This window comes from Lutra lutra, chromosome 4, assembly GCF_902655055.1.
Source record: "Lutra lutra chromosome 4, mLutLut1.2, whole genome shotgun sequence".
Lineage (NCBI taxonomy): Eukaryota > Metazoa > Chordata > Mammalia > Carnivora > Mustelidae > Lutra > Lutra lutra.
This window is the reverse complement of record NC_062281.1, coordinates 194,497,614-194,641,792: the sequence shown is the minus strand read 5'-3', so window position 1 is coordinate 194,641,792 and position 144,179 is coordinate 194,497,614. Positions and strand designations below refer to the sequence as shown.

General features: G+C 49.9%; 1 pseudogene; it reads right to left on the bottom strand.

Annotated features, from left to right (window-relative positions):
• Positions 1-85,399: 85,399 nt before the first annotated feature.
• Positions 85,400-86,796, bottom strand: LOC125099143 (syncytin-1-like; annotated as a pseudogene).
• Positions 86,797-144,179: the final 57,383 nt, after the last annotated feature.

Below are 144,179 nucleotides of genomic sequence, written 5' to 3'. Positions count from 1 at the left end.
CTGCCGTGCTCTGCAAACAGCACAGGGTCCAGTAGGAAACAGTGAGTCAGAGCAGGCTGCACTCACCTCTATCTGACACCCAAGGTCACAGGATACGTGACTCTGGGCTTGGGCAGTCCCCACTTCAGCATGACTTTCCTCACCTGCAAGACTGGAGCAAAGCTGTCCCATGTGCAGTGGGATTGGCCAATAGCGTTTAATGCAAGGGGCCCAGCACCACTTACTGGGTGCAGGGATAGCAGTGATTACTTCTGCCATCAGAGAGTTGAAGGCGTCCATCTTCTTGACTCTTCTCCTCCTTGATGGGCATCAGTTCCAAGGGCATCTGCCACCGGGCGTGATTTCCAACCGTCAGGCAAGACCTCCGCCTCCTGCCCCCGGTGTCTCCAGGAGAAGCCAGGCCACCGCGGCGGCTCATCTGAGCTTCTGCCTTGTGTGTTCCACGGCAGGTCCCGGCCGCCGCGTGTTCTCCGCTGTGTGTGTTTAGTGGAATTTGTGTTCGTTAGATCTGTTGTCATCACCTGCCGCTTGGAGCTGACTCAGCCAGTAGCAGCTTCTCTCCATTTCTATAAACACTTAAACCACTGGTACTTGGTGATCACCTTGGTATAAAATTAGGAGGAATAAGAGGACATTATCTCACCACGGTCATCGAAAAGCCAGCGGCATCTTTAGTGCTGTAGTGCTTCTTGTCTCCAGAGCATGAGTTGTGGGTAAGCACTTCGGAATGTCCACAGGAGTTTTCTCTTCTGGTTTGTCTCACACCAAATAAATCACTGGGACTCTTGAGGCTCTGGCGCAGGCCATTCCGTATCTTTGTTGCCCTGGAGCATCTGGCCAAACCCGGGATCACATCCGTGTGTGTCCATGTGGCCACTCGGGCTTCCTCATGTCAGCCCTGCTGACCACAACTTTACAGGCTGGATTTGCTCAGTGAACAACCCGGCAGATGGCAGCCTTCTTAGACGTGGCTGCAGCCACTGGCCAGGTGGTCAGAGTCTGTTTCTGGTTAAGTAGAAATACAGAATTTTTTTTTTTTTCTTTACAAAAGTCCGGCCCAGACCCCTGGGTGGGGTGTGGCAAAACACCCTCTTCTGGGCTAGCATCTCCCCAAGTCAGACGTCACTGAATGATCCCAGCGCTGTTTCCCACCGATCAAGGATTGGGCCCCACGGTCTTCCCCAACTCCGCAACACGGGAGTCACCGCCAGGTAACGGGATTCATAATGAAATCTGCTTGTGGTCCTAGACCTTAACTATGTTTCTTTAATTGAATCACCTCTCATTTTCCTATAAAGGAGAACTCCTTCTATACCTAGTTGGAGGGTCCTTGTAACTTTGCCATCTATATTTTCATTAACTCACCACAAGCTTTGCTGCCGTTTGAAATCTCCCTAGTGAGTCTGGCTGGCATTGGGACCAGCATCTGGCCAATGCCAAGGCCTGCTTGCCCACGACGGAGCTTCCAGGTAAAGGGGTCACTTGCTCAAGGTCACAGACATTCACAGAAGAGCTTCTTTATCTGTATCTGCTGCTTTTCCAAACACGGGCTTTTCACAGTCACCAAACACACACACCGTTTCTCATTGGTCTGAGGGGACTCCATCCAGTTTACAGAAGACACCCAGTAGGAGGTGTTTCCGAATGTCTGGGGGTTACCTGCCCTTTATATCTCCTTGAACCCTTGCACCCACCGCAGGACCTTGAACCTGGCAGGCTCGCCCCGAGTCATGAGTGTTTATGGTCTCCTGCCCCTGTTGGAAGAGTTCGTCTTTCATTGTCGTTGCCCAAAACCAGGATTCACACAAATGGTGTCGGTCCTTCTTTTCTCAAGCACAAACCATGGGTTTGGTGCTCTCCTCCTGTCCCGTCAGCTTCCACTCTCCAGCGGTGGCAGGGGCAGGGGCCTCGTGGGGCACCGTCAGAGATGCTGTCTGTGGTTGGCAGCTGGGCCCTGGACACCCTGCTGGGCTGTGAAGGGACCAGTCATGAGGCTGCAGTCAGTCCACAGGGGAGCATGTTCTGGTGCCACTGGACGTCCCAAGGCAGACCCCACCCGCCCGCCTTCAGAGGATGCTGAGTGAACCGCTAGTGGTCCCATGACCTTCCTCCTGTGCTTGTCTTAGTCGGCATGGGCTGCCATGACGAAGTACCCCAGATTGGGCGGGTCAAACAGCAGACATTGATTTCTCAGAGTCCTGGAGGCTGGAAGCCCCCGATCCACGGGCCGGCGTTCCCGTCTGGTGAGAAAGCGCTTCTCCCTGGCTTCTGCATGGTCCCCGTCTCCCTGGGTCCTGACATGGTGGACACCACAAGTTTTGGTGTCTCTTCCTAGTCTCCCAAGGGCACTAGTCCCATCATAGGGCCCCACCCTCATGACCTCCTTGAACACCAACCACCTCTAAAGGTCCTGCTTCCAAACACTATTATGTGGAAAGTTCAGGCCTCCATGTAGGAACCGCGGAGGACACAAGCATTCAGTCCGTCACAGGCCTCCATCAACACCCTCCAGACGCTGCAGGCTTCATGGAACAAAGGCCAAGGACAGTCCGTTCACTAAACCCGTCCTTCAATCTGGGCAGCACGTGGGTGCAGTGGGAGCACAGCCCAACTGGGAGCTTTAAAATCACTGCAGGTGCTTCTAGTGCAGAAAGGTTGCTACCCGGTGGGATAGCTGCCCTGTTCATGCACCCGCATTCATGACCCCGAGTCCTCCCAGGGGTCGGTGTCTGTCTGGCCGTGGGAGAATCATGATGCTGGCTGACGGCTTTGAGCACTCCTCGACGCCAGATGCCAGGCAAAGCATTTTCACACGTTATCAGTGTTAATGCTCGCAGTAGCTCTTGGACGGAGAGATCAATGCTTCTCCCTTTTCAAGATGAGGTGAGAAGCCCCGGGGCAGAGGGCTTGCCAGTGGTCCACACCACGGCTCCCTTCGCTGTGAGCTGGTCTCTGGCCATTTGTCTTTTCCCAGAGCTGCTCGGGACAAATGCAGAAGCTCCAGAGGAGGAGGAAGGGCTCCACTGAGGACATGGGGAGTTTGGGAAGCTGGGAGGTGACTGGTAAGCTTCTGGTCACTTTCTACCGGCTTCGAAAGGGGAGGCTTAGGGGGTGTGCTGAGTGACCCACATGGTCACCGAGCCCTCTACTGGCTTCCCCTCGCTTGGCCTGCACTGGGAGTGGAGGCGAGGGACCCGTTCTGCATCCCTCGGCCCAGGGGCTTGGAAGGCACAGCTCTGAGAGCCGGTAGATCTGCCAACTCGGGCAGTAGCTGCTGGCACCTGCCGGGCTGAGCACCGCTTGCTCCGTGAGGCAAAGCCACTTGGCCCAGGCGGCTGCGCCCTGCAGGACAATGCCGGCCCCTCTCTGGGAAGCAGAGTGCTTGTTCCTGTGAACCAATGGCCAAGCTGGTACGCGGGGAGTTTCCACTCCATTTCCCTGCATTATCCCCGCTCTGTGGATAAACAAAAAAGCAATAATAGCTCTTGTGGTGTTTTAATTGGCATTGGCTGTGTTTTAATTAGCAAAAGAAATAGCAGGAGGAAGGTCAGAGGGAGCTCTTCCCTTACTGCCACCTTCTCCCAGAACGCGGGCCTCCCGGGGACAGGGCGGCAGCTCTCCCCGAACCACCCCCCACCCCCACCCCCGTTCAGATAATTCATTCACAATCAGTGTCTCCTCTGGAAGCTGAGTCAGGGCCCGGGTTAACGTCTTGAGTTTAGGAAAATCGTGTGTGTTAGTTAAATGCACGCAGAGGTTGTGCTGCTAGCACCATCCAAGAGTCCTGGGAAGGGTGATTCTCAGCTTTAAAAGCAAGTGTGTCTTAGAGGGAGAGGCAGGCAGAGGGCGTGGAAGGACATTGTGGCTCCCACCAAACCCTGCCTCAGGGGTTGAGATGGAGGACAAACCGCCCCCTGGATGCAGATCTCCCAACCTGAGGCCCTCAGGATAGAGTCACAGAGGCAGGGAGGGGAGTGGACCCATCATCAGAATCTGGGTGGTGATTGGGAAGATCTTTGTCCTTTGAAAAAGCTAACTTGTGGGCGCCTGGGTGGCTCAGTCAGTTAAGCCTCTGCCTTCAGCTCGGGTCATGATCCCAGGGTCCTGGGATCAAGCCCCATGTCAGTGGGGAGCCTGCTTCTCCCTGCCCCTCTGCCGCTCCTGCTGCTTGTGCGCTCATGCTGTCTCTCTCTGTCAAAAAAATAAATGAAATCTTAAAAAAAAAAAAAAAAAGCAGAAACGGTGGAAGTTTTCCAACAGAAGGAAACTTCTGGGAAGGAAAAGGGAATCCAACACTTCCACAGATGTACTTTATGCCCGTTTGAAAATATTCTCGAATGGCGTCCAAAGAGGCCATGACGCACTTGTGAGAAGCCACCAGCCGTGAGGTTAAGGAAACAGAAAAGCCTGGGAATCTCCCTCCTTCCATGCCTGGCTTTATTCCTGAGAAGACTGACCGTTGAGATAGAAACCAGATGGGGGTATAAACTACAATAACACTCGGAGTGTTTGCGACACCTTCTAGTGACCTCCACGCGTCCCTGCGTTCTTAGAGCACCCACGCGGGGGAAGTCGGTGCCCAGCGCTGCCGTCCACAGCCGGGCAGGACGTTGACTGAGCGGACCTGCCTCTAGCTGTGTCCTCCGTCCAAACGGTGCCTGAGACCCCACATCTGAGACGCCGTCCCTCCGGTCTGGTATGAGGGCTGAGCCCCGCCAGCTCTGCCCTCACCTCGCCCCCTCCCTGTCAGCTTCCACGCTGCTAAAGTGTTGTTTTATTTCTATTTTTCCAAACATGAACTGACCCACCCCACTCCCTGCTTAGAACCCTATCCTGGCCTCGCGCTGCCCCGAGAACCACCCCAGCCTCCTCACCTTGGCCTCCTGGGTGTCCCTGCCCCTGCCCACTGCTCAGGACCCCAGTTCCACTGGCTTGGAGCTGGACTCCAACCATTCTTTCCAGAGATTCGAGTCCAAAGTGCAAGGTGGGCTACGGTTCCTCGGCGGGGAGGGGTGGAGGGAAGGACATCCACTGAGCTGGGGATGACTGGAGTGGATGGTTGCCCAGACCGGGGATGTCCGCCTGGGTTTAGAGATGGGCAGAGTGTCTAAAAGCAGAACCAGGAAGGGCGTTTCGGATGGATCAGCAGGAGCAACGCCCAGAGGCCAGATGGAGGTCCTGAGTTGGGGGGGGGGGAATGTGGGGTCCCATCCCCCCAGGAGTAAAGGACAAATGTCAAGAGAGCAGCTCAGCTAGGGGACCGAGGAGCTTGCACTGTGCACCCCACCTGCACGGAGGCCCCCAATGCTGCAGCTGACCCGACAGACACGGAGGAGAGATGTGGAGGGGAGTCAAGCTTCTGTCACACATGCCCCCTCTCCCATCACTGTATCTAAAGGAGCCTTCCTTCGCCTCCCGAACTCACCCCACTGTGGCTTGCGCTGGGTGTGAGCGTGAGAGGGACAGGGGAGGGGAGGGGAGGAGGGAGGGATGACACTTGAGAGACGGTGGGGGCACATTCCAGGCTGGGGGGACTTGTGACCCATGAACTTATCCAGGGCTGCTGTTTTTGCTGCTGGGGACTTGCCTCCCAACCTCACCCCATCTTCTCCCCAAGATATCCTATTTCCAAAGCTATCTAATTTGTTTTTTGACAATGCTTTCGCTTTCCAATGTTCCTTAAGACGTGGCTCCTGGTATGGGGCCTCTCCTGAGCTGGGCGTCAGCGGCAAACTTTCCTGCTTCATTTGGAAGACTGCACACCTCTACCTTGAAAACGGTGAACCCCGTCTTCCAGACGCCACCACGTGCGTTAACATCTCAATCCCGAGACAGGATTTTACTGACCGCCATCAAATATTCCATATTTTTCTATCAATTATGTTTAGCAAAGATTCCCTCCTTCCCTCCTCCTTTCCCCCTCCCCTCTCCCCTTCCTTCCCCTCTCCCTTCCCTCCCTTCCCCTCTCCCCTCCCAAGTTCCCCAGACATCAGGCTGCCAGGCTTTCTTCCAAGAGCTAATGGTGGATCAGGGACACGTGTGGGAACCCCCTGCGTGTGGGGCGCACGATCCAGCAGGAGCATCTGAGGTCTCGACTCTGTCACTGAGTCCACCCACCTGCCCCCCTTTCCCGCCATAGCTCCCGTCATCTGGCAATGAGCTCGCCAAAGAGCTCCAAAGTCATGCATAAAAGGTTGTGTAGGGCGGGACCTGAACACTAACAATCCTCAAGCCAGGCCGGAGAACTGTCCTGCGGGTTGAGAGCTCCCTGCGGTCCACACCTGGGCTCTCTTCCAGGATCACCTGCTCTCCAACCGTCTGACGCGCTCTGCTTCGGTTTAGAGTGTCCTCGGCGTTCATCTCATCCTCTGCCTTCCCCGCACCAGATGGGAAGGCTGCCCACCCTGCCCCCCGCCGTCTGTGCGACCAGGGACCGGCCGGTCGGCTTCTCCTCTCCTCACTGCACTCCTCTAGAACCTAAGAAAATGCATCCTTTGTTCGGGGTGTGGTAAAGGGACCGAAAGGCCTCTGAATGAGCTGTTTGCTGGGAGGTCCTCCTCCTGGCTAACTTCCCATCGTCCTCAGCTCATCCAACCTCCCCTTACAGCCTATCCCCCACCTGGCATCAGATAGGTAGGTGTGTGCATTTTCCTCCTACCTGTCTCTCTCCTTCTAGACCATCGGTCCTAGGAACGCAAGGCCCACATTTGTGTCCCAATCACCCAATCTTTTGGCACTTGCTGTAGGCAGAATAGTGCTGTTGAGGAGAGGGGGAATGCATGACTGAATTACGGATCTGATGCACTTCTGTAGGGTTTGTGCTTTCATTTCTGTAAAATGTTAGAAAGTAAGGTTCGGAGTCAGTAATGCAAGACAAAACTCAGAGCTGCTTCTGCACGCGGCAGCTTTGCCGACCTCATAACCCACCAGCAGCGTAAAAGCTAAGTGCGTCAGATTGGGTAAGTCGGCCAACAAATGCAAACCAGGATCAACCGTGGAAAGTCAGCAGAGAAGTAACAGAGTCCTTTCCGTGCCGCCTTAGGGCTGAATGCATACGAAAGGCCCATCTTGCCAAAACACCTGCAACCAAACTTTGCAAACAGTCCAGAAAGCAGGAACTTTTCTGACTCCGGGAGCGTCCAGAAATCCAGGAGCGAGCCCATCCAGAGGATTTCAAAACACCAAGCAGAAATGGGACTCTTAGATGCCTTCTGTACGCAAGGGGAGTTCCAAGATATCGCTTGCTGTCCTCCAACTGCCTTTCTGGTGAGTAACAAAATGTTTGATTTTCTTCTAATACATTTGTCATTTTACTTCAAGTGTCCAGTACTATTGACCCATGGAACCTCAATTTCAAAGCCATTAAAATCTAATTTTCCACACTGTGCCCCCAAGAGATTGACTAACTTTCAAAGAATAATTCATTTTCTTTAAGAACAAAATGCATATCTCTCTATATATTTTATTTTTATTCTTTAAAATAAGTCGAGGGACGTTGCTGTCAGCTCCTCTGCTATTGCCCTCTCGCTGTCTTTCTTGCAACAGAACATAAGTGCTCCTCTGACAAAGCAAGGCTTCGTCACCATGGAGGGAAGGCTGCATTTATGTGGAGAAGTGCCGCTTACTGATAGATCATAAAGGACCCGCTGTCATATTCCACCACCGGGAAAGCAGGGCAGAAGGCTCAAGGTTATTTGTTGTTGTTGTTTAATTTCATTTATTTATTTATTTATTTATGAGAGAGAGAGAGAGAGCACAAACAGGGGAGAGGAGCAGAGAGAGGGAGAAGCAGACTCCCCACTGGGCAGGGAGCTCAATGTGGGACTTGATCCCAGGACCCCGGGATCGTGACCTGAGCCAAGGGTAGATGCTTACCTGACTGAGCCGCCCAGGTGCCCCTCAAGGTTATTTGTTTTGGAAAATATCAGATGTGTCCAAACTGAGCCGAAAAAGTCTTCCAAAGGAAAATTATCTTCCTCAAAATTCCAGGGAGTCCAAGAATCTAAAGTTTAATCTTTCTCAACTGTTAAACTGAGCCTCTCCCTTTAAAACTCTGGGATCGGGACTCCAAATGAGAAGTCACGCAAGCAGGTGCCCGCAGACTCGTGTGCAGAAATCTCAGATCAATGGATGGTAATCCAGGGTGACTTATGGGGGAACCACTAAACTTACTCCTTCACGACCAAATGCAACAGGGGGTCCTGGAAACAAAAAAGGACATGAGTGGACAAATTGGGCAAATCAAGCAAGGTTTGGGGTGGAGCTCCTAGTATTGTATCACTGATAACTTCCTGGTTGGGGTAAGGGTAGCAGGTTACATAAGACATTAGCGTGCAGGACAATGGGGTGGAGGGTGTCAGTCAAGGCTCTGTACTACTTTTGCAACTTTTCTGTAAGTCAAAAGTTATTTCATAGCAAACATTTACAAGGAGTGTGTGCTCTCTGTATTCAGAAAGGTTGGAAAGCCAGAGAACAAACCACCCTCATAATCATATGGGTTTTGAGAGCCAGTGAGAGCCTCCTTCTAAAAGTCCTTTGGTGGGGTGTCTTCAAGCCCATGAGAGGAATGTTGGGGTTGTACCTCCAAAGCACTGTCCCCTGAGAGCCATGGTTTTTACCTAACCAGACTCCCACGTCCACCCTGATCCTTGGGAAGTGTCTGCACCGCCCGTGAGCAGGTGCAGTGGGTCACACCAGAGTTCCGTGTCACTGATCACAAGGTGACAGGCTCAGAGTCAATGCCCAAGAAGTTCTCATGAGGTTGAGTCCCACAGGACTAACACACCAGCTGAACACACCGGCCATGGGATTTCCAGAAGCGTGTTTCACAAGGACAGACCTCCAACCTAAGGAGGGTGCTTGGGTTGGTCCCGAAACACTGATGTCGTAAAGAAGGGTCGTTTTGCGTGACCGTGAAGACGATCTGAGTGTAGACGGCACATTCAGAATCTATGTCTGGGGGTCTAGAGGGGAGGTGACATTAGCAGCAAACATTTCACAAAAACCCTGGCACGCCCAGGCGGTTTGGAAACGGGGCAGTCTAGTCCGGGGGTCACAAGTAGCCCTGGGATGACCACCAACTTCCCCCATCCCCCAAGGGGTAAGGTTTTCTCTTGCTCCTTCATTCTATGTAAAACCAAACAAGCCTAAGTGTTGTCTGAGCTCTGCAAGCTGGGAGCACTTCCCGCAGCCCCACCGGCTCAGGAGGGGACCCAGTGAGGGGCTCCAGCACTGGCGCGGGGGCTCTGCCTTGCCCTAGCTGTGCAGTGGGCAGGTGACCCCCCACTCTGTGAGTCCCCTCCTGTCCGGCTTGAGTCGGAGCGACTCTGCTCTACTTGATCATGTCAGGGTTGGACGCAGGGATGCTCCGAGACCCGCCCCCCCACCGGAACACGGGGCCAAGGAGGAGAGCTCTCTCCTATTTGTGACCCCCGTACAACCAGCAGGGTCTTGCTGCCCAGCCGGCTCTGGGGCAGAGATTGGAATAAGAGGAAAACCAAGCTGAGACTACCCTGTGACCTCCCGCTTCTACACCTAGGGAGATGGGCGGCGGGGACTCTGCAGGGGAAAGGCACTGAGAGAAACCAAAGTGGCAGGACTGGGGAACGGAAAACCCTGCGGGAACAGACGGAAAGAGTTTCGATCCGTAAGCCGGAGAGGCAGGTGCAGCTGGGCTCAGAAGGAAGCCTCCCCAGCCCCGCAGCTCCCTCCGCCACGCTTCTGTCCGCCGCCCACACACGCAGCCCTCTGTGCGCTCGCAGCGTTTACCCTGCAAACATGGAGGGCGGCGGCATCGTCTGAGAGTCCGAACCCTCCCTCTCACGCTGACTTCAGGAGTCTTGAACGAATAAGACCTAAGAATAAAACAACTTGGAACCAAGATGTGGAAAAGTACTTTGAAATTGCTTATGGATGCTTCTGGAAGGTGATTTCAGCAAATACGAAACGCCCGTGTTCTGCAAGCCGGGTCTTTGTCTCAGGCCTGGGAGCGTGCTCCTTCGAATCCTGGCGGGCGGTAGCTCAGTGTTGGCTGTCCGTCTGGCACGGGGTGGGGTGTCTTCCGCAAGTCACTCGGTGAACCCCCACAGAGTTGCCAGGGACAGGTTTGACCGTCATTCTCATGGCACAGATGCGAACACAGAGGTTTAGTGGGATGGAAGCAGCTTGCTCAAGGTCACGCACCTCAAGCCTGAGGGTTTGGCGCCATCCGGGGAGTCAAGGCAACAGGGGACCTGCTCCTCCACGAGGTGACGCCTGTGGCATCTGTCTTGCTGCACCCAGAGGACACTCGGGAAACTCAGTGAATGCTCTTGGACATGGAGTGCATGGCTGGACTCCGAGCTGGAGGGCTCTCATGGTCACAGTGCCGCGACCAGCGTCCCGGTGAGCTGTGCTTTGATTGGGTCTCATGTGGGGACTCGGGAGGGATGGGAAAGCGAGTCCCGGGTCTCCGCTTCCTCTAGCTGCGCGTTAGAAATGTGCATCACGCCGAGTCTGCAGGCTCACGTCTCTGACAAAGTTGAAAATTTAAATTCTCATTAGGCAGAAGAGTCTGTTCCACACTTATTTCATCTGGGTAAGAAGGGCTAGAGGGAGCGCAATCAGCCGGAATTGGCTTAAGTGTCTTCGGAGCCGCACGCTGGGGGGAGCAGCTGCAGCCGGGACGGTCTTCTGCCTCCAGTTCCCTTGCTCAAGGCCATCTGTTTTCCCACAAAGACATGTGTCGCTACATCATTCTATATATACCTCCTCTCTGTCGCTCTCTCTCTCTCTCTCTCTCTCTCACACACACACACACACACACACACACACACACACACACACACACACAGTCTTCTCCCCAAGCAAACTTTGTGCATGGAATCAACATTCCCATATGGCCAAGTTCATCTGAACGTAAGCTGATCTAAGAACTTAAGTTCAGTCCGAAGGAACCCTGAGGTCCTGGGTCGGGTGAGTGTGCAGGCAGCGCACACACACACGCACACACACACGTGCACACGCGTGCGCACACACATGCACACACGCATACGTGAACACACACGCGCGCACACACAGAAACACACACCCATCACTGCCACGTCCCTAGCTCTTCCCCTGACACGCAGATGTCATTCTGAGCGTCGGGTAAGGAAGAGGATGTACCTGCTCTCATTTATCTGCTGGACACGGGTTTCGGAAGAGAGAAGAGGAGGAGCAGCTCTGTCCCTTTCAGCTTGAGGCAAAACTTCAAGGACACAGAGGCATCCACTCAAGGGCAAAATGGCTTACTCAAGCCCAGCTCGCCAGACAGCACACTGGCCATCCTTCATGTCGGCCAGGCCAGCCCCCACACGCCCGCGGAATGCCTGGCGCCCTCTGGGGTCTCTGCCCCCAGCCCCCTCCACCCACCCCCCAGCTGAACCTCAAGCCTCAAGGTTCCTGGTTCACATCCCCGCATGCTCTCTGCTGTCTGTGTTCCCACCCTCAGCCGGGCGTTCAAGCTCTCGCAGACAAGGACCGTCCTCTGCAGTGCCACTCTGTACCCTACATCCAGCTAGACCAGGTAAATCCGTTTCCTGTGAACACCACTGTGAAACCACGCCTTGCTCAGAACGTTTAATAATCCGCCATTACCTGCTGGACAAAATCATCCAGTCCAGGACCCGTAGCAGGACCCCCTTCTTTGACCTTCCCAGAGGCAAGGCAGCCAGCTCCCGCCTTACACAAGGCAGAATCCCCTCAGCCCTGGAGCTCTGGACACGGTGCTCGTGTGTGAGGCTCCCTCGGCTGACTCCCTGACCCCGGGTACCATGGGAGTCTCTGGCCCGCAGCCCGCCCACGTGAATGTTGCTTCAGAGCGGATGGTGGTAGGGACACTCTTCCTGCTCAGTGTGAGAGCACAGGCAGCAGCGAAGGACACCCACGCCCCAGGAGAGCAGAGGACACGGAAGCAGTGGCCGTCTCACCGGTGCCCCTCTCTGCGATCGAACTCCTCACGAGGACTGTGCTTTGCCTCCAGCTGACTCATGCCCAGGCCCGCTTTGAAAATTGGCGAAGGACGCGAGCTCGTTCACCTCCATCTCTGGAGGCTGAGCACCACTGCAAAGGCCGGGAGAGGTCCGAGGGGTTGCCCCGTAGGGGGCTGGGGCATGGCCAGGGAGAGGCACCAAGCGCCTGCACTCGGGAGCCAGACTCTTCCCGCAGCTTGGACCCGGGGCGCAGACGTGAGCGGCCACAGGGTCCCGGACACGGCGCTCGAGACGCACAGGGACACCTGTGAGAGGAGGTGTGGTCAGGCCCCAGGAGAGCGAGGGGGGCCGGCCCCGGGTCTGCGTCCTCCTCAGGCTAGTGGCCCTCGTAAGGACAGATCTGCCTGCTTTCCTCGAGAAGTGGTGATTCGTATTCCAGCAAAATTACACGGGAACTCTAAGTGGGTGAAGACGCTGCTTAATATTTTTGGTAATGATAACACTTTTCAGGACAAGTGCTTTTTAAGAGTCCGACATGGGGGAATCTGGAGTGGCATTTTAAATGGGGCTGTTGGACAAGATTCGCTGCGGCCCTGCTAAATGTCACGCCTCTCACCAGCTGGGCGAAGAGGCTTCTTAGACATGTTTCTCCCAAACCTGATTAAAATGGAAAAGTGCCTTTTGAATATTTGGTTCTGTTTTCTGTTATGTCAGACATCTGGGAGAGAAACAAAGAAAATGGGTGGGAGAAGGAGGGAGAGGGGACCCCGGGGGGCTGGAGGCTTCCATTTCGGGGCACACACAGAGGGAGGGAGAAACGGCCCAGGCGGCCCCAGGGGACAGCAGCGCTTTAAGCAGAATGGATGTGGAAGGCAGGAGCCGGAGAAACCCTTGGGGCTTACGAAGCAGAGTGCGTGGCTGAGGCTGGCTGGCTGGCCGCCCTCCCCAGGTAGTTAGGGCCCTCGCGGAGAACCGTGTTGATGTTAGAAGGCAAGTTCACTGGGCATACAGAACGCGCGTGGTGTCAGATGGGATCCGACTGGCTGCCGTTCCGGTCCAGCAGCTGGATTCCCATGACGAGCTGTACCCCGGCCAGCCCAGTAACAAATTAGGACAGCGTCCATCCGAACCCGCAGGCGGGGCTGAGGATGACGAGGGGTGGCTGAGGTATGGGGCCACTGGGCCACAGAGATGGCTCAGATAATGGGCCAGGAGCATCTCCGCTGGTGGACAAACCAGACATCAGTTCTACAGCATCAGGCACATTTGTCGCCTCCTTCCGCACACAGAATTGTGTGGCCAGAATTCAGTGGGACTCCAGGATGGCGAGTCATGGAAGCCCGTGAAAGCTAGAGAGCTGGAGCCAGACACACGGGGTGGGGGCGGGGGGGGAGCAGAGGCAGAGGTTTCTTGGGAGACGCAAGGACGTCTCCTGGAAGCCAGGAGTGCGCATGTGTGAGGCTTCGGGAGGGGGTCTGGGGACCGGGATGCGGCGTCCCCACAGCTCCCATGCCCTCCAGGCACATCCGCGGCTCCCCTCCTCTCTGGAGATGTCTGGCTCCCTCGGCTCAGGACCAGTCTCACTCTGAAACACAAGGTTTCCAGGACTGACTTTAAGCTGCCGGGGGTGGGGCAGGGAGTCCCTTCGTGGCCCCATCAGGTGTGGGCTGTGGGCTCACCACAGGGCCGGCGGTACCTGGGAGACGTCCCGTGTTCACTGTGGATAAACCTCACAGGAGGCAGGGGGGCAGCTGATGGCCCCTGGGGACCTCGAGAGGGCAGAGGAAGGCCTGAAGCTCACTGTAGGGTCAGGCAACACTGAGAGAGCGAGAGAGCTCTTGTGGATGCCCCATGGGGTCAGAGCCCCTCAGCCCCTTCTGCTCCCCATAAATCCCTCCCCACGTGTCTGTTCTGGCCAAGCCCATTCTCCAGCATGGCTGTGCCTTTTGCAAATCCACACCCACCCCCAGAACCACTGTGGGCATCTGTGCAGGCCACAAAGTCACGAGGTCACTTCACTCCCCTCCCCCATTGCTCGACCTGGCCCCTCTGGGATTCATGCTGCTGGGAGACGGGAGGACTGTCTTGTCCACCCCTAGGCATTTCTGTCAGTGTGCGTGGGCTCCCGTCACAAAGCCTCCCAGAGCCGGCCGTGCAAACAGTAGACAGCGCTCTCTCCCCTTCCTGCAGGCTGGGAGTCTGAGATCCAGGTGAGGGCAGGGCTGGTTCCTCCGGAGGCCTCTCTCCTCGGTGTGCAGACATCGCCCTCTCCCTCTGTCCCTACATGGTCGTCCCTCTGCATGTCTGCGTCCTAATGGCCTCTTCTTCCAAAGACAAGCAGATTGGATCAGGACCCGCCCTAGTGGCCCCCGTAACTTAATCACCTCTTCAAAGGACCTGCCTCTAAACACAGTCACATTAGGAGGTCCCGGGGGGTTAGACCTTCAACAGGGGAATGTCAGGGGGTGCAAGTGCCCCACGACAGTGATGTACGGAGAGCAGAGGGGCTGAGGGGCTCTGACCCCACAGAGGGTCCAGAAGAGCCCTCTCTTGCTGCTGTCCCATAAAGAGTGACAACGAAATGAGGGCTCAGTCTAAGCGCCACCAGGCACCAAGATGGGAGGCCTTGCGCAGGAGTTCCAATCCCGCCCCTTTCCCCGGATGCAGCTCTGTACCCGCCGTCCAAATGTGAGCTTCTCTCTGACACTTCCCCGATGTCCCGATCTCACATCACAGCCTGACACCCGGGGGAAGTGATTCTTGTACGGTGAGACGTAGGTCCGGCCACGCTTCCCAAGAATCTGTCCACTCTTCCAGTCAAGGCTCCCCAGGTAAGCTGTGAACCACCTGTCCCCTCCCCCACGTCAGATTCCAAACCCTCACGGCGTGTGCATGTCACAAACATACTCTCGAGCATCTTTGCTGACGGCACGATACTCTTCCAGCAGCGCAGATGATGGCCGCCTGGGCGCACAGGGTAGGTGCCCCGATAAAATGTCTTTCCTGCTGGAACCGCGTTCACACGACAGAAGGCTCGCTGTCCCCGGATGGGCTCCTGTCCAGAACCACGCTGCCGCTCTCCCGCAGTGCCCTGTGCCCCGGGACGCAGCGCTGTGCTGAGATCGTCCTGGGTCCTGCACATGGGCTCAAGCCATTCGGAAACACTCCACGTCAGGAAAACAGCAGTTGTCAATAATAATTCTCCTAACTGCCAGCACAGAGGGAGAGAGAAGCGAGGTGCCAGACAGGATGATGGAGAGTGTCCTGCACTTGGAAGCTGTTTGCGACGCACCCATCATTTTAATGCACTTTCTGAACTTCCTCTGGAGGAACCGTTTTTATGCGCTGTGATTTTTGATGTGGAAGTCGCCCACGGCCCTTACGTCACACGAAGTGATCAAAGTATTTGCAAGCTCCCAATCGGACATACTCTGGGGGGTGGAAACACGTGGGGAAGGACGCAAGAATTCCTTTTGCATTTGCGAACACGGTGCTGAGCTTACAGCATTACCCAGTACGCGTTAAATGGGCTTTTGAACTTGACTTAAAAATGAGTCCACTCGCGCGGAGTCGGAATGCACATTAGGAGGATTTAACACGAAGCTGCCAACATCGTATCATTTTCTCCTGCTCCTCCGACTCTGAGTCCCTCTGGCAAAGTCGCCGGCTGGGTGGCTTTCCTCCCGCTTGGCACCGATCGGCCTCTGCATTGCTGCCTTCTCTTCTTGGGGTGACTCGATTTTATTTTTTTTGAGGCAATCACTGTTTAAAGAGCTACCAAAATAGGACTCGACTTTTCTTTGGTGGACGTGTTTTACCTATAAATGTTTTCTTCCTCTACTGACCCCAGTGGAAACACCACAGATGGAGTGACAAGTGCATATGCTTCTAGAAGTTCCTTCTCCAGGTTTGTGTATCTGTTCCCGTAATGGGTTGTTGGCCATCTAGGACCCCATCTGCTTCGTTCACTCACAGAGAAATAATCTCAGATATTAGAAGACAAAGCTGGTATTTAAAGAATGCACAGCCGCAGAGCCCACCGCCCACAGAAGGAGGGGTTCTGCCCCCAAGGCACCTGCTGGAGCACCTGTGGCCCGTTACCTGCTGGGCACCCGAGCTGCCACAGGCCCAGAGGGGGATGGATCACCCCTTGTAGGGGTGAGGGGAGCTGAGCTCCAGACCTGCAGCACCCAAAGGTAGAAAATGAGCCCCTGAAAGGGGCTTGACAAGGCACCTGATGTTCAGAAAAGGTGTCTGGAACTTTGACCCTTTCCCCAAAGTAAAGGGGACAGGGGGAAAAGCTACATTTTAAAATTTTCCATAATTCCTGAAACAAAATGTCTTTGAGGAAGCACATTCTCTCGTGCCTTCCCACAGGTGGCCACACCCACAGAGCCCCCGCACGCCACACCTGTCCTGGGGTGCTCCCACCTGGGGAGCAGGGTCCGGGCCACCTGGGATGGTGACTGTTTGGGTGAGAAGGGGGCCACTCTCAGACAGCAGAGTTCTCTGTTGGTGCCCTCTGCAGCTTGGGCAGAAATTGGGACGGGATTCTTGGGGGAAACAGAAAATATAGAATGTAGATTTATTTTGGAAACCGGTGACAGATGTCCGTATCAGTTTCTAATGAGAACCAGATGGCACACTCAAAATGGGTATTGGAGGAAAATTTAGGGAAGAAACCATTCACAAAGGTGTGAGCAGTGTGCAGGGAAATAGCAGGGTCCTGCGCTAGTAACAGCTGGTCTCCAGGCCTCAGAGACGGGCACCAAGCAGCTTCTGGAACCAGAGACATGGGGGTTGTGGGGGGAGAAGTGTCTCCTGAGAGCTGATGTCTCCGGCTGAGGGTCCCGCCCTACAGGGACCCCAAGACAGAGCCAGTGGGATAGACCCCAACCCTTTCCTGCCCTGTCTCCTGTAAGCACAGCCAACTGGCCAATCCCACGGGACAGTCAAGGGCATGGGGTCCATAAACAGAGATCAGCCTCCCTGGCACAGAGCCAGGTGTAGCAGGGGGAGGAATGTGCCACGGGGGGTCAGTGGTGGCCAGCACACTGGCTGAATGTGATTAGCAGTCTTCCCTCCTACTCAGGGGTCGTTTCTTCCCCATTTCCTCCATGGGCTTGCTTCTCTCCCTCCTGGAGAGCTGTGGTTCTTGGCTTGTCGGCCTCAGCCCTATTACCACTCCGCATGTTCTCTGTGTGTCCTGGGGTTTCAGTCACCAGCTGTCTGCAAAGTCAGTACCCCCACGTCGACCACTGTCTTGAGTCAACCAGACTTCTAATTACCAACCAGATCATGCCACCTCAGCATCCCCAGGCCACCACTTAACACCGTGGAGTGTCCAAAACTCTCCCCCTACAACCCTCTGCCAAGTGAGATGCTCAAACTCACCCAGTCCCTTACTTTCCCCATAACCCACACCTAAACAGTCATCCTTTCCCTTCATTTGCTTTCCCTTCAAGTGCCCACTCAGGGGACTTCTCCCCTCCTCCTCTGCTTCCCCTGCCTCAGCGAGGTTTCTGTCCTCCTGAGCTAAGCCCCTAACTCATGGGTCTGCTCAAGCTCTCATCGAGCACAACCCCATCCCTAGTCATAACCCCGGGGTCATACTTCCGCCGAACCGTGAACAGTATTATGAGTTTGATGCCTCTAGAGAAAGTGACCTGTCATGAATGGAAATTAAAGAATAAAATTCTTTGAACAATTCCCTTTGCAAAGTCTGATGAGCATGAGGGAACGTTGGGGGTGACGGATGTGTCGTACAGCTGGATAGCGGCCGCCTGGGTAAACACACCTGCCAGCGTCACCCAGCTGTGCCCTCATGATGCTCGCACCTCGATGCCTGCAAACTATAATGCGGGTTCTTTAAAAAGTTAATGAGGACAGTTTCAAGATTGGCTGGATTCTGAGGTTGTGCTCACTCCTTTGCAATCTTACACCCTTGGATTGGTTAAAAGGATCCGTGCTGGCTACCATGACCAAGAGGCCCCCATCTCAATAGGCTGGTAACACCATAGACAGTTGTCTTTGGCTCACATCCTGCTGGGGCTCCAAGACAGTCTTCTAAATGATGAGTCAGGGAGCTGGTCTCCTCTCTTTGCTTCCTGAGACTCTGCTCTCTGGGAACACTTCCCAAGACCATCCACATCCCGCAAGCAATTGACGAGAGCACAGAGACTAACTCAGACATTCAAGAACTTGGGGCTGGACGTCTCTGGCATCCCTTCCACCCATGCTCCAGTAGCCAGAGTGAGTCAAATGGCCCTGCCTAGATGTCTGGGGCTGTAGGCTTCTGCATGTCAGGAGGAGAGCATGTCCCTTTGTCCCTACTGCAGCTGCCTGGACATGGAACATGGCAGGTGGAGTTGGAAGCATATCCTCTGTACCCAGGAGCTACACAGAAGCCACAGCCTACTTCACCTCAAACACTCCTGCCCAAGTCATACACACCTCTAAATTGTATGGAGTCTGTGACTCACTGGGGTAGTGATTCCCTCATAACACTCTGGAGGGTGTGTGCAAACCCACTTATGTTCAGAGGCACGTATCAGACATGCAAAGACCATCCACCACGTGCCACAGGGATGGGCTGAGAGCTTCCAGCTGTAGCTTCAAACATGCCCCAGGCCCAGCTCTGATGGAGAGGGACTTAAGCAATCTGGCTGCCATGTAATTGGGTTGGAAGAGTAAAGGGCAGAAGCAGGGACATCAGCTGGGGATGCCAGGGCTGCTGAGCATTCCCAGAGTCCAAGCTAAATCTGTAGCAGCAGCCAGGAGCAAATGCACCAGCACCTCAAGAATAAATGCCGGGTCCTGGACATCTGGGATCCTTGTCTCCCGTGGGATCCAACCATCCACCACAAGTCAAAGCTCCAAACCACACCTAGAGAGTTACCCCTCTGAGAGCACCACGAAGGGATGAGGAGTCTTGAGAAGGAGAATGATGCCTACTTCCTCCTTCTTTGTCTGAATTTTGTCAATAGAGAGCTATATAATCATGTTTTTACTTTCTGTATCTCATGTTGCTTTGACATCTTAAAAATATGCTGGTTGTGTCCACAACAGCCAAACTATGGAAAGAGCCCAGATGCCCATCGGCAGATGAATGGATAAAAAAGATGTGATGTATATATACAATGGAATACCATGCAGCCTTCAAAAAAATGAAATCTTGCCATTTGCAAAGATGTGGAGGGAACTAGAGGGTGTTAGGTTAAGCAAGATAAGTCAATCAGAGAAAGACCATTACCATACGATCTCACTGATACGAGGAATTTGAAAACAAGGCAGAGGATCATAAGGGAAGGGAGGGAAAAAGTGTACAAAAAGAAACCAGAGAGGGAGACAAACCATAAGAGGCTCTTAATCTCAGGAAACAAACTGAGGGTTGCTGGGGGGAGGGGATGGGTGGGATGGGGTGGCTGGGGGATAGACACTGGGGAGGTATGTGCTATGGTGAGTGCTATGAATTGTGTAGACTGATGAGTGACAGACCTGTACCCCTGAAACAAATAATACATTATATGTTAAACAAAGTCTTAAAAAAAAATCTTGCTGGCTGGGGACTGAATGCCCCTTCCACAGTGCGACAGCTCATAGAGATAGCGAGTGCTTTGAAGAGGGCATGCTTTTCACACCCAAACCAACCCAGGTTTGGTTGAGTCCCTACCCCCAGTCCCTTCATCTGCCTCTGGTGCGACAAGCCAACACTTCCCCCACCTTAAATCATCCCAGGTTCAGGCACCAGGCAACTAGCAATGGCCCAGAATTATTCAAGCAGGCCGGTCCTAAATCTTTATTCTGCCCTGCCCTGCTTGCCCATGGAAACTCCCATGAAGGCTGTCCTAGGCCCTCCTGCCTCCATGCCCTGACCAGAACCCAGTGCACCCACATGGTCTTATGTGGGGCGCGTCTTCTCTTAGGAAACATAAGCAGTAAATCTTTCAAGGGCATGAGCCTCTCCACGTCGTCACTAGGTCACCTCCATGAATTAAAATACTGCGGGTACGACTTGAACAGGGTTCAGTTAATGTTTTCTGCAGTCCTGTTTCTGCAGTGCTTGAGCACTAACTCTGCCCACCTTCCAGAGGTTAACTCAGCACCAGGTCCCACCTGGGAGGCCATCCCACACACACTCTACTTACTGTCACCTGAAACCCAGTTGGGCGGCACTGACGGCCACCCACCCATTCTCGCACACGGTGCTGGGGCTGCAGACGCGGCGGTCTTCTCTGGGTCTCACATCCGTGAGCCTTGAACAAGAGCCGGGCTTGTATTATTAATGAGTATGCTGATTCCACCGCACATCTGCGGAGCTCTGGGTCCCGTTCAGAGTAGTTTTGCAGCCTCCCATGCTGTCCTAAGAACCCCTGTGGGTAGGCTAGAGCAGCCACAGCTATTTCCATCTGACTTATGAGGAAACAGGGACCAGAGGGTGAGCTGGCTTGCCCAAGGACACACAGCTGGTCACCAGTCATGCCAGGAGCCGGATCTGCAGCTCCCTCTGTGGCAAGATGCTGCTTCCCTTTATCCTGAACGTCCTGTTTGTTTTATCCATATTTAAGTACATGCATCCATGAAGGAAGAGTGATAAGGACAGCCGAAAACCACACGCAGACCCTGGAAGTCTGGCTGGGAGAAGCCACAGCCTGGTCTCCACCAGGGTGGAGGGACCGTCATAGGGACCATCCCCACTTGCTCAGTGCCAGGCATGGTGCTGACATCAGGGTTGGAAATGCATAGAGAACAGGCAGGGACCAGGCCTCACAGACCTCACAGCTTCATGGGGAAGATGGGCTAAAACACAGAGTGACCCACATACACCCTCAGAGCTGGGAGGAGTGCTGGGCTGAATGGGACAGGGTGCTGGGTGGGCCTCCAGCAACAGGGGCCCCCGTGTCGAGGGAGACACTCCTGGAGAACTGATGTGTCCACAGAGGCCAGAGGATGGCGAGTGAGTAGCAAGGCAGGGGGGAGCTGAGAGCAGTAGGCAGAAGGAAGGAAGGCTCCAAACAGGGAGGACAGGTGTGGTAAAGCCCCATGGCAAGAAGGAGCACGGGGCTATGGAAGCCCAGAAGGAGAGCCGGAAGGATGGTGAGAGAGGAGAAGGGAGCAAGGGAGGAGCCTAGGGCTGGAGGGGCAGGGGCAGGCTTCGGAGGGCAAGTCCGGGAATCTGATCTTGGTTCCAAGAGTCCTGAACTGTCTGGGAAGATGTCAGGCAAATGGGACAACCTGATCACTTGTCTGTTCTGTGGGAACGGATGGAGGAGGATGGAAATAGACACTAGAGAGAAGGCAGAGGCTAGTGTCCAGGACAGAGATGACTCTAGACAATCCAGAAACCTTGAGAAGACAGTCCGGGGCCCTGACGTTGAGGTCATGTCTTCCAGGAGCCCCAGGGATCCGCTCCAAGCCCACGGCAGGCACCCACACGACTTACGTCCAGGGGCTCCATCCCTCCAGCTGCACTGGCACATCTTGCGGGTCTGGGACCTCCAACGGCTCAGCCCCTCAGCAGATGACAGATAGCTCTGGAAGGAAACCCATGTTCCAGATGGAGATGGCCAGTTTAATTTGCAGCTTCTTAATATGTACAGATACAGTGTTCTGTCATTAAAGATTCATTTAGACGTATCTTAATAGGAAACAATATAACTCAACCAGACCCATAAATGACAAATTGCCCTCCCTCAAGAGAAGTCTTAAGGCAAAAGACGTGACTTTCCATCATTTGGTCCGGTAGTTAATTTCCACGTAGCTGACAGCTCTCTGCTCCGTTCAGAATGATGACTGTTCTCATGCTGTCCTGTCCAATAGACTACAACCAACAATGTGGAGTTTCGGCTTCTCAAGGAGGTGGACCGTTGCCACCATCTTGAAGGAACTGGTCACGGTAGATGGGGGAGCAGAAGGCAAGCTGAGGGCAAAGCACAGGCAGATACCGAGGCACTCCCCCTCCCCCCACTCCCAGGTGGGACAGGTGGGACACGCCTCCCGCACTCCTGGCTGCCCTAAAACTAAGGGAAGGGAAAACAAATATTTAACTTATAGAGGTCACAGCCCTGCAGGACAGGAGCATCCCCTAGTTTACAGTGATCTACAAGAAAAAATGCGTTCTTATCAATAACCTAACTCCAAAAGGAAACCTCCAACTGTCTTAATCTTAATGCCTTGCTAGAGGGAAAAACCACCCTAACTTGACAATGGCAAGACCTCCAATATCCTGTGAGTCTTCTTTAACATAGGAAAACACTTTTGAAACCTCCCTTTTCGTAGCCTCCTCCAACTCCCATGTGTACCATCAGGCACCCCTCATAAAATCACCTTTCTGCACCAAAGACGTCTCAAGAAATCTTTCTTGGCCTTCCACTCTGGACCTTACCTACATTCAAAACCTACATCAGTTGAACCAGCGGAGGGAGTGAATGGCTTACATGCGGTGGTTCCATACCACCCCTTGGTTTTAGGAATAGAGAAAACAAAAAAGTGGGAGGAGAAAATGAGCTCCCCAAGTTGCATCGCTACAAATATGCCCAAGAGGGAATTCCGGCAGGCTATGGGGGACAAAGGGCTTTGAGAGCCTCGGGCATCAGGGTCACTGCTTTCTTTGTATCTCCTGTGAGGGAGGGCAGCATGAGGTAGGGCAACAGAAATGGAATGAGGCGTGGCAGACCTTCCCAGAGAGGTAATACAAGGAGATGGTCAAGGAATGGCTCCCTGGGGGCCCACCAGTGTTTGAGTATCAACGCCAATGCTCTCAGGCAAAGGGCTGAACTTCTAAGCCCATTCCAATGTCTGTCAAAAAGGAAAGGAAGGAACTCATGATCCCATTTCAAATGCTTCTTGTTAACGTTTAAATGAAATAATGCAAGTCAAATATCCCGCACAGTGACCAGCATCTAAAACTAAGAGCAGCACGGATAAGCACTCACTGTTCCTAGCTGTGTGACAGCACATACACCCCCACAGTGCATTCCTTAGTCTATCTCAGGTTAAATTAAATGAAAATGTGCACAAAACACCTCGTTCAGCACCTGGCACGCTGTAGTCCTGCAACATTTCATTCCTCCCTCTGTATTTCAAAACTGGCTGCATCTCTGCCTAGTCCTAGTCCTATGATCACAGAAGCCACGAGTGAGAGAGTTTCCTAACCACATAGCAAGAGAATGTGCTTTATGCTTCAACTAAATATGTCCCAGTACTCTGGCACTCAGACCCTGGAGTATCATGAATGCTTCATCTGTGATGATAGCATGGGGTTCAGGATTTGTCAGCTAGAGATCCCCCAGCAGGCTAAAGGAAGTAGGTGTCATGTTTGTAGCCTTCTCTGGTTGCCAACCCTGCTGTGGGCACTGGAGATCCCTGAACAGAGAACTTAACTGAAGAACCCATCCTGAACTCAAACCACCTTGGGCCACAGGCATGTGGGTGGAAGACAGTGGAGGCATCCCCTCAAACCATCCTGGAATGCCAGGGTCAAGGAGTTAGGTCAATGGGCATAGATAGCAGTGGCTGGCAAGTGTCAACAGAAGCCTGTACGTCGAAGCACTTGGCAGGGGACACATGGTGGGGGGTGGGGGAAGACAGATCCATTATCTCTTTCTGCACGACAATATTGCCACAAACTCAGTACTCAAGCAACACCCATTTATCATCTTGCAGTTTCTCGGGGTCCGGGATCCCAGCATGGCATAGTCAGTTTCCATGAAAGGTGCAAGCCAGCGGTCTGTGGGTCAGTCCTGAGTGCTCATCTGCAACCCGACTGGGGAAGGAAGGGCCTGCCTCCAAACACTTGTGGTTGTTGGCAGAATTCCGTTCGTGGCAGGCTGCCTGGCTGAGGACCTTGGTTTCTGGCTGATTGAAGGCTGGGGGCTAGTCACCTGGCAAGACAGACACAACTGTGCTGGTCACCTGGTACACCCTGCTGTGACTGCTGCATCCTGGTGCTTAAAGCACATCTCAGATTCCACCCACACTCAGAAGAGAATGAAGGGGTGTGAACAACGTGGGGACCACATTCAATCCCGCCCAACACAACTGGCATTGCTTGAGTGAAATACCATTTTACCTGCAAGCAATTCTCTTGACTGGGTTGGGAGCCTATGGGAGCTTCCCAAATGTCTCCATCCCATCTGGGAGGAGAGACCGAGAATTAAAATGAGGTTACAGGTGAGGGATAAATCAGGGTCTCTGAAAAAAGAAATAACATTTTGTGTTTTAAAGAGGGGTATATTGTTTCTGAAAATGGACTGTCCAACCCCATGCCATGAAAAACGCCCCTGAGGTTTATCTGATGGGGAGGGCCAGCAGGGTCTATCTCCACCCCATTAGGTTGACTTGACCTCAATTCTGGCCATTAACTGCAGGACCCTCAGCTAATCCGTTTCTCTCAGAGTTGGTCCTCTCTGGAATGCTGTGACCCTCTGGCACAGAGGGATACCTGTCCATCTGCCCTCCACCTAGGTCATGGTGGCCTCATGCAGAAAGGATGAGAAGCCTGGGGGTAGTTACCAGAGAGCATCTCACACAAAACCCAGAGAAAGGTGAGATAGAAGCTACCAAACTCTAGGTATTGAAAATCTTTTTTAAATGGGAGATTGGCACAGATCTCAGCAAGGGGTCCAGGGTCTGCCCATGAAGAGGACATCTGGGGAGAAGCTGTGCCTGGCTTGACCTTCACCCGTCTTGACCTTCATCTTGCATGAACATGTGCCTCACCAGGCATCCTCAGCCTTTTCCCCTGGAGTTCCAGTAAGCTCTGGGATCTCCACTGGGGTCTGATTTGCAACCCTGTGAAGAACACCAGCCTCCACCAGGCCAAGTCCGGGAACACTTAGGAAGATGCCCCTGGGGCTCTAAAATGTGGCTGGAACAGCAGCCCCATTCTCCACAGCAGCATTTATCCTTCTCCATAGGGAGAGGTTGCCAGGAAAGATTCCAGCATCACCTCATGTGCCCCAAAATGTGTTCCTTAGAGCATTAGTCCCACAAGAGGCTCGTGTGCTGGTGCATTTGGGAGCACTGCACACACGGGCTTCTGGGTGGCACCCAGCGGAGGCTCAAAGGAATCCTAAGAGATCAGAATGTGGATCCACTCACAATTTCTCCACACACTTGTACCTGGGGCTTTTGTTACTGATTAGTGACAAACATTAATATCTCACAGAGTTACTGTGATACAGAACACGTGGGAAACATGGATGCATGCATTCACTCACAGGTCTTCACTGTGTTCCAGCTCTGTGCCAGGCACAGGTGCGAGGGTGTGGTCCTAAAAAGAACAGGTGACCATCCTGCCCTCCAGACCTTCTATTCCAGACCAAGGAACAATGACAAGACAAATAAGTAAGACAGAAGGACGCCAGAGGTCAGTCCTAGGAAAGTCAAATAAAGCAAAGGAGGAGACAGGCAGATGGGAGCTGTTGAAATTTTAAATGGAGTAGCTGGGAGGACCTCACAAACAAGGATATATCTGTTGATACTTGAAGGAAGCGAACAGGTGGGCATCTTAAGAAAAAGCATCACAGGCAGAAGGAACAGCGAGTGCAAAGGTCCTGAAGTACGAGCAGCCCGAGGCCAGAGTAGTCTGCAAAGAGGTCAGTGCAGTTGAGCAGAGGACTTGAGATGAGAAGAGGAATAGATGAAGTCAGAGAAGGGACAGGAACGAAATCCTGTGGGGTCTGATAGGTAATGGAGGTTTGTAGGTAAGGGGGGTCAAGTCTGGAAGGATTTCATAGTTAAGGAGCTACAATCCTCTAAGGTCTGAAAGACAGAGAAGACCAGATCTTTTAGGGCCTAAGAGGTAAGAAAGGAGGCAAATCCCATAAGGCCTGATAGTGAAGGGGAGTGGAGCAAATCCTCTAGAGCTGGATAGGCAATGGGGGTCTATTGTGAGGGGTCTAATGATTGATGTTAAGGACTTCGGCTCTGGCGTACGATAGAGAACCACTAATGGATTCTGAGCAGAGAAGCCATCTGGCCGTGATCGCATGCAGGGTCCCTGTGGGTACAGGACTGCGAGCTGGACTGGGAGAGTGGTCAGGGTGGTCAGGGTGGAAGCCAGCAAACCAGTTTCACAGGCCACTGCTATAATCCGTGAGAGCGGATGGGGACTCGGTGGGGAGATAAGAACCCCATCACGGCTGTTTTTACCGAAAAGAATCATTCCCTTTTTTCTCCTTCAAGCTCTGTCCCAGCGTTTTCCTCTCCATAAACCACAGTCTTTAAATGTAATGCTCTGCACGAATCCTGGGCAATCCACTATTAGACATTGTTATGTTTTTTCCACCTAATTGAGCGAGTGGTTAAGAATTTAAGACATTTTATGGCACTTATTAATCTATTGTCAGTGTTTAATTTTATAGACAGGAACCAGTTAAAAGGCAAGCTGTAAAAGTTCACTATGGCTCCCTGGCCCTTCACGTAGATCACCAGATTCACAGTGGGGGAGGAAGGGGAGTTAAGGAAGGCAAATCTGGCTCCCTGATGGTGGGAGCTGGGAGGCTGTACGCAGGCATCCCTACCAAGACCTCCTTGCACAGCTGAACCCATTGCGTTGCTTGCAGATGTGTTTGCACATCTTTATGATGGAGTCAGACCTCACATGCCATGAGTATTGCACGACACACCGGAGTCCTACACAGATTCACGATGAAGGCAGATGCTGGGTAACTCCCACTCTTCCAAGCTGTCTCATCCACCTGAGCCAAGGTTGCCCCTTGGGGAAGGTCTGGAACATCCCGCACTCCTGCCGGAAGTGAGCTAGCCACTTATCACAAAAAACACCATGTCGGGATCTAATCCCAAACACAAACTGTTTCCTTCACGTCCCCTAACATGCCAAGCAGGTTCTTCCATCCCACAGATGTTTACTCATTACTTCCTTGGTACCAGGAGTTCAGAGATGAGCTCTCCACTGTCAAGGAGACAATGGATTCATGGGAAACTAGAGCCCGTGATACGGGTGGTACAGATAAGTTCCGGGAACATGCGCTATGGGACACAGGCACGCAGTGGGTTCTACTTGGCAAGGGCAGAAGCAGAACTGGGACCAGGTAGGGTTCCCCTAAGGAAGGGACCTTGTGGGTAGATCCGTAAGACTGAGCAATAAACCTAGGGTAGAACGAGTAACCACACGTCATTTCGCAGACTCAGCAGAGACCTCATTCTGAAGATGCGTCCTGCCCACTCCCATCCAAGCCCCCTGTGGGCATAATTGAGAATGAAGGGGTCATTCTGGCTGTTAATTTAGAGCTCCCCTCCCTACGATCACAGCCTCATGGGGAGCTACTTACTTCTGCTTCAGCTCCCGATTATCCAAAATAAATGACAAGTTCTAATTTCTCTTTGACACGACTCGAGGTCAGTATAAGAAGCAACCGTACATATGGTATGGGAGATATGGGTCACTGTGGTGTCATCTATGATGACCCACATGACAAATCCCTCTTAGGAACAGCGCTGAGCTTTGCCTGAACTGCTAAAGCCGCCCGCCTCTTCTCATACCCTTTTTCTTGTCTGCCGGGAAATTCGGAGCAAAGCTTCATGCTCCCCTGTCAAATCTCATTCTCTCTTAAGAATTTGTTCAGATACAATTAACTTTCTTCCTTCTTTTCCCCTGCCCCCAATCATTCACAAAGATTTCATCACTTAGTTACTGTCCTTTTGGTCTTAATTCACCTCTAATCTTTGCTAGAAGCAAGTGGGGATTTAGGGAATTAATTCAACTGTTCCTTATCTATGAACTCATGGTGACCACTGCCCCATGGTGGAAAATCACTCTCGGTGCAGACACAGTTCAATTGAGACATGATGACTCACGAGAGGGGAGTCTATCAAGCAGCCCTGGGAATGGTGGCCTTTGCAGAATATTAACAGCATGGGGAAAAGCTTGGGACATGAATTCCCTTCCGAAGGAAAGATGTCAACCTCCATGAGTGCGCTGCGAGCCTCATTCCGTAGGAGTAAACACGGAGCATGGATACACATACCAGCATGTGCAGACGTGAGTGCACATGCACTCACAGGCAGTGCAGTTGTGTCTGGGGTATAGGATCAGGAGTGATTTCAAGTCCTTCTTCAGTTTGCTCCTTGTTTTTCTTCCCGATGAGCACAACCTCCTGCTCCTTCCACTTGCCCCTTCACGGAATGTTGCTTCCAGGTTTACCTGTATCTCGACTGTTCCTGGAACACCGCAGCAGAGCATCCTCTGTGTGAGCACATCATGGTTCTTTATCCGTTTCCGTATGGGTGGACATCGAGATGGTTTCCGATACCCTCATTACCACAACTTTGCCATAACTTTGTAGCCAACAGGTCCAAGCGTTTCCTTAGAGTAGATCCCGAGAAGTGGGTCATCATGGTTCATGGGATTTGCCTTTCACAGAGTGATTAGCAAACACATCTCCAAAATGTGTGATTCTTTTCAGCACTTGGAATAACAAAACTGCGTTTTTGCTTTGTTTTTTTTTTCTGTTTTGTGTTGTTTTGGGCCAATACCATTACTGCAGAATGGCACCTCAGTACTGCTTGAATACATAATTCCCGGATTACAACCGAGGTTAAGTGTCTTTTCACTCTTTTCGGCTGTTGAGGTCTGCTCTGACGCATTGTCTGCTACCTTCTTCGTCTGTTTGCCGGTGGGGTGATTTGCACTGTTCTTATGATTTCTAGGTCTATCAGAAATGATGATTTATTCACAGGACATTAATCCACCCTCTCTAGTCACCCTCTCTAGTTTCCTGACACTAAGTTGTACCGTGAGGGCTTAAGCAGGGCACGTGAGTTCACAGCCAGACCCTGTCCACACCAACCTGAATCGAGCTAACATGAGATTGAGCTGGGTTCTGACCCTAGTACCAACCCCGCCCCCACCTGCCACACACACACACACACACACACACACACACACACACACACACACACACAGGGGGCATCAGGAGAAAAGGACTTTCAGAGCCTCCCATTTGGTACCCAAGTCACAAAGACGAAAATTCCCTGGAGGAAGCACGGACCCGGAGCTTGAGTGTGGCCGGGGGAACCAGACAGATGTTCACCACAAGGCCTTGCATTTCCTGTCTCTCTCAGGAAACTCTGATTTGAATCAAATGACTGCAGCCCTTTCCATTGTTGCGGTGGAGGAAACACACTCCTTTCATAAACAGCTTTGTCTCTTGACCATTTCAAGACAAAACCCGCCAAGCTGCTCCTTCATCCACGTCTTCGGGGAACACATTCACAGAAGGCCAGACCCACTTATGAATATTTCATCGTCTAGTTTGTGAAATGGCTAGCCTCCAGGACGACTGGAAGACCAGCGTCTCAACACAACTCCCAAGTCTGCAAGTCTTGTGCGAGAAGCAGTTTCACCCTATCCGGAGACAGGATCCCAGGCAGAACTGGGGCTTTATTTACTATCCTCCGCACTCCCGCTACCCGGTAAGCTGTCAGTTTGACAGCGGTGGCGGGGCCGAAACGGCCCGTCTTGGAGCATGTTGGTGAGTCCAGCATGCTGCACTCCGGGGAAGTCCGTGCACGGACAGGCTTTCAGTATCGTGCACCTGTCTAATTTGGTCAACATTATTAACTGAGGGCACTCTCCGTACAGGACACTGTGTGAGGCACTGGAAGCTGAGCTGTCTTTGTGAAGTTGGGCAGTCCTGAACATATCTGATTCTTGAGATAGGACAGCAAAGATGCAAAGACTATCCTGAATGCCCCCAGGAGCCAATCATGAGAGGACCAGGAGGCAGGGCTTGCCAGGGAAGGGACAGGGGGTGGAGTGCCTGCTGGGCTTTAGAATAAGGAAGAAGGCTAGTGTCATGGAGACAGGGAAGGATGGGGAAGACAATGGTTGGACACGGACAGGGAAGAGTGCCTGCGGTGCCACGGAAAGGCGTTGGGGTTTTATTCAAAGCGCAGTGAGATCGGCAGGGAATGGTAATGCCACCACGCATCTGTGTGCAAAATGTATGGGTGGGTTGGGATGGACAAAGGAGCACAGGGGAGATTCTGATGGGTATAGGCCACATCCTGAACCCAAGAGGGTGTCTCTGACCAGCAGGTACAACTGGGGGTGGGGAGCCCTATGAGAGGAGCAGGCGAGATGCAGACGCTGTACCAGCTGCAGGCACTCCTCTCGTTTGGAAGATAAGTAAGAAATTATAAAGACCATTTTCCCAAAGAATCACTAGCTTCCGTTTTAATGAAGGCTGAAGTCTGAATGATGTTATTCTAGCTGGGGACTTTGTTTCTGTCGGTGGTTTTTAACTAATTACCATAAGTACTGTCCATTTAGAATTTCACGGCAATTCCAATCCCTATTAGTGTGTAAGCAATGCCTTATCTTTGCCGCAAGCTACTGTTTATTCATAGAATGAAACAGTACATCACAGACATTGTCATATCAAATAGATGTTTTTTGTATTACATTGTGCGCAATATGAATGAGCCAGAAGTGATTTGCTAAATAGGAAGAGTGCATTTAAAAAGAATTTTGAATTTTAAAAGAAAGCCACTTACTGTTTGCTTGGGTGGGGAGTGCCTCGGGTTCCAACTTCCCTTTTATCTTGGAGTTTTTGCCTTGAGGAAGGATGAGCTGGCTGGTGGGTGGGACCTTTGCAGAGGCCCGTGTTTACAATGTCCCCAGGCCACCAGAGGGTGATGCTGTCCACTCTCTGTGCCTGAGGGCGGGTGTCTTTCCGTCTGCACACTACCTCCATTTCTCTACCGTTTGTCAACAAAGATGTCAGCTATCTGGCATATCATTTGGAGCCATAAGGAAATCAAGCTGGCACATTTTGCAAAGCTTAAATGCTTGGTTGCCATTAGGATTCGGAACAGTACTTTCAGGAGCCACCAAATGGAACCGCACATCTGCAGGGACCCGGGAAAGATCACCTCTCTCCATCTAGGAGAGACACATATGGAAGCAGACAGATGTTTCTGATGGAGATGGCCAGCCTAATTTGCACTTTCTAAATCTGCAGAGACACCATGTTCCATCATTAAACATTCATTTAGGACCATCTTAATCGCAGACAGTATAACAGAGGAATGTACCTGGGTGACAAATGGTGCTTTCTGTCCATGAAATACTAAAGTGACAGCCGCTAACTTCTCTCCATCTGACCCTTGTAGTAAGCACTTGTTCAAGCCAAAACTTCTGTTTCCTCAAAGCTCACCAAGGCACACGTCTTCCAGGGGCTCCCTGGAGTTGAACAAAAAGGGAGCAGACTATGTGCGAGATGCAGTGTGCCCACCGGAGAAGCTCCCTGGAAGGTATTTGGGGCATTTAAGAATAAATGGAATAGAGTCGGGGTCTGTCTCAGTAAATTATCACGCTTCTGCGTTGGATTCACTTTAAAATGAGTTACATTTTTAAACTTCTCAAGTGTATTTGACATTTCTCTGGATGTTATCATGCCATTTTGAAAGCTTTCTATGTGCACTACACTTCATAAAGCTTCTTTCTTATTCAAAGACATATTTAATTAAAACCCAGTTTTATGGTGCATGCACTAATTATTACTCTTGGCTTGAAGGCTTCCACCGAACCTACTTTTAATTCTGAAACTCAAATCCTCTGCAATTATTTTGGAAGGCTGGATGTTTTCACACTAATTTGATGGTTTGTATATAAGTGGCTCGTTGATATTTTTTTTTTACGTAAAAATAAAAATAAATAGAATATCCAGGAACTGGTTGTAATACGGCCATATCCAGAGAGCTGGCTTGAAATGCCATATGTTCGGAGCAGACACGGAGTTCCAACAACAGGAATTTATATTTCTTATCTGGCCAAGTCTTACCCCTTTCATCATCTGGAATGCCCGTCTCCCCACAGGTTTTCCCCACCTGCCTTTGGGTGTGCTCAAGTCTTCATGCACTTGAATGAGGTTGATTTTTTGACAAAGAACTTATTTGCCTCTTTGTTGGGAAAAAGATATAGATACAGCATAATTGTGGCCAGAGAGAGAAGCAGGAATCGTGGGGCCGTTGGTAAAGTCTTGACGTTGTGGTCAGAACGAGCATTAAAAAGCTCACACACCACACTGGTCTCCGTGTCCAGCTCACTCTGCAGCTGGAGGGGAGATGGCCTGGCCTAACGCCTTGGGTCACGGTTCTGGCTGCTCATGGGAATCTCCTGGGGAGCCTTACAAAAACACCGCTACAGAGAATCCCCCGATGGGTGTGCTCCAGCAGCTGGCACAGATACCACCCAGAGGGGGGCTCAAACAACGGAAATTTATTCTCTCACAGTTCTGGAGGCTGAGAGTCCGAGATCAAGGCACCCGCTGGGTGGGATTCTCCCGAGATCTCTCTCCTAGGTGACGGACGGCCACCTTCTCGCTGTGTCCTCACACAGCCTTTTCTGTGCACATGGGTTTCTGCTGCCTCTTCCTCTTGTGAAGACGCGAATCAGATGGAATCGGGAACCCATCCTGATGGCTGCATTTAACGTCATTACCTCATTAGAGGCCCGTCTCCAGGTACAGTCACCCCGGGGGTTAAAGCCTCAGCTTACGAGTTTGGGAGAAGCACAGTTCCGTCCATAACACCCCCAGCCTTGGACAAATTAAGTCAGAGTCTGCGCAAGTGGGGACTCATTCATGGTTTAACGACTTCCATTTTTTAATTGAGGTACAGCTGACATACAAGAAACGTGACATACTTAAAGCGTATAGTGTGACACACGCATGTGCCCATGAAACTATGACCTCCGTCAAGACCGTGAGCACGTCGTTCACCTCCGAGAAAGTTTCATGAGGCCACTCCCCACCCCGTCACCCCTCCCCTGCATGCCCCCTCCTCCGGCAACCACAGATGGGCCGTTTCTCCGTTGCGTTTTGAGTTTTATATAATTGGGACGTTACAGTAATACATTTTTCTGCTCTGGCTTCTCCCACCCAGCGTTATTACTTTGAGCTCGGCCTATGGATTACATATCCTCAGTTCCTTCTTCTCTATCTCTGAGCAGAACTGCATCGTGCAGAAGCTACGCCGGGAGCGTTAGCATGCTGTACCCGTTTCTTTCCTTCTGCTTTTAGCCTCTGTATCTTTTCTCTTCATCTCTTTGTTGCCGGTTTTGAACAACGTTGATTGTACCAAGGCTCAGTTTAATTCCTTTAGGTAACGTGCTTCTTGTGTTTCACGTTTCTTTGAATTTGGGGACTTTGGGGATTTATCGGTTTAGAATTTTCATCGAATTTGGACAATTTTGGCCATTGGTTTCCTCAATTTTTATTTATTTGTTTTTAATTTTTTTTTTTATTTTTTTTTTTTTACTGGCCATCCCTCTCTCTCTCCTCTTCCTCAGTTCCTCAGGGATCTTAGGTGTGCATATACTCAGGCCAGTTGAAGTTGCCGTACAGCTCCCTGAGGCTCTTCCCTTAATTATTTTTTTTTCTGCATGTGTTTCATTTTAGATAGTTTTTGTGACTGTCTCCACATTCACTAATTTTTTTTTCTTTTGCAATGTCTAGTTGGCGATTTATCCCACCCAACGAATTTTGCATCTCAGACATTGTTCTTTCATTCTCTGAAAATTTGATTTCAGTCCCTTTTTTTATACCTCTATGTCTTTACTTAGCTTTGGGAACATAGAATGGAGTTCTAATCATTGTTTGAATTTTCTTGTCTGCTAAGTCTGTAATCTGTATCAGTTCTGGGCCAATTTCCATTCTTTTTCCCCCCTTCCTCATGTGTCATACTTTTCTGCCTTTTTCCTGACTGGTAATTTATGATTGGATTTTAGACATTGTAAATTTTACCCTCTTGGATGAAGGATACGTACACAGAAATGGCTTGATCCTTCTTAGTCTTGCTTGTCAGATTTGTTAGGTTAGATCAGAACAAAATTTAGACTAATTATCTACCACTACTGCAGAAAGACCCTTCGGAGTGGTTTACCCATTACCTTCTGAATTATGAGGTTTTCTAGTCTTGCGGATGGTGGGAGCACACTATTCCTGGACCAGTGTGAGTGCTGGACACTCTTTTCTTTCTTTAAAATTTCCCAGTGTGTTTCTCAAGCGCAGCCAGAGTGATCTGATAAAAAATGAGATTTTCCATTGTGTGTTCAGTTCTGATGCAAAGGGAGGTTGCCTTTCGTGAGGGTTCTCAGCCTCCACACCGTGAACTACAACCTCTTGTAGCTTGACTGGTCTCTGTTAGGTCTCGTTTTAAGTTGGAGCCACCATTTGACTCAAACGCAAGCAAAGAGGCAGACTGTCCATTGTGTGAAATGACTGTTTCTCCCCTTGTCCCAATTGCATGATACAGAAAACAAGCTCTCTGAATAAAATGGACATTCTTAGGGAATAGCATGCTTATGATACCCACCCTGGAGAAAACCAGGACTTCTCTGTGTCCCTATAGGGCAGGAGCCTGAGAGTTCCATAGAGAAATCCATCCCCAGTATGCAAAGCAGAGTTGATACCAGACTTAGAGGGGCCATGAAATATAATAGCCAATTACATGGCATCGGAGCAATGCTTCAGGACACCTGATCATCCCCCTCCCCGGACCCTTTATGGAGTCAGAAACACCTTTATATTAACAAAACCTTTAACTACATACTGTCCTGTTCTTTTAAGATTCTTGAGATAATTTCATTTGGTAAATAGAAATATAGAGGACCTTGTCATTCGAGCGACAGAACGTTTACTTCTTGGAGCCTTATTGGAGGGACAGTTGGCTGGTCACCTTCCTAGAGGATATCTTCATTGCTTTCTTCATTCAGCAAAAATTTATCAAGCACCCTTAATGTTGGTAATAACTTTCTGGGCCAGGGCTAAAATAAAAACATGGTGTTTGCTTTCCAAATAATCCCTTCTGTCTCCAAGGGACATCCTTATATTAGGAAGGACTTAAGGAAAACCTTGGATGCAGGCTGAAGGGATGTATAGGGTCATTTATTAATTCCACAAATGCCCACTGAACATGTGTTTCATGGCAAATGCTGGTCTCTACCCATATAGGTGGCTTCCAGTCATTCCGTGACTCTCATTCCCATGATTCCAGGGTATTCTGTTCCTCCCAAAAGTTGGCAATCCTTCTTAGTTCTTGGGTTTGCTATCCTCACAATGCACCTGATAGAGCTAATATGACAAGGATTTCTTACTGAAATGGGTGCGTGGACACAGCACTGACAGCTAGCCCCACATGAAGACAGCAGCCACAAAATGAAAATGGCAGAACTGAGTCCTATTCAGTTTTGTGTGAAATATTCCAATTTACCCCATTTACAGTCTCTCACAGAAGAGGCTGGACCAGAATATTAAATAACTATCGACATTGGAATCGTTGCTCCTAATCAAGTCAGGTAATGAATGAAGAGAATTGAAAATATTAGAATAGTTGGCTGTTTGTCACAAACGGTGAATTACCAAGCAAAAATGGGAACCATGCACTAACCACTGATTGTGAATGTGGCCTGACTGTTCTTACTTCAGGACACTGTGATGGCTAATTCAACAGATGGATTTTTACTGACTTAACGGACCTCAGGGTTCCCTCTGCCTAATTTTTAACAATGAATCAATTGCCTACCATATTCATGGGGAAGTAGGAGTAATATCATGCCTTAAGCCTACAAGTTTACAACCAAGTGAGAAGGGCTAACAAACTAAAACCACACTCTGCAAGTATTCATTCACTCATAAAATATTTGTTAAATATTTTAAGCATTCTGCAGAGTGCTATGGGAATTCTGCAGTCTGTCTGAGCACTGCCCGCCATGTGGAAGGAGCACAATAAATACTTGCTGAGTGAATGAATGACTGAATACGCCTGGCATCAGAAGAGACTTCCATTGAGAGAAGGCATTTGCTATGAGAGGAGGTGTTTTTAAGAGGAAAGGCATGGAGCTGGAATAGCAAAGATTGGCTCTAAGGAAAAGGAAGATGGGCCGTTTACTGGAGCCTGGGTATGTGGAGGAAGAGGTGGAAATAAGTCCAAATTGAAAGGCAGAGACATCTCATAGTACTCCATGGTGTCCTTAAGCAAAGAAAAACCATCACAGCTTGATGAATGTGACCCAGCCAAGGTGATTCAGCCATGAGTGTTTGCTCTTCTTGAACATGCTTATCGATACCAGAGCAATTAGAGCAATTAGTCCATGTATTAGTCAAGGTCCCCCAGAGAAACAGAGCCAATAGGATATATCTGTAGGAGGTGATTTATTATAAGGAACTAGCCCTTGCACTTGTGCAGGCTGAGAAGTCCCAGGATCTGCCATCTCCAAGCAGGAGACTCAGGAACACTGGTGGTGTGTCTTCAGCCCAAATCAAAAGGGCTGAGAACCACCAGTGTCAAGGGCAGGAGAAGATCGATGTCCCAGCTCAAGCAATCAGGCAGGAAAAGACAAATCCTTTTTTCCTCTGAGTTTTTGTTCTGTTCCTGCTCTCCACAGGTTTGGTAACAGCCACCAGCACCGGGGAGGGCAGGCTGCTCTATTGTGTCCACTGATTCAAATGCTAATTTCATCTGGAAACATCCTCACAGACACAACCAGAATGATGTTCAGCCACATATCTAGCCACCCTGTGATCCACTCAAGTTGGCACATAAAATTAGCCATCACAGTCCATTTAGAGAAATCAACTAATTTTACAAAGCAGATTTTTCTCTCTGGAATTAAAGGTTAAGAACAGACTTTGACGTTCCAACAAATGGAGCCAACACAGCACAACTATGATCTCACCTAATGCTCATTAGATGAAAGCCACTATTGGGAATTTGGCTTAAATAGCTGTAAATCCTATGGGAGAAGACATGTCCCTAACACATCTACTTTCTCTTTAATTCAGAAGGAAACTGTTGGAGCTTATTCAGCCAAAATCCAATTCTACAAATTCCTCTCTGACTACACAGTATGGCCACAGTGCCAACTGTCCACCACTGGCAAGGAAAACACTTCAACCAAAATAACCTGGTCTAGACCATTCTGATATGGGATAAAGATAAACAGCCAACAGATTGACTTGGCAAAGAAGTGGCCAGCAACACTTTCAGGAATCTAGTTATGAGAGCATTTATGGGACCTCCTGTTCCCATGGTGATGTCAATTTTATCTTTCTCCAGCGACTTTTACCGTTCTCTCTCCGGTTGCCTATTGCCTCCATAGATCATGTTTTTACTATTATAGATTGGTCTTTACAAGGCTACTCCAGTGTGGCTAAGAATACCATATTTTCTGGAATTTTCTCCTCTCTAAGGCATCAGTACCCTCCAGAGAAAATGTTGGAAGAGGAGAGAACCATTCATCATTTAACTAATCATGTGGAGGTAAGATCATTCTCAGGCAGCTGGTACAATCTGCAATAGCAGTAAAGATGATTTGAGATTTAACTGCTGTGCTGGCTAAATAACATTGGACAGAGACCACAGGAGTTGGCCAAGAGCGAGAAAGCATCTCAGGTGCTGTCGATTTCCCAGGTGTTGGGAGGAACTCTATCATACTGAAGCCTGTAGAGCCGTCCAACTGGAAAACTGTGATGGTTGTGATGAAGGTCAGCAATAGAAGTGTCTAAGTCTCTGACGTCCCCAGTCAATGGAAATGCAGAGGGTGGGGGGCTTAAAAAGAGCTATTTCCTTAGAGGTAGGATGAGATTGAAGACTTACCCTGCAGCTGCATTTGCATGGCAAGCACACTCTTTTTACTGAGTTCATGTTTATTTGGGATGTCCTTGAGGTGCTGATGAGACTTGCAGAGGGGCTGGCCCAACTCTCCTGCCATCAAGCTCATTCTCCAGCCTAGATCTCTGACTCTTGTTCAAGGCTTTCCACTAAAATAATCCTTTAGTCCTGAGAGGTCACCACTGATCTATTCCCCTCCCTCTCTCAGTCTATTCCAGCTGGGACTCCATGGTCCATCATTTTAAGCACTCCCTGGCCAATAACTTCAACTTCCTTTGACTCCCTTCCTTGATACTCAAAACAAAATCCTACTCTGGATGATTAATTCAACCATCAATCTTCTTATTGACTGTGCCCAAGAGGCAGAAATTTGCTAGGGGGTAAAAAATAAATAAAAGACTGGCTGACTGGCTCACTTTACACTCATGTTAGGAAACCTCAGCTGGAGTCTTGTGTTGGTTATCAGGTGAGCTCACTTGCTCTCCTAACTTCTGACACAACCATTTCCTCTCCTCACTTCTGTTCTTCAGTCAGACTCTTGATGTTCTGATGTCCCTGTCTCCCAGAAGACTCCAGACAGGCACTCCTGCATCTGTCTAGGCAGAGTTTAGGTTTCCCGAGCCCCCTTCTCTCTTCTTAAAAGTGAAACGTGTCCCTCCAATTTTTAAGGACTTCAATCCTTGGGGCATTCTCTGTATGCTGCATCAATAATCTCTCTATTTGATCATTGACCCGTTAGCATAAAATGTGCTCTTGTAAGGTCCTTCTTAAACAATAAAGGACATTTGTCCACATCACTCTGGGCTCCCACCACACCCAGACACCTGTGCAGTGTCTACAGGCTCTCCCCTTCCTCTCACCATATGGTGCCTCCAAGAACTTTTGCCTGGCTTCTGACCCACGTTCTCTCCCCCAAAGACTTGTATTAAAGCTACCAAAAGCAAAGGAAAAATTTCCCTTTCCCTTGCATGTCTCTCAGCGGAGTGCATCCCTAGTGCTTTCTTCCTCCTCTATGCATTGTCTCTCAATGTGCAAACACCACTGCCCCAGTTTTCCTCACTATTCTGGTTTCCCTTTCTCAGTCATGGCCACAGCCTCCTTCTAACCATGATTTCTAAGTGTTGGCCTTTCTTGAGATCTACTCTCTTCTTCTTTATCTATATATCCCACCTCAGTGATCTCATCCCATAGCCTTAATTAATATCCTTGCACTACAACTCCCATCTTTATCCCCACCAGGAAAGTCCTTTGCTCTGGATAGCTCCAAAGGCATACTTCTGCCTTACTTTCTTGTGGGCATGTCACACTCAAGGCTGAGATCCTGAACCCAGTAATCCTTTCACCTGTTTCACCCATACTCCATCTTCCCCATCTTAGTAAATAATGTAATTATATGCCAAATTCTGGGGCTAGAAACCCAGAGTTATCCTCATCCTTCTGGTGCACCCCCAACTCAACCTTCCAGCAATCCCCCCAGTTCTACCTCCCCAGTATGTTCTTCCCTATGACAATCACCTTAGTCCCAACCACCTCCATAACTACCAGACTCCTACTAAAGCTTTCCAAGGTCCTCCACCTCCATATTTGCCATCTTAACCTATGTTTTGCCTGAAATCCCAAGTGAACATTTTAACACACAAAAAAATGATCTTTATTCTTCTGCTTAAATCCTCCAGTGACACTCATCACGTTTCAAACAAAATCCAAACTTCTCCCCATGACCTACAAGGTCATCATTGGCTCATGTCCCCTGTCCAGCTCCATCCTGGGCCACACTTCCTCATGCTCACAGTGATTCTGTGCCACCAGACTCACGAACTTCATAAATGTAAGTGACACTCTCTACTCCTGGGAGCCCCTCTGCCTGGGGTCCTCTCTCCTATGCTCAGCAGATGGCTGGCTTCTTGAGTCACTTCTCTGCTTGGCCCTTGTCAGTCACCTGCTCAGGGCTCCTGACTAAAGCTTCCTCTTTTGGTACGTTTTTAATCACTTCATCTTGCTTTCATGTTCCCTCAGAGTCCTACACAAAATGTAATTGTACTTCAATTATGTACTTTTGTTTATTTTTTGACTCTCCAACTCATCAGTAAGCATCATAAAGGAAGAGACCATGTAGACTTGTTGGGCTTTACTTTTCCAGCCCTCAGCTCAGGGCTAGCACCAAGAGGGGTGCTCCAGAAATGTTGGGTGAATGAGTCAACCTCTTGTTTCTTTGATCCATCCAGGTTATGTTCTCATCTAAGTCTTTCTATGCTTTATTTGGTGATTACCTGACTCCGTGGATTGGATCCCAACACCCCGTCCAACAAGAACGCTCTTCCTGAATTCCCCCAGATGCCCAAAGGACACCTATTTAAAGCTCAGTCAAAAGGCCATCTCCTCCAAGAGGTGTTCTTAGATTCTCAGAGCCACATTGCCCAGTTCCTCTGTGCTCTCCTAACTAAGCTCTCTAATTGGACATCCCTTGTGCTGGGTCACCTACAGCTCATTGTGAGCCAAGACAAGTGGGCGGCTGCCTCTTCTGAGGGATGAAGGCTCCTGCAGACAGGGACCAGGTCACGTATTCTTCTGCACCCCAGAGTTCCTTGGCTCTATTAATTACTCAAAGGTCTGTTGAGAGAAATTCCTATTCCTGTCCCTCTTTCTTTTCAGTAGAACATGACAGAACAGAAAATATTTCAAATAAGATAACCTCCATGGTCTCCCAGATAAATACTCCATCTTATCTACTTCAACTTAAATTAATATTGGGTTTTGGCGGATCAGAAACCTGGTCTGTATCTTATCTTGCATTGTACATGTTTTTCAACATTTACAAGTGTCCCAACAGCAGACAAAATGGGCATGAAAGTTGCAACCTCAGAAGTCACTTATTGAGTGTTAAACACTAGACTCTTCCCTTGGCTTGTTTATCCTGTCAGTAGGCCAGGCACTGAGCTGGGCAAAGTTATGCAAGGCATGACCCCTAATCCTGAAGGGCTTAATCTGGCAGAGAAGTAGAGTAAGAATCCAGAGTTCACAGGCAGGTGTTCTCCCATTTGGGGAAGATCCATCTATCCTCAGGTGCAGCAATGACATCAGAGATGCTGAGGGCAGATGGAGTGACAGCTGTCCCAGGGATATTTCACTTTCTGTTCTTAATAGCTGTGTTAGGTTAAATGGTTGGAGGATGTATTTAGGAATTCCTGTTCAAAGAGCAACCTGTGGAGAATGGTGTGGCCATAGAGACTGAATTAAAGACTGATGACTCAGGTTTTCTGGGTCCTAATCTCACCACCTCTAGGATAGTCTTGTGGGAATCATTTTCTCCCTATGGTGACCTAGTTTTGACACTCCCAGAGTAAAATAAGGGCATGATGTCCTATCAGGACAGGTCAAGGTGAGAGGAATTGAGCCTTCCAATCACCAGAATGACTAGAAATTTCCACTTAGATTTATTCACCAAGTTGGCCCATTTCCTGTTCTTTCAACATTCTGCAAAGCCATAGTCCTGCTTGGGGGAAAAAAAGTAAGATTAAATCTATTCTGTAAAATAATATGTATGAATGTGCGTATTGTATATGTAAGTATCTATATCCTTTATCCTGGAATATGCCCCCAGGCCCTTACAAATATTTATTTTCAACACAAGTGAAATCCAGAACTGCAAAAACCCATTAATCCCTTTTTATTGCTCATAGGATTCATGTCTGTGACTGCCCTGCTAGTCCACACCTCGCTGTCACTCAGTGTCAACACACAGGATGGAAGATGTTTGCATTGTTAACTTGACCTTGAATGCAAGCCTGCCGGGGACAGAGAGCTGGCTGCGGTCATTTGTGGCTGATGCGTTCACGTTGCCATAGTGTCCGTGAGCACATCTGTTTCCAGCTGAGCTGCTTTTGTTTAAGCTCCAAGCCCTTCCTTTCTCCTGTTTGAAAACAGTTACCGGGAGGCAAAATGATTCAAAGTGACATCTGGGTCCCTCTCGGCATGTGCATGGTAATTCCCTTCCTCCCATCCTGTAATTAAGTCAATTAGATCCCTAAGTCTTCTATGAGGGGGTTTCCAGGAATACTTCCTCAGTGACACACACGCCATCACCAAATATCTTCAGTCCCCTCAGAGCACCGCTTCCTACATGACTGCCTTTCCTCTACTTTCATCAGTGGAGCAAGAAATAAAACGAAGCACGGCAGTTGAAATTCCTGCCAAGAATTGACCAGTTGGGTAAGGAAGAGAGATACAACGCATGCTCTCAGGTCCCAGCCTGGGTGGAGGGGCCCCTGGACGGTCTACCTCTGATACCTCCTCAGCTGTGGTCAGTCTAAGAGAGCCATTTCCTAAATGTTTTTATTAACTGAGCTACTGACAGATTGAGCATAATGCTTTAGACATGAGGCTGAGTTTGGGTCTCTGTATCCCCAAATGTCAGGAAGCTAGAGGGCTTAATTGATGAACTTTCTTGGTACACACACTGTGTTAGTCAGTTTGGGCTTCTCTAATAAAAATGCCATAAACTGGGTGCCTTCAGCAACAAACGCTGATTTCTCCCAGTCTGGAGGCTGGAAGTCCAAGTCAAGGTGGTGGCAGACTCGGGGCCCACCTGCTGTTTCATAGACCATGTCTTCTTACTCTGTCCTCTTGTGGAGAAGGGGTGAGGGAGGCCCAGGGGTCACTCTGGTAAGAGCACTAACCTCCTTCATGAGGTCTCCCTCCTCACAACCTAGTCACCCCCAAAGTCCCCCCTTGTGGAACTATCACACTGGGGGTTAGAATCTCAATATATCTGGGAAATTTGGAGGGGAAGGGCATAAACATTCATCCCCTAACAAACCCTAAAAAGCAAACAGACAAGTAAACAATTTTTTGTTTCCTTTTCTTGATGAAAATGGAAATTGCACCTGTGGTCACCTAAGTTCCATTTAGAGGGGACGGGCATGTTAGATCAGCCTCACACCTAGTTTGGGAAGTCTCCAATTACACAGAAAACCTGCTTTAACATCTTAAATTCCATTTCCCCACACACTCATTTCCTGAAATTCTAAAGAGAATTCTTCAAGGAAATGATCCATAATTTCCTATTAGTGCACATCTGTATCCTTTCCAATAAAAGAGCCTGCCTTGCAAATAACACTACCAAGCCCCATCCATCAATTAGGAAATGTACTCATTGAGACAGGGGTCAGGTAGGAGTCATCCTCAGTGGTATTCCGCCGTGGGCTCCTTCAGAAATCCAAACTTATAAATCAAAAGGACTTTGGGCACACACAGACACACATGCATACATGCTTGTTGCTGTTTAAATAACCTAATTCAGACAGATTTATCTACCAACATAATCGATTCCAAAAGTCTGCTGATCTTGGGTCATCAAGACAATTAAAGTCAAGCATGGTGATGCCATTCAAAATCAGCACAGCAAAATCTTTATCTTAAAGCGTGAAACCTCGTGTTTCTGGTAGTGGTAAACCCAGACGGGAGACAAGAAGTAGAGGTACGAGGAAAAGCAGGATTCATTTCCTTCTCTCCTCATCAGGTAATGTCAGCTGAGGGTTCTGATTTGTGCGAGTCCTGAGCAAATTTAGGGACCCTGTTGACTTGTTGGTTTGTAGGACCGACAGTCCAGTTGGTAATGACATTTGCTGAAGTCACAAACATGAGTAACTCCAAACCTCCCTTCAGAGTGGTTTTCTCCCAAGGTCTGTGTTAGCTACATGGGCTAGACAACCCAGACCAGAAAAATGCTGCATGCTTAGTAGGGATTCCATAGACATCTTGTTCTCTGAATAAACTATTTCGACAAATATTTAGGAGGCCTGTTTTCTACAAATTGTTATAATAGGTATCAAATTCATTCATCTGTGCATCATTTAAAAACTAAAAATAAATACAGTGCCTACTATGTACCAGGTACTTTCTCAGCCCTGGGAATAGATCTGTCTATAGGGCTGTGTGTAAGGGAATAAAGGGGCCTAACAAATGACCCCTTTGCCCTCCGACCAAGTTTGGAACTACACAGATATAGAAACAGGACTAGGCAGATAAAGATCAAAATGTCAGCACTCTTGTTGATGGCGGCTGGTTTAGAGGCGTGCTTCTATAAGGAACTTTACAATACTGAATCCAGAATGGGGTAGAATCAAGCATCTAGTTTCAGGTATGGATGAAACGCCAACACCTAGCCCCCTGCAGGGAAGAGACCTCATAGTTGGAGCCTGTCCAAGCAGGCAGACCCCAGAGGAGGAGAGCTGCAAGACCAATTTCCTCCCTAAACTCACTAACTAGAGAATTCACCCACCAAGGAAGTGAGGCCTGTAGGATTGAAAATCTAGTTGGTATTTGCTTTTCCCTGAACATTGAAATATAAAGACAGAGAAAGGCGATTTCCTCACCCTCTATGTATGCACAGTGACCAAAACAACCCAAGGGGCATTGATAGTGTTCAGGGAATTCTAATATCCAAGAAGTGCAATCAACAAGGAAACAAATTAATGAACTTGGATATCTCAAAAAGGAATGGTTGCAGTAAGATTGCAAAGGGCAATGTTATATACGGCAGGAGAAGGATGGGCATGGAGGGGATATCGATGTGGATAAGGCAGCTGTGGGCCTGTCCATGGAGCCTCCATTCCAATAGGGCAGACAGACACCAGGCAAATGATTATACAGCCCTCTGTCTTATTATAACTAGGATAAGTGATATAATGCGAAAATGTGTGGTGCTAAGACTGTAATAGGATGAGGGACAGCAGAGTGAAGTCTGAGACCGTGCCCAGGACTCGGGTGCTCCCGAAGACCCCTCTCTTCTAGACCTAGGACTTCCCATTTTCTTGGAATACACGGTTCACCAGAAGTGGAACCACCATTTTAAAAGATGCTTTTTAAAGAGGGGATTCTATAAGCAGCAGGAGAAAGACATTAATACCTTTTTGATTTTCTAAACAAATCTGCGTGAAGAAGGGGCGGTTTTTGCTGCTCTCCTCTGGCCCCCACCCCATCCACACACCCTACAATTTACAGCAAACCATTAATCCCACTATTCTTCCCACAACACTTGGAGGATGGGATGGGATGGGATGGGGAGCGAAGCTGAACGTAACCTCGGCTCGGGGAACTTGGCATGGCACAGAGCTCCCGACGAGACACCCCCTCCAACCGCAGGGGACTTTCCTCCCCAAAAGAGGTTCACAGAGAGGCACAAATCAGTGCCAGTGGAGCAGGGACAGTGTGTGACGAATGTTTCAGCTGATGTAAGAGATGTTTCCTCAACAATTCCTCTCTAAACATTGTTGTTTTCTCCAGATGCCTTAAGCCCAGAAGCATGAGTTGTTTTTCAATCAAAGCGCCTGCAAGTGGCTTCTTGCTTCCACACACTTCTGCTCTGGCTGCTGTGAGAGAGGTTTGGAAAGAACTTTCTCTCTTACTGCTTGAACTCCATGGCCACAGAGGCCAAAAGAAGGGTACTGCTCAGCTTTTTCTCCCTCCGGTAGGAGCAGCTGGACCCCCCTTGCAGGCTGCAGGGCAGGATGGCTCTTCCTTCCCCCAGACCCTGCCGTTCTTAGCCACGGTGTGTTTGCCAATGGGTAGAAGACACTCTCTTCCTCTTTGTTCAACCCACAAATGTTTACTGGGTTTATTATTTTCCAGTGGCTGCTGTGACAAATCACCAGACTTGGTGGCTTAAAACAGCACACATTTCTTCTCTCCCAGTCCTTGAGGCCAGAAGCCCACAATAAGATTTATGGGGCTATAGTCAGAGTCTTTCTGGAGGCTCTAGGGGAGAATCCTTTCTTTTGCTGTTTCTCACTTTTTCAGGTTGCATTCCTTGGCTCATGGCCCCATCCTCCTAACCTTCCCACTTCTTCCTTTGTTTTTCACATCTCCCTCTGCCCCCTTCTTACCAGAATCCTTGGGATTACATGAGGATCCACCCACATAAACCAGGATAATCTCCCCATCTCCGTTTTTCTCTATTAAAGTATAATTAACATACAGTGTTTCATTAGTTTCAGGAATACAATTTTATACATTACTCAATCCTTATCAGGATAAGTCCCCGTCTCAGTTTCATACTATCTGCAAAGTTCCTTTGCCATGTCTGGGAATATAGTCACAGGCTCCAGGGATTAGGATCTGATACATCTGGGGGCCGATCACCCGAAGCAGGTAGACATTACATAGCTGTCAATCACACAGCACCTGAAGCTTCTCACTAGGCTTGTAGAAACACTCACCTGGGGATGCAGAACCAAACTTTCCACCATAGAGATTAAAAACTGGGTGGCACCACCCTTGCTTCCCTGTCCTCTGGTTCTAGGACTTTAGCATAGGACTCAGGCTTCAGCAGCCAGAGGCATGCTCAGGTTTGGTTTGGCAGCTGATCATACGAAGAAGCAGGGTTGTGGGGGAGTTGATTCTAGCACAAGGGGCTTGGGCAGCAGCTACGCTGCATTTTAAGTGGCCTTGGTGACAGGGGCTCTAGCTGCAGAGCCATGGAGCAGGACTGACGTGTCAGTGGTCTAGGACCAGTTATGGGGTATGATTTCACTATGTAGCTAACAGACTGGTTCTCTGGCTGTCCCAGGGGCCTTTGGGGTAGGCAATGTCTTTGGATAAACTCATTTTCTGCTAAATTGGCCAAGGGCTTTTTTCTGTTGCTTGCATTTGAGAAACATGGCTGGTACATGCCAACTGGGACTGCTCCTGTTTTCCCACAATTGCTGCTAAGGCCTCAGAGCTAAATAAAGGACATTCCACCACACCTAAGAGAGCTGGGAAGCCATAAAGAAGTGTCACCTGAGCTTACTCAGGCATAAGCAGCAGAGCCTCTGAGATCAGCTGCCACACCAACCCCTCCTCCTGAGCCTATATAGAAGCTAGGGAAAAAACTAGGAATGAAAAAGAGAGAATGTTACCAAGATTATCAGGACAGGATCATGAAGTGGGAATGTGAGGCTAGGGTAAGAGGTCATTTACTCCCCTTCCCATAGGGGTTGGGAGCTTTACCCTTCTCTCCCTAAAACCACATGGGCAGGAGGCTTTAGAAGAATCATTTACAGACAATAGGGAGGCAGCGTGCCTTGGTTTGCTTGGGGCAAATCTATTTGCTGCCCCAGAGTCACTGCTGGTAGCATTCCTCTGAATCTCAGAAGTGTACAGCTTTGCACAACTGATTCTACAATCACTTATTTACCAAACAAGTACTTATTCCCTGGTTGGGTCTCGCTGAAATGCAAGACCTGTAATCCCACTATGGGACTAGGGCACGCCATTGTAGGAGGGTCATTGTGGGAACATGGCAAGGGTCCTTTGAGTTTTGGAGGGGAAGCACATGTGCACATAGATCCATGCCCATATTTTATTTGAAGTAGAAAGCTTGGTAAAATTCCAGCTCCAGCCAGACAAGATGGAAGTGGTGTTCAGTGGGTCTGTGAAGGTAGCAGGAGCAACTCCCACCTTATCCTGATCTCCCACAGCCCTCAGAGTGCACAGACAAAACTTCTGGGCTTCTTGTACTTTTATGCGAAGGATTATGGAGGTTCAAGGAGGATGAAGGAGTTGTGGAGATGCTGTAGGTGCAGAAAGAAGGGAGGGGTATAGAAACTGCACCCCCCGTTTGAGTCGTCCCCAGTAATGGAGGTTTTTGCAGTAAGAGTGAACACTACATCTCTGGAAAACCACACTCAGCCTCCACACACAGACCGTCAGAAGCAGTTCAGGACCAGGGACACCCCCCCCCCCCCCGACCAGAGACTCTTTCCATATTCTCCTTCCCCTTTAGATCCCTGACTCCAGATGTGTCAGAACCTAGAAAAGTGCAAGAGGCAGGTGCCACCTCCGTACCACCCCCACCTTCGCAGGCATAGCCATCCTCTGATCTCTTCAAGTGAGGGCCTGGCCCGCATGGGGTCAGGAAGAGTTTTGAAACATCTACAAAAAAAGAATTTTAAACAGGACTGGATTGATTTTAATAACTGACAGTAACTAGAAAGCAGTTAAATCTGCCAAGACATCATTAAGTAACAGGAAAGGAGGGTTTAACACAGCATGGTTAGTGAAGGAGATCAGGGGGAAAGATTCCTGTGAAGCTGAGACAACTCAATAAACCAAGTTCAGGCTCATGGCGAGCATCTTCTGTTCTTGCCTGCCTAACATTCTCTTCCCTCTGGTTTTCCACTAGAGAAATATGCTTCCCCCATTCTTAGTCCATGCGGTAGAGTAGGGGTTGTCCATGGTGCCCCTCCCTACCACCTCCACATTTCCTGTCCTCATTCCAGGAGGAGACAGACATATGACCTAGGCCTTCCAGTTGGAGTGGATGTCAAAACTGCTGGAACTGCATTAGGGGTGGGGGGAGTCTTGTTTTCATTATGGTAGCTCAGTTGGCAGAACTGTTAGCCTGAAACCATTGTTCCCCCATCTTTCTATCACAAGTCAAGAGCTTGGCTAAGAGAGATGCCAGCATAGTGAAAAGAAGAGCCAAGAGATTCAGAGCACCTGGATCCAGCTGTGCCTGAATCCAGATACCCTGACTTTTCAGATTTGTGCGCTAATAAAGTCACTTCATATAAGACATTTCAAAATGGGTTTCTGTCACTTTGGTGGAAAAATCTTGCCTGATACAGGTGTTCAAGAAGGTGAGAAAGGAAGGCGTATCAGTCAGGTTCTAGCAGGATACAAAAGGCAGGGGACAGATTAAGGTAAAGGAACCAACAAGAGACTGCAAGCTGCCCAAGGACTAGCAGGAGGATAAGACTCTACCAACCACAGGCGTGTGTTTACTGGAGCCCTACAAGGAGAGCTGCTCTGGGAAAGGGGTCACTGGTGGAAGGCATAGCCTTTTCTAGAACCACAGTGGTGGTGAAGCAGAAGTGAGAGGTGGGAAACATAACTGATCTCTCACCTTTTTCCTCCTGCAAGTACCTCCCACTGGCCAAACCCAAAGGGAGGGAAACTGGGGCAGTGGACACTTGTTCAGAAAAATAGCAGGTTTGGGAGAGTCGTCACTGCATCCAGGGATTTTGAGCCTGGAGTGAATGCCCCAGAAGAATGAAATGTCACTCCTACATCACAGGAGGTAGATCTGGGGTCATTTTCCACTGAGGTCAAGGTTGGTTTGCTCTATGCTTCTGCATATATTGCTCTCCTCCCACTGAATTCCACCTTTTCTTCAAGACCTTGAAGCCCCATCTTGTCCATAAACCTGGTCCAGAATCCCCAACCAGCACCACCCAGCCTGCTGTAGCTTCACTGCCTCTAACTCAATGAACTTCTCTGGATGATGTGTCTGGAAATCAATCACAGCATCAGTAGGTCAGTGCTCGAGTCTCAGATTCACTCACTTGACTGCTTGTTTCTAGTTTTCTTAGTGAGTTTGCACCATCATCACCGCCCAGAAGGGCTGGAACTCAACACCTCCTACCTTCAACTCATACACCTACTGCCTGCTCCCTCATCACTGTTCTGTGCCATACATGCACCAGGTGCAAACCCTCGGCACCTGGTGCATATTTATGGGCTAAAGTCATTCTTCCAAGAGGGGCAGTGGTTGCTAAATAAGTCCAGAGTGCTAGAACCACATATGTCTATAAGATATCTTTTTTAAGAGCAGCTTTAAACAAGAAAAATGAATGAACCCACACAAGAAGAACTATACCACAAGAAGAACTATTCCAAGTTAAACGCATGCTCCAAGCCAGTCTAGGGCGCTGAGTTTATGGGGGCACCAGGAGATCTCAAAGCTTCATAAAAACTCACCCAACCAATATCCTGTGTCCTTTGAAATCTTACTGAAGCTATTTTATCTGCGCTTCTGCGCAGAGCTAGTCAACCTTGCAGGCTTCAGAATGAAAAGTTCCATGGAGTTTCTCACCTGCTGTGAGAAATGCTGCTTCTTTTTGTGTTGCTTGATCTTGGTTCCTATCATCATCTCCACCCCATGGCCCATGGCAGAGCAAGGGAGCCTCTAATGGGCCAGCTGCTGCCTTCTTGATGGGGACAGATTCCACTGTGACCCAACCAGAGCCTACACTCCACCATACAAGCCACACTTGGAACTTCAGAGGCCTGGACTTGAGAGCAAGAAAGAGCTTCATGCACAGAACGGCACTGACCCCCTTGAGCCCAGGCAGCAGATGTCCTTCCTGATCACATACTCACAGGCTCTGTTCAATTCTCAGAAGAGCTCTCATTTCTATCCACTGATTTCAGCATTATTTTCTCCCAGCATTGCAAGTCATGGTTCTCAGAGGCCGCTGGCATGTTAATAGGCTGGTTATATGGAAATTGGGTAATATTGCTGTGTTTCTGGCTGCTGCAGGCCAGCGCCCATGGGGAGCCTTTGGTTGGGAATCAAACACATCACCTTCAAATGCCACTTACTCACTTAACTCACAAACCAATCCAACACAACTCTCTTCTTTCCAGAAATGTCATAAATAACAATTTGATTCTCAAGAAAGAATACTCTTATCAAGTTCATATTAAATATTTCTAAAACATAAAGAAAATCAAAGAATCAGGAAAAATATTAAGAAAAAAATGGGCCTATGCTTACCATTTACATCGACATGGATGGAACTGGAGGGTATCATGCTGAGTGAAATAAATCAATCAGAGAAAGGCAATATGGTTTCATTCATATGTGGAATATAAGAATCAGCACAGAGGACCATAGGGGAAGGGAAGGAAAACTGAATGGGAAGCAATCAGAGAGGGAGACAAACCATGAGAAACTCTGAACTATAAGAAACAAACAGAGGGTTGCTGGAGAGGAGGTGGGTAGGGGGATGGGGTAATTGGTGGATCGGCATTACAGAGGGCACATTCATGTGATGAGCACTGGGAGTTCTATGCAACTAATGAATTACTGAACTCTACATCTGAAGCTAATGATGTACTATATGTTGGCTAATTGAATTTAATTTTTTTAAAAAATGGGTCTAAACTAAAAATAAGAAGTGGGGTGGGGCGAGGGGGAAATTCTGCATAAAACTGAACAGCTTACCTGGAGGAGAAAGTATGCTGATTAGTGGAAGGTGGTCCTCACTATCAAGGGTGGTGCCAATGACAATGGTGCCAATGATAACCAAAGGTTGTCACACCAGAAAGGATTTTGATGAGGGAAATTAAAGCCATATCTCAAAGGAGGTCCAGAGCTTCCTAGGTCCTTACTGGCAGAACAGACAGAACTGTAGATCACATCCCTACAAAGTCATTGTCCCCACCTCTGTAGCTGAGACCAATGAACCAGACTCATCGAGCTGAAAGGCAGAGGAATTGTTAGGACAATGGAATGAGTGGATCTGATGACAACCCTTTACATCTGCTGGTTTGGATCACAGAGAAGAGGTCATGGCTTATATTGCAAGCAAATATCCACAGAAGAGAGAATTCTCTCTGTTTCAAAGTCAGCAAGAGACAGACTTCCCCTGGGTCACATGGCTCTAAGCTCTGCACACACCACTTGGGAAGAAGTCACCTCCATGCTGACTTAATTTCCTGAGCTCCACGGGCACAGTTCATCTGGATCCAGCCTCCCTGGCTTGTCTTAATTTTGTTTGTTTCTCCCTCGAAAGAACTTTGCTGTTTCCTCACTTCCAAATCAGATACTCTCAGTCTTCAGTGATGAGGTCATTGGGCAACATGCTCCTCCATTACAAGATGTCAAAGCCAGATACATGTGCCCCTGAGTCCACTTCAGATTCCCCCAGCTGTGAATGTGCAGAACAAGGAGCAAGCGTCCAGCATTCCAGAACTTGCCAACTACAAGCATCTCCTTGTTTATGTGCTAATAATCCTAGGGACCCTGAACTACAGTGGCATGAGATGAAATTCCACACTGCTTAGGTCAATGAGAAGCTCACTGCACATGAAAATTCTGTCCTTGCCATCCCAGAGAGGGAACTACAAATCTCGACACTCATGCTGAGTAGGGCACCATCTAAACACAATTACACCCTGCAGTTGAAGCTCAGCATACCATGAGCAAAGGGAAAACTTCAATTTAAAGATTTTATTTCAACCAGCTTTTGCAGTCCACTTCCCTTGATGAAATCCAATCCATGAAGACTGAGCACCTACTGTGTGCCAGGATGAATTTTTCAGGCTCAGTCTTGAAGGACCTTGCAACATAAAGGGCAGAGCAGTGGATTTGTAAGCTGCCCTTCTGTTTGCCAATACAATCAGCAAGAAATGCAATGAGCCTGGGGTTTCACCTACTTCTCTCCAACTGCCTTCTCTAAATTAAGGGAGCTTGGAAGCAGAGACATACCAGAAGGTAGGTAAGAAGAGGAAAAGAGAGCATATATGCCACGCACTACACAATGGACATCACATGCCTTGTAATTTGTCCCTCAACAGATCCAAGAGATGATAATATCTCAAGCCTATTGAGATATGGTAAGCACGCACCTGGTAAAGTCTATAAAATGTCCAGCACACGATCTGTATTAAATTTCTATTGCTGTATAAGAAGTTACCACCAACATACGGGCTTAAAATCACTCTCATTGTATTATGTTACAGTTTCTTTAGGCAGCAATTTGATACACTGTGGCTGCGTGCTCTTCTCCAGGCGCCCCCCGCCCCCACGCTGAAATCAAGGTATTGGCAGACCGTGTTCTCACCTGGAGGCTTGACTGAGGAAGGGTCCACTTTCAAGTTCCCCTGTCTGGTTGATAGAATGCATTTCCTGAAGGTTACAGGTGGCTTGCTTCTTCAAATCCAACAAGGGAAAGAGTCTCAGATTTTTGGAACTTCTGACTTCAAGGAATTCCTAGGCTGTATCTTAAAGGGCTCACCCAACTGGGTCAGGTCCACGCCGAATAATATTCCTTTTGTTTAACTCAGAATCAGCTGATTAGGGCCTTAACGAAATCCTTTCTCCTTTGCCATATAACAACGCTTAGAAATGACATCCATTATATTTACAGGTCCAGCCCACAGTCCTTTGTAAGACCGTACAGGGTGTCATTCCCACAAAGGTCACCTTAGAACAGTGCCTGGCACACACAGAAGCCCTCAGACAATGGTCATTATGCTTGTCCACATCTTCATCAACACCATTAACTCTGCTATATATGTATTATGGAACTGAGGCTGGGTATGTTAAGTAACCTGATCAAATCTTAGAACTAACAGGTAGCAAAGCCAGGATTTGAACCTAACCTTTCTCATTCCAAACTGCATGTTTTCTCCCATGCAATAGTCTGTTGTAAGGGGTCCACTGAAAACTAGGTGGGGTTATTGTCTGTGTGTTAGCCTTATTGTCTGCCCTCCTCAGGAAAGGAGGGAGAGATATAGAGCATTAAAGTCTTTCCCCATGGCTATTTTTCACCTACTTTTGCTGTGGTTACTCCAAATTTGTTCAGCTTAGGGCACAGATATTTATGTACTTATGAAAGACAACTCCTCTTCCCTGGCCTAAAGATACATTATGCCTGCTTTAAGCCTACCATGGGACTCCAGCTCCTCTTTGCCGACTGGGTCCAGTGACTTAAGGGAAGGTCTATTTGAGGCAACATGGAAAGGTATCCTTCCTGATAAAGGAGAGAGGAGTGAGAGGGGAAATTCCTTTGTTCTTCTTCCTATTTCCGTCTCCCTGAGGAAGACAATCACACGAGGTTTCAATGCTTGTAACTGGGCTGCCATTTTGAAATTATAAGGCAAAGTTCAAAAGTTAACAGAAACCATTGGCCCAGAGTCCTGATCTTGCCAAGCACTGACCAACCCTGGCATTGACTCCTGCTGGACTTCTTATTAGCTGGAACTAGTGTGCACATGGCCTAAGCTGCTCTCAGTTGACTGCAGCAGCAGGAATTTTCAAGTGACAAATATGAGAAGAAAGGGAATATGGGAAAGATAAAAAGAAAGAGATAGGTGAGGGGGGTAGAGAGAGAGAAACAAGAATTTATTACGAAAATGCCGTAGAGACGCCTGGGTGGCTCAGTTAGTAAAGCGGCTGCCTTCGGCTCAGGTCATGATCCCAGCATCCTGGGATTGAGTCCCACATCGGACTCCTTGCTCGGCAGGGAGCCTACTTCTCCCTCTGCCTCTGCCTCTGCCTGCCACTCTGTCTGCCTGTGCTCACTCTCTCTCTCTCTCTCTCTGACAAATCTTTAAAAAATGCTGTAGGAAACCCAAATACTTGTTAGAATATGAGAAAACACATTTTCCCTTCCACCACAAGGACCAATATGCCTGAAGCTCAACAGGCATGGGTTTTGGAGCTGAAGACAATAGGCTCAGGCCACCTCAGATTAGTCCTCATATTCTGGCCACCTCTGGCAACCTACATTTTCATAATGTCTTCAAGGCTTCAAAGATACTATTTCTTCATCAGCTGAGCAAAGCTTTCAGGAATCTGAAGAACACTTTTGGGGCTTACATGCAAAAATTACCACTAACTGCCCTGAGATGATCTTATTAGAATCAATGGCTAGAAAAAAAGGAATATGATTTGAGTCAGAGAATTTTCTTATTGGCTGCCGAAACTTCCAGCTAAGCAGCTGTCTTCTAGGAAAACAGCTCCCTCTTCCCCACTTGTCCCTTCCATTGCTTCTTGCATCAGTGCCGTCAGCTAGGGCCTCCGTTATGAGGAATCTGAAGGACTGATAGATGAGGAGGAGGCAGAGAGTCAGCTCGTTACAGCTTGTTGGTCCTATGCATGAGTCGAACCCAGCCGTCTAATGAGCAAAGTAGAGAAGGAAACCAGGACAAGTTCAGTTGGTTGGTGGTGCTCTCTACTGCGGTAGGATAAAGTCCAGATCTCATAAGAGTTCCTTGGTCTCCAACATAAGACTCAAGAATAAGGGCAATAAACAAGCCTCCTTTCTTGATTCAAAAGGACAAGTGATTTGGAACTAAGCATGGACTCAGCCTAATGAAATTAATGCATTAGCATCTAATTTGACTCTTCTGCAAGTATAATTGCCTGTGTTCCAGGCTGAGCCAACATTCTCATTAGCAAGCATGTGACCATGATCAAATATATATGTAAAATGTTACGCTAGATGGGGTATAGGCTATAGGTCATGTGCTCTGCCATCAAGAAGCTTACATTGTAGTGGGGAGTCAAGATATTTTTGCAAAAAACTATATAATAAGAGAATCAAATGTCAGTTCTAGACAATGAAAGAAGAGATAACCTAAGAGAAGAGATGATTAATTGCTAAGTGAATTGTTCAGACAGTAAAGACAAGAGGCCAGAGTGGAGAACGATTGCTTCAGTCTAGGATAATCAAGGAGGTTGTAACATCCTATAGTTAGAGATGTGGAGACAAGACAGGGATAGGGAGTGGATAAGTTTAGTATCTGTTCCTCAAGAGGAGATACTGAAAATAAGACTGGAAAAGGAGATGGGAGCCAGAGTATGATGGACTTCTCGGTCAAAAGGACATTTTGTTCTAAGAAATCACCCCCTCAAAATGGCAGATAGTGTTGTGGGAGAAATAGGGAAGGGAAAGTTGGGGAATGGTAGTGATTTCTGGGGGCTTAAACACATGATCCTACACAATGAGTCAACTGCATGACACATGCCTCATAGGACCAGACTCAGTACTGAGCCATGAGAAGAAAGAAAGTCTGGTCATGCTTTCTTTAAGGATGTTCTTCATGAGATGAAGTAGAAGGCTTAAAATTTCTCCTTCTGGGACAAAGAAGTCCTGAACTTTCCTTCTATAAACATTGATAAACCTGGATTAAAATAGATTTGGTCAATGTTTCCAGGACTGGAAAATAGTGGAGGAATGAAGTCTCTGAGATAGGAAAACATAAGGTGAACCTGACATTCATCCCAGTTCCTCCTGGGGACAAGGCAGAGCACAGTGGCCCCACTGAGATGAAGAGGTAGAGATTGGAGTGTGGTGTCACTAAACATCTGGGATTAGTGAGGCTCCTCCTCTCTACCAAAGAGGAAGGAGCTATAACAGATATACAGAAGAGGTTCCCTGTGGGTGGTTGGCCAATGGTTGGGTGTACCCACAAGGGGTGAGACTCCTCAAATCCTACCCTAGAATAGCTTCTATGAGGTTGAGAGAGGAATAGCAGTACTAGAAATCTCACATTACATGGAAGAATCCTCATTAATCTATGGTAGTTTCAGTTAAGACACCTGAAAAAAGTCATAACCATGATCCAGAATAAGAGCTATCCTAGATATCCCTCCACCCCCCACCAAAGAAAACCCTACAACCAAACAGATGGTTTCAGGAGAGCAGCCTATAAACCAACCATCAGACTAAACAAGGCTCAGCACTCTTCAAAGGAAGACAGTATAATACAGACTCCTGATAATGTATCACACACAGTGTCCATCATTAAAAACATTACTAGCCATGTGTAAAACCAGGAAAATTTTTTTCATGATCAGAAAGAAAATATTCAATAAAAACATCTCCTTGATGACAAGAATGTTGGAATCAGCTGACAAAGATTAAAAGCAGCTATGATAAACATCAGAGAAAAGGAAATCATTAAAAAGAACCAAATGGAAATTCTGGAATTAAAAACTATAGGACCTAAAACCACATTGAGATACCACCTTACACCAGTTAGAATGGCCAAAATTAGCAAGGCAGGAAACAACATGTGTTGGAGAGGATGTGGAGAAAGGGGAACCCTCTTACACTGTTGGTGGGAATGCAAGTTGGTGCAGCCACTTTGGAAAACAGTGTGGAGATTCCTCAAGAAATTAAAAATAGAGCTTCCCTATGACCCTGCAATTGCACTACTGGGTATTTACCCCAAAGATACAGATGTAGTGAAAAGAAGGGCCACCTGTACCCCAATGTTCATAGCAGTAATGGCCACAGTCACCAAACTGTGGAAAGAACCAAGATGCCCTTCAACGGACGAATGGATAAGGAAGATGTGGTCCATATACACTATGGAGTATGATGCCTCTATCAGAAAGGATGAATCCCCAAACTTTGTAGCAACATGGACGGGACTGGAAGAGATGATGCTGAGTGAAGTAAGTCAAGCAGAGAGAGTCAATTATCATATGGTTTCACTTATTTGTGGAGCATAACAAATAGCATGGAGGACATGGGGAGATGGAGAGGAGAAGGGAGTTGAGGGAAATTGGAAGGGGAGGTGAACCATGAGAGACTATGGACTCTGAAAAACAACCTGAGGGTCTTGAAGGGGAGGGGGGTGGGAGGTTGGGGGAACAAGGTGGTGGGTATTATGGAGGGCATGTATTGCATGGAGCACTGGGTGTGGTGCAAAAACAATGAATACTGTTACGCTGAAAAGAAATTTAAAAAAATGCTGAAAGGAGCTCAACAGAGATTGAAGACAGAAAAGGAAAGGGTCAGAGAGTTTTGAAAGAAATGGGAATTTACCTAAGATGAGGGCAAGAAGATAAAAATGAGCTTAAAACATTTCGAGTAAACCTTGGTGACATGTGGGATAATTTCAAGTGATCTCTCATAGATCCTAAGAAGAAAGAATAAACAAAAAAAAAATAGGACAGAAAAAATATTTTAAAACATAATAATCAAAATGTTCACACAGTTGGTGAAAAAAAAATTAACTGACAAATTCGAGAAGCACAGCACACCCCAAGTAGGATAAATATGAAGAAAATCATGTCTGGATCTACCATGATCAAAATGCCAAAAACCAAAGTTAAAGGAAAAAAAATTTTAAAAGCAGCCAACTGAAAGCAGTATGTTACACACAACATTAAATAATATCAGTGATGGCTAACTTCTCATCAGAAAGAACGAGGGCCAGAAAACAATGGCATCGCAATTTTGAAGCATTAAAGGAAAACAACTATCAATATAGCATTCTATATCTAGTGAAAGTATCTTTCAAAATGAGGGTAAAATTTAAAAAAAAAAAGTTGAGAAGATATGTCACCATCTGAACTGCACTATAAGAAATACTGAATAAAGTATTCTAAGCTCAAGGGAAACGGTGCCAGATAGAAACACATATCCACAGAGGGGAATACAGAACACAGAAGATGGTAAATATGTGACTACATATTTAAAACATACAGCTTTTTTATTCTATTAATTTCCTTAAAAGGCAAATTATTGTTATTTGGGAAATACAGGAAAGGAAAATAGCATTATTATGATAGAGAAGTAAGATTTATTATAACAACAGCACAAAGGATAAGGTGAGAAAATAAATTATATTTTTGTAAAGTTCTTATATTTTTGAAGAGTGAAATGATACAGTATCTAAGTAAAAAGTACAGGCATACCTCAGAGATGCTTGGGTTTAGGTCCAGATCAACACAATAATGCAAATATCACAATAAAGCATGTCAAATGAATCTTTTGTTTTCCAGTGCATATAAAAGTTGTGTGTACACTATACTGTGATCTACTGAGTGTACATTAGCATTATATCTAAGACAACAATTTCTATACCTTGATTTAAAATACTTTGTTATTAAAAATGCTTACCTCACCTGAAATTTCAGCGATTCATAATCACCGATCACAGCATAATATAATACAATAATACAATAATAGTGGAAAAGTTTGAAACACTTGATAATTACCAAAATGTGTCATTGGAGATGTAAAGTAAACAAATGCTCACTTTCCAAATATTGGGAAACCAATGCCAATACACTTGCTTAATGCAAGGTTGTCGCAAACCTTCAATGTATAAGAAATCGATATAGGCAGAGTGCAATAAAGTAAAAAGCAATAAAATGAAGTATGTCTCTATCAAATTAAGGATGCACATTACAATCCTAGAACAACTTCTACAAATAGTAAAAGTGAAACTACAAAAGAAGCAATGAAATTGAAATATAAAAGCCCTAGTACATTGTTATCCTGATTTTTCTGCTGTTGAGACTGAAATTGTCCCTCCATATCTGTTCTCTTCTATAATAGATTTTCTACTGGTTAAGTAGCTGCACAGAGGAAAGACTACTCTTCTCAGCCTCCTTTGCAGTTTGATATGACTATCTGGCTAAATCATGGCAAATAGAATATGAACAGAAGTAACAAGTGTGCAATATCTGTGTTCTTACCTTAAAATATAAGACAACAATGAAGGCATGGAAGAGCTTCAATATAGAAAAAGCCTGAGCCCCTTGATGTCCTTGTAGAAGACGAGGATCATATCAGCTTGAATATCTACATGAAAGCAAAATAAACTTTTACTTTTATTTCGTTGAGTTATTTTGTGTCCCTGTTGCATATAGCCCTTCTTAAATTCTAATTATGGCCGTTCTTATACATAAACTATAGAATTTGGATATAAAAGAGGCACAGAGCATTCAAAGCTATACAACAACTACAATAACAAACAAACAAAAAGTTATACAACAAACATTAATCACCTGACCTGGGCTAGATACGGTGGTAGGCATGGGGTGTACTGGGATTCACTGGTGAACAAGATAAGCCTTCTCCTTATCTACATAGGATACACAATCTCGAAGTATCACCTGTCTTTTGTTTAAAACACTCTCACACTTGCACCCTCCACGTCTTCACCAAGCATTTAATCTCTGACTTCCAATAATCAGAGTCCCCTCTGTTTTCCTAAACTCGTTCTTTTCAAAGTCACTAGAAATAAGTCCAGCAAGATTCTTCTTCCAGTAATGGCAGAACAGCTTCTATCAAACAGACCCTTCCTCCAATAACAACCAGATTTCGGAAGATACTAGAGAGTGGCCACAAACAGGTAGAGACTGGAGGGGAGTCAGTGCTGGAGAAACAGGAATGATACCAGGTAGTTTTCCTTTTTCCTGATGTCAGGGCCTCATCAGAGATAGCGGGTAGGTAAAATCCAGAAAGGAACCAACACCCAAGAGCTTTGAAGAGCCAGAGAAAGAGTTCAAAGCAATATCATCAGTTAGAAAAATGGAGGAGGAGACAACCTAGAATGAAGAAGGCCACAAAAAGAAGCAAAATATTCTGCATATAAATGCTGCCAAAATCTCTGGATGACCCCCGAGCTCTGTGTGTGTGTGTGTGTGTGTGTGTGTCCAGGCAGCCAGCTAAGTCCAAGGGGACTGAGCAGCAATTTGACCTATGGTCCACCACGAAGAGAAAGAAATTGAGTGATAATGAAGATATAATGCGACAAGATTTGTGGGATGCTACTAAAGTAGAAACACAAGGAAATGCATAACTTTAAATATTTATGTTAGAGAGGAAAAAGGTCCAAAATCAGTGGTCTAAAATTCAACTTAAAAATGCGAGTGAAAGAAGAGGAAAGTATATAAAAAGAAAGAATATAAGAGTAAAAATCATTAAAATAGAAAATAATAAAACAGAAAAAAATAATGAAGGTTTTAAAAAATCAAGAAAATCTGAAACTAGCAAATCAAGAAAAAAAGAGATACAACACAAACTAATACTGTTTTTTTTTTTTTAAACTAATATTGGGATCATAAGAGGTAGATTATTATAAACCCTATAGACATTAGCAAGATGGCACGAGAAGACTAAGAACACTTTTACTGATAAAATTAACAACTTAGGTTAAATGGACACATTTCTTGAAACATACAACTTATCAAAACTGATATAAGATGAAATAGAAAGCCCAAATAGCCCAATTATCTATTAAATAAGTGGATTTCATTTTCATAGTCTTCTGACAGATAAACTTCAGGTCCAGATGGTGATGTTGGTGAATTACATCAAGCATTCAAGGTAAAAGTCATACCAGTCCTCCATAAATCTACCCAGAACATACAGAAATAAGAAATACATCCCAATTTGTTTTATGCAGACATCGTAACTAAGATACTAAGACGTGACAAAATTATTAAAACAAATAAAGGTGAACAACCTTTTTAGTAAATGGAAGTCAGCAATATATATAAAAATACATTAGGTTAGAATAAGAATTCAAAGTTGATTTAGTATTTGAAAATCAATCAACAATATTCCATGTTAATTGAATCAGATGTCCATTTAAGTAAATTCACAAAAACACATGCCAGAATTTAACACCAATTAATGTTAAAACTCACTAAATTAGAATTTGAAAATTTCTCAACCTCAAAAGGGTCATACAGAAACAAAATGAAATGAAAGAAAACTAAAGCCAACTCTATACACAATGCTTTATTATTCACTGACTGCTTCCCTCCCAAGATGACAACAGGGCAAGGTGTTCACTCTTGTCTTCTGTATTCCACATTGGTAGGATCCAAGACATTGCAACGAGTCAAGAAAAACAAAGGCACAAATGTTAGGAAAGAACAGCTATCTCTGCTCACAGAGACGGTGCAACTTTTGAAGTAGGAGATGCTAAAAAATCTACAAGCAATTTCCATAATTGATAAGTAAATAATCAGTCACAGGAGGAAAGCTCAACACACACAAGTCAGTTATAGTTTTATAAACTAGAAATGAACAATTGAAAACTTAATTTAAAAATCAATTCAACTTACAATAGCTTCAGAAATTATAAAATAGTCCAGCATAAATTTAATAAAAGAAGTGCCAGAGCTCCACACTGGAAACGACAAAACATTACTAAAAGTAATGAAAGAAGATATAAGTAAATAGAGATGTCCACAGACTGCATGATCTAATATTGTTCAGGTATTAATTCTCTCAAAATTGATCTGTAAGATTCAATTTAATTGCAATCTGAATTCCAGCGGGCATTTATGTAAGATTTCTTGAGTTGAATCTGAAATTTGTATGAAAATGCAAAGAATCTAGAATGTTGAAAACAATAACAACAACAAAGTTAGAGGAGTTAAGACACCTGACTCCAAGGTCATGTGATAAGAATAGACATTTGATCAGTAAAGCAGAATATAAAGTCTAGACAACAGTCATACATGTCTGGTCATGAATCACGAAATTTCGCTTACTGATATCCAATCAAAGCATCAAGGTAATTCAGTGGGGAAACAATACCCCTTTTGACAAATGACTTTGAGACAACCAGAAAGCCACTCAGTAAAATATGAATCTTGATCTCAACCTCATATCCTACACAAAATCTCATCCAATTTTCATAATAGATCAAAACATAAAACTACAAATTTTCCAAAAGAAAAATTAGTAAGAGATTATTCTGTGACTTTGGGGTAAGCAATGTTTTCTCAGGCAAAGACAACAATAACCATAAAAGAAAAAAGACCACTTATACTTCATCAATACTTAAAATGCTTTATTATAAAAGGACTCAGTGAGTAAAATAAATGGGTAAGCCATAGAAAAGGAAAAAATACATTATAGAAAATAGTAAGAACTGTTACTGGTCAAAAGCAAAATGAAAGAAATAAAATAACTCAATTAAAATGAAATAAACCTTTGAACCAACATTTCATAAATGAAGGTTTAACGATGGTCAGTAAGCACATGAAAAAAAGTGCCCAACATCATTAGTTATCATATCAATGTCAACTAATATCCTGTCAATGAAATCAAACTCACAATGGGATAGAGCTCACACCCACCAGAATGACTAAAATTAGAAGGGCTAACAACAGAAATTGTTGGTAAGGATGAGAAGCAGCAGGAACTATCGTGCACAGTTTATGTGGGTTGAGGGGGGAATGGTAAACTGTTTAGGCAAATGGACCGAGGCTTTCTCATAAATCTTGAAAAACGCTAAACATTGCACTCCTGGGTTTACTTACATGAGAAATAAAAGCATATGTCCGCAAAAAACCTTAAATATAAAATGTTCATATGAATTCATTCATAATGGTCAAAAACTGGAAACAGCCCCCAGGGTCCATCACCAGGAAAAGAGCCAACCAGATGTTAGTATATCCATAACCCGTTACTATGCAAAAGTACAACACTGCATCATAGTAAATCTCAAGAAAAAGTAAGGTAAATCGTAGAAACCGTACACAGAACAGCAAGTACTTTCTCATTTCCTTCTTTTGTCCTAGGCCAGTCAAAGCATAGCAAGTTAAAATCAGCACAGTTTTTGAAGAAGAACAAAGTTGAAGGACCGACACAATTCAAAGTCGAGATTTACCGTGAAGTTACGGTGATCAAGACAGTGCGGAATCAGCAAAAGAACAGACAAATAGATCAACGGAACCGAAGAGAGAGCCCAGAAATAGACGCACATAAGTAGTCAACTCATCTTTGACAAACTAACCTGCGACATCTTTGAGCAAGGGCAGCGCGACAGAGGAAAATCTTGAAAACCAATAGTGTCAGAGCAAATGGACATCCTCATACAAAAACAAAACAACAACGACAACAAAAAATGCTGAATTAAGACACAACCTATACACCGTTCACAAAATATTAACTCAACATGGATCACAGGCCTAAAAGTGAAACACAAAATGATAGAACTGGAAGGTCGCACAGAGGATACCAGGACAATCGTGGGTGTGGTGACACCTTTTTAGCTACACACCAAAGGCATGACTCATGAAAGAAAGAAGTGATAAAGTCAAAGTTGTGAAAATTAAAAACATCTGCAAAAGAAAGCGTCAAGAGACTGAGAAGACAAACCACGGACTGAACGAAAATACTTGAAAAGGCGTCTGATAAAGGACCGTTATCCGGATTGGCAAAGAACCCTTAACACGCAACAATAAGAAAACAAACAACTCCAATACAAAATGGGAAAAAGACCCACAGGCAACTCCGCAAAGAAGATACACGGATGGTAAGTGAGCACGTGAGAAGATGCCACACGTCCTCTCTCATCAGGGGACTGAAAGTTAAATCAACGGTGAGACCCGCTACTCGCCCATTGAAAGTGTCAAATGCAGAACACCCCCAACCCCAAATGCCGGGAGAACACGGAGCCCCGGGGACTCTCGTTCATTGCTGGTGGGTTGTAACGTGGTGCGGCCACTTGGGGAGACAGGTCGGTGGTTTCTTACAGAAGTAAACATGTTCTTACCATAGGATCCTGCAGTCACATCCCTTGGTGTTTACTCAGAGGAGTCGAAAACTTGTGTCCATACAAAAACTCACACTTGGATGTCAAAGCAGCTTTATTCATAATGGCCCAAACTTGGAAGCAACCGAGATGTGCTTCAGTGGGCGAAACGGGTAAACTGTAGTCCATCCAGACAACGGAATATGATTCAGTAGTAAAAAGAAAGGAGCTACCAAGCTGTGAAAAGATATGGGGGAACATTAAACACGTATCACTAATAGAAAGAAGCCCGTCTGAAGGTTACCTACTTCATGATTCTAACGTTGTGACATTCTGGAAAAGGCAATACTAGAGACACTAAAAAGATCCGTGGTTGCCCGGGTTTGGGAGGAGGAGGGATGAATACCAGGAAAAGGGACTTTGAGGGCAGTGAAACTGTCCTGTGTGATTCTACGGTGATAGGTTCATGTCATTAACATGTGTCTTGGTCCCTTCTCTGACCCTCATCGCTCACTGCTCCAGGCACACTGGGCTCCTCCCTGCCCTGCACACCCCTGCCCCCAATAAGATCCTCTCTCAGGAGCATCAACCTTGAAGCTCTCTCTGCTAAGAGCACTCCCGAGGCTCCAATGGCTCGCTCCCTACACTCCACCCCATCTCTACCTTTTCCCTGCTTTATTCTACAAAACACCTCATCGATCTGGGTTCTCCCTGAAGCAGAAACCGGGAGGGGATCGAGCAAGCAGGGTTTTATTGGGAGAAATGTCTGTGACCGGAACTAGGGGCACACCAAAAAGGCTGGGAGAGAGTAGCTGACACACATGCAGGTGTGACCAGGTGGAGGGGAGCGGGGCAGAGGTGGGCAAAGTCCTAGCCAGCCGGGGGTCTCCCGTAGTTTCAGCAGAAATCCTGGAGAATCTGTGAGCCAAAGTGGGCTGAGGAAGGAGTCCCTTTTCTCCCAGCAACAGGGTCTGTGTTAACTCCCCACTGCACTCGGTCCTGGGTAGGGAGCAGTCCACAGGCAATATGCCCTGGGAACAAATGCGGTGATGGGTTTCAGGTGCCCCTGCCCCGCCCCTTGCTCATCACACTTCCTGAGGCATATGGACCCTAGGGAAGGGACACCCCCAGGCAGCCACTGCGCCTGACATTTCAAATCTGTTCCTGCTGTAGTTGTTGGAAGGAAGTCAACACAAAGGAGCTGCCCTGTTTTCTCTCTAATCCCAGCACCTACAATAGTGCTGGACACATAGTACATGCTCAGTTAAATTTCTCAAATGAATGAATGAACGAACCCAGGAAGGTTTCCCTTCTCCCTTCTTCTGGGTCCATAGAACTCTCTTTACCCCTTCTCTTCTCACACAGAGGTTTACCAAGTGTTTCTTCCATGGCCAGTTCACGTGTGGATACCAAGGGCTGGGCCCAGGACCCGTGGACTCAGCTCCGTTGTGGCACCAGGTTCGGAGAGTGAGTAAAGTTCTGCTTGATAAATCTGAGGGTTCTCGTTCGGTCCTCAGGATACTTATGTGAGTAGGGACAAGACCGGGTTGCCCATTTTGCAAGTAGGAAGTGGAAAATAAAGTCCTGGATCACTGTGTAAATGCCGTGGCTCACACTTACCCAGCGTAACTTGTACAGTCTCAAGGTATTCATCGCCCTCTATCCCTTACCGCATTCGACAGACGGGTCAGCCGACACTCAGGAAATGACACAGCCAGAGCCCATGAGCCTTTCCATGGCCAGGCACAGACCCCCACTGCCCCTTGCTCTGGGGTTCTTTCCAGAACCCACCCAGAGGCTTCTCCACAGAGTGGAGAATACAGATCCCACCCTGGTTAAGACACTCCCTGCGACCCATCATCCTCCATCCACCCTTGGCTACTCTCCTGCCTTGAACTGCAGAGCTGCCTGGGTGTGCAAACGGACAGGTTAGTATCAGGACATGGGTTTAGTATCAGCGCGGTGCCTTAGAGCCCCACAATGAGAGCCGCCCAGAAGGCCCGGCTAGAACTGTTCATTAGTATTAATAATAAAGTCAGAGGAAGTGGAGTCGGGACGCCCAGCGCCTTGCAGACTGATGAATCACCACGTCCCTGGGCTATTTGCTGATGCTACTGCATTTACAGCTTAATCTTCCTGTAACCATTTTTCAATAATCAGGGAAGCTAAATTAAGAGAAAGGCAGCTCCTCGCTATTAAGCACAGCATCTTGCTAACCCTGCTTTTGACAAATGGTATCGACCCGGGGAAGCAGGTTCAAAGCTGCCTCTTGGTTGCTCCGGCTACCGTTCTCTACGGTGCCACGACCTTTGTGTTTCTCCGCCCTGGACACAAATTCTGACCACACTGGAGAAAGCTCATGGGTTCTGAAATGGACCCACAGTTGGTACCACAAGAACCATGTCTCTCGGGGGTTGGGAGGGTTGATCCTCCCCCTAAGTTCATGCTCGCAAAGTCTGAAATGACAAAAGCCTCCTGAGTCACAACCAACGTTGTATCAACAATTCAGAATAACAAGTTTTTCCAGATGTGAACCCACGCCTGCCCCTCTCAAGCACTCTGAGATGTAACGCCAGGTTTGTCTCAACAAAATACTGACGCACCCCCATGAGCTTTTGTGGAAATGGCCTTACGGGAATAGAAAATTTTAACTCAAGGATCATGCCCTCGGGATCTGTTTGGGATTAGCTTACTTCCATACAAACCTTTAGTAGGGAGTAGGAAAAATGGAAAATACCTCACACACATCTGTGGTTGCCAAAAGAGATGTTTTAAAGACACTGCTGTACAAAGAAAGCAGAAATAAATTAAGGAAGCTTGCAAGCTCTGCATCAGAGACAGTAGCACCATCTGCTTTAAGTAACATTTATTTTCGCGGAAAAAAAATATGTTCGAAAACTGAATAATGTCCATGTAGTCTAAATATTTGCTCTCCACGAGCATCCTGGGAATGATACGCAAGAGTCCTGAGAACTAGAAGACATTACAAAATATCGGAATGGAAAGAAACAAAGTTATTTTACTATGCAGTGTGTTCAGTTGCTATGTAAATGTGGGAGCCTTATTATTTATTGCTTTTTCAGCTCTGACAGTTGGAAACATTGCAGAATCAGAAGACATCTGTTGAGTGTAGCACGAGTATCTGCAAAACAGCGATCAGGGCTGAATGGTGTTATTTCTGGACTCCTGGGTGCAGGTGTGAAGTCCCAGCAAGAAACAAATTGCACTGAGCTCTTTGCAGCCACTTACTTGCTACAACTTAAACACTCCAAGAGGCTGTTCTGGGATGTGATACGTACCCTAACGCTGGGGCTCTATTTGCCCTGATCTGTTTTAGAAGGTCAGACTCAGCCCATCGACTAAGCCATCCCACGGCACCATTCAGGGTGGTAGTAAACAGCCCAGGCTTTGGAGCTGACAGGACCATGTGCAAACCCCAGCTCCATGACTCCAGCTGCGGGACTTTGGAGAAGTTGTAGGACTTCACCAGGTCTGTTGTCATCTGTGTAATGGGAAGAATGACATTCCCCTTGCCTAGTGCTGGGATGAGAAGGGACTCACTTCATGTGCACCAAATGCTTCGTGTGCTGGTTACCAGGACCCCTCTGACCTCGCTCTGTTTCCGAGGCTGAAGTCATAGTTCTAATGGGGATCCCAGGGACTTAAATAAAAATACATCTGAGACATCTTTGCTAGCACATTTTTACATTTTATTGACACATGGTACAGAGCATGCAGTGGAGGGATGGCATTCATTAACTTACGGCTGGGCCTTTTGAATTTTATCCTGCAGTGTCTCTGGTCCTATAATCCAATGGCCTTATTTCATCCTTTGATATTTCAAATCTGCCAGGAGCCCTGGCACCAAGCCCCAAACATCAGATCTTAAATATTCCAAAAAACGCCTTCCCACCTTTTCAAGCTCACTCAGCACACCTGACAGGGAGCAGACTTTAATGAGCATCAAAAGCACATCCGTACGCCCTGCCTGACCACTCAGAACCTTCTTGCCATCTCTTTTCCAAGACTGCAAAAGAGCTTTCGACTTGCCAAGAATTCATGGCAAGGTTCTTTTTTAATAAATCAGATTTCTCTCCAACAAATATCTACCGTACCTCAACACTTAGGAAATATTTGTTTGGGAAATGTTTATTTTGGGAAACGCTTACTGTGTCCCCAGCATGGTGTTATTAGTATTTTGATGACTCTTATCATGGTTACCGTCTCTTTATTAACAATCCCTAGAGGTAGACCAGATAGCACACTGGTCACTTAACTGACCAGTGAAGCGTGTGGTTCTCAGGCTCTGGTCCCTAGGAAAAGCATATTTGTTCCCATGGCTTCTTGATTGAAAATGAGAAAAGAATCACCTAAGTATGAAATGCTTGATACTGTGTTCAAGTTCTTTTTTTTTTTTTTTAAAGATTTTATTTATTTATTTGACAGAGAGAGATCACAAGTAGACAGAGAGGCAGGCAGAGAGAGAGAGAGAGAGAGGGAAGCAGGCTCCCCGCCGAGCAGAGAGCCCGATGCGGGACTTGATCCCAGGACCCTGGGATCATGACCTGAGCCGAAGGCAGCGGCTTAACCCACTGAGCCACCCAGGCGCCCCTGTGTTCAAGTTCTTGAGAAAATAGCAGCACACATTAAAAAGCACAATCCTGCCTAAATGCGCCTGTATTTAGGATAAAATAGTGCCTGTCAGTTTAAGGATTCTCCAGGGGGTCATTGGAGCCCAGCACGGACAAGCCACACACCAGGTGTCACAGGAATGCACATGCAACACCGGCCAGAGAGCAGGACCGGGTATGATACGAACCACGTGGAGATGTGTCCCTCCTTCACCATCTGCAGGCTGGAGGCAGCCACACAGAGAGAACCAAAGGAGAGGTCTGCTCCCTGCTGCACACTTCCCACCCAATGGGAACAGCAGTGCACCGGGCAGGGGCCTTCTCTGCAGCAGAGGGCCTAGAGGGAGTGTTCTAAGTGTTTCTGAAGCCACATGGAAACAAGTCGGACAATCGCATGAAGAATGTGGAGAAAGGTCTGCTGTTGTAGAAAGACCAGGAGCCAAAGAGAGCCCTAAGGGAGTCCTAAGGGATACGGGCTCGCGGAAGATGGGGAGGTAAGATGGGCCCATGGCTGTGGCAGGGATGGTTCCAAGGCACAGCAGACTGTTTATACCGGCGGGGCAAGGCTCCGTTCCTCCCCACAGGAGGAAAAAGATCCTGCAGTGTCTCAAGGTAGAAACATGCAGAGGGATAGACTGGAAACAGACAAAACTAGCAGAGAAGAGGGAGATGTTGGGAGCACGCAGGACACATGACTCTGGGGGATTCCGATGAGAGAAGAGGACAAGCAGGCCGTGCAGGGGCAGAGGAGGGAGAGAGGCAGGCAAGGCTGTCCAGCTGCAAGGCATGGGCAAGGGGGAGAGCACACAGCCCTGACAAGCAGACAGAGGAGAGGTCCGACAGGGCTCACCCCCAGAAACACCCCTGCGGGCCACGGGAGGCCGGATGAGAAGGAATGATAAGCAGGGAGAGCGCAAGAAAGCAGACCGAGGGAGGTATGCTGAGCTTCCATGCAGCCGCCGTGAGGCATGGAGCGCTCCCATTCTGATGCCCACAGCCACTCTTGACAGACAACTTCGTGTGGGAGAGCATCAGGCATGGACTTGGCCACGTGGCCACCGGCTCAGGTCCCCGCGACCGCAGCCCGCTTCCGAGCGCTGCAGGAGCCTCCTTCCGGAGCAGGAATTGCGGGTGGAACGGGCTTTGAACCCTGTCTTCGGGGCAGGCCCCCGCTCCCCTGCCGAGACAAACAGGCCCGCCCCGTTTCCACGCATGCAGCTGTAGCACGGGCTCCAGATGCTGGGACTCCAAAGACGAGTAGCACTTGCATTCCCAGAGACCATGTTATCTCACTACGTCCACCAGCCCCGGGCTTCTCGGAGAAACTGCCAACGCTGCTGCGCAGGGAAGACGCCTCCGTCCCAACGAGCTCCTGGACAGACAGAGGATGACGTTCACAGTCGGGCCAAACCTCCAACAGCCACCAAGAGGGAGGCTGACGAGCTCTCTGTGTTGCAACAAATGCCCCCAAGGCAACACCTGCCCCAGAGGCAGAGGCGAGGCGAGCTGTTGCGGAGGCTGCAGGGGTGGGAGGCCGGGGTGGGGGGGGGGGCAGCTGACAAAGCAAGACCCGATCCAGGCGCGTCCGCACAAACACTCTCTGACTCTCTTCAGGGTTTCGCCGGTTTCCGCAGAGAGGTGTTGGACGTCGACGGCAGCGCCCTCCCGTGCACTTGCCTTTGTGTGCCTGTCACACAGCCTCCCACCTGACAAGCATCAGTGCACGAATTCCGCAACGAGATCCTGTCCAGCTCTGTGACTTCACTTGTCTCTTCCTGAAAAGAACCATCTTGCAGGTTGCTGGAGGATTAAGTGAGACTGAATTCTTGTCCCACAGCAGGCACCGCGCCAGCTGGTCGATTCGTGGTGGGTGTTTTCTTCCCGTTCTCCTTCTCTGTCTTCTTCGCATATGGTTCTCTCCAGCTCCAAGATTCCCCTCTGGCTTGGGCAGCGATCAAACCCGCCTCTCAGTTTTAGCGAGGTCCGCTCGGCCAGGGTGGAGCGGGCTGACCAGCAGCCCTCGGGTTCTGGGATGAGGGTCCTTCCCGTTTCCAGTCCCGAGCGTAACATGGGTGCACTGCTGCATGTGGGTGTCAGGACGGCCCTGTGAGGCAGGCCGGCTCCGTGGACCCCCGTGCAGCCACCCAGGGCCCCCTGCTCAGGAGCCACCAGCACTTGGCCCAGGGCTCTGCTGTCATTGTCTTGAAACTCCTGGTGACTTTTTAACAAGCTTCCAATTTTGCACGGGGCCCCACAGGTTACGTGATACCTGTGAAGTGTTCTATTTTCCACTTTCCACAGCTGGGGAAAGCAGAGCCAAGTCAGGTAAGGACGCCCCAGAACCCAGCGACCAAACCCCATGCCTTGGACTCAGACGCGTACAAGCTCCGCGAACGTCTTTTAAATCCCGGTGAAATACAGGTCACATAAAATTGACCATTTTCAACTATATTAAAGTGAGCAATTCAGTGGCTTTTACTAAATCCATTGTATTGTGCGACCATCACCAGCTGGTTCCCAAATATTTTCAGGACCCCAACAGGAAATTCTGCACCAGTTAGCGATCACTCCCCACCCCGGCCTCCACAGCTGTTAGGTCACCACTAATCCACTTTCTGTCTCTAAGGATTTACCAATTCGGGACATTTCCTTTCACTGGAATCATACAATACTGGGCCTACTTCGAACCCTCAGGCCATATTTAACTCATTTCTGCAACAGAGATAATGGCATCTCACTGTGAGTGTTGACATGAAGGCTCAGGGAGAAACGGCTTATCTTACCAGCCGCTTCATTACTATCTGCTGTCGCTGTCGCTGTGGTCGCAGCGAGGGTGGCCATGTTGTGTACGACTGTGCCCTGAGCTATCCGTGATCACACAGCTAGCGAATGACAGCACTGAGCCCCGGACTCTGCGGCTCCCCCCGCCCCCAGTCTCCCTGTCACCTGGGTAGGAGTTCCTGGGGAGCAAGGATGCGGAGCCCGTTAAGGCCATACCTCGGGCTTGGGGTGGTGGGGCGGGAGGCGCGGAGATGCGGAGAAAGGTCTGGAGCAAGAAAGGACAGGGCAGGTTGGGGAGGTAGATGAGCTGGGCTGGTCAGGTGGGGCCCCACCCTGGGATGATCAGTACCTTCCCTGGCGTCTGGACCACATACCGCAGCACCCCAGGAGGCCTCATTCACAGGATCCCGACGCTGTTCTGCAGAAATTTTAGCTGGAAAGAAGGATTGTGCGGGATGAGAGAACACAAGCCGAGCCGGTACGGAGTCCTGGGGAAGCGCTGGGCCCTGGGCGCGCTTTCCTCCCTGTCACAGACTGGTGTGTCTTAAAATAACCACAATGCTGTGCAGGAACCCCACTGCGGGAGCCTTCCGGCATTTGCAAACAACAGCTCATTACGCTTCACCCTTTGTCTCCCTGTCTGTGGGTTAAATGAAACAGGCATGTTTTGATACCTGCAACCCGCCCCCTGGATTTCTTTCTTTCCTCTCGCCCCGTGGCAGGGCACAGAGCGTGGCATTGTCTGTGCCCCACAGAGGGCCCAGAGCAGCGACCAGCCTCTGAATACAAGGGAAGGAGGCCTGGACAATGGGCCTCACCCTGGTCACACTGGCCTTGTCAAGCAGAAACGTATTTATCCCACTTTTTGAGATGACTCTGGGCAGGAGAGGCAGACGTCTTTGGAAACAAAGATCCCACTTTTATACAACCGCAGTTTCCCATAGGAAAGCCATTCTGACCGAGTTGGAGCTCTCACTAATCCTTGAGCTTGAGAACTGGACCTGTCTCTCCAGATGGCCATGGTGCGATCTCTGGGGTGGCCGAGGAGAGGCTCCAACCTCTGAGCAGAGCTGCACAGGAGGGAGGGGCGGCAGACGGAGAGGGCGTGGAGCCACGTCTCTCCCCGGAGCTGGAGTCTGTGGGGCAGAGGACACTTCTGCTCTCTTAGGAGCAGGATGACCAGATAGGGAGGAAACGGCTCTGCTGGCAGGATATTGTGCTGGTGCTCTGTTGACAGGAGGCTCCCTCTACGAACCCCAGCCCTTCCGTTCCAGCCCTGCGACATCCTAGCTTCACGTGGATCCTTGGCAAACTGGTCACCTTCTCTGAACCTCAATATTTCCACCTGTGAAATGGCTGTGAGGCCATCAAGCCCGTGGGTTTCTTGTGTATACCTACTGACGTTGTTGGTGTGAGACACTCAGCAGACACGAGTGTTCCCTGAAAAGTGGGTGTCTGGCCGCGGCAAAACCCACGGGACCCCCGCATTGCTTGTCACTTATTTGCTCCTGGGTCTCAGATAGCCGCGTACACGACGGGACTTTATTTTCTGAAATGGCTGTCCGTGTGCTCATTTTCCTTTTCTGTTGTTTTAGGTAGGTTTCCAGAAATCAGCTTTTAACGTATTTCTTGCTTTTGCTCTAAGCCAAACTTTAACTCCTTCACGGTTACGGAAATGACATTTTCCCCCCATTTCCACCATCCCGATGTTTTCCGGCTCCCTCCTGAAATCTGCCGTATTTGGTTCATTTCTTGTATTTCACGTTTTTGTTTGAGAGGTTTAGAATAGCTCCCTCTCTTTCTCGTAAAAGAGTAATGGCCTTTAAACTTTTTGCCAAACGTAATTACATAGGCTTTTCTTTTTCCTGTAAATTTCCAAAATTAATTCTATAACCTCTTTACCATAAAGACATGACTGTTAGCCCAATTCTTTCTATGTTCCCTCTCCTGGTAAATAACCTGTATTATTTAAGCTCTGCCGGGTTTTAACTCCAGACTGTGTCTATGTGTTCCCTGTATGACTCTTTCTAATCTTGCATTTTACTCAAAATAAAGACAACAAGCTTTCTGTCATGTCACGTCCCACTTCCTCTTGTGTTGTGGGCCTCCCTCGTCCTGGGCTCCAGCGTCTGCCTCTGGTGCGCGCTAGAGGAGCTTCTTCCAGGAGCGATTTGCAAGCAATGCAATGTTTTGAAGATCTGCATGTTTGTGGGGGTTCTTTTGTTCTCTTTTTTGAACTACTTGGCTTAAAACATGCTTTTAACTTGAAGTCCTTTTCCCTTAGAACTTTGGAGACATCGTCCCCGTTGTCTTTTCTTTGTTATTATTCTGGTATAGTTAATATTTGGTGTCCTAGTAGTTTCAGGTGTACAACGTAGTGATCCGACAAATCTGTACATTTCTCGCTGCTCATCATGGCGAGTGCACCTTTACTCCCTGTCACCTACTTCACCCGTCTCCCCAGCCACCTCCTTTCTGGTAACCATTGGTTTTTTCTCTGTATTTAAGAGTCTGGTTTTAAAAAGAGAGAGAGGGTGTTGCTGGGTGGCTCAGTGGGTTAAGCCTCTGCCTTTGGCTCAGGTCATGATCTGGGGGTCCTGGGATCGAGCCCCACATCAGGCTCTCTGCTCAGCGGGGAGCCTGCTTCCCCCACCTCTCTGCCTGCCTCTCTGCCTACTTGTGATCTCTGTCTGTCAAATAAATAAATACAATCTTTTAAAAAGAGAGAGAGAGACAGAGACAGAGAGAGTCTGGTTTTTTTTGTCTCTTTCTTTGTTTGTTCTTGTGAATGACGTATCTGATAAGGGGTTAATAACCAAACGAATAAGGAACTTCCACAACTCAACACAGAAAACAAATAAACTCCAAATACAAAAACAAATAAACACAGAAAAACAAATAAACTCCAATTTTTTTAAGAATTATACTTAAAGGGACGCCTGAGTGGCTCAGTCGATTGAATGTCTACCTTCGGCTCAGGCCATGATCTCAGGGTCCTGGGATCGAGTCCCCCACTGGGCTCCCTGCTCAGCTGGGAGCCTGCTTTTCCTTCTGCCTCCACTTCTCCTGCTTGTATGTGCTCTCTCTCTGACAAGTAAATAATATTAATAATAAAAAATTTTACTTAAAAATGATAAAACAGATACCAGTCTAATCCTTGTTGGCTTGAAAACAGCCTACCTTTCTTCCATACGTTTTTAGGATTGGCTTAGTTTGGTTTTCGGTTTTTGGTTTTTGGTTTTGGTTTTGGTTTGTTTTTCTAACCTAGACTTCAGAGATTTTAGCTATATTTAGGGCTGTGTACATTGTCATTGCTTTTGCTACGTATTCAATAGTTTCCTTAGACTCGAATCTTTCTTCAAATCAATCTGTTTTCTTCTATTGTCTTTTTTAAAGATTATGTATTTATTTTAGGGAGAGAGACCATACGAGCGGGGGAGGGGCTGAGGGAGAGAGAGAATCTCAAGTAGACTCCCCACTGAGCATGGATCCCGTCAAGGGGCTTGATCTCATGACCCTGAGATCATGAGATGAGCTGAGCTGAAAGCAAGAGTCAAACACAACCCACTGAGCAACCCCGGTGCCCCTCTTCTACTCTTTTAACCATTTTTTTTTCCCTACTCTTTTCTCTCTCATCACTTTCTGGATTGCACATTATTAGGTAATTATTTAATTTGTGGAATCAATCATCCATGTCTCTTCATTTTTCCCTTACTATTTCTCTTTATATTCCCTGTGCTGTAGGACAGCAGACGTCCTCATCCTCTCTTCCAAATCAGTGACTCAGCTCTGAGCCAATTTTATTCTGCCCCTCAGCTGTCTATAAAATATCCCTTTTACAAATCTTGTTTCGAGCTTTTTGCTATTTTCACTCTAACTTCGTAATAGCTTCTTGTTTGGGGGGGTACCATAATATGTCCACATTCATAGCAGGAAAATTCAATGTCAGGAAGACATCAATTCCTCCTCAACAGATTTAGAGAGACAATGCATTTCCAATTCAAATCCTAATAGAATCTACAGAACTTGACAAATGGATTCTAAAATGTTTGTGAACGTGCAAAAGATCAAGAACACCAGTACAATAGAGTAAGGATGGGAACAGAAGACCTACACCGGCCACCATCAGCACTTGCCATAAAGCATCCTGGAGTGACAGGCAATGTGACATTGCCCAGGAATTTGATAAATTTGCCAGATGTAAAACATAGCAAGCTCAGAATTGGACCCGCACATAAAGAGAGAGCGACGACAGTGTAGAGTAATGGGTAGGCAGGAATTTTTCAGCAAATAGTGCTGATACAGTTGGTTATCCGTAGTTTACAAGTGAACTAGGCAGGGCACCTGGGTGGTTCCATTGGTTGAGTTGCTGACTCTTGATGTCAGCTCAGGTCATGATCTCAGGGTCCTGGGATTGATCGAGCCCCACATCTAACTCCACGCTTAGGACTCTCTCTCCCTCTCCCCCTCTGCCCATTCTCTTTCTCTCTCTCTAAAATAATAAAAAATTCTTTACAAAAACAAATAATAAGTAAAAATAAAAAAATAAAAAGTGAACTAAGGTGTCCAACTCATTCTACACAAAAGATCATTTCAAATAAATTTAAAACTTAAAAAGCATATCTCCAAACTGTTTAAAAGAAAACGTGGAAGATTATCTTTCTTTCTGACCTTGAAACAGAATGACTTCTCGAACAGAACCGAGAAACTAAATACTGTCAAAGAATTGATCATTTTGGGTGCATTGCAATTAAAGACGTGTTTATCAAAGCATACTATAAAAAATTCAAGAAACTGAGAGAAGGCGTGTTCAACACAGGTAACTGAAAACAGAAAGGTTTTAGTATTTAGAGTTGATAGAGATGCCTTTTAAATCAATAAGAAAAAGAGAAACGAACCAATAATAAAGTGTGCAATAGACAAGAACTATCCATTCACAGAAATAGAAACACATGTCCAGGAAAACGAGGGAGATGCTTGGCCTCATTAGAAACCAAGCAAACGCCAATTACGAAAGACAACTTCACCCCACGGGACAGGTGGCAGCTGATACACTCGTGGTAGTATACTTACAGCCACCTCGGAGACATGGGGCATTCCCTGGTAAAGATAATGTGAGAACTTGGCACTAGACTCCTAAGGACATGGAGAACTTCTTACACAGGTGCACCAGGGACCAGCATAGTTCAGATTAGAAAAAACAAACAAAAAAAAAAAATTGGAAACTACCTAAAGTTTTGATCACAGGATAGTGGATTAAAAAAAAAATTATGGTATTCATAACAGTAGAATATTATGCACCATTAAGCATGAATGAACTTGAGAGTATCACATGGTGAGACACACCGTTAAGGAGTGAACGATGATATTCGCAGCAAATGATGAACCTTGGAAAAATACAAGTCCCAGAAGGCCACAACTTTATAATAACCAGAAACATGGAAAACGAAGCAGCACACTGGTTTGGGATGCAGATGTTGCTTTCCTTCCAGCCACGAAACAAAATCAGTGAAACCAACAAGCAAACCCCGTTACCGAATAATCTCAGAGTACTTTTTTGAACATCTTTTTTTTTTAAGAGCCACAGTGAATGGATATTTCTATATTATTATGTTACTTGGTTATGATAAATAATTTGGAAAACACAAGGGCTAAACAGAAGAAAGGAAAATTGCCCCAGATCCTACATCTTCCAAAAAAAAAAAAGGAAAAAAAATCCCTGAATGGGGACTTTCTGTTCTGAAGAGGGATATCAACCTGATCCCAACAATGTCTGCCAACTGTGTGGGTACAGAGATAGAGGCAGGATGTCCGCTCAGGAACTGCGTTTCAGGATGCATTTGTCCATTTGAGCTGCAGGCACCCAGGCACCAGAGGCTCTCATCTATTGTGGGACACGCCTAAACTGGTCTTAGGCCATTCGCTTGTGCCCGGGTAAAGGATGCTGCCCAGCTGGCATCCATGCCAGAACCATCATCATATGGTTCCACTTGTGTGAAAGTGTGACATTGTCTTAGGTGCAGCCTTCTGGAAACCGAAATCTTTGAGGACAGAATTTCCACTTAAGATAAAATTTAACAAGCTCTCTAGAGAAATTAGCCAAGGTCAGAGATCTAAACTTGCCAAATAAACAAATTGTCAGACACTAAAATGGACAAGTTTTTCTCCCCCCTCCCCATTTTTAAAACATTAAGGAGCTGAGTAATTCTATTTTTCCTCTAGCTTCAGATAGAGCAAGTGTTCATAAATATTCATTTTTTCCAACTGGAAGCATTAGGCCTTGTTACTTCGAGTGGAACTAACTGAAAATTAATGATGGTTTTCAGAAAAAGCAAGATTATATACACAGAAGCAATTAAACACAAACCTATTAATTATTTAACAACTTGTTAATGAGTAGAATTTCAGTGCTGGGGTTTAAGCTACTCTAGACTGCCCCTGCCAAGTTACTTATACACCATCCTTCCAAAGTTTGGCTTTGAGATGTAAAAGAATTTGGGGGGATTTTCACAGATTTGCACCTTGCAGAAGAGAATCTGGGATGCCAATTACAGAGACATGGCAGCAAAGGGGCTTGGAAATGGAGCAAAGAAATCATCTCAAGATTTTGATCCAAACCCCAAGATGCGGTAAAGTTTAATTTCAGATTCAGAATATTTGTTGTGACAAAACAATGTCAGCACTATTTCTATTTCGTACATATGTGTACATATATCTTAAAGATTTTAGCATGAGGTTGACCCATTTTAAGTTAATTGTGTGTGTGTTATTTTAAGTAAACTAAATATATAAAATCTAAAATTCACAAAATTACCGAGGTCGAATCTTCATCTGTAGTTCGGGACCCCATGCTTTCAGTCTAAAATACATGCTTTGAGGGGCTCCTGGGTGGCTCAGTCAGTTAAGCATCTGCCTTCAGCTCAGATATCCCTAGGGTCCTGGGATCGAGCCCCTGCTCAGCAGGGAGCCTGATGCTTCCTCTGCCCCTCCTCCACTCTTGAGTGGCTCTCTCTCTCTCTCCACCCCCCGACAAATAAATCAATAAAATTTTAAAAATAAAATAAAATACATGCCTTTTGAGTCTATCATCTTTCCAAATTGCACCACCTACAGGTGGAGGTTTGGCACTGCAGCCCAGCCTTATTAGACATTATAAACACGCCCCCAACAGGCTTAGCCTTCCAGGGCATGGAAGGACATAGGTCACATTGCCAAAACACACTTATATTTGGCTGATGTTTCTTTCTTCTCCATCTTTTCTATATTCTCTATAGACACGTAGGTGTTCCAGGATTTTTCCTGAAACGCTTTTCCAAAGCTGCACTGACCCCCAGGCAGCCTCACCGAGTCCTGTGGCTTTAATACTGTGTCTACGTTGGTAACTCCCAGTTACAGGTCATGCCTGGACCTCTGCGCTGAACTCTAGATGTGTAGACCCAGCTGCCTTCTCAACACCCCACATGTGTATCAACAGACACTCAACTGTAACGCTATTCTGCTCTCTCAGTAAATAGAAATGCCTTGGAGTCATCCTTAGAACCTGTCCCCTTTTCCTTGCACACCCCACACTCAATCCTTAGAAGGTACTGTGAGGTGCACCTTCCTTGCAACACAAGATCCACCCACGCCTCCATCTTGTACCAGAATTAACTCCTTTAACTGATCTGCAGGCTTCCAGTCTCCTTTCCTGACCCCTCCAGACTATTCACAGAGTAGCCGGAGGGATCACTTTAAAATGTGAGTAGTGTCAGGGGTTTGCTCTGTCGAAAGCCACCCAATCCTAGCCCATTTCTCAGAGCAAAAGCTAAAGTCCTTGCACATCGTCAAGGACCCACATCATCTGTCTGCACTCCTGCTCTGACCTCATCTCTTGCTACTTCCTCCCTCCATCCCTGTGCTCCTGCCACATGGGTCTACTGCTGTGGCCAAAATATGCCTGAGCCCTGCCCCAGGGCCTTGTGCCTGCTCTTCCCTCTGCCTGGGTCTCTGTTTCAGCCTGAGCCCGGCAGACAGCCCTTCCTGCTCTGCCCCAGCATGCCCACTGCTCCCTTCTCCTGACATAGTTACTCCTTTTTCATCTGTGCATTTCCTACGTATTTCACACAGGAATTTATTCATTCCTACATCTAATCATTCATTTATTGTCTCTTTCCTCCCACAAAAACGGGGCAGGGACTGCGTCTGCTTTGTTTCCTGCTGCGTTCTCTGCTTGGGAACAATGCCTTACACGGAGGAGGCACTAAATAAAGGTTTATCAGGTACAAGAATGAATAAAGATTGATTGCATTAATGCAATTATGAATGAATTACTAATTATTAATACATGATTATCAATAAATGAATAGATTGGTTGCATTGTGAAGTGGATGGAAGGTGGTCTCACACCGCAGAGAAAATTCACAGGATAAAAAAGAGGTTTTCCAAGTCACATCTAAGTGTCAAAAAGAGCAAATGACTTGATCAGAGATGAAAGCCACCACACGCTTTCATGGTGATCTCACCGCCTTGGTGACCCACTCTCCCTGCTGGACCCCACACAGGGTTCCAGAACATTGTTACTCAAAGTGTGGTCCTTAGACACCAACCAGCGACATGGTCATCACATAGGAGCTCACTGGCCAAGCAGAACCTCAGCACCACCCAGACCTACTGAATCAAGTCTACATTTTGGCAAGATCCTCTAGCTGTTGGTTTGCAGGTAATGTTTAAGAAGTACTGGTGTACACAGCCATGCCAGTCCATCACAGCTGGCACACAAACCCACGCCTACATGACATCTCTGAGCTGAGTGCTGAAACTTCTCTCCTGACCTAAATGGCATCCATCCAAATTCCTGTATCCTTCCACGTGATGGTGATGTGTGTCTACCATGCCTGAAGGACAAGGGAGCTGCTAGCCATCTCAGAGCCCTCTCTGCCCCAGCCATCTTCAAGAGAGGCAACCTGGTGATCTGAGGGCTATGTTGGAGCCCAGCTAAGAGGGTTGACTGCAGTCCGTCGGGTGGCTTCCCAGGCCTTCCTGTCCCTCCTCACCTTCTTTCTGCCTCTTAGTCGGGCAACTGCAAATCCAGGGGATAATCCCCGATAAAACAGTGTGTAGGTAGAGGGACTGAGACATTTAAAGACAAGCCCTGTGGAGCTGGGCGGGAAAGAGTGAGTGGGTGAGCCCAGAGTGCAGCCTGAGAGGGTGTCTCCTCTAAGTCACCTCTGCCACCACTGGAAACACACAAAGCCCTCCCCTGGAGAGGCCCAAGCTGGGGTTGAGGATGGTACCCCATCTGGCAGAGGCACCCATCAGCCAAAGCAGCTGAGTGTTCTAAAGGAAGGGTGGAGAGACATTTGAGATGCGCACATGCTATTTTATGAAAAACAGCCTGTGCCAGACAAAACAGAATTAATGAATCAGACAGAGCAAGAATATAAAATAGAAATTTCAGAAATGTCCTCAGAGTAGTAACTGAGGAAATAAAACACGTGAAGAAGGTTCAAGCCTATCTGAAAAAGAATCAGAGAAGTGAGCCTGAAATGATAATATTTTCAGGGGTGACCTCAGTAGGTGGGTGGGATGTCAGAGCACCAGGACACCAGGTGGCGGTGGGGGTCAGGTGAGCTCAGGAAGAAGGAGCAGGGATGGTGAGAGCACTGGGAGACAGTGGATGTGGAGGAACAAGGTCTAGACATTCACATAATAGGAGCCCTGCCAGCACAGAGAAAGGTAAAAAACTGAAAAGAACATTTTTTTGAAAAACAAGAAAAGACCAAGAATTTCATGGGTTTAGGAAAAGATGTTCTCAGCTGGAAAGGGCTTATAGAGGCCCCAGCTGGATAGATTAAAAAATATAGAACAAAATAAAAAAATAAACTTTACCGGGACCCATTAGAGTAAAGTCTAAGATCATCAAAGGAGAGAGAGGAGTCTAAAACACTTTCAAAGGAATAAAGCAGATGACCCACAAAGATAAAAGAATAAGATTAAAAATATTGCTCAGGTGTTTCAATCTGCTGTTGAGACAGAGGGTGTCCAAACATGAAGGGAACAAGAATTACTACCCCAGAGTTTTGCATGCAGACAAGTTGTCACTTAAACTTAGGCAGAATACAAAACTTCAGAACGTTTGCCCCACAGAGACCAAGGGCTGCTTCTCACCAATCAAAGCCAGAGACCCTCAGACTTTAATGTAGAAATAAAACATTGTTTTTAAAAAAACAGCAGGAGAAACAAAGAGTTCCGTTTTTGGCAATACAGCCATTTGGAAATTCTTACAAAGCCGTCTCACTAAAAATCACCTGGAAATGTTGGATAAGCAACCAACATAACTTTAAATGGAAAACTGAACTCATAGAATAATAAAGGAAATTGTTAGGGGTTAGGGACCACAAAGAAAAGGGGGTCAAACCAGAGCAGTAGGGGGGAGCTGGAGCAGGGTGGTCCCCAGCACCAGCTTCTTAGAGTTATAGGTTTTAATGATGGCATGGGGGGACATTAAGCAAGACCTCGGTCCTTTGGAGATGAGACCCTCCCTAATGCCAGGGCCTCCAAGGAGAACACAGCATAGGCTAGGGGTGAAAACTTGCCTGTTGGCAAGTGGAAGTTGTTATAGCCTGAATGGTTGTGTCTGCTCCCAGATTCCTACATTGAGTCTTAAGCCCAGTGTGATGGCATCCGGAGGTGAGCCTTTGGGAGGTGATTAGGTCATTAGAATGGAACTCTTCATGAATGGGGTTGGTGCCCTTACAAAAGGGACACCAGAGAGCTCTCTTGCTCCTTCTCCTGCGTGAGGACACAGGCAGAAGACACCATCTGTGAACCAGGAGGACGGCCCTCCCCAGAACCTGAATCTGCCAGCACCCTGACTTGGACTTCCAGCCTCCAGACTGAGAAATCAATGTCCGCTGTGTGACACCGCTCTGAAGTTCTGTTCTAGCATCCCAAATGGACTCAGGCAAGAAACAAGAAGGAAGACCGGCTGAGACTAGGTGGCCACCAGCCAGCTCCTGTGTGGGTCTGTGGTTTGAATGTACACCTGCTGTGGAGAAAAGATGTATCACAGTGGGGTGGTCGGGACTATGCCATCAAGGCTTCTTAGGTCCGAATCCCAGTTCCACCGTAAATGAGCTGTGTGATTTTGTTCAAATTAAATACTCTCCTTTCATCTCTTGTTCCCATCTCTGGGAGGAGGATATAAAGAGTACAGTGTCTGCCATGCAGAAAGTACTAATACATTTTTTTATTGGGGGAGCACTGAGCGAGGTCCCGGGTTAGAGTGTCTCCAGGTGTAAGGAAGAGTCAACACAAATCCTTTCTGGGTAAATACATCTCATTCCCAGCCCATAAGGGTTCCCACAGCTTCAGATCAATTTAACATGAACTCACAATTGGAAACTACAAAACACCTAGAAGAACAAGGCACCATCCCTTAGAATCAGAGGAAACAAACTTCAGCATAATTAGACCAACACAGACTTCACATATTAGAATTATCCCATAAAGAACAGGAAGTATATGGTTTAAAGTGATACAAAGCATTGAAGACATGAACAAATAAGATAAAGTATTTAAATGTTTGTATTGGGAAAAGGACTAAATAGATGGAAATTAAGATTAAAATACCTGAAATTAAAAATATAATGTACTGGTTTAAAAAAAATTATTCATGGCTAAAGAGATTTAATGAATTAGAAAATGGATCTGAAGAACTGTGTAGAATGTAATACAGACAGAAACAGAAATCATGAATGAGATTCAAGGATCAAAACACCGAGGATAAATGGGAAAGTCTAACAAACATTTAAGAGGAGTTCGGTGGCGGAATATTTTTTTAATAAGTAAAAGAAAGATATTCAAACTGATGACGGCTAAACATCACAGAATATATTGAAAAACTTAATTCTCAGACTCAGATATCACAGTGAGTCCCAAGCAGTATTAGGGGACACCCATACCTACAGACATTGTAGGGGCGCCTGGGTGGATCAGTGGGTTAAGCCTCTGCCTTCAGCTCAGGTCATGGTCTCAGGGTCCTGGGATCGAGCCCCGCATCGGGCTCTCTGTTCGGCAGGGAGCCTGCTTCCCCCTCTTTCTGCCTCTCTGCCTACTTGTGATCTCTGTCTGCCAAATAAATAAATAAAATCGTTAAATAAATAAATAAGTAAATAAAAATAAAGACATTGTGTTGAAACCAAAGAACGTGAAAATCTTAACATCAACCACTGAAAAGACTACAAAAAAAAATCACATCAATTGTAGGTTTTATTACAGAACAAGTAGGAAACCAGACAACCATGGGAAGATACCTTCAGATTGTTCTTATCTTGATATTATCATTCAATGCTTCAGGGTGCTTACACGTGCTGGTGGAGTAAACACATTTCCTGACAAGTGGTGGGTGATGTCATTGTGTTTTTACATCCATGTACATAACCCAGAAGAGAGGGGACATGTGGCAATTGTCAGCTGATATCCTGGCGCAGGTGAGAGGGGCAGGGCTCATGCAAGGCAAGGGAGGTAGAGTCTCTGGGCACAGACGCAGGTAATGTGGGGGTGGGACTAACCCCCCATGTTTCTGGCTTTTCCATGAACTGGGAAGGAGATCCTCACCAGCGAGGGGGATTTCAGAGGGGGGGCTTAGAGGTTTGAGAACAGAGGAGAAGGTGTGAGGACGGAGGAGAAGCAGTCCTTCGGGAAGATGGGAGGGTAGATGGAGCAGGGATTTATACTGGGGTGTCCTGGCCCCATCAGGGTATGTTGGCTGTCCATGAGCAGCAAGACCAGGAACACAGTCGGTGTTACTGCCCCTGTTTCCCAGAAGCAGCTGGGCTGCGGGGGTTGGCCCAGTGAGGGCTCTGCAGGGTACGTGCACACGAGAACACCATATGCTCCCAGACGGATGCGTGTCTGAGGACAGACATAAAACCCGTTAGCGTCTGTGCCTACAGAGGTGGATGTGGGACTGAGGGTGAATGAGAAGAGGCAATACTCAAATAACACAACATAAAATAACCAGGAGAGGTGACTTGCAAGGGACAGTAATGGCAGTGCGCCATGAACTGAAGCATATAATTGCCCAACTGTGTGCACCTGAGGTCCGCAGTCAGGAGAAAGGAGAAAAGAGTGCCCATTCATTTATCTTTGGAATAAATTGGAAAAGATGAAGCCTTGACCGTTTTTGCTCACCAGTGCCTCTTTGTTCATAGAAACATCGGCAAGAAAAGCCCAGATCACCAAGCTGGGTGAGTCGGGGGACAGGTCCAGACCTGAGCATCCTTGCTGGGCGTCGGCAGTCACGTGGGGTCCCCTTCGGGTGCAGCCTGGCCGCGTCTATTTGTAGCTACTGATGCTCTGCACAGCCTGGATTGTATTTTATTTTTTCCTTGCCCGTTAGCAGCTGATTGAGGAATAATCAGCTGGGTTGACTGCAGAGCTATGCAAACTAGCTGTTAAAATGCCATAAATAACCCAATTGGCCACTTCGCATGAGGGTTATTTCTGTTCTATACAAAAGAGCTTATGTAACTCCCATACAACTCACTGTTGGAGTTGTTAACGGTGGAGAAAAGGGAACGAAACACTTCTCGGGGAGGAATCCTGCTGTGCCGTCGGCTCCCTGCGGTCCAAAAGCAGCTCCGAGGGGCTTCAACCCCAGATCGCATCCCACCCCCATCGTCATCGTCTTTCCTTCTTTCCTGGGGCCGGCAGGCTCTCTGCTCAGGCATCATCACCGAGTGCTGAGTAACAAACCATCCCCAAACAGAGAGATTCAAGACAATAACTGTCAAGTTTTTCCGGTGAGATAAACACAACACCAAGCAAAGTGGGTGCAAGGCAAGATTTATTAAAGGCGTCTCCGGCGAAGTGTCAGGGCTCAGGTGGAGGAGAGCCAGGAAAATTGCGACGGGAGGAAGGCACTCTCGGGCGAGGTTCCGCAACTCTGGCAGCAGAGTGGGGGAAGTCGCCCCTAAGGCAGGGAGGAGGGGGCTCTTAAGGGGTCTGGAGGGGAGCTCAGGGGTCTTTTGGCAAGTTTCCCTTATTCAGATATTTCGCCTGCTCGTCGGGGTCCCATTGGTCCACCAGGGCCCGGAGCGGGGTCTCAGATTCCCGCTTGTCAGGGTCCCATTGGTCCATAGGAGCCCGGGGCGGGGGTCTCAGATTCCTGCTTGGGCCTTTGTTCTCCTGTCCGAGCTCAGGTCTGGTGGCGGGAACTTTCACCATCTTAAGTAGCCCTTTCTGCCAGCCCGACATTCCGACCTTTTGCTTAATATAATGGTGCCAGGGGCGCTGACTCAGTTCTGGCTACTTCCTGCTGACGGAGGGCGTCGTCATAGGGGTAGTCGGAAGTGGGCAGGCGAGAGTAGGGCTGGAGGAGGAGTTGATTGACGGACACTAGGGCAAGTTCTTGTAGGTGACCCTGCAAGTATCGGAAAAAGACAGGGAGCAACCGAGACTAGAAGGAGGATTATGCATACAGATCCCACCAAAGGGAGCAGCCAGGTTACCCAGGTGTAGCAGTCCAGGCCCCAGGAGGACGTGTCTCGCCACCAGGCTTGGACTGATCCCTGAGTTCTTTGATCCTGGAGGTAACTATACCTGACTGGTTAACAAAGTAACAACATTCTTCATTTAAGTATAGGCAGGTCCCCCTTTTTCGGTGGTCAGAAGGTCTAAGGCCCGTCGGTTCTGCAGGGCTAAGGCCGCCAGGCTGATAACTTGCGTCGGTAGGGCTGTGAGGGAGTCAGCAACCCGTTCCATGTCATCATTCAGGGCTTGGGAGAGTTTGCAATAAAAGTCTATGGAAGTTCCTATCCCCGCTGTTCTGGGGATACCTACCCCTGTAGTTATTCCTGACCCTATTATGAATGGGAGGAAGGCAGCCCTTCCTCCACGGTGTTGGGGGAATAGGATGGATTGTAGCTGGGATTCAGAGTAGATGGTGGTAGAAGGAGATAGTAGAATGAATATACAGTCTAGGGAGTCATTAGTGGTCAGGCAGCGATAGGTTCCCTAAGGGCACAAGAGAAATATTCCCGAGGGAGTCAGTACGGGAGGGAGGAGTTAGTGATGTTAGCAGCTACGGTGGTAAGGGGGGAGGACACATTAATAATAGGTATGTTTCCCCCAATGGGGCCGATGTGAACCGTATTATTTGTGGTCGTGGAGTTGGGGAGTGGCCAGTCAATAGGGAGGGGTACCCCTATGATGTTGGAACATGTTGAAAAAGGGAAACAGATCCAGCAGTCACTGTCACCGTTCTTCGACACATTTCGCCATAGGTTGTAACTAGAGTTCAGGAGGGCCACTGTCAGTTGTTCAGTGATAGGGACTTTTTGTATGCTACCAAGATTGATGCCCTTATAGACCGGGTCGCTGAGGGTTTGGAGTCGTTTAGTCAGGTCCGTGACTGCTGTTTTAGTGCGTTCGCGGCTAGCCTGGTCCTGAACCCCGCCCCCGTCAGAGAGACCGACATGACCCAGATAGGTCCAGCAAACTTTTCCATACCTGGGGTAGATGTTGCAGGGGGCAATACCGCGTTTGGCTGTCACGAGGTCAGAGACCCAGTAGGTTTTCTGGTCATACGTACAGGTTGTTGGTTCCTTTCCCCGGTAGCAGGTTGCAGGCATATAGGTAAAGGCCGAAAAATAGCGAGAGGTACCTGAACCCCTCATGCAGCTAGACTCACATGGTTCCGCCTGGTTTGTCTAGATTAGAAGGAATATGAGAAGGGGCCCTAACCAAGCAGAGTTTGGTGGGGCCTGCCATCTGGGAAGTCCAATCAGTATCTGTAGGTGCCCGTTTGAGATTGTTGATATGTACCCATGCAGAGTGCCCCAACAGTTTCGCAGCAGTTGGGGTGGTAAGGACAACCGTATGAGGCCCGGTCCACCGGGTTTGTAAGGAACCTGGTCGCAAGCTTTTGAGGAGGACCTGGTCCCCAGGAGATAGATCTCGTATACCCGCTTCGGAAGCATGGTCGCTTGGGGCTGGGATGACCGTGTCGGCGTGGGCCCTTAAGAGAGCTCGGAGGAGAGTGAGGTAAGGTAGATAGGATAAAAGAGGCGGAGAAATGGCGGGAAGGCCATGATTTATAAGAAAGGGCCGGCCGTAGAGTAATTCGAATGGGCTTAAATCCGAAGGCCCGCGGGGCGTAGCCCGGAGTCTGGTGAGAGCCAGGGGCAGAAGTGTGGGCCAGGAAAGGCGGGTCTCTAGGGTAAGTTTGGTGAGTTGGGCTTTAGCAGCCCGTTGGCCTTTTCTACCTTACCCGATGACTGTGGGTGGTATGGGATGTGAAGTTTCCAGGTTATGTTGAGGCTCTCAGCAACCTGTTGGGTTACACGGAGATGAAGGCTGGTCTGTTGTCCAACTGGAGGGTCCGGGGCAATCCGAACCTCAGGATGATGTGCTCGATCAGTATTGTAGCCACCACGTCCGCTGTCTCCCGAGCCGTGGGGTATGCCTCGATCCAGCCTGTGAACGTATCAACCAAGGTTAATAGGTAGTGAAAGGTTTTATGGCGAGGCATGTGAGTGAAGTCCAGTTGCCAGTCTTCCCCCGGCTGATGACCTCAGAGCTGATGGATAGGCCCTGGTCTGCGCATTCCTCCTTGTGGATTCACAGCTGAACAGGTGTTACAAGCCCTGTGGACAACTTCGATTACCTTAGCTAAGGAAGGATGATAGAACAATGGCTGAAGAAATTGGTGAAGAGCCTTAGGGCCAATATGGAGGGATCGGAGGATGTCAGTAATTGAGGCGTGCGCCAGATTGCCTGGCAGGGCAATCCTGTCCTGAATGTAGATCCACCCCTTATCTCCAATCTTTCCTCCCTGCGCCTGGAGGGCGTGTGTTTCCTTTGCAGAGTAGGAAGGCTGGTGAGGGGCGTTAAGAAAGAGGATAGGAAACGCAGGGGTATTTAAGGCCGTTTGTCTGGCCTTAAACTGAGTGGCCAAACTGAGTCTGCCTGTTGTTACCTAGGGAGACCAGATCCTTGGCCGTCTGGTGGCCTTGACAGTGAACAACTGCTACCTCAGCGGGCAGACTAAGGGCCTCAAGCAACTTGGCGATGAGGGTCCATTGGCTGTAGGGGTGCCCTTGGTCGCTAGGACCCCCCGTTCTTGCCAAAGAGCAGAGTGTGTGTGAGTTATGAGGTAGGCATATTTTGAGTCAGTGTAAATGGTGACTCGTTGTCCCTTCAACAGGTGGAATGCCCTGGTGAGAGCCACGAGTTCAGCCTTCCGGGAGGTGGTTCCGGTGGGGAGGGGGGCCGTCTCTAATACCGCATCCGTGGTGACCACAGCGTAAGCAGCGTGTCTTTGGCCATCTGAGGCAGGAGGGAACTGCCGTCCACGAAGAGTATGCGGTCAGGGTTGGATAGTGGTTGATCAGAGAGACCAGGATGGAGAGGAGTGAGGTCCTCTATAAGTTGTAGGCAGGAATGGACGGGTTCGGGGTGGGCAAGGGTATAGGCAGTAAAGTTGCGGGGTTTAAGCGGGGGGAGGTAGAGAGAGAGATATGCGGGTTTTCTAGGAATAGCAGATGGAATAGCTGGAGACGAGAAGGAGTCAGATGGGCCAGGGATCGGTGGCTAAGGAGGTCTGTGAGTCGGTGGGGAGAGTAAACCGTGATGGGCTGCCCTAAGGTAAGTTTGAGGGCCTCCTTTGTAAGAGAAGCAGCTGCCGCTAGGGCCCTGAGGCAGGGCTGCCATCCCTGGGCGATGACATCCTGTTGCTTGGACAGGTAGGCTATAGCCCTATGCGTAGGCCCCACCAGTTGTGTAAGGAGGCTGGTGGCCGAGCCAGAACGCTCATCAGTGTAGAGATGGAATGGTTTAGAGAGATCGGGTAGGGCTAAGACCGGCCCGGTGGTAAGGCCGTCCTTTAGTTTAGAAAATGAGTGGCAGATCGAAGTGGGATCAGTTAGGGGACCCTGGGGGGTCTCTTTAGCCGCCTGGTACAGAGGACGAGCCAGGATAGAGAAATTTGGAATCCAATGTCTGAAGAACCCAACCAGTCCAAGAAAAGATAGTATTTCATCTGCCGTTTGGGGAGGTTGGAGTTCTTGGAGGAGTCGTATGCGGTCCCCAGTAAGGGACTTAGAAGTAGGAGTCAGAAGTATGCCCAGGTAGGTAACCGAAGGGGCACACAATTGGGCCTTAGAAGGGGTGACTCGATATCTCTTGGCCCCCAGGAAGTTAAGTAAGGCGGAGGTGTCATCTTGGGAGACCGAGAGGGAGGGGCTACAGAGGAGGAGGTCATCCACATATTGTAGTAGAGTACTGGCCTTAAAGATGCACTGCTGTAAGTCTGTGGTCAAGGCCTGCCCGAAAATGTGGGGGCTGTCCCTGAACCCCTGGGGTAGGACAGTCCAAGTTAGTTGTCCAGAAGCATGCGTGTCGGGATCCTCCCAGGTGAAGGCGAAAAGAAAATAGGAATCAGGGTGCAAAGGGACAGTGAAAAAGGCATCCTTTAGGTCCAGTACTGTAAAGTGAGAGGTGTTTGGGGGAACGGGAGACAATAGGGTGTAGGGGTTAGGAACGACTGGGTGGAGGGGGACTACAGCCTCGTTGATAAGCCTAAGGTCTTGTACCAGTCGATAGGCCCCTGAGGGCTTGCGTACTGGGAGGATAGGGGTGTTACAGGGGGAACTGATGGGGATCAGGAGTCCCTGACGTTTTTTTTTTTTTTTTTTTTTTAAAGGTTTTATTTATTTATTTGACAGAGATCACAAGTAGTTACAGAGGCAGGCAGAGGGAAGTAGCCTCCCTGCTGAGTTGAGAGCCAGATGTGGGACTCGATCCCAGGACCCTGAGATCATGACCTGAGCCAAAGTCAGCGGCTTAACCCACTGAACCACCCAGGCGCCCTAGGAGTCCCTGACGTTTAAGCCATTCTATGATAGGTTTCAGGCCCCGGTGGTGGGCTAAGGAAATAGGAAACTGAGCTCGAGAGGGAAACTTGGAGTTATCCTTAAGCTGTATTTGACCGGGGTAAGGTGGGAAGCAATGATGGGCTCTGAGGTGTCCCACACCTGAGGATCTACAGTAGGTAGGTTATCTGGAGCAGGGGTCGAGGGAGTGGAGAGGTGTAGGATGAGACGGGTTGAGGTGGAGGGAGGGGGGGAAGGGGAGAGGCAGATAGTTGCCCTCAGTTTCTGGAGAATGTCCCTCCCCAGTAGAGGGACCGGGCAGGAAGGAATCACTAGGAACGAGTGGGAGAAGGGGAACCCATCCAGGCTACAGGTGAGGGGAAGGGTCACCCTAGGATTGGAGGAGGTCCCATCGATCCCCATAACAGTAATTGGTGAGGTTCGAGTAAGTCCCGAGTAGGAAGTCAGAACAGAGTAGGTAGCCCCCGTGTCCAGCAGAAAAGATATGGACTTACCCACTACCTGGTGCGTAACCCTGGGCTCAGCCTGGGTGAGAGGGGTGGCCGAGTCTGGGCTTCATCAGTCATCCTCCAATCCAAGCAGTTGAAAGGCCGGACTTACTGTCTCGGGGGGTCCCCCACGTTGAGGCGCCGAAGATACCCCGAGGTTAGGGCAGTCGGATTTCCAGTGGCCCATCAAATGGCATTGAGGGCAAGGCCGAGTTGGTGGCTTTGGATTGGGGCACTGGTGAGCCCAATATCCCTCAGCCCCGCATTTGAAACAGGCCCCCGGGGGGTGCGATTGGTTGCCCCTCTCTGCTGGCTCCCGGAGCCGGCCGGCCGCAGGGCTGCTACCAAGGCTTGGGTCTGCAACTGAACCTTTTGCTGGAGTCTGGCTTGTCATTTGAGCTCAGCCACCTCCTCACGGGAATTAAAGACCTTAAATGCCATTTTCACCAAGTCAGAAATGGGGGTCTGAGGGCCCTCCTCAGCCTTTTTTAACTTTCTCCGTATATCCGGCGCCGACTGAGAGATAAAATTAGTAGCCAGTACCGTGGCCCCTGCAGGAGAGGCGGGGTCCAAGTGAGTGTACTGGGTTAAATCCTCAGTCAATCGGTTAAGAAACATGGTGGGGTTTTCGTCAGGGGCCTGGACAATCTCCCTAATCTTGTCGTAATTAACGGCCTTATTAGAGGCTGCCCGCATGCCGGCTATGAGACATTGGACCATGCGGTCGCGGCGCCGGCGGCCATCTTGGCCATCCTGATAATCCCGACCTGGTTCTATAGCTGGGACCGCCTGGGCTCCAACTGGCATGGCAGCATCCGTGAGATAGACCTGATCTTCGTGCTCCCGGGCAGCAGCCTTGGATGCGTTCCCTCTCCTCTGGGGTGAGGGTAGTGGTCTGGACCACATGTAAATCATGCCAGGTGAGGTCATAGGCTTGGGCCAGATATTGGAATTCTTTGATATAGTTAACAGGATTGGCCGAAAAGGAGCCCAAACGTTTCTCAATTTTGGAAAGGTCCTGTAGAGAGAAGGGCGCATGGACTCGAACAACTCCCTCAGCTCCAACAACCTCCCTTGGGGGGCAGACTAACTCAGGGGATGGTTTCCTAGCCCTAGTGCGGGTGGAGATGGGAGGGGAGGCTGGAGGGGACGTGAGGGAAGGTTTGGGGCAGGGGGGGCCTCATCAGGAGCAACCTCAGGTTTTGGGGGGTTGAGGGGATGAGACGGGAGTCGGAGTGGAAGGGGTGGAAGAGACTGAAAGGGGGTTGGTTGGAGCAAGGGGGTTAGGGGGCGTAGGGAGAGAGGGACCTTGGGGTGAGGGATCGCGGTAAGGAGGAGGAGGAGCCGGGGGCCCTCTTGTCGGTGGGTGGGTGAAGCTTTCCGGAGGTTCAGAGAGGGGAGACTCAGAGAAGGGAGATGGGGAGGAGAGGTCCGGGTCTTTGGGAGCAATGGGTGGCAGGGGAGAGGGAGGGGAGCGGGCCAAGAGGACCTGTGAGGTAGAGCAGTGAGAGCAGAGGGAGGGGCGAGAGCGCAGAGTCCAGAAAGCCCGGACATAAGGGACCTCGACCCATTTGCCCTGGTGTTTGCAGAAATTGCCTAGGTCCATGAGAATCTGATAGTCAAACGTGCCTTCCGGAGGCCACTGGGACTGATTGTCTAATTGGTATTGTGGCCAAGCGACGGTACAATAATGTACGAGATGTCACCTTCACAGGTCCTGGTCCAGTTCCAGGGTTTTAAGATTGGCCAGCAGGCACCCCAGGGGAGTTTTAGAGTTGAATTTGGATTGGGAGGTCCCCATGATTCGTTGCCCGGCAACCCGAGGGCTGGAGGAAGGTGTCCCCTCGTCCACCACTGGGTTGAGGAAAAACTGTCGACTGCCGTAGAGGTTAGGACGTCTCCCAGCCTCTTGGAGTCACGGAGGTCACCCGGTGACCGGCGGGGTCCGCCCTGACGCGGCCGCGATTAGGGCAGGGCTTTCCGGAAGGAGGCGCGGAATCAGGGGAAACTCACCACGACTTCAGAAGTGGCGTTCGGAAAGGCGGGTCCGGGTCAGCTAGGGAAAGGAGAGAGCCTCCCCACTGGGGTGGGGGCTCAATCTCCTTCCCGGGTTTCGGCACCAAATGTAAAGTTTTTCTGGCGAGATAAGCACAACACCAAGCAAAGTGGGTGCAAGGCAAGATTTATTAAAGGCCCTCTCCGGCGAAGTGTCAGGGCTCAGGTGGAGGACAGCCAGGAAAATTGCGACGGGAGGAAGGCACTCTCGGGCGAGGTTCCGCAACTCTGGGAGCAGAGTGGGGGAAGTCGCCCCTAAGGCAGGGAGGAGGGGGCTCTTAAGGAGTCTGGAGGGGAGCTCAGGGGTCTTTTGGCAAGTTTCCCTTATTCAGATATTTCGCCTGCTCGTCGGGGTCCCATTGGTCCACCAGGGCCCGGAGCGGGGTCTCAGATTCCCGCTTGTCAGGGTCCCATTGGTCCATAGGAGCCCGGGGCGGGGGTCTCAGATTCCTGCTTGGGCCTTTGTTCTCCTGTCCGAGCTCAGGTCTGGTGGCGGGAACTTTCACCATCTTAAGTAGCCCTTTCTGCCAGCCCGACAATAACCACTGATCGTTTCTTGTGGTGCTGCTGGTCAGTGGCCAGCTGTCCCTCTGTGGCACCAGCCAGGGTTCACGTGTCAGGGGGAGCTTGGGCAGAGCTGGGGCGTCCTCACGCCCGTGTATCCGTGCTGTGAGCTCCTGAGAAGTAGCGGCTCAGGGTACAGAGAGCGGGGATGAAGGTAAGACGTCAGGGAAGACCAGAGATTCTGCAGCAGAGCCGGTCTGCCACGGAAGCCCTGCCCCATCCCTTTGCCAGGGACTCCCACGTCCCCTCTGCCCTAGAAGGCTCTTTCCTTCTGTTTACCACCAGGTCACCACCTCGAGGGCCAGTGGCAACTCAGCTGTCCTGCTTCTCGAGCTTCCGCAGAAAAGGAGTCCCTCCCTGCTCTGCTCCTGGACTTAACCACCGTGTGGCCTGGTTCTGAGCTTTGCTGATCTACCTAAAAGCAGTACATGGGGGTTACCCCGAGAATGTTCTGCCAGGAGCTCTGGGCGTCCAGGACTCGGCAGCGGACATCTAGGTGAGCTGGCTGACTTCCCTGAGTGCCAACCTCCAAACGTGACAACAGGTTCGTTGAGCACAGAGGCCAAGAGACCAGCGCATATGACCCAGAGCATGGTCGGGAGACAGGCAGCCAGAGCCATGAAGGGACACCCTGAGTGAGGGCCAGGGAACAAGTCCAGCCACAAGAGCTGTAAACACAAGGACAACAACGGTCACCTTCAGCTCATTGCTTTGGTGTTAGTCGGGACAGCCTGGCCCAGAGTAAGGACGAGCTGCCTCTGGTCCATCACCCGGGACCTCACAGAGTTGGTGGGCACTGAGAAACGGGCTTCCCAGAGGAGGTGAGCACAGGGACCCCATCAGGCCATGGTGCTCTGCCCGCACAGGCTCAGACAACCACCTGCTGGCCGCTGTGCTTGGCACTGCCCATGCATCAGGCATTGCCTCCTTCCTCTGATACCCGGAGCCTGTGCAGGGCAGCTGACTCTGGCTGACTCTGGCTGACTCTGCTTCTCCCCTGCTCTAGCCTCTTCTCTCGGTCACCCCTGCCGCAGGCTCCGGCTCTCTGTGCTCAGGGCGGGGTCCCCTGTCCGCCCTCCCTGAACGCTTCTGTCCCCGACCCCTGCAGCTTCTGGTCCCGTCCCCATCTGCCTGGATGCCTGTGTTCACATCGCTCCTGGGACGTCATTTCCAGATTATGCTGGTCTGTGCCGATTCATTATCCCGGTTTTGAGTACTTTTATGTAAAGATGGCCGTTGTCACTCTTCCTGCCTTACCTGACTTTGCGCCTGAAGTTATCACCCAGGTATCAAAGGGCTGCCACATGCCTTCCCTACAAAGACGGGGTCCTTGGGTCTGCACTGCCATTTTCCACTAGTTTTATAAGGCTCTCGGGATGCCTGGATTGAGAGGAGCTCAGAGCTCCCTGTAACCTCAGGCTGGCCCCCACAGGATTGCAAACCCCAGGACGGCTCCCTCTTTCTCTCACATCCCCGGGTCCCAGGAGGCGAGGCTGGGGGGCAGCCCTGCTGCAAGGCTGGTGTTTAGTGAAGAGGCACCTTCCTGGGCCTTCTGAGCAAATGCTCCCCCCATGGGACCCCAAGTCCCAGGAGCTCTGCCCCAAGTGAGGGAGGCCAGGCCTCCTGCGTGTCTGAGCGGGGAACTGGGAGTGTCAGGGTCCACAGGAATGAAAGCCAGGGTCAGACACGGGGGCTTCTCAGAGCTGGATGTCGGTGCACAATTAGTGTTCACACCCACAAAACCATCTCGCTTCTCCATGTACAAACAACGTCCGTGCCGCTCTCTATACGAGCTCTGCGATCCCTGCCCCTTAGTGGACGTGCTCGGCACAGACTGAGGTCCAGGGCGGGAGCTGAGGGGCAAACGCCTGTCAGTTTTCTTCTCCAAGGACTTGGTTTCTCCTGACTGCAAACGCTCACTGAGCACGCGGGGTGGGGGCTCTGTGGTGAGAGTCACCTGTCCACCTGCTGTGGTGGGCCTTCCGTGCAGAGCTGCCCATCTGGGATCCACAGGAGACATGCGTTTGAGCACTCAGGAAGTCCCCACAGGCTCGCTAAAATGCAGATTCTGTTCATGGGTACGGGGTCCAGAGGCTGTGTTACTACCCAGCTCACAGGAAATGCACTCCTCCTGTCCGAACTGCAGTCTGAAAGACTGTCCCCTCACAGCTGTCATGCTTTCAGATGCTTCTGTGCCCATGCCCCTGGCCTGGTCACAGACCCCAAAGGCCCCCGTTCCATCAACCCCACTTCCATCTCTGGCCATGGAGAGTTGTTCCAGATGTCTGACCCTGAGACCTGGAGTCCTTCCCTTCCACCACCCCGCCAGCTGCACTTTCCACTCACCCTCCAAATCCTCCTCAAAGGGCTCCACCTCCAGGAAGACCTCCATGATTACCCCTCTTCTTTGCAAATCTTTATATAGAAGGAGGACGTGCAGAGTAAATGATAGGGAAGTCATTGTGTTGTAAGATTAACTGTGGCCGTCACCTATGAACATAACCATGAAAGGGAGCTGTTACCTTCCAGAAGACAGCGGGCTTTGGGGTGAGAACCCAGGAAATTCCCCCAGAGAGAGCTGACATGCCCTTGTTCTGGGAAGTGCTGAGGGTGAGAGCTGAATGGTTTGGAGGGCAGGAAGGGACAGTGGGGGTGGGGCCGCCCTCGGTGGGACGGGAAAGAGAGGCACCTGTGTTCCCAGAGGCTGAGCAGTGTGGGCGGTGGCTTACACAGGTCCCCTAGGGCCAAGGGCTCTTGAGTGGGGACAGTGACCTGGTGGCCTTGGGCACCACAGCCTGGGCAGGATGGGGGATGGGCGAGCCGCATGTCCTTGTCGAGTCTGCTCTTGAGTGGGGCCCAAGGAGGGACAGGGGTTCCCTTTCCTCCTGGATCCCAGGGGAGGGGCTAAATCACATTCCCTGTGGTGTAGACCAGACTGCGTATCCCTCACTCCTTGAGCGTCTGCAGAGCGTTCCTGCCTGTAACGCGCCCCAGACGCAGACCTGGTCGCCCGTGTTCTCGCAAGCCGGCGGTGGGTCGGGCTTCTCCTCAGGGCACGTGCTGGAGACACGGCCTCCGGGGAAGGACGGGCCTTGGACAGGATCGTCAGAGGGACAGGCCGCTCTCCCACCTGGGTCCTTGTCCTCCGATGCTCCCCATCATTCAGACTCCCCCACCCCCCAAACATTCGCATCAACAGCGCAGCTCTCTGGTTGCTCCTCCCTCCCCCTCCCAGCCCCCAGCAATCCACAGTCTGCTTCTGACCCTCTGGACGCTTCATGGACATGGGATGTCCGGCCTCTTTCACCTGTTGTGACGTTTCTGGTCTGTATGGTGTAACACCCACCCTCGAACCCGCTCTAACACGCTCTAACGTGATCAGCACGGGCTTGTCTCGATCAGGGCTCCACAACAAAGAGAAGTCACGCGGGGACCGCAGCCGCAGGGAGCTCACACGGGGAAGTGATTATGCAGGTGAAGGAAAAGCCCAGAAGCCCTCTTGTGTGGGAGGCTCAGGGGCAAAGGCCACGTCCCAGAGCTCCGGGGTCATCAGATGGAAGCTGGAGAAATGGGACCCATCCTGAGAGCAGTGGGCACAGAGGCGGCCTGGCCGCTGCCCAAGATGCTGCCCGCTTGACACAGCGATCCGAGAGAAATGCCCGCCTTCTCCCCTCACCCCTGCAGCCCCGTCTCCTCAAGCACCTTGGTAGATCACACCCCGCTAGAAGCCAGAGACTGGGAACCCGGCGAACGTGGCCTGCAGTGGCCACGTGCACGGGCAGACGGTCCCCGGTCATCACATGGGGCCCGGACCACCAGACTTCCATAATATGCAAGTGGGCTGGGAGGAAGACTGGCCAGGGGCATGGGGCGTGGGCTCCAACCTGTCACAGAGCCAGCATCTGGACGCTGGGGTGTTACTCCTCCCAACATCTCCACCTGCTCTTTATTATCTTGTTGAAAGACAAATATGGTTTATGCAAAACCTCCAAGGATGCTCCTGGCTTGTCCCTCCTGAACCCACTCCCCCTGGAAAGTATGTCTGACCATTACCATTTTGCACACAATAGCAAAAACACAAGCCCTCTTGAATTTATAGATGGCTGCAATTTTAATCATCTTTTATAGTCTGCCTTAATTGTATATCATTTTTAATGACAGTTTGGAAAATAAGTTATTCTTGCTGACATTTTTATGACCTATTTAATATCGCAGATCAGGAGTTTTCCGGTGTTGCATTCTGGGTCTTCCACACAAACCGAGAAACCGGAGGGAGAAAAACGCCGTGGTTGGAGTCTTGGATTGCAGGGAAGGAAGAAGTGCTGTAACGGTCTTAGAGAAGAATTGTTCCAGATTACATGGGTTACCCTGGGCTTTTATTTCTGTGTCTGTATAATAATTGTAATTTTCCTGCAAAAACTGAGTGTTGGATAAAGACTTCCCTTAAGGGGTAATTTAATTTAATAAAAAAGCTCTGCCTAGGGTCCGTATTGCAGAAAAGCAGAGGACGTTTCCAGAGCCTGCCTCCCGTCTCACAACGGCTCCCTTCCCGGAGGGCTGTTTGCTGGCCTCAGCTCTGCTAGAGAATTTGATTTCTTAATGCAGTTCTGTAATGCAAAGGAGGAAAAAAAAAATAAAGACTCGCTAATTATTAAACCAACAATGCCCTGACCTCTTTTCAAAGTTTCCAGGGGGGAAAAACAATCCTAAGCAAACATTAAAAAAAGGGGGGGGGCACTGTTTTGGGTCCCCACCCAAAGCCTGCGCAGAGTCCTCGGCGTTAGGACCTGGAGGCCCTCATCCTGCACCATGGCTGGGAATCTCTCTCTCTCTCTCTCTCCCACCAGAATCCCAAAAGGAATCCCACCCCTGCTCAGACCAGGCATTTCTGCTGCAGATGGGCAGCCCAGACCTTCTCGCTCATGCTCTTGGGAGCAAGTGGTTACTGAGGCCGAGGTTCTCCAGGCACTGCTAAGGGCTGACTCTGCAGACCTCCGGTGCTCCGGGCGGCTCCCAGAAGAGGTCAAGTGCAGGCTGGGTACGCACAGCCCTGCGGCCGAGTCCGTGCAAATGGCCAGCCTTAGTGTAATGCCTTTTTGACACCAAGACTCCAAATGCAAGGGAACCGAGCCAAGGACATCAGCCAAATCTTTGCCCAAGACCCTCTGTCTCCTCCCTTCACACACCAGAGAGGAACACCCTAACGGATGGGACGCCGGTACCCTTTACAGGGCTGCGGCTTGCCCACAGAGGCCGAGTTCTAATGGGACCTTGGATGGCCCACGAGATTCTGGAAGGGTAGAGGGTGCTGCCCTGTGAGACAAGGGACAGAGGAGGAGGTGGAGCCAGGAGCCCCGTCTTGACAAGCTGCTGGCTGGGAAGCTTCCGGCAGCCTCACGGGAGGGGTGGGGTAGAAGGGAACACGCTGGATGAGCCCCGCTGCCGCGGCCCGAGGCGAGCACCCTGACAGCCCTTCACGGTGCATCTGGCGGGGTGCGTGCCCTCCCCTCACCAGGAGGGGCCCCGTGGGGCGTGTTGCTTCTCACTGGGAGTTTGGGAAGGACTTGGCGCTTCCATGAAATCTTTTTCTCCAGAGAAAAAAAAAAAAAGTGCAATCCTGCAAGAAAGCTCTGCTTGTCAGATCCGGCCACATTCACGCAAACCCCAGTGAACCGCGTCCAATTAGACGCCCCCGAGACGCGGATGCTGGGCTGCTCCCACCGGCCTCCCCCGGCGGAAGTCCCGTCAGCACGTTCTGTCTCCGGTTCCGACAGCAGCGGCTTCCGCACCCGGGAAAGCACGGCAGACTGTTCGCCAACATGCTTGTGTTTGCGTTTGAGTTTTCCTCTCTGGGATCGGGCTAGAACGTCCTGCTCTGTCCCACACGGCGGGGAGCAGACAGGAGGGCTGCCCGGGTCTGCAGGACCCCGCCTCTCCAGAGGGGCAGATGGCCTTCCCTGCACGCCCGCTTCCAGCCTGGCGCCCCCCGCCCGACCCCCAGAGGTTGTCCCTAGTTCAGGGCCTTGCACGTTACTCCTTCGCTCACAGAATTTGTGCCCCCATCAGTTTCCCTGGGGGCTGGGATGCCCATTGCCGGCCGGTTCCGCAGGCTCATCTACCTGCGAGCCAGTGACAGCAGTCACTTCTGAGCTCTGACATACCTGCCTTTGTTCCCTTAGACATTCTGCAACCGCATCTCCGAAGTGCTGGGCCTCTTCTGGGCCCCGGGCTCGTGGGTGAGGGAAATAGAACCTCTTCCTGTCTCATGGACTGAAGATATTGGGGGGCGGGGGGGGAATGAAAGAACAGGTAAGTAAGTTTTATCCGTGAGGGGGCTGTGACACGGAGGACGGAGGGAGACCAGGGATGGCCAGGGCAGGAACAGAGGTGTGGCTCCAAATGGTGAGAGGACAGGTGACCAGAGGACAGCCAGGGCGACCCTGAGACTATCCAGAAGAAGGACGTTCCAACACAGGGAACAGGGTGGGAAGAGACCCCAGGAGTCCGCCTGTGGGTATGAGGAAGCATGTTACAGGGAGGCCAAGGTCACAGTCTGATGTGGCCCGAGGGTGGGAGGCAGCACGGAGGGCCTACCGAGGCGAGCACAGGGCTCTGATGCAGACGGGGCTCTGCGGCTTTGGGAGGGGCATGGGGGATCTAATTTGGGACTGAGTAGGACCCCGTGCTGTGCTGAGACGAGACCACAGGCATCACAGAGGACAGGCGAAGGCTGTCACGGCAAGCCAGCAGGACATGCTGGTGGCAGATCTACAGAGGTACCAGGAGAGGAGGAGGAACGGATTCTGGGATATTGTGACGGCAGAGCTGATGGGATTTGGTGGCAGGTTGGGAGAGGAGCAAAGTCAGGCAGCACTCCATGGGAGAATGGGGGCGGCTGGGGAAGGAGCCATATGGACGTTTAAGCTTGAGATGCTAACTGACTTGCAAGCTGACAAGACAGGGGCGCTCCGGAGTCTGGAGTTCCAAGAGGACCAGCTCCCACTATGGAGATGAATTTGGGGGTCATCAGCTGAAAGGCTGTCCCTAAAACCACAGGCCTGGAGTGTGGGGTAGAGAAGCTCGGAACAGGCCCGGCCGCTGAGCCCAGGGCTCTCCTGTGGGACGAGGGCGATGGGAAAACCAGCACAGCCTAAAAGGGATTCATCAGGTCCTCTGGCAAGGTGAATGCCAAGCATTAAAACTTTGGATCAACCAAATTCCAGGTTAAGTCGTTGGTAAACTCCACCAGAGTTGTGACAGGATGATCATGGACAACCCTGAGTGCAGAGGCTTTTCTTTTCTTTTTTAGAATATATTTTTTTTAAGCTTTAATGAGGTATAATTGGTATAAATGAACTTCCCATATTAACGTGCACACCTTGAGGTTTGGTCATAGAGAGGTGTGTGCAGATACGTATACAGATTTACACAGACACACACACACAGGTGTCTGTGGAACCGGGGTGATGAATACATCTGTGACCCCCAGCAGTTCCCTTATTCCCCTGGTGATCCCTCCTCTTTGCCCCCCAGCCACACCCCATTCCCCGGGCCAACCACTGATGGGCTTGCTGATGTTGATCAATTTCCATCTTCTAGAACCTTCTGAACTCACGGCGTTGTGTGGTACGGAGTCTTTGTTCAGCTTTTTGTCCTTTTCACTCTGCGTAATTATGTGGGGATTGTTCCGAGTTGTGTGCGTCCGTGTTTCTTACTGAGTCGTAGTCCATTGTGGGGATGAAGCAGTTCATGTAGGCATTTGCCCACCGGTGTGCATTTGGGTCACGTCTAGCTTCTAGTTGTTGCAAAGGAAGCTGTTGTGAACATTTGCAAACAAGCCTTCTACTTCTCTTGGGTAAATACCTAGGAGGGTGATGGCTGGATCATAAGACAGGTACATGCTTAACTATTTAGGGACTAGTTTTCCAAAGGGGTTGTGCCATGATACTTTCTCATGAGCATCCTGTGGAGGGAAAGAAACAGCTCTCCTTGAGTCTGTGATGGCCAGGGTTCAACACTGTGTGAAGATGGCCCACCTGGCCATCCAAATTCCAGCTGACCTCTTCCTATCCTCTTCCTCCCTCCCTCCACCATGGCTGAGGCAGTCCCCATTTTCTGAGTCTCCTTGGGGGCCTGCTTGTCTGGGGATTGCGAGCTAGTTGGTAGCCCCTCAAGTTCCATTATTACCCATTTCACAGATGGAGATACTGAGGGTGAGGGAGATTGTGTATGTCGTCCAGGGTCAAGGGGCTATGAAAGATACTATGGAACACAGTACAAAAGAACTTCCAAAAATAGAACTATCCCAGTATCCAGCAATCCCTCTTCTGGGTCTATAGGTGAAGGAAATGAAATCACCGTCTGGAAGAGATCTCTGCACACCCATGTTCATGGCGGCGTTCTGTACAAGAGCCAGGACCTGGGAGCAACGCCCGTGTCCACGGGCAGATGGATGGATAGAGAAGATGCTGTATGTATACGATGCAGTATTGTTCTGCCGTAATAAAAAGGAAATCCTGCTGTTGGCAACAGCACGGTTGAACCTTAAGGCATTAGGCTGTGATGAATCAGACGAAGAAAGACAAGTACTGCATGGTCTTGCTCAGGTGTGAAATCTTAAAAAGCTGAACTCAGAAACGGTAGAGTGGTGGTCAGCAGGGGCTGGGGGTCGGGGAAATAAGGAGTTAGTTGCCAAAGGCTACACACTTCCAGGTGTAAGACGGACATGCTCTGGGGCTCTGCAGCAGGGTGACCAGAGTTAAGAATACTGTGTTACATACTGAGAAGTGTTAAGACGATAGATCTTAAATGTTACCTCCACACATAAAAAAGTGATACGTAAGTGGAATGATGGATATACTAACTAACCTTAATGTGGTTTCATAAGATACAATGTGTCAATCATTGCATCCCACATCTTAAACTTACCCGATGTTGTATGTCAATTTCGGTTCCAAAACTTGCTCCCTGAACCGCTGAACTTTGCCACTGCCCAAGCACATAGTAGTAGGTCCTTAATGAGTGTCGGTCGAGTTGAACGCAAGCAAAGAGAGGGGATGAGCTCTGGCTGATTGGTGGTGCTGCCTGCTCTGATTCCCCACGGTCTGCAGCGTGTCCCTCAGACAAGCCTGAGCCCTCCTCCATCCCGGCTTCCCTGCGCGGCCAGCTCCAGGACCGCGGAGGACTCACAGAACTCCTCGTTCCTTGTTGGGGCTCCCCAAGCAATGCGTTTTGTTGCAGGGTCATAATTGATTTCTGTATAGGGAGCGTTCATATTCATGAGCGACAATTATATTGTCAGAAATTCCCAACCATTTAGATGTGTTAAAAGTTGTATTTTCAGAGATTCTGAAGGCTTTTAAATCATTATCTGCCGTCCATTGGAAAGGCTTAATTGACTTCTTCCAAGTGCCTTCATGAAACATCCACTAAATTGATCTGAACTAGTGAAGTCTTCCCTTCTTGCTGACAAAGTAATTTTGTATCATTAGTTTCAGTGGTTAAAATACAAATCAGAAGGTGAAATGCACACACACTGTTACGAAGTGTAATATCGCTTTTTAGACATATTGAAGTCACTCGGGGAAATTGGAAAAGACTAGCCGTTTTTAATATGCCAGTGTCGGCCTGAGCCCTCCTTCTTGATACTCCTTAATTCAAAATGAAATGGTATTTATCTAGAATTTGCCTTCTTTAGACTGCAACAGCTAAGAATACGGATTAAAAATAATAAAAATCTTGCTTCCAGGGAACTTTGCCCTCTCCACTTTCTCCTCTTGGAATCAGAGGCTCCCGCAAAAATAACACACTGGTAAAAATTCAACCCGCACTCTTCCTTTTTCCTTTCTTTTTAAAAAAGATTTTTTATTTGACAGACAGAGAGAGCACACAGTGGGGAGGAACAGAGGGAGAGGGAGAGAAAGAGAATCCCATGTAGACTGTGCTGAGCCCAGAGCCCATCTGAAGACCCTGAGATCATGACCTGAGCTGAAACCAGGAGTTGGATGCTTAACTGACTGAGCCACTCAGGTGCCCCAGCCCACGCTGTTCTGAAGATAAGGAGTCTGCACCTGACCAGCCGATGGCTGCCAGCAGCCAGTTCATCCCTCATGCTCAAGTTTGACCTTGAAAGCGGAGTTTCTGAAGCCCTTCCAATACCATCCTTCCGGAGCGGACCCCAATCCTGTGTGTACACATGTGTGTATTCATGTGTGTGGACACGCTTACACCAGGGAAGCTGTCTAGCACCCTATTCAACCAGGATTAGCACATTCGAGGCTTCTCAGCAGCAGTCTGACCTTTGGGCTCTGCTCTGACTCTTTTACATGTCATTTAGGTAATGATTTTGGCTCTCTTAATGAATGGACAATAAAACCAAAGCAGAGGGGCAAAATGAAATGACGTGGATGATCCGACATTTACAACCCTATAAAAGACTGTGGTGCCATGGATGAGAACCACTGGGGAAATGTCCTTATTACGAAGAATCTCACATCATTATTAGTCTGAGCACCCTGACATGTTTTCCAATTTCCCTTTAAACATTTGCTATTATAGTTATGACTTCTGTTGTTATCACCCTTGTCATTATTTTGCCTGGAATCCTCCCCAAAGGGAGCAGATGGTTCCTACGAAATTGTCTTGCAATGCCTCCCTGAGAACTCGGTCCTGTGCCTGTGCACCCAGTGCTGGGGAGGTGTGGGTCTGGATTGGAAATAAAGAACAACCCTTCCACAGATCTTGTCAAGGAGTCTGTTCGTACAGGCACGAAGCTTTACGCGTGTGCCAGGATCGAGTCTGACGTGAAACACAGGTAGCCGGAAGATTGCAGCCAGGGACCGTGGTCAGAAGACGCAGGGAGCCCATCAGCTGGATTCGTGCATTTCTAAATTGACCAGCGTCTATTTGCGTGCATCTGTGCGGCAAATCAAACTCACAGATGATAGAAAACAGAACCGTCTCACTGGGAGCCTCAGGAGAGCACACAGCAGTCAAGCTCACAGAGAGTCATTACTGTGCTGGTAAAGCACAGGCAAAGAAAGGCAAGTTGGGGCAGGGCCGTGCAGCAGGAGCAGAGCCCAAGGGTCCGTGTTTGGAGTTCACCAAATGCAGACAGAGGCAGACAGACAGGGACCGTCGTTCCCCGGTTTCACACACACCCTGGTCACCACCTGGAAGCTTCTGGTTTAGGGCGATGTCCCATGCGACATTGTCCGTAAGCCCAGTGGGCGGGCACCGAGAGCCCGGGTGGGATTCCCCGCATAGACTCACTCCGACCAAAGCACCATCAGTTCCCGAACCACCCTTCCAGGTGTGGTGGGTTCTGCCGTAGGTAAGTCAGGGCACTGAATACCACTCGCTTTGACCCTTCTTCTTGAAGCAGTCGCTCCTTCTCTGCGTGTAGACTTGTGGTCCGTCCCCATCAGCCACACAATTTGTCTTCTTGTTGCTGGTAGTGTCAAGGGAAAAGACATCCCCCAAACCAAGCTTCAGGCGCCTTGAGAAGAGCCGCTCGCCCATGTAGCAACTAATGCAAGGGCAGTGAAGAATGCAGATTTCATCTGGTCCCCTGAGTGTAGCCTGTCCCTGGGGAGGCGCTCCCGGAAGCACGCCTGCCAGCTCTCGTCAGCACTCGGTCCCCATCACATCTCCAGCAGACCTGACTGAGACAGCTCCCTGACAGCTCATTCCAACGCACGCCCACCTCCTCTGCCAGGGTTCCTTTCCTCCGAGACACTCTCTGCAGTGAAGGCATCAGAGGCCAACTCCTAGTGCCAAGTATTAGGAAAGACCTCAATAGCCCACACTCTGTCATGCCCCCGATGTGTCTGCAGAGTGACTCCAACACAGAGGGCTCATACCCCAGCCCCTTCCCATCTAGGGCTCCTCACCATGGTATCAATGATGTCTTTGTAAAACACACAGAACATCTGACAAATAGGAAGGCTCTCGGCAAGCTTGTGTGGATAGCTGGGGAGAGAGCCCCCAGGTCCCAGCCTCCTTGCTGGCACTGCAGACAGGCTGGCTCGGACTCTGCGTGGACAGTGGTTCATTCAACGGGATGCAACCAAGCATGTTCTTAGTGCCAGCATCCCTCTGCAGGCCCTAGGGATGTGGGGACTAAAGGACCTCACGTTGCTGGAGGGAATGATGCACAAGTGAGCAGAAAACTGGACTGTGATATGACGAGTGGTAGGATGGAAGCAGGCACTGAGCAAAGGCTATGGGGCACTAGGCAGGGACCCTGAGGTCTCCTTAAATCAGAGACGGAGGGACTGAGGTGGAGGCAAAGTTTGAGAGAAGTCCCAGCCCACCAGGGCAGAGGATGCCAGTGGTCTGAGCAGAAGTAAGTCCAGTGGGGGCATTCTGTGCAAGATAGGGACATAACCCCATGTAACAGTGCCTTGGCTTTGCCGCTCACCTTAGAAACCCTCCAGTAACCCGAGCAGTCTGTCTGTTCCTAGGAAGGAAGCAAAATCGACAAGCCGAGGTTGGGAGCCTTTGGTCTTGAGCAGACACACATGGGAATGTGGAAGCTTGGGAACAGACACGCTGTCACCTGCCTCAGTGCTCCTGGAAGCCTGTCTACAGCAGCCCCACGCTCCTGATTTACAGAGCCCAGACAGGAAGTGGGATGTGTTGGGAAGTACCACCAGGGCAAAGACCAAAGTATTGCCTTTCAAGTTAGAGTGAGCCCTTGACTTTCTTAAGGGAGAGGGAGAAAGCCATTTGCCAGGATGGGTGTGCACGTGCTCAGGGCACAGAGAGGCAGGGTGGCAGGGTCGTGCTCTGGCACAGATCCCCACTTCACATTGACCCCTGCACACTTTTCAAAACTTGAGATCGCCCATACTGTGGAACATGGGCCTGGACCCACGCCTTCGTGGTTGTGTGACTCTGGGCGGTTGTTCAACATCTCTGCCTCAGTTTCCCCCTGTTGAAAGGGAGGACAGCAGTGTACTCTCCACACAGCTGCTCTTGGACCTGAAGGTGAGAACGTACAGGTAGCACACAGCTCTTGGTGGCTAAGTGAAGGTTCTTCTTTTACTTTGCTGGGATCACACATGTGTTTCAATTCCAACTTAGCTCTTGAGTCTCCTTTTGGTTTTCCCCTTTTCTCTGGTTCCTTATTCGCTTGTTGTATGTTTAGCTGTCTGTCCTGGACCGGCCCTGGGAATCCTCCAGTGTGGGGCTCGGGATATGCACACACATACACCTGCCGCCCGCCCCAGGTCGGTAGAGGGTGGACCTGTCCATCCTCTGACCCCTGGAATCAGCCAGAGCCAGGGAACATGGCCTGCACCCAACTGTGATTCTACTCCAAACTCTGACACTCATGTGAGGGATCCTGACATTGAGGGCTGGAGTCAAAGTGGGCGGCAGGCAGCTGGGGACACGGTGTCCAGCGGCAGCTATGGCCGGCCAGACAGCCGCCCTTGGCTTCTGCCTGTTCACTCAGCCTGTCCCGTCTGGCCTGCCTATTGATTCTGGAAGCTACCCGGGAGCATCCCAATAAAATCCTCTCTGCTTAAGTAGCCAGAGGCAGTTTCCATGGTGTTAACTGAGAGCCGGGAACCGTGAATAAATAGAGTTGGCTCAGGAAGTGGTAGCTTATCCCAGTCAACAGGGATGGACAGAAACCGAGGAGTCTCTCCTTCCCTCTGCTCTTCCTCTCTCTCGCTCTCTCTCCCTCTGCCTTATCCTGCAAAATCCCTGGTCTTTTCTCCAAAGTTGCATCAGAAAACCTGGGAGGGTGAGCTCTACCCTGAGGCCAGGAGTCTGTAGGGGATGGCCTTCCCTCCCACTTGGGAGTGGGGGAGGCAGGGTGCTCCAGGGTCCCACCTTTAAATCCCTTCTCTTTTCAGCGGGATTAAACCTCAACCAGCTTTCAAGGTCAGAGCTCCTCTGATTCACGTGCAAATTGACATGCAGTTTAAAGGGAGAGTCCTCATTGTGGAAAGAAGGCTTTGCCCTGCTGACTGGATTTCCTGCCTCAGGATGGGGGCCTGATCCTCCCGCACCCCATCCCGGCAGCCTCTGAGCAGAGGCCGCAGTCCTCCTCCTGACACCTGTGGGCTCAGTGACCCCAGCGGAGTCCTCCTGCTCTCTGGGCCTTGGTTCCACAGCTGTGAAATGGAAGCAGCGCCTGCTTGCCTTCCCACAGTAAAAGTCTGCATAGAGCAAATAAGACGGTGTCCTGAGTGATTTGGTGAGTCCCCACGTGGGATGTGAGAGGACAGGACTTCAGGAAATGTCCCGTGTCGTGTTCATCAGCATGTGGGCTTGACAGCTTTCACCCTGGGGTCAGGCAGTACTGCCTGGTGTGGGAAACAAAGGCAGAAGAAAAATTATTAAATTTCCTCAAAACAGTCAGAGTGACCTTCCTCTAGGGACGCAGCTGCCTCGATGTTAATACTTTGCTGAGGGCAAAAGGCCATCTTAGCCCGACCCCCAGGATGCTGTACGTCTACTTCAATGTAGAAAAATTCCTTCGGAAACTTCCTTTATCTGTTGGCGATCATCCCCAAGTATATGACCCACCAACAAACATCCGAAGGGTCTCATGACCAGGTTTTATCAGATGGTAATAAATGACCTTTCCCCAACAAGAGCTAGTCCCCTCGAGGTCCTGGGAACCTTGCTTCCTAACTCCTTACAGACTCAGGCTCTCCCTGACCCCCTCCCAACTTCAGAGCAGATGATGGGCCGCTCCTCACGACCCCGGGGCAGCTCTTTCTGCCCATGGGTCCCGTCCCAGTGCTTTAATAAAACCACCTTTTTGCACCAAAGATGTCTCAAGAATTCCTTCTTGGCCGTCAGCTTCGAACCCTAAGGTCTCTCGTACGTCCCCAGTACTGTCCTTCCAGGGTGCTGGCTGGTCGGTGGTGTCCTTCCTTAGAGCTCAGCGGTGTTCACGGATGCTAAATCCTCCGGGGCAGGCAGGACGGCAAACCCAGGGGAATGGACTCACACGATCTCTAACCCACGGTGAAACGGGACAGTGGAACACACTCCCACCTAGGGCTCCCCACGGTTGGGGTTGCTCTAGAAACAAGGCGGCGTAACTTGGGAAGTCACGCTCAGCCACCGCTCCTGAGTCACCCTGACACCTCCTGTTGGGGCATGTACTTCTGGTGTGGGCGATGGTTAGTTGATGTGGGAAACAAAGGCAGAAGAAAAATTAATACATTTCCTTACTACCGACAGCCCATTGACAAGTCCCTGAACCAGGCAGAGTGACCTCCTCTAGGGACACAGCTGCCTCCGTGTTAATACTCTGCTCAGGGCAAAGCCCATCTCAGCCCAATGCCCAGGACCCTGGTCGTCTACTTTAACGAATAACAATTCCCTTGGAAACTTCCTTTATCTCTACCCGCAAGATGCATGTTGGCCATCACTCCCCAAGCATATGGAAGCGGGAGAGCGAGGTCCCACGGAGTAGAAGAGTGAATCTCGCAGACAGAGAGTGAGTAAAGCGATAGAGTTTTATTAAGTGAGGACACAGAAACGCTCTCGGGAGCGACAGGGGTCCCGACCGGGCGGCCACGGAAGGCTTTGAGGGTTGGTCTTTAATAGAAAGCTAACCCAGGGACTTAAATCCTTCTCACATCTCTGTTGAAATCAGCATTGAGCAAGGATTAGCGATAACATCTTTAATGGTTTCCTTCCTTTTTAGGGTCTGGTAATTGTGTTGGTCACAACAGTTGTTATAACAAGACCCCACCTCTGATACCTGGGATGGGAGGGTCTGTTTTGTTTCCTTATCTCTGGTTTCTTTACAACCCTGCATTTTGGGGATTTTTGTGATCTGATCAGGGAGTCCCCTATCTGTCCCCCCCTACCTTTACTCAACATGACCCACCTCTGAAAGGCCTCATGACCGAGTTTTTACTAAACGGTAATAAACGAACTTTCCTAACAATAGCTAGCCCCCTCGGGATCCTGGAAACCCTGTTTCCAAAATACCTGGGAGGCTTACATGATCCCTACCCCCTCCCAACTTTAAAGTATATGATGGGCCCTTCTCGTGACCCCAGTGCTGCTCTTCCTGCCCACAGGTCCTGTCCCTGTGCTTTAATAAAACCACCTTTTTGCACCAAAGATGTCTCAAGAATTCTTTCTTGGCCGTCGGCTTTGAACCCTAAAGGCTTTCCTACGTTACTACCATCATAACAAAAGCACTAATTTGTGGGGGTGGGGAAGGGTGGATAACACAGGCTGTGACCTGCATCAGGGGCACCATCTTGGAGGACTGACCGTTCAAGCAGCCAGTGTCATGGCCAGGACGCGGGTGGGGAAACCATGGCTGATGGAGACAAGTGACCGACCTTGGGTTGCATGCTGCTGATGGTAGAGTGGGGTCCTTTCTGATGCCATGGACACTGCCCGCCATGAGGTGGAATGAGTGATGTGGGTGAGGGAGCAGGTGGAGCCCCGGATGGACTGGAGTGTGGTGAACAGAAAAACAGCCCCCGAGAGGTCCCCATCCTCACCCTCAGACCTGCAAACGTGCTGCCTTACACAGCAAAGAGCCCTTTCCAGGTATGATGCAGTTGTGGATCTTGAGGTGGGATATCGTCTGGGCTTGTCACCACGAGGGGCCTCATGAGAAGGAGGCAGGAGGTCAGAGTCTGAGAGACAAGGGTGTGCTCTGACGGCATTGAGATGGAGGACCCGGCCACAAGCCAAGGGATACAGGTGCCTCTAGAAACCTCTAAAAGGAGGCAAGAGGCAGTATCTCCCTTCAGAGGCTCCAGAAGGAACCCGCGTACCTAACCTGATTTTGGCCCTGGGGGACCCATCTCAGACTGCTGACCTCCAGAGCCGCAAGGGAATATGTGTGGGCTGTGTTAAGCCACGAAATGTGCATTCCTGTGTTGCATCTGCCAAAGGAAATGAGCACCCAAGCCTGCAGCCCCCAGAAGGAGCCCTGCCTGCTCACGGGCCCCACGGCCAAGGGCAGGGGGTTACGCTTCACTGAGAAGTGGAGGTGGTGACAATTCCTCCCTCCACACTGTGGCCATAAAGCTCTCGGAACAGCGTCCCACGCATTCTAGCTACCATCACGACGCACCATGGACGAGAACCATGAATGCCAATGTCTTCAAGCTTTCTGGAGGGATGCCTCCTGAGGCGAGCTCCGTATTTCAGAGCTCTACGCTCCCAGGTGTCCAACGGGAGGAAGGTGTCTCCTTGCTCAGAGATTCTGTCCGTTGCTTCCCTGACCACTAGTACTCCTCACCCCAGCATCTGCAATGAGGCTTTTGTCGGCTTGCTTCTGGCTCAGGGCACACACGACCCTGTGAATTCTGTGGGGCCGGTGTTCTGCCTGTTCTGTTTACGGTTATAGATCTACGATCCAAGCAGGGCATGGCGCACAGCAGGTATCCAGCAGGTATGTGTTGAATGCAGGCGTGCATGGATGAAAGGCAAGCTACAGGTTTCTGGTCTGGACTGGACTGCAGTATGGCCAAGAAGCAGCTAAGAGGAGATTCAGGAAGGAGGGACCCTCCTCTCAGATGGCGATCCACGCCTCTCCCTGTCCCATCTTGAGGAGGAGCCCCGTACCCTACTCATGCAGCCATGGTGGTAACGAGCACAGGCCAAGGGCACAGAGAGATAAGAGAAGCAGAAGGAACTTTCTTCTGAGATGAAGACATCTCAGACCCAAGACAGACAGGGGAGCCCTGGGAATTCCCATTAACATCGCGAGGAGCGGGTTCGGAGGAGAACAGCACTCAGCAATCAGACCTCTGTGGGGAGGGAGCGGCTCTGGAAGAAGAAAGAGGAAAATTGTCCTCTAAAGGTCAGGCCGTTTCTCTCACTTTGCAAAGCCTGAGGTTCTGATCTCCCAGTGGACGGCGAACTCACTTTCAGACAGCCCCCTCCTTGTTGAATTCCCACCAAGAGACGGAACGGCAATTTCAATTTGTGTTCGAATTAATGCCCTGTTCGGAAGAGATGGCGAGTCTGAAGCGATCCTAAAGGGTGGGAACTAACGTTCCTCCACTGAAGTCCTGCGGTCTCTAGAGGGGGACAGAAGCTTCTGGAACATGCCAGCTCTGGAAAGTGCATGACACAGGCTGTGCTTTGCTCCCCGTTGCATTACTGGGGGATCCGGGGCTGCTATGATGTGAAAAAGCAGTTCGAGGGGCCCCCAAAATCAAACCCAAGGGGATCTGCCTCGAACACGAAACGAGGAGCGATAGTGGAGGTTCCTGGAGACAGGAACTCCAGACGGGGCTGGGAATGGTTGAGCTGCTGTGAACCAGAAGACGGAAGACTTTAAAAGGAGTCTGAGGCCATTGTGGAGGTAACGGAGGAGAACCCCAAGGACCCAGAGCTGCACCTGTCGGCTTGTGTGCCTCCAAACCTGGGCTGGAGTTTAGCGGTGGACGCTCTGCAGCTGGGCTGCACCTTTGTTCCCGGGGACGGGTGACCTAGGCAGGCCACAAATCCGAAGCTGCTGCCCGACCAGCCGAGCTCCCCACTGGAAAAGCGAGGTGGACACAGTCACCAGCAGCAGAAGACCCAGCATCAAGAGGACGGAAGACACACGGGCAGCGCTCCGTGTCTGCACTTGGTGTGTCCGGGAGCTCCTCCTCGCGCTCCAAGACCCACCTTTGCTTTTCCTCCCAGGAGTTCTGCCATTCTCGATTTGAAACTTCAAGAAGGAAGTCCTGCAAATATAGAGCTTTTCACAAGGCACCATGTTCTACCGTAAATTTTCTGGGCCATTTTTCATGCCATAAAGGTTGTGTCATGATCACTGCCTGGCCTGATTGCCGGTTTGGAGTGTTTGCGGGGTAAGAGACGAAGAGATAAATCACGGAAGATGTGGCCTCATTATCATGTGACATTTAAGGGTAATTTACACACGACATCTTACCACTTCTCGCTGTGGAAATAGCATCGCTGGTCGTCTCAGCCTTAGCCACTACCACGCCTGTGTCAAGAGAATGGAAATAAATGGATACGGCTGACTTCTCTGTGCATTTTTATTGCCTATTTATCAACGCGAGTGAATAATAACACACATAGACTTACTTACAGGTCCCAGCATGGGGGTGGGGCTGCGGCGAGGGGGGAGGGGGGCTCCCTAAACTTTTACGGAGAAAAGAAGAGAGAAACCGTGGTGGTCCTGGATCCTACCCTTATGACGGTCAGGGATCCGAGTCCATCTCATGTTTGACTGTTTATGTGGTAATTTTTAAGAACCGGCAGCATGAGATGTCTTCCTCCTGACACTTGGGGAAAGACACTGTTTCCTCTCTCCCCGGTGCCATACCCCCTTCACACCGTGCTGACCTTAAATGCAGGTGGGAGCTGGGTCCTCTGACTTCTGCAACCTGCTGGACTCCAGTGAGTCTGCTTGTCCCACACTCTGTGCCTGTGAGTGCATGGTCACACTTCACACCCACGCAGCTTTTTATAAGGGCTATTTCCCCCGCCCCCCGAAAGCTCTGTGGCATGCATCCTGAGGTCAGGAACCCATTTTCATTCTATTTGGTGTCTTCAGGTTATACTGGAGCATACGGTCTTGGGAAAGAGGTTGCATACTCCCTCACCTTGACAAAAACCTGACCCAGGGGAAACCTAGGTGTGAGTGCCCAGCCCCAGACTGGGAAGGTGGTAAAGGTGGGAGGGACAGAGTGGGGGAATAGGGCAGGCAGGGTGCCTGCGTGCAGGGGACCATGTTTTGGAATCCTTGTAGAGAAAAATACCGATTGACGAAACCAATTAGGAGAGAATGATGACTTTGTTGCAGAGTCACTGAGTTTCTCCATAGCAGCCTCCTCCAGCTCTTATAGACAGAACTGAACTCCCGTTGTCCGCTCAGCGCACGCGGGGCTCAGCAGCCAGTGCTGCCCGGGTCCCTCACCCGTGGGCAGTGGGCGTCTGTGGGTTTGCACATCTAAAGCAGCCTCCTCGGCTGAGTGTGTGAGCACACCTGTTCTCTGTCCACGCGCTCAGTGGGGTCTGAGAGTGCTGGGCGCCAGACATTTCCGAACAAGCCTGACGCTCAGGCTGGGCCGTTCCGGCTTGGGCTCAGGGTCGGCGAAGCTGGGTTCAAATCTGTTTCTTTCAGTCCCTTCCATAAGTTCATCAAACCCAGAGTTCTTGCTTCTGCGGAAAGGAGTGGATACTGCTTCCTCCTGGGCTCCAGGGAAGGCTCCAGGGGTCAGCCCTGTAGGAAACACATCAGTGCAGACCCACAAGGACACGCTCTGCCCTGAAGACTCCGGCCACTCGCTTCCCTGGCTGCATCTCTGCCTCGCCCTCTGTGTGGGAAACAGGCTGGCCCCTCACCACCCAGCTCCACGGTTATGTTTCCATTGTCCTTTCCCTTCCTCATCATCAGCCTCTTTCTTCCTGCCCACAGGTGAGTTGCAGTACAGCTGAGACCGGCAGCTGTGACCGTCCTGTCACTCCTGGGCTCCTGTCCCTTGGACATGAGATCCACAGCAGCTCTGAGCTCGTAGCCCCCAGACGGGAGCCCATGTGCATGACTAGGAGCCTAGCACTGTCCACCCAGGCCAGGCTCAGGGATTGAGGGCCAAGGCAAAGGCCAATACCACGGATCAAGGAATAGGCAGCGGCAAATCAGCAGACACAGTGCCTCCATCCAGAGATGACATGCAAACAACTCAGGGAAAGATTGGTGACCGGAGCAGGGAGCCCAGCAGATGCATTGGGCCCCATTTCAGGTTTGTATTTCCAAGGATGAAATGAGAATGGAAACCCAGCCAAGAGAAATTAATTAAGGCAGCATACCCTTAACTATATTTTTCCGTGCAAATGGATCCAAGGCCGGGGAGCTATGAAGTGGTAGATAATTGCATTGGAGGGATGTGGGGAATGTGTAATTTAATGAAGGAATGGCCAGGTGGGAACTGGGGAGAGGACCAGAACGCAAGACGAAAAACACCCATGACGACGGTGACAAGCCCGTGGGGGCTTCCCAACGCTATGGGAGCACCTGGCAAGGGTGGGAGGAACTGGGCCGGGTGACCCCGAGAGAGTCCAATGGCCGTGGAGAGCATTAGTGGACACAAGGGACACAGCCCCGGGACTCACTGTTCCCCTGTTCCCTGGCTGCCCACTGTGGGTGGCTTGTGCTCCCTGCCTGCTCAGCGTCTCCTGTCAGAGCCGTCCCACAGTCAGACCCCACGTGACCACAGCTGTCTTCGCTCCTGGTTCATGGAGGGGGGAAGCATTGAGAGTGACAGGACCTCCAGGCCAGGCTCCCAAGTCAGCCCAGGCCTCTAGATCGCTTTCACCCAAACAAGTATCGAGCGCTTGCCATGTGTCCCTGATGCTGTTTAAGTGCTGGGGGTCATCGGTGAAGGTATGGCTGGTACCCCGGGGTGGGCGGGGTCACAGATTTGAGGCACGAGGACACCTAGTTTTGTCCTAGACGCGGTACCTACGGGAATGAAGTGTGCGTGGTGGCCCTCAGGGAACACCATGTGCACGGGGAGGGGCAGATGGCCCAGGACAGGCAGGGTTGTCCTCCTTGGTTCAAGGCAGGGAGCAGTGCCCCGGGTCAGACGGGTCGGAGGGTGTAGGTTGGCAAGCGCTCTTCAAGGACCACAGAGTCCTAAGGGAGGGAGGGACACGGGAACTGTCACCCCTCAAGCAGCACGACACAAAGGAAGCAAGCAGTGCCGGCGAGGGGACCACGGGGTCTGCTGGCAGGCTGCTGGCCCCACTGGGGCATCCCTGGTGCCCTTCTGAGGCCAGCAAACCCACGGGCTCTCCCCAGAGGACCCCGCTACGGCCCCACGTCATCAGGTCAGGCAGCCACGGAGCCCTCCGCCTGGGCAGCTAATTCCAGGTCCTCTCTGGACGAGCGAAGAAACACCTGCAGGCAATTCTGGGAGGAAAGGGGGTGGTGTGCACCGGCTGGGGGTAGTCTCCAAGGTGTGAAGTGCCCAGTTATCCCGGCCCTCACTCAGCCTGTGAGCTCCCTCTCTCTCCACAGACCTGCTTTTGCCTCCTACGGGCAGACAGCGCCCTGGTGACCTGTACTAGCATGGTGGTGTTAAGTGGGAGGGTCCCCCTGCAGAGGTCTGGCCCCCCAGGTCTGGGCTGCCCACAGGCCAGCTCATACTATGTCCAAGTGTCTCCCTGCAGTCAGTTTTGACCTCCCTTCAGGGCCTGGGCACTGGCCAGGTCCTAGGAGAGGCAAACAGGGCTCTCCCTCCTGGCCCTCTGTGAGGGGGGTCGTCCCTCCCTGTGCTCCCTCTGCTCGTGTCCACGGGCCATGGGCTTCTGGGCCAGAACCACCGACTGAGGAGACAGCACATTTCACATGTCAACTTGGAGAGGCCACCGGACCCAATTTGGATCAAATATTGGTCCAGATGTCACTGTGTAGGTTGTATGTGCGTGTATGTGTGCGCATGAGACTCCGTTAACATTTGACTCTGTAGGGACCACGTGAAAGGGATCTCCCTCCATACCCGGTGTGAGCCTTCCTCGGTCTGTTTCAGGCCTTAAGAGAAAGACTGAGGTCCCCCCGGAGGAAGGGGCTCTGCCTGTGGTTGGCTTTGACTGGAGACAGCCGCCATCCTTCACTCTCCGGCCGGCCTGCCCTGAAGATTTCCGGATCGATCCGGACACGCCTGTCCTGCAATCATGTGAGCCAATCCTTGCGAGTCTCTCTCTTGCTCTCTCCACCCACACACACCCTACTAGCTGCAGAGAGCCCTGACCCGGAGCCCAGGCACCCCACGTCCCCTGCACAGACAGGGCAGCGGAGGCCCCGTCAAGGGGGCTGACTTGCCAGGTTCCTCAGCCTCCACGTGGAGCTGGGCTGTCTGTCCGTCTCCCCACAAGGCCGCCCTGCCCCTGGGCCTTCCCACCAGAGAGTTCATTCGATTTAGCAGTCCCAGGGAGTCAAGAGCCCCGGGGGCCCAGCCACACAACCCCCACAGAAACCCCAGGCCGGGCTGACAGGCTTTGTTCCGACAGCCTGGGTCCCCTCCTTAGGCCTGGGGCAGGGACACCCACCCCGGATGCCCACGTAGAGGGTCAACCCCTCCTCATCACCTCGCAGACCAGCGTGGGGGCGTGTTCCAGGCAGCTTTTTCGAGAGGAGACCCCACTGCCTGTCGCCTGGCTGACACCCCAGAGGCACTAGGGCCCACCAGTCCCTGCTGCTGGGGACACAGAACTCTGTCTCTGGTGGCCGCTGCCTTCTGGCAGAGACAGGGAGGGCGTCCTGCAGGCATTAGGCTATCGGCAAAGCTCCCGCCAGCTCGTGCTGGGTGGTAGTCTGGGGCCCTCAGGACTCTTCTCTGATCTCTGTGTTTCCCTGTGAATTGCATCCGTGTCCTCCCCAGAGCGGGTGTCAGGGACCCCACCTTACCTGGAGTTTATCGTTTTTGGTTTCCCTGCCTGCTCAAGGGGGCCATCCGTGGCCTTCTTCCCGCCCCTGCTACCCCTGCGCGGCCCGGGAGGGTGCCGTGCCTGCTCACTCGATGACGTTCAGCGGGGAGGAGTCTGGCGCCCACTGGGGAGAGTCATGGAGGTGCCAGCAGGATGTGAGGAGTCGCAGGGAGCCAAGGAGGGGAGGCGCACACGGCTCACTCCCCCGCTCCCGCCACACCTGCCTGAGGTAGGTCCACCCTTCTCTATGGGAACCATGCGCCCACTTTACAGATGAGGAAACGGGAACACATGCGCACTTGTCCACATGTCAGGGCCAGGGTGGGAACCCCAGGGTGCTCATGCGTGCCCGAGTCTTGGCCCCAACGACCACACCATGTAAAAATTATTCAAACAAGTGAGAAAATAGGTTAATACTGTAGTGTCTCATTACCTAACAAAACGTTGTAACTTTGTCCCACTCGCCATAAGCACCTCTAGCCAACTCCACAGTACCGGTCACAGACTTTATACGAGGATATTATATTACATAGAATGCGCTTATGTCGGGGCGCCTGGGTGGCTCAGTGGGTTGAGCCGCTGCCTTCGGCTCAGGTCATGATCTCAGGGTCCTGGGATCGAGCTCCGCATCGGGCTCTCTGCTCAGCAGGGAACCTGCTTCCTCCTCTCTCTCTGCCTGCCTCTCTGCCTGCTTGTGATCTCTCTGTCAAATAAATAAATAAAATCTTTAAAAAAAAAAAAGAATGCGCTTATGTGTGCATAAGTGTATAGACACACAATGTTACAGTATCAACGGTGCACGTAGTTATTTATGTAGCTCAGAGTACAGAAGCACCCTCTGCGCTCTCTGCTGAGCTGTTCCAGCGCGGCGCGGCCCGCACCAGGGCCCTCTGCTCTCGGGCCTCCGCACCCAGCGATCCGCCCCTGCCCCTCCCCGGGAGAGAGCGCGCCGGCCCAGGGCAGTAGTTTTGCCGTCTTGCTCATCGCCCTGTCCTCAGTCCTAGAATAGCGATTAGCACGAGCAGGTGTTCTGGAGAAACTTGTAGAGCGAGGGAGGGAGGCCTGTGGGAACCATTCTAAGGGACCAATGGCAGCCAATGCCATGTGAGGAAGGGGCTTCATCCAGGAAATTGCCCCAGTGCAGGAGGGGAGAGGACAGAGCCCGACCACGCAGACACAGGTAGGGGTAGGGGGATGGGCACCAGCACAGGTGTCCACCCTTCATCCAGGGGCAGGAGGGAGCCTGAGGTTGGACACCAGGGCTTAGCAGTTGCTGGGCTCAGAGTCCCTGGGGTTCTACGCACTTCAGAGCAAGGACCCTAGGCAAGGGCAGCCCCTGCAGCTTCTAAGAGCCCAGAGGTGTGATGCTGTGCCCCGGGGGCGGGCGTTTGGTTTCCTGAGAAACCAAGCTATTGGTCCAGCTTCTGACTCTAACTCAAGAGTGTTTGAAGGGTGTCTGTGCTTTGCAAGGGGCTCTCCGGCCTACTCTGAATGTATTTACAATGGAAAATAGAAAGCAAACATCTTCGGACAGATTTTTAGTGGCAGAAAAGGAGCAAGAAGAATGAGAACCTTCACATCAATGCCCTCGATTCCCGCTGCGTGTGTCCATCCTGCAGATGACGGATGACCAGCGTAATGTCATTTAGCAGCGACAAACCAGGCTGAGGGTGTGTTGAACCCCAAGTGTGCACCCTCTTCCTGCCACCACTTCTGCCCCACTGTGAAGGACCTGGCTGCCCCCTCCATGTCCCCTGACCGGGACCTGGGGTCCTCGAAGCAACTCAGAAGCCACAAGGGACACTGCCCAGAGCAGTCGCTTCAAGCGTCTCCCTCTCTGCTACATCCCTTCCGGGAACCAAGTGCCAGGGTCCCTGAGACCCTACTGGGCAGAACAGGAGTTCCCAGCTTCCCAAACTAACTGACCCAGCCGGGTTCCATGAAAACATCCCTTTCAAGAAATCCTGGCTTCCCATCCACACCTGGGGAACCACTTGGTTGCATCTCATTGCTTCCAGATCCCACCTCTCCTGAAGTCAGGTAAGCTGCCCCCATGGCCCTGGGGCCACCAGCCCAGCCCTGCCTCTGGCCACCACCCACCCCCCCGCTCCTCCACCTCCACCCCCCCTCCCCGCAGCGGGCCTGGCTCCTCACCCCCCAAAGCTCGGGCTCCCACCCAGTGTCCCAGTGGAAGAGCCAGAGTATTGTCAGGACTATACAATTAAGAGATTAATTCAAACGCAGACTGAAGGCTCTAATTTGCCTCACTCGAGCCATGAGTGTCCAGAAGACTCTGCAAGAAGAGGCAGCCAGTCTGTGTTCTAACCAGCTTTTCAAGAAAAGCCTCATAGATGCACTCACTCGTGCCCAGCACCTCCCAGCCTGTGAGGGAGCCTCGAGCCCCTTCACCCCTGTTCTGGAAAATCCTCAAGAAGCATTCCCTGTGGTCAGGCCTCCTGTCCTTGTCCTTTCCTGCACTGGCATCGTTTCTCCATGGAAGTTGTGTGAATCTGTGTGTGTGTGTGTGTGTGTGCTGGCTGATTTGCTCATGATCGTAAACTTGAATGTTTCTTAAGAACACAGCCAGTGTGGGGCGCCTGGGGGCTCAGTGGGTTAAAGCCTCTGCCTTCGGCTCAGGTCATGATCTCAGGGTCCTGGGATCGAGCCCCGCATCGGGCTCTCTGCTCAGCAGGGAGCCTGCTTCCCCCTCTCTCTCTGCCTGCCTCTCTGCCTACTTGTGATCTCTGTCTGTCAAATAAATAAATAAAATCTTAAAAAAAAAAAAAGGACACAGCCAGTGTTCAGTGCCTGACTCAGTTTCCCTGAGACTGCTGAAGCAAGCTATGCCCCATCGCCGAGGGGACTGCACGAACCCAGCCAGGTCAGAAGCCCTCCCTAACTGGACACGACCATAAGGGGCTGCAGGTCTCCTTGAGCCCGCTGGCCACCGTCATTCCGCCTTCTGTCTTGCGTGGGCTGAGGGCATGCAAGCTCTCTTTCTTAGGGACCATGGCACAACGTCGTCGATGTGTTACTCAACCTCCCCTCCTCCAGAATGACAGAAGGACTCAGCTTCTGGCTTCCCTAGAATGCAATCAGACAAAATGACTGGAGGTCGAAAGGGGCTCCGGAAGCTTCCTCCTTGCTGCTCTCAGAACTGCACATTCCTCAGCCCCACTTGAGCGGCTGCCGTCTTGCAGCACACCCCTGGGCATGGTTGGTACACAAAATGAATTAGACATAAATCTCTCCTCCTGGAGCCCGGACACTCTAAGGGGAGCTATTAGACGAGCATAAATAATTCACAAGTGGTAAGTGGTAAGTGCTGGAAGAGAAACCCAGGCCCGGTGCTCCGCAGGTCAGAGGAGGGAGAACGTGAGGACGGCTGTACTGCCTCTCTGCCCAAAACCATCCGGACGCTTCTCATCTCTCCCGGCCAAAGCCGAAGTCCTAAATGACCTGCTGGTCCTCACCCTGTTCCTCCACCTTCTCCTACCACCCCCTCTATCACATGGGGCCCCCCATAAAACTGTGGGCACACTCCCAGGGCAGGACCTTTGCACTGGTGTTTCTGTGCAAGAGCGCTAGTCTCCCCAGAGCCGTGAGCTCACCTTCACGTCCTGCCATTCTGCTCAGCGAAGCCTTCCCCCATCACTCTGCTTAAAATCAACCCCATTTCCCCCAAACCTCTTCCAATCCCTGCCCGGGTTCACTGTTTCCCATGGCGCACATCACCAACTAAAGCCCTCGTACTACAGGCTTCTGTTGTTGACCCCTTGCCCAAATTCTGCTACAAAGTCCCTCTATGGAAACGGGGATGTGGGTCTGCTAATGTTTGTTTTCCAGCACCCAAAACAGTGCTTAGTGACAGGAGGAGCTCGAGAATCGGTTGTTGAAACAAGGACTGGTCCTATGGGTTGTTGGGCTTACCGTGCGTCAGAAAGGATGCTGGCTGGCTCCCGGGGAAAGCCAGACCGGAGCTCAAATACAGACTTGGTGGTGAGAGAGGCCACATCATGGACTAAGAGCACGGTCTATGGAGAATACAACCCAGGTTCAAGTTTCCGCTCTGCTGCGGGCTCAGCTTGACGGTGCCTCAGCTCCTCAACTTTGGAAGCGTGACATGTGCATGCCTGCATCCCAGGGGCATTATTTGCAACAGAGACACAGCACACAAAGCACCCCAGCCAACACCACTACTAACTCTCTCACTAGAGGTTTTATTTTGCTTACTTTGTGATGAATGGGCGTGACCAGGTGGGTGGCAACAAATTCACCTCTAAGGGCTGGCCACCAGCTGCGCACGGGACTTGCCCGCAAAGGCCCTGTGCAGCCGTGCAGGTGGCCATTCCTAAAAGAATCAGCCTGGCGGGGGGTGGGGTGTCTCGCTGTGGGGGAGAAGCTCACACCTGCTGCTTCTGCACCTTCGATGCCTACAAATTCAGATAGCTCCGGGGACCCATTAGGAGGTAGAGAAGAAGATCTCCTTGATCTTGTGTTTTCTGCCGGAGTTGTTTTGTTTTTTTTATTAGTGGCTGATCTTGTGTTGGAGCCCTGTCCTGCTCTGAAACTATTTCAGAAAAGCACAGCATTCTTCTAACCCAAATCCAAAGCACCGACACGTGGCTCGCTACCCAGGGATCCATACACTTCAAGGGATGAGCGTACAGGGTATTGAATTCCGGCTGCAGATGACTACTTTTATTTTAAAAAAGGAAACTTTAGTGAGCTATTATGATGTGACAGGGATATAATAGCTAGCAAAAATAGACACAGCTCCAGTTGGAAAGGAGACGAGACGGGGAGAGAGATGAAACAAGGAACCGCACCAACCGACGTGTCATGACAACAACGGGAAGCCGCTCACAGGCAGGCTGGAAAATGGTGCGGGGCGCATCCCCTACAGGGCCATCAGCCCTGACGGAGAGGCCAGCGGTCAGCTCCCGGCAAGGGGAACTCTGTCCTCCCGCCTCTCCAGCCCGGTGAGTTGGAGTCCGACCCCCAGTATCTCCGAATGTAACTTTATTTGGAAACAGGGTTGCTGCAGATGTAGTCAGGAAAGGAAGGAAGGGGTCATACGGGAGCAGGCTGGGCCTCATCCACTCTGACTGCAGTCCCCATAGAAAGAGGAAATTTGCCCACTGACACACACAGAGCATCTTGAGAAGATGACAGCAGAGATCCAGCGGTGCCCCTTTAAAGCCACGGAATGCCACACTGGGCCACCAGGAGCTCGCATGCAGGCCGGGAGCAGACTTGTTCTCACAGGCCCCGGAAGGAAGCTGCCTACAACACCCTGAGCTCAGACTTGCAGCCTCCAGGGCTGGGAGACAGTGGACCTCTGTTGTTTAAGAGCCTAGACTGTGGACCTTTGCTCCAGGAGCCCCAAGAGACGAAGACAGCTTCCTCAAGGAAGGGGCAGGAGTGGGAAGCATGGCTTCGGCAGAAGAGGGAAGAAACAGATGCGGCCTGATGAACAGCACATAGGAAGGTGCAAGGAGGTGAGATGGTGAGCACAGGGCCTCCAAGTGTGTGTCTGTGTGTGTGAGTCTGGCACGTGGGATGGGAAGGAAGAGCTGGGTCTACAGGACACTGAGGTAGGACACGTACAGGACTCTGCCTTCACCGTAACATGTCACTGGAAAGATGTAGGCTGGGGCTCGTGAGATCAGAGCTGGATTTTGAAGAGATCCTGCTGGTTTCAGCTGGATAGAAACATGGAAGGAGGGGGATTTGGAGGAAAGGCCCCCAGGTAGTGGTCCATGCAGGGGCCAGGGTGAGGTACGTTGGTGCCCGTGGAGGTGGAGAAGGAGAGATTCTGGAGATATTGAAAAGGTAGAAACAACAGGGCTTGAGCGTCAGTTGAAGAGCAGAACTGAGGGATGGAAGTCCTCAAGCACACCTCCCCTGCGTCCCTGTGGTGCCGTTTCCAGGGCAAGGGAACCTGCAAGAGGTGAGGGCCGGTGGGAACCGTCCCAAGTTAGGTGGGACATGTTGAAGTAACTTGGAAATACCCAAGGAGGTGATTCAAAGAAGCAGCCACCCAGACAAGTCTGAGGTCCAGAAGGGATGTTGTATGGGCTGAGTGTATGAGTGAGAGGTGAGATTGTGTAGAGGGAAAGTATAGGGTGAAGAAAAAGCAAACCTTGAGGGATTCCTGTATTTAGTTCTTGGAAGGGAGGAATGAGACTGCCAAGAAGACAGGGAAGGGGAGCACAGTGTCATGAAAATATAGCTGGACCTCTTTCAGAAGGAGAGCATGTTTGACAGTGTGCAGTGCCTAGGAAAAGCTCATTGGCCTGAGAACGTGGGAGGGCAGAGGTGAGTGGTAGTGCAAAGGGAAAGGGCGCATAGAGACGGAGATGAGGACCAGGGGCTCAGCTTGAGATCTGTCAGATTTTAGGTGGTCATCCAAGGGGACATGATGAGTCAGGAGTTAGACAGATGGCTCTGAGAAGTCCAGCTGGAGACGTGGCTTTGGAAGTCATCAGCATGTAGATGCTATTTAAGGCCAACAAAGCCATCACAGGAGTGTATATACACAAACAGAAGGAGAGCACCCATGTCTGAGTGTTGGTGCGCCCCAGTAGTAACAGGTCATGTTGATCAGGTGGGGCCAGCAGAGGAGGTCACAGAGGCAAGGCCAGAAAGGGTGGGCAATAGTGAGGAAGGAGTCCATCCTAAAAGGGAAAAGGGGAGGAATCATAGAAGGGACAACACCCAGGAGAAGTTTTGTTCTGAAAATCAAGTAAAGAACATGTTTTCAGAAGAGAAAGGTCAAACTGTTTGATGATAAATCAGGAATGATAAAGACTGAAAACTGGGCATTGGGTTTAGTAGCACCTAGGTGATTACGGACGAGAAACAAAATCAGTGAGGGATAGCTACATAGATGGGTAGATAGATAAGTAGATGGATGGACAGATGATAGACAGACAGACAGATAGATAATAACTAGGTAGATATGGATGGGTAGATGATAAATACATAGATACATAGAGATGGTAGATGGCAGACCAACAGGCAGATAAAGAGATAGATAGATAGATGGATAGATAGATAGATACATAGATAGACAGATAATAGATTCATTACGAGGACTGGATCAGGTGCTTATGGAGGCTGAAGAGTCCCACAGTCAGCTGTCTGCTGGCTGGAGACCCCAAAGAGCCAGCAATGAGGGCAGCCTGAATCTGAGGGCCTGGAACTGATGAACGGATGGTGGAAGTCTCAGTCCAGAAACAGGAGGCCGGTGTCCAAGCTCAAGCGATCAGGCAGGGGGGATGAGTTCCTTCTTCCTCCACCTCTTGCTCCAGCCTCAGCAGACTGCCTCCTGCACTGCGACGGTCACGTCCTTGACTGATCCACCAATTCAGATGCTAATCTCATCAGGAAATACCCTCTACTTTTTCTACTTTGGGGTACATCAAGACTACATGGACCAGCAGGGGCTCACTCTAAGTATATTGGTGCTTTCCTGATGTATCAGTCATCTGTGCTGTGTCATACATTGCCATGACTCGACTGCCTGAAACAACATCGATTTATCAGCTCACAGCTGTGTAGGTCCGAGGTCCAGGCACCAGGGGCGTGGCTGTGTTTCCTGCACAGAGTCGCATACTCACGGTGCTGTTCAGCAGCGCTCCCAGATGAGGCTCGAGGGAAGAATCCACTTCCAAACTCATTCAGGTTGTTGACAGGGTCAAGCTCCTCATGGATGGAAGATTGAGGACCTGTCTCCTCGCTGGCTATCTGCCACTTCCTGGAGCCTACCCACAGTCCCACCGTCCCTGCCATGTGGGCCTCTGTTGTATGAGTCAGCAGTGGAGACTCTGTCATCGTCTCCCTCTCATGTCTTAAAGAGTCTCATCTCTTTTAAGGGCTCATCTGATTATGTCAGGCCCACCTGGGTAATGTCCCTTTAAAACCAAATGTGCATATAACACAACCGCCATAGCCATAGTCCTGGGGATAATATGTATTCCACGGATGGGACTCTTGGGGTCCATCTTAGAGGTCTTGGTCTCTACTGATCTGCTCCAGCCTGATGACCTCAGTTGTTTTTTTTCTGTAAATGAAGGTAAAGTGATCTTCTTTGGGATAAATCTGGGTGGGGCTGGCAGGTTGGAATCCAGTGTGTGCAGAGCAGGTTGAGTGGTTGACGAGAGCATGGGATAGTAGTTGACTGGGACCACAGAAGAACTGTAGGGCAGAGAAAGAGTGGCCAGAGCTCAATGACAACTCAACACACGGCCAGTATGTGCCAGAAGGACCAAGAGAAAGTTGAATAAGTTAGAAAATGGGGAACTAGGAGGGAATCCCATTGCCACAATGACTATCATTAGCTCTGGGGCTGGGAAATGTCCCCACACCCACATCAAGGACACATAACACGTACCAGTCATTTCCTTTCTTTGGTCATCTTAGGAGCATCCAGGAAACTCTTCCCACCACCCTTGATGTCAGTGTCATTTGGTAAGAGGACCCACTCACTGGGAACCCTCCATCTCCTTCCATGACAGTTCCTGGGCCCCTCACATGGACATCAACTCTGAGGCCAGTCTCTACCTGAGCATAACCCAGCCTCAGCTAGGGGCGTCCAGAGACTTAGAACTTCTTTAGCAGTGACACCTGGGCAGGGAGGAGAGAACAAGGAGAAATTCAGCCTGCAGCCTTCCTGAACCAAGAACGTCTTTGTGTAGGTTCTGAACTGAATAAACACACAGCATGAAGCTCGCCAAATGCCAGCACCTTCACTTTCCCATAACAAATGGCTGATTAGAATCAATAACAATTCCCTGCTACTGTGCCAGCCTACGTGCGAGGGAGGCAGACGCGCCTGGGCTCCAGCAGAATGGCTGTTATGCCCAAGCCCGAGGCTCCAGCCAGGGGACAGCCACCCTTTAGCCACGCTGTGCTGGCCACTAGCACTCACTCTCAATTTCTCCTTCTGTTGCTCGGCTTCTCAGATAAGCCACAAAATCTGCTTTAGAGCACAGGACCCATGTAAATTGTGTTTCCAGCCTAACAGGGGCGTGTGTACTTGTCCATGAGGTAGAGACAAAGGAAGAGGCAAGACCACATTTGTCATGGGCACACATGTTGGTCATGCTGGAGTCCTTAGCAGAGGTGCAAGTCTGGTGATGAGGCTGATTTGTTTAATTTAAAGGGGTTTTGGGGTCAGAATAACATGGCAGATAGGATGGAGTTTCTGGAATTGGCCCCTAGGTTCCCACTGTGTCCCTTGCCAGCTGTGTGACCTTGGGAAATTTACTTAACCTCTCTGTGTGTCATGTTCTCATCTATAAAGTGGGGGCTATAATCGGGACTGCCTCGTGGACATTTCCCACACACCCATGTGAAGCACTATGATACCTCAGTAAACATTAGCTGTCATTACCACTCTGCTGGCTCTCCCTAAGGGTGCCTGGCGGACTGACCCATGAGATGTAAGCACTTTTAAGGCCTTGGTGGGCAGCATTCAGGGCATTTCCTACAGCCTTCAACAGAAGGGGCTGCTCCCTGAGTCAGTGTGGGTTGGGCTGCTGAAACATAACACAGTCAGCCTCATGTGAGACGCTGGGACTTGCTACCAACCCCAGCATGACTACAGCAGTCTCAGGGCATGGCTCCTTCGTGAACCAGGTCTTGAGGTCTGTGGGCACCAAATCAAATATGTGGTGGATTCACTCATGTGTACCTGATTTCTCCCGGTCTGCATCATAGAGCACCAACCTCAATAGGGCAGTACCATCAAGGTCATCCTGACATCTGCCTCTACTTTTCATCCATCGTGTATAGGTGATGGATGGATAGCCATAGGATGGATAGACACTCATAGGAAGGATAGAATAGCTATGGGATGGGTAAGTACAATAGGAAGGATGGGAGCCATAGGAAAAACAGGCAGACAGAGGTAGAATAGCCATAGATGGATGGATAGATGTAGGATGGAGGGATATTCATAGAATGGACAGGTAGCCAAAGGAAAGATGGATTTCCAAAGAGTAGCTGGAGAGTACTCACTGTCTGACAATTGCTCAGAAGCTTTAGTGGTCCTGTCTGTCCCGGCTCCACACCCTTCTTCATCAGGGCTTATCCTCCTGGCTCAGTACAGGGCTCCTTCCTACAGACTCCAGCTGTGCTGTCCACTGCCCAGCATCAGGACACTTGCATTGCTCTGTCCACATTTCTCATCCTCATTTGTTTTCTGGATAAGTCTGTGCAGGTCCTCCAAGTCCAGTGCTGGAGGTTGCCCACAGTTCCTTCAGGAGAAGTAAATTATTCCCTCCTTTGTGAACTCATAGCACTTACCACTGTTGGTAGATGGCTTTTGTCCTTCCCTCTAGATGATGAGGAATGGAGCATGCTGTTTTCACCTCTGGATCCGCATAGTGCCTAATGCTTGGCACAGAGTCAGGCACAAAAAGGATAGATGGATGGATGGATGGATGGATGGATGGATGGATGGATGTCTAGATGAGTGGATGGATGGATGGATGGATGGATGGATGGATGTCTAGATGAGTGGATGGATGGATGGACAGACAAATGGACGGAGAATGGATGGATGGAGGGAGGGTGGGAGGGAGGGATGGATGGGATGGATGACTAGATGAGTAGATGGATGGATGGATGGACAGACAAATGGATGGATGGATGGATGGATGGAGGGATGGATGGATGGATGGGTGTAGAGAGAATAGAGGGATAGAAGCACTAATTCTGGCATCATTAGCCCTTCTGGAAAGAAGTAAGGAACAGAGGAGAGACAGAATGAGTGGTCTCACACTGGGATCAGAGAGCTCCTGTAATTGATGCTCAGAGTTCATAGGCCTCTCAGGTCCCCAGACTGGCCTGTCCTCCTTTCTCCCAGCTCTTCACCCACGTCCCTGAACTCTTACCCTTGCTTCTCTGCTATTGACCATGGGTATCTCTCTGGCTCTCCTGCTCAGCTGAACACTTGACATTGGCCCCTATGGGTAGCCAGCCCTGTCCAGTGACCCCCATAGTTATGACAGGCAGTCTTAGATTTCAGACCCCCAGAATTACATTTCTGTGTGTCTGGAACTTAAGCACATTTTTCTGAGGAAATAGAAGCATTGGGCAGGCTTCTTAGTGATGAGGTCAAGGAGGAAGAGAGGAGTGAACAAGAGGCCACCACTCACTCTCGTGAGCTCACTGTCAGGGAGACAAGCTACACCACCGAGTGGGGGCAGGGAAGGGGGCAACACATCCCCATGAGATGCTTGGGAATGATGGAGGGAGAATGTCTGGGACAGGACCCATTTATGAAGCACCGGCAATATGTCCCACAAGTATCCTGGAAGAGAGGGACTATTAACCCATTTCCTGATGGGAAACTGAGGCACCCTGAAAGTGGTACCATGAGGAAATCCCCAGCACTAACGAGGGTGTCTAGCCAGAACTCGGTCTCTCCCACCCTAAACCCTTCACAGAACCTTGGCGGTGGCACCAGAATGATTTGGAGAAAAATGAACAGGAAAATGATGAAAAGAGAGAGGGAGAGGCAAAAGGCAGAGCAAACCCCGGGCCCTCCCCCATCGCAACACCACAGAGGATGGCGCCGCAGAGCAGCCTGTTTCCAGCCCTTCCCCAGGAACATTCCAGAGCATGCCAAGCGGCAGATGCTGGGTTCCCTGCCGCACTGAGATGATGTGAGCTCAGTATGTGACAGCGATTAATCGCTTATTTCTCAGATCAGCCTATTAGAAATAATCATGCGGGCAACCGCGAGCCATTAATCTGTGTCGGAGCCCAACCCGCACAGGCTGCCAGCGGCCGTGCCTTAGAGATGCCCGAGGCGGGGGCGCTCGTGCACAGAGAACACTGCTGGGAAGGCTGAAAGCCCGGGATGGGGCCCAAGCAGCATCAGGCAGGGGGGGGGGGGATCGCAGGGGGCCCTGGACCTCGGTGACCACCAGGGGACTGGCCTTATTCCCAAGGGCAGGGACGGCCCCCAGTGGAACCAGGCCCTTGGAGTGCTTAGTTGTGAGGCTGTTAGCTGCACCTCCTTCGTGGGCGATGGCGGACAAGCAGAGAACACAGGTGCTCGGAATGCAATGTCCCTGCACTCGGTGACATGCCAGGGGCAGGTAGAGTCGCCCCTCCCTCCACCCCAAGCAGGACAGCATATTTTATTACTGATGTTGGGTAGCATTGTCGACACGGGATGATGAGGAAGAGGATGGACTTTCAGTTGGTTTCTTTATTGTTCTTCAGTTCTCTGTAGGCAACACACAACCTTGCCCGGCCCCTCCTTCTTGGCCCCGTGCGCCTGCAGACAGGAGTGCACCCCTCAGCTGGTCTCCCCAACAGCCCTTGGAGTCTCTGCCTCCAGGGAGACTCTGGTCCCTTCCGCCCCCAGCTCCACCCCGACCCTGAGAGCTCCAGACTCTTCAAGAGTAAGAGGGAAAGCAGTAAGGGCAGGGCCTCAGGGGGAGACCCCAACACAGACACCAACGTAGGTGAGCCAGCCCCAGGCCCCCAAATTCCAGTGCACTTGCTGGGGTTATGCCACAGCAAGGCCTCCCTCCAGGGCATGGCTGCAGTGGACAAATGAGACAGAAGGTCTTTCTGGTGGCTTTTCCAGGAGACCTTAGCCTCATGATATAGTGACAAAGAGCAGCTCTCCTCAGCCTCATCTCTCCGGTGGCTGCCGGCCGTGGAAGGCCTGTAGCACCAGTCATTGTGGCTTCTCTTCTGCTGGGGGGGAGAGGGAGACAGTCCCTCTGCCATCCAGCAATGCCTTTAGCTGCACATCAGCGTTGCAGGGGGACCCGTAGGTCTCATTCCCTTGGCTTCATCTGCACTGTCCATCAGATGGAGGGAGCAGAGCCGTCCCTCAGCCCTGGCTAGAGCCTCTGAGACTCTGCCTCCAGCTCTGCTAAGAGAAGCTCCTTCACTTGCTGCATCTAATGAACCCTGAGAGCTCCGACCTGACCAGCCCAGTCTTCCCCGAGCGCCTCACCTGGTGTGTGAGCAGACACGACCTGGGCTGAACGTCCACGTTCAGACATTGCCTCTTGGCTGGGGTGCCCTGACTTGCTTCTTCTCTCTCCTTTCAAAAGTACAGTGGCCTCCCCTTTGGATGCCAAGTGAGGAGACCTCTATGCCCTTCCCCAGGTTCTTCTCTATAAACCACCGCACACAGGTGTGTGGAAGGTACAGCTGGCCCTTCACGAAGCCTTGCTAGCATGGGAGAGTCTGAACTCACCAGGAGGGTTAATAAAGGGGCGATTCGTCCTGGGACAAAAGGGCTGTTTCAAAGAGCACACCCTCCTCAAGGGACCTGGTTTACAGAGAACTTTCAGAAAAGCAGCTGTGTAAGGAGCCTGTGCAGGCGAGGCCGTCCCACAGAGTCAGGTGCGACCGGCCAATTCTCGATGTGGCTGAACCTTAGCTGAGAACAGCCTCTAGATGCAAATGCCCCTGGGAAACACTCAGCATGGACCACCGTTTACTATGGAAGCGGTGACTCTCCCCGCCCCAGTGACCTAACGAGAGGCTCTTAGTGAGTGTATTCCAAAACTTCTTGCAGCTGAATTTTTTTTTCTTTTTAAGATTTTATTTATTTATTTGACAGACAGAGATCACAAGTAGGCAGAGAGGCAGGCAGAGAGAGAGGAGGAAGCAGGCTCCCCGCCGAGCAGAGAGCCTGATGTGGGGCTCGATCCCAGGACCCTGGGATCATGACCTGAGCTGAAGGCAGAGGCTTTAACCCACTGAGCCACCCAGGCGCCCCACAGCTGAATTTTTTTTAAAAAAATGCCCAAGTGCGTGACTCACAGCAGTTGCTGGTTTGGGTGGCTCAGACATTGTCACCTACACAGGCACACAGGGAAGGGAGAACAGCACCCGAACTCACCGTACGCTTCAGCGGTACGATGCTCGCAGCACAGCCAAACAGCCAAGCTTCCTCCTCTGCCACCCACTGGGAGTTCCTGTCGATGAGTGTGTTAATGACCATTAATGACTGATAAGTGCTCCACAAAACAGCAACATGGCTATCTGCTGTGGAATTCACTGCAGGCTCTAGGCTGTGGTAGTTCTGCGTGTTTCTCTGATCTCTCGTCCCAGGTGTGGTGTGGTCCGAGGTCCCAGATTTTGACTTGTTCTCTGCGTTTCCTGCCATCGGGGGATGCCAGTTCCCTGACCACCTAATTACTCACCTCTCCACGGGAACCCGCTTCCTAGCGATGGGATACAATGGGATACAGTCTAACGCTGGACGTGTTCGCAGGAATCAGAGAAGATACTCCCAGGACAATCTTAGTTGTATATTTTCATTTCCCAGACAAAAGAACTTGAGGGAAATGTCCTTACTCATCCCTCTTTGTCCCAAACATATTGTCAAAGTACCCATTCTTCAAAGTACCTTTCTCTAAGCCTTACCATCTGCTCACGAGCGGGGGAAGGAAGTTTGGATGAGAGAGACCGTGGGTTTCATGAGAAAGGGAACTCCATTAGGTGAGAACACTGTGTCTCCTTACCAGAGGACGGGAGGGAGAGGAAATGGCAGGGCAGCTCAGAAAGGGCTTCTTGTTTTCTTTCTTAGGGTTGCTTTATATCCCCTCTCATTAGAAAGAGTAATGTCTTGCCCTTTCTGCATGAAGTCAGGGACAAACATGGAGTTCTTCAGTGATTTTTGAAAGCTAGAAAATAATCCACCGGGGGGAGAAAAAATACAGCCCCGAATGGAGTCCTCTGTGAGTAATAAATCTGCTGCCTGTTGTGGTCTGTTTTCCTAAAACAAAAGTGACTGTAGCCAGCGATTTTTATTATTGCTCATATATGGCTTAAATATTTCAGCTGGGAGATGCCGTGTGCAGAGAGACAATAGCCAGTCTGACATACGATTTATTAGAGAAAGTGGGCACAAACACATTTGTAGGGATCAAAATATGTTTGTAGAGATTATTCTAGACTTACAGTGATTAATAAAGGGTCGGACGCGGCATACGTCACAGAGTTGCCTCCCTCGCGGTCCCTGCGCTAGGGTTGAGTCAGACTAGAACGTGAACTTCACGGCACCGGGAAGCGTTTGCTGAAAGGATGAAGTTTTCTGAATAGAATGGAATGAAAGCCACAAACAGGGTTTCCACTCAAAACAGTGTCAGAGGGCTTAAACACTGACTTGCTAATGGGGTTTCCAGCCAGGAGGCATGTACGGGGCTTGGCTTAGGCAGGGGCTCTATGAGACCCACAGGGGGAGACGCCAGAACCAGAGATTTCTCTTTGCTCCGGGGCTGGGAGGAGCTGCGGAGTGAGGGGGAGGCTGAGGCTCTGCCCCCATACGTAGCTGCTGAGGCCCCACTGCCCCTTTTCCTGGTGTATATCTGAGACCTCACCAACACTGCGCTGTCTTAATTTGAAAGCGAGTTCCGACAGTAACTGATAAAAAGTACTGATGGCTCCCATGCGTCTGAGCGAGGAATCTGTTTATCCACACAGCTACAAGGTGCTCCTGGAGACAACCGAGCCATTGAGTGTAAGTTCCCTGCACACCTCCCTGCAGATTTGCAGCAGCGGCAACAAATGAGCGGCACAAGCCCAGGAGACCCCTCCCCGCTGTGAGCTGGTTCCCCTCCTCGCAAGTGCACTGCAGCTCTCTGGGAGGGGGGTGGCGGGGCGTGCTTCCTCCGGGGCAGCTGGCCTGCCTGACACTATCCATCTTCCTCTGTGAGCTGGGGTTGGCTGGAAGGCTGGAAATAGCAGCCTGATTAATAAAAGTCGCGAGCAGACGCCGCGGTCGACACTAACAGGCTCCCAATAAACAGCCCGTAGATGGAATTTCATCCCCCCAAAAGGGCGAGCTTCGGCCGGAAGGCACCGAGACACTGAGCAAGTCTCGCGTGCTCGCCGCTCGCGTGGGGCGGGTGGGCTCGGGTGGGAGTTCACACGCAGCTCGAGAGCGGAGGCTGGTGGGATCTCCAGCCTCCCCAGTTCGTTGCCATGGAGAAGGAGTTGGATGGCTTTAATACAGCTGTGCGGATGTCTCCCCCGAGACGCGCCATGACAAGTTGGACTGGAAGTAGCAAATGAGCAGCTATAATCTTCAAACTGTATGAATAAGTGATTGATTGGGCACGGGGGCCGTAAACAGCGCTCTGTTCTGGCAGCGTGGGGCCCAGCAAAATGAGATAATCAGTCTGGGAGAGACACACAGAGCGCAGCCACTGGCTCTCTGTAACCTTCCATGGTGGAGCATCGCGGGCCTGGAGAGTATGCCCAGAGCCGATGACCACGGCCCTGAGGACACCAGGCCACTGCAGAGCCCCGCTGGCTTGGAGCCCATGTCTGATGAACGCTGCCATGGGCTGCTACCGGGGTTTTTCAAAGAAAGGTGTCCATCTGCCCCTCCCCACCAGCTTGACCTCCCTGGAGAAGGGCTGGGCGTCGGGGGCAGGTGGGAATCTATACACATGTGAGTCCCTGGGACCAGCTGCCAGAGATTTTCCTGAGGAGAATGTTCTCTGCCACTCAGGGAACCCTTCTTCCCCTGGCCAGATGCAACTGGATCAGGACAGGCCACCCACAGGCCAGAGCTGGGCGTGAGCTGCACCAGCCTGGAGATCTGGCCAGCAAGAAGTGGACAGGGAGGTGGACCATCAGGCAGACACCCAGGACTGGGCCAGCAGGAAGCTGAAGACAGAGAATAGAGAACGAATGCAGTAGGAGACCGGGAGTCCGTAGTCTCCGCAGCTCCTGGGTCTTTCCTCTCCCGTTGCCAGGCGCGGTTGTATTAAATGCTCCTTTCATTTTCTGTATTCTGGTGCTCCAACATCTTGGGGCCCGCGGACCCTGGAGGGCCTGCCCCTCTCAGGACTGGCCTATTCCCAAAAAGGCTGAGTAGCTCACTTGTGACAGCATGCTTTCCAAACGCCAACCGGCCAACCCAGAGCCCACGTCCAGTGACTTCCTCTATCGGCTCTCAACTCTGGGTTACTACCCACCTGGTCTGATCACCTCAGGGCAGGTACCAGACAACTGGGGGTGCCCTCGAACCCACGGAAGTTATTCAGACTGGCCAACCCTAACCCTGCGTACCCTGCTTACCTTGTCTGGTCCTTCCCATGGAAACCACTTTCTGCTTTTCCCTTCTGCTTCCTGACCCACTCTGGTGCTTCCCGTGTGGCATGGCAGGTGGACCTCCTTCTTTCCGTACCTAAATCACAATAAAACCTGTATTTTAAATCAGTGGCATAGAGAGACTCTGTCCTCTCTCAGCCTGATCTCCTGTGGAGCTTCCGTGTCAGGGTTACACCCTCCCACGCCCTCCCCTTACAGTTAGATGGGGCCATGTTACCCGTCTGGCCAGTGGGTAATGGGCATCCATGTCTGCTGGGCAGAGCCCTTGGGTGCTGGCGGGAAACCCTCTGGATGGGCTTCTTCCCTCTGCCACTGTAGCCAAGCTTCCATCAGACTGTCCTGACACAGGCCACAGATGACGGATACGAACAGTCATCTGGACCCCCAGCAGGTAATGCGTGCACAGACACAGAGTTTTGTTGGGCCAAGTCCCCAGTTTGGAGCTATTTGTTACTGCACCATAACAGTACAGTTGCAGAGACTGAGCACGTAAAATAAATTCCCTGTAACTGGAGTTGGTTCAAGTGCGTCAGACATTCCTGATCCGAAAACCACACTCCGCAGGCAGCGGGTCAGGCTGCTCGGGGTGGGGGGGGCAGCTGCTGTTACTCGGCCTCCCTGGGGTTTTGGCCGGGCAGTTGGGTTTCCTTCTGCCCCAGCTGTTCGCCCGTAACGTGGAATACTGCCTCCAGCGTCCGGTGTGTGTGTTGTGATAATTCTAACTGCTGACAGGGGTTACCTCACATGGCTACATTGTGATCACCGTCAACATCAGCATAGGTGGGATCAGCCACGTCACCCATAACACCGGTGAGAGAGAACCACCAGTGCCATTCACAGTAACCCAGGTGAGGCATCATGATGCCTGGAGTCAGGGAGAAAGCTACGTGCCTGGGCAAAGCAATAACGTTCTGGATATATCTGGAAAATGGTAGGTGGCAGATTGTATTTTCCAAAATCAGCCACACACACCAATATATGCCTCCCACTGTTCCCCAACATGCCTTTGCCATCCACCCTGGAGCCAGAGGCTAATTCCTACCCCTTGAGTGCCGGCGGGCTCTTGACTGTTCTACCTAACAGAGTGTAGCAAGAGTTATGGGATACAACTCCTTGGCTGGGTCCTAAAAGATGGTGCATCTATTCCCTTGTTCACTGGAACACTCCACTCGGAGCCTCATGCGCCCATGTAAGAAGTCTGATCACTCCAAGGCCGCTGCGCTGTAAGGAAGCTGAGCTACATGGAGAGGCCACACGTGGGCACTGGTCAGAGATCAAACTTTGAGTCATCCTAACCAGACAGAAGATGTGTGAGTGAAGACAGCGCCAGATGACCCCATCCTCCAGCCTGCAAGTCACCCCAGCAAAGGCCCCACATAACACGGAGCAGACACAAGCGGTCCCCACCGTGCTCCGTCCTGACTCCTGACCTGCAGAATCTTGTCCTTAAGAACAGGAACAAAGATAAAGCCAACAGGATGTGCTGGAGGACAGGACGGGATGGATAAGAAACAGAAGGTGGTGATTCAAGGCTTGACGGCATCTTCAGTTGAGATGACCTCAGGCAGAAGATCCAGTAGGGCAGCTGTGAATAGCAGGTTGTGATTCAGAACTAGAGTTTTATAGCATTGAAGGTCACCATCAGAAAATGAGTGTGCAAAGCCATGAGATAGGAGGTCACTTAGAAATTAGGTGTGGCTAGAGAAGAGGTCCAGCGCTTGGTTCTGGGTATCTATCCACCAGAAATGTGTATGTTCATCAAAAAATCCCACAAGAATCTTATAGCAGCAGTACTGTCATGGCCCGAAACTGGAGACTCTCCGGCAGGCTATCAACAAGAGGACAAGTGAATACATTGTAGCACATTTTTCCAATGGTGAAAAGAAAGTCTGTTGCTATGTAGAGCAACATGGATTAACCTCCCAGATGGGAATTTAAGTTTAAAAAAGCCAGACAGACAAGTGTGGTGTATACTTCATAGTTATCTTTATGTAAAGTGCTAAAAAATTAGGCAAAGCAAACTGATGATTATGGAAATCAGAGGCGGTAGGAAGGGGGATGGTAATGGCTGGGAGGGGACACAGAGTGGTTTCTGGGGTTCTGAAAGTGCCCTGTTGTGCAACCTCATGGTGCATACACAGGTGTGTTCACTTCATAAAAATTCATCAAGCTGTACCTTTGGGGCACTTTCCTGTGTATGTCGTATTTCCTTTTAAAAAGCTTACAAAAACACGTCCCTGATCTCCAAGCAGGTGGCCCCATGCATCCCATCAGGATTTTCAGTAACAATGCTCAGAGAAAGGCAGCTCTATCCTTCCAGCTTCAAGCATTTATCTAACCAGAATCTCCCTGTTTCGGGACTCAGCTTTCTGCTTAAGAGAGGTTTCTCTTTCCTTGTCTCAACTTGGCGGTAACGAGGTCCCAGACCCTATAAATAAAGTACTTCTCCCTTTTAGTGAGGTCAGTAGTCCCTGTTCTGTGGTTCTATAACTCCACTGTTGATTAAAATTCATTCAGCTGAGAATTAAGTACAATTGCTCACGCATCACTGCTTTTCCATGAGACGTTTTTCATTTGTATGAATGCCTTAAGATTGATCAAAATGAGATATTCATTAAGGAATTCATAATTAAAGTTCCAAGAAATGTATAATCGACTCATTTTAATTATGACATAACTTTATCCCATGATTTTTATCACAGACCTCATTGTGGTGTATGGATGTTTTCCCATCAGGAAACCCAGCAGGGAGGGGCCCAGCCAGGGTCACACCTGAAGAGTTCACTGGCTTAGAAGGAGAAGACATGACAGTTTTGTGTCTGATGATTCACACACCTGTGTACGCACCATGAGGACGGGCAACAGAGCACATTCAGAGGATAAAACACAACCCTCCAACAGATTTGGTGAGGAAATTACCAGGCATGTGGCCAAGAGCCCTGGGTCCAGCCCTGAAATGTGCAATGTCACCTCCCATAGAAGGCTGCCCCTGACCGTCCTAATTTTTCACTAACATCTGTGGCATTAGCATGAGCTAAGGGTAATAGAGTCTTAATGTTAATGCAGACAAGCTCTGCAGGCAAGCAGGATCCAGCCAGAGGTCTCCCCCACCCTCACGTCCAGACACCTGCACGCAGTACTTCCCCTGCTCCCCACACTGGTCCAGTAATGGGACTGGACACTCCCTTCAGAACCCGCCTCCCCCAGCGTCTCATGTAACCTCATGGGTCTGCCTTCCTTTCCAACACATAAAAGCTGAAGGAATAGGGATCTTCAAGAATCAAATATTCCTCTTGGCTCGGAAACTCAGATGGTAAAAGAAACAAATGTTTTCCCATAAATGTCATGATGAGCTTATGACTCTGGAGAAATGGATTTCAAAAGCCTGTCCTTCTTCTGTACCATTGCAGAGACCAGCCTCTTTGATCTCTTGGACCTGGATCCGAAGGGACTCCTTTGAGATAATCTTAATTTTCCGTCCTGTCCCTGGAGGCTTTAAGCTGCAAGTGGTGATAAGGTTTCTCAAACAACGGTTCAGCAACACTGCAGTTGTTTTCACTGTTGTGGTGGTTACTCAAGTATCTTCAAGAAGCCATGACAATTGGGGCTGGGGTCCTGGACCATAGCCTTCCAGAAAAGTAGATGGGTGGAAAGTCAGTGAAAAAGAAAGGAAGGGGCGCCTGGGTGGCTCAGTGGGTTAAAACCTCTGCCTTCGACTCAGGTCATGATCAGGTCCTGGGATCGAGCCCCGCATCGGGCTCTCTGCTTAGCAGGGAGCCTGCTTCCTCCTCTCTCTGCCTGCCTCTCTGCCTACTTGTGATCTCTGTCTGTCAAATAAATAAATAAAATCTTAAAAAAAAAAAAAGAAAGGAAGACAGGAAGGAGGGAGGGATGGAGTGAGGGAAGAAGAAGAGAGTGGATATTCCTAGGGATGGCAGCATGGCATGGGGCTAAACCCTTCTTATTTCAATAGGTGGGATTTCTTTCACAGTATATTAGAAAAATAACATATAATTAGAACTCTAAACCAGTCATGTGATAATATTATTATTTAATATAGAAGATGGATCAATTTAACAGTCATTTAAAGAAAGACTTTAACGAAGCCAACATACAAGTGTTCGGATGTGGTGGTCATCTTGGCGGTAACGCGACAGCCTCTAAAGCTTGGGAGGCACCAAGGAGCTCACACTCTCTCGGTCCCCCACCCTCTCTCCTTCTCTCTTCATATTTTCTGAGACTTTTTGTCATGAAGATGGATACCCACACTGTATCCTTGGCCTTTTGAGGAGCTCATAGTCAAGTAAGGCGCCAAGGAGAACTCTAGGTCAACAACCAAGTTCCTGAGAACCTAACAGCCACGGACACACCAACCAGGAGTTGTTAACCTCTGTCTGGAGGGGCCTGAGCCTCTCAACATTCACGTGGCCACCTGACCTTCTCCTCCACCCCACCCCACACCAACGCTCACCAACAGTTGCTTTGCCAAGCCCTCTACGATCTTAAAGGGAAGAGCCTTAGTAAACATTTTGAATGATCAGTATGGCCCCCTGAGCCAGGGACCTCAGATGGGTTTCAGGGAAGTCATAGGAACTACTACTAGTGATTCAGGATGTGGCTATTCCTGGGTAACTCAGGATGGGGGGACAACACTCTCCATGGCACATTTGCGAGCAGGCTTCTGGGAAAGCAGAAGAGCGTACCCACAGTGGCCAGGATTCCTTCTGGAATAACGAACTGATTTCACGATCCTTGGCTTTCCTCTTGAGAAAAAAAAAGCACAGAGATAAGATTTGTCCAAACTGATAGTGCATTTTCTCCCGAACATTCAGCAGTCTGTGCACTTCCATTCTCCTTCGCACAAAAGATTCCTTTCTCTGTTTCAAAGTCACCTGTGCGTGGGCCGTTCAGGGCCGTATCTGGCAAGCATTGATAACATGCCGCGTGCTGGGCGGCCCTGCTGGATCGTGCTCTGGTTAAATATGTTCGAAGAGATTATGATAGTTTTGACAATACTTCTAAGAGGCTTATGCCTCTGTTTTACCTCTTGCCAAACATCTGTTACAAGGATTTAGATAAGACATCTCCAGAATGATGTCATCACCTGCACACACACCACCTCCCCTTCCTGGTCCCCCCTGGGAGGAGACAAACAACTTCAGTGCACAAGATTCCAATGATTTGTAAGTGTTGAGATCTCAACCCAATGTAAAGGAGTTTGGCCACACGACAAGGGCTACCGTACCGTGATGCCTGGAGTTGTCAGTCAATGCTCAGATAAGCCCCTCCTTGGCCTCAGCACACCTGGACACAACTGCAGTGCCCTCTCATTGTAGGCAACCCCTACCTGCCCTGGGCTTGGCCACGTGACATGCTTCAGCCAAGGACATGTTAACAGGTGACCCACAGACCAAGTCTTGAAAGCCTTTTAGCCATTGGACTGTTGGCTCTAACGCTCTATACTCCCCATGGCACCCTGTTGCCTCCACGATGAGGGTGGGAACATTGGAAACCTTCCAGCCAAGCCTAGTGTAGAGCAGAGCCCCCAGCTGGAAGAGGTGAGCCCAGGGCAACCCAGGCCTGCTGTCTCAGGCAGGGTTCTGCAGAGAAACAGAATCAGTAGGATGTATAGAGATAGAGATAGATAGAAATATCCCTGTCTATACTTTGTATATATAATTTATTATATACACACACACACATTTCTACCTCAGTGCAAGATGTGGCCGAGGGGACATCTGTGGTGCTCACTGCTCACCCTCGGGATCAAGCTGATGCCTGCTACACCCCAAGAATGAGCAGCCCGTTCTCTGCAAAGATGCCCAGGAAGTCCTAGCCCTGTTCTGTCCTGAGTCCACACTCACTCGTCCGTGTGCATGCACAGCCCACGACACACAGTGATCTGAATGACCTTTCTTTCTTGATTTGGGAATCCCTCCATGACTTGTCTACTGTAAGGAGTTTCCATTTCCTGAATATCTCATGACAAGTAGATTAGGAGGTGGTCTACATGCAGCTAAAAATAAGAAGTGAGTCTCTGTTTCATCGTTGCTGTTGACCCACAGGTGGACGATCCAACACAGATAACCAAGAGAGGTTGCTCCAAAGTAAGGCTTTCCATCGTAAACTCAACTTCCCCTTATTGTCAATAATCGTGGATGCTGCTCTCCAGAGGACACACACCCAGCTGACGAGAGATGGACCTTATTTGATTTTTAAACACATTCTCAGGAACCTAGCTGAGTTTGTAAGGTGATTAGTAAGTAAAAATTATACTTGCTCTCAAGAGGAGAAAAAAAAAATTGTTTGCTTGTTGGTTCATGGTGCCGAACACCCAGAAGAATGCTGCTGTTCTCTAATGGAAAGGAAAGGAGACGCTCACATGTGTACAATAAAAACTGGGAAGTACACAAAGTCTAACATCGTGTGGCTGTCTGGCTAGGTAAAGAGCAGAGAGTCACACCGTGCTGACGGGCTTGCTTCCAGATGAACCCATCTCCTTTCTTCCTGCTCTAAACTGCCATCTGGAAGAGAAACGCACCAAGACCATTATTTGTAAGCTGCGGAGGGACAATTCTCCAGGGAAAGAGGGAGCTTTCCGGAAAGAGAAGTCAAGGAACACAGACTCAGACGGGCCTTCTGGTAGAAGGGAGGGTGATGCTACCTGTAAAAGGAGAAAACCAGGGGAAGGAGTGGTCCAGACCCCGGATGGGGGCGGTCTGAGGAGCGGAGGGACGCATCTGCCCAACAGTCCCCCACGACCCCAGGACAGGCTCTGCTTCTTTCCTCCTGTCTTGGGATTCATGTGTCCCTTCAGCACCTCTGCTGTGTGCCCCTTGGAAGCGTGAGCTGGCTTCCTGGATGGGAAGGATTCTAAACCCAACTCTGGGACCCCAGACTTTTCTACCACTCATGTCAGAGCAAAACCTACTGAATTGTGTGGTGTAAAAATAGCTTCTATTTTTAATTTTAATGACACAGAAAGGCTTTCTGAGATCACACCAGCGAGGCTGAACGTGCAATACGGCCCCCACTATGTGAACATGGCTAGTGAGAGCAGAATAAAGTCAGAAAAATGGTAGCATGGATTGCTCCTGGGTGATGAGGTTGTTATGGACTTAGTTCCTTTATTACATTATTTTAAGGAACTTAAGAACACCCTCCCCCCCTCCGCCCACGATTAGCTTACAAGAGCTTTATAATCCAGAAAAGTTATACAGCACTCCAAATGGCATTTCAAGAAAAAAGGCTAGTTGGCATTCTGGCCATTGACAGAGGGGAGAGCACCAGGCGTGGGTGGACAAGATGATGGGGACAGAAGCTCCTGATGACCTTCTCTCGAGGACACCTGAGTCTGGACCATGGAGGGGTGAAGAAGCAAGTTTACAGCCAGGTCAAAGCCCTACCAAGTTCACTTCCAGTAGATGTTTTTAAAGACTATTATAGCCTCAGGTATTTTCTGTGAACTGTGTTTGGGGACAAAATGGTTTCTAAGAGGAGCTGATAGACTGTCACTTTGGGGAGAATGATTTAAAAACTAGGGGTCAGCGCGGCTTGTACTTTGAAGGACAAAAGGGAAGAGAATGCCCCCTCCAGACAAGAAGGGACCCACGCCGTCCATTCTCCCTGCCGTGAGTGCAGAGACACAGAACACTTCTCTGTGCTCTGGCCCTCACAACCTCCCCAGCCACATCAAAGGGCTTCTACCGAGAATCCTCTTATTACAGAAAATGTGACATTCAGCAAACTAAAGAACACGGACTGTGAGTAAGCAGGATGGCCGGATCTGTTCTGCTGAAGAGAGGAGCTTGAAATGGAGGCATTCCCACATCACGTGAATTGCCCAAGGCTTACCCAAGCTGATGTGATGAGAGCATTCAGGGAAGCATACAACTCTGCAAAAATGTAAGATCACCAAGAGAAAGAAAGAGGACAGAGGGAGTGTTCACGTGGCAAGTGGGAATCCCTAGAGAGCTCCAGAGAAGAGCTGGCCTGATGGACAGGAATCGTAGTTTCTTGTCCTCACCTTGCTTCAGTATGGAACGACGGGTTAACAAGCCTTCATAGGTTAGACTCAACTCCACGAAACTCCTGCCTTGGCCCCACACCAGGTCTCAGGTGGGACCTGGAGACCCTTGTTTCTGCCCTATTCATACTCTTTGTAGAAGTCACCTCACGCAGAGCACTGGGGATGGAGACCCAGAGGGACCAAGACGGTCACCGGCTGAGACAGGTGTTCTCAGATGTTTCAAGAGGCTTCGAAAGCAAGAGCTGTGAACAGCAGACCACAGCAAACCCAAGATGTGCACAGCGCAGAGATGAGGAATCAGAACTGTGGATGTTGATGAGGAGACGGGACCAGAGCAGCAGAGAGCCAGGGAGGGTCGTGGACCAGGCTACGCTGCCACCCAGCTCCTGGACCATGAGCCCAGCCAGGGAGTGCTCCTGTTCACTAAGAATAAGCAAGAAGTAAACTCCCTGCAAACTGGAAATTAAGAAGAGCGGCCATTTGGGGACTTAATGGAGTTTAAGACAAGCAATTCTGCTGGGAGAATGGGGCCTGTCCAAGCCCAGGTCGGTGTCCTGCTCACCAAGCCCTCTCGCAGTTAAGTGGTCAAGGGTTCTAGGAGGTCAGCAAAGTGCAGGCTTAGGAAGACTTGCGGGAACAGAACTCCCATCCTGTGGGAGTGGGACTCCTGGATAAGGCCTGTCAGCAGCCTCAGGTCAGTGAGGAGCAGCTCCTGCAAAGGCTGGGGTCTGAACACACGGGCAAACCCAAGAGAATCCAGGTGCCCCACACAGGAGGGGGCCTGCCTTGGTGCGGATCTGCAGCTCTGCTCTCGAGGACCTGAGAGCTGTCCCCTCTTGAGTATAGGCATGACGATCCCAGCGAAGTCGGGGGCTGGGGGAAGGGGTTTGCTCCTGGCAGGACGGCCATTTAGAGGAGCTGTGGCCACAGTCCTTCCCAGGACTAAACTGTAGTCCTTAGAACAATGAGCTTTTCTGGCCCCATTCTGCAAGATGCCTGTCTGGAGGAGCAAGGGAGCACCCCTCTTCTGGAAGCAGCCTCACGCCACTCTCAGAGCTGCTGTTCTGAGAGTTGTCTGACCATTCTTCTCAATCCACACCTCGTTGTCAACATGCATGCTGGTCAAAGGATGCAAACATCCATCCCTATTCAGGGATGAGTATGTTCTGGACGTGTTGCATACACCATGGTGGCCCAAGTGAGCAAAGCCACATTATATGCTTGAAGGATGCTACAAGCGTTATGTCCTAAATGGTCTCACCATGACAAGGAACGGTAACGATGTGAGGGGCGGTTGAGTTAGCCCACCTTACCTTGGCAATCATTTCATAGTACGTACGCACATCCAATCATATCATACACCTTAAACTTATAGTTTTGTGTAAATTATATCCCAGTAAAGCTGGGGGCACAAGCCACTATGTTCTGACCAGCCCTTCCGCTACCCCTGCCCCTCGGCACACTGGTCAAGGCCCCTCCGGCTGGCACAGTTTGTTGCCTCTCATCTGAGGCTTTGCGCACATCAGCCCTGCCTCCCAGATGTCCTCCCTTCATTCCACACCTGTGGAGACCCTTACTGTCCTCCAAGAACCACCGGAAAACCTACGCCTTGGGTATGCACCCTCCTTGGGGCCGTGCAGAGTCCTGCTATGACTCCCATGGCACTGGACCCCTTTCATGATCGTTGGATTCCTCCTTATGCTTTTCAAAGGTGGGTGTGATGAGCTGAAAGCAGGGTCTGTAGGCAATAGCCTCTGTCTGAGTCACACCAGAGCAATCACACTAATGACCATTATCCCACCACCTACTCAATGCAGAGAACCTTGCACGTAACAGCTTAATTTGCCCTCCCAGTACTCTGGCAGGGGGGACACTGTATCTGCTCCCATTGTGGAATGGGAGGCCTGAGGCACAGAGAGGTTAAGAACCTTGCCTAAGGTTGCACAGCTGCAAGTGGGGAGAGGATCCCACGTGAACAGTCTTGCCCGGGCATTACTATGCCTCCTTGAGCTGGACGGGGTCATTACCGACCTCTCCAACTGCAGTGTCCCCCCGAGTGCAATGGACAAGGTAAACCGCACCAGCTCCCCTGGATTCTGCTATGTCCAGCTTCGTTTAATAAAGTGGGTGAAGTGTGGGTCACCGCTTTGAATGGTTCACTGTGACAATTGCCATAGTGGAGATGTCCTTTTGAGTACATGATGGGACACGTGGCCACATATGCTGGAGAAAACAGCCACTGCTGACCAATCATCTGCTAGATTCTTGGCCAGGGGGTCCCCAGAGCCAGCTCAGGGGCTGGTGGATTTTTCTATAAATGACCAGATGGTGACTATTTTAGGCTTTGTGGGTCAAGAGGCAAACTTGAGAATATTGTATATGTATTAATAGCAAGAAAGAAAACAAATTGCCAGAAATGTTTATTGATGGATATTATAATAATTATATATTACGTATTATATTATATAATATTATACATATTGAACATTATATATTACATGGTATTATAGTATAAATATTATAGTTATGCAATAACTGTATAAAAAACAATGTGACATTCTTGTTTCTAGAATAACATTTTGTTTAATTGGGGTGACAGCCGGTGATCCTTTCCATCAAATCACTCACACATGTTCCTCATGGGAAAACCATCCCCTTGCAGGCCACACCAAAACAAGCCGTGGTCTGCGGTTGGCCCACGGTCTGTCCTAGGACTTTCCTACAGTGGCGACAAGACACTGCCAAAACACAACACCAGTGTAAATCATCTTCCAGTTCTGGAGGTTAGAAGACCAAAGTGGGTCTCACCGGCTCAGATCAAGGTGTCAGCAGGGCTGTGCTTCTGTGTTTGTGGGGTGAAGAAG